General features: G+C 45.7%; 2 protein-coding genes and 2 long non-coding RNA genes across 7 annotated transcripts; 1 reads left to right on the forward strand and 3 right to left on the reverse strand.

The window, feature by feature from the left end:
- Positions 1 to 43067: 43067 nt before the first annotated feature.
- LOC131926365 (zinc finger protein 479-like) lies at positions 43068 to 56569 on the reverse strand. The gene is given in 6 exon segments (XM_059281744.1): positions 43068 to 45760; positions 49527 to 49658; positions 50270 to 50396; positions 55244 to 55297; positions 55299 to 55336; positions 56375 to 56569. Coding segments are annotated over 6 exon segments (1926 nt in total). The 5' UTR covers positions 56427 to 56569; the 3' UTR covers positions 43068 to 44237.
- A 13744-nt stretch (positions 56570 to 70313) lies between these two features.
- On the reverse strand, positions 70314 to 85452 carry Peg3 (paternally expressed 3). Its single transcript, XM_059281732.1, has 7 exons — positions 84632 to 85452; positions 84022 to 84111; positions 83349 to 83432; positions 82350 to 82453; positions 79062 to 79164; positions 78217 to 78309; positions 70314 to 78088 (listed from the first exon to the last, which is right to left on the reverse strand). The coding sequence occupies exons 1-7, from the start codon at positions 84909 to 84911 to the stop codon at positions 73956 to 73958; spliced, it is 4887 nt and encodes a 1628-aa protein (XP_059137715.1). The 5' UTR covers positions 84912 to 85452; the 3' UTR covers positions 70314 to 73955.
- Positions 85453 to 89168: 3716 nt separating this feature from the next.
- Positions 89169 to 96836, reverse strand: LOC131926380 (uncharacterized). Of its 3 annotated transcripts, XR_009383485.1 has the most exons (5): positions 96660 to 96836; positions 91867 to 93057; positions 91407 to 91450; positions 90987 to 91021; positions 89169 to 90461 (listed from the first exon to the last, which is right to left on the reverse strand). It is a non-coding gene; the product is annotated as an uncharacterized LOC131926380 (long non-coding RNA). The 3 variants fall into 3 exon arrangements; XR_009383483.1 differs by having other exon boundaries at positions 89169 to 91021; XR_009383482.1 differs by having other exon boundaries at positions 90987 to 93057.
- A 525-nt stretch (positions 96837 to 97361) lies between these two features.
- Positions 97362 to 131754, forward strand: LOC131926373 (uncharacterized). 2 transcript variants are annotated; one of them, XR_009383478.1, is made up of 4 exons: positions 97362 to 97714; positions 103508 to 103568; positions 104694 to 104848; positions 130538 to 131754. It is a non-coding gene; the product is annotated as an uncharacterized LOC131926373 (long non-coding RNA). The 2 variants fall into 2 exon arrangements; XR_009383479.1 differs by lacking the exon at positions 103508 to 103568.
- Positions 131755 to 144179: the final 12425 nt, after the last annotated feature.

Raw genomic sequence — 144179 nt, forward strand, 5'->3', positions numbered from 1 at the left:
CTCCTAATAAAGCTCTAAAAACTAACACTGGGTTCTGTCGTGACCGTGACTTTTCCGCTGCCAATCTGTGGATGGCAGCCATGCCTGAGAGCCCTAGCAGCAGCTGAACCCATGAGGCAGGCTCTCAAAATCACCCTGTTGTAGCCAATTATGGTACACTCCAACCACCGCCTCGCAGACCTTTTAAGCCTCTCCTCTCTCTCCCTCCTTGGGCCCTCACGAGTCCAAGTCTTTCACTTACTGTTTCTAGAAAACCCTCAAATTACTTTGGCCTCCAGCCCTGCCTTAAACCCTGCAACCTCCTTCCTGTCCCCTCTCCTTCAGGTACCTCCTCTCACTCCTGCCCAGAGGCTGTGGAGGCCTTATGCTCATCCTGGCCTTGTCTCCTAGACCGACCACTCACAAACCCCCAACTCACCCTGTTTGTTGATGGCAGTTCTCTTATAGATAGGAAACCACCAGGCAGCATGTGCAGTGGTCACTTCCACTAAAACAATTGAAGCGATCTGCCTGCCTATGGGAACCTCTTCACAAAAGGCTGAATTAATCACCTTCACTACAGCACTCCAGATAGCCAAGGGGTCAATGGGCTAGCATCTACACTGACTCTAAATGTGCCTTTTAATAGCCCATACTCATTCTGTCCTTTGGAGGGAAAGGGGCTTCCTCACTACCAAGGGCACTCCTGGAGCTAATGGACCGCTTATAGCCAAGCTCCTGGAGGCCCTCCAGCTCCCTGCAGAGGTAGCCATAATTCACTGCAGGGGGCACCAGTCCTCCAAGGACCCAGTGGCCTTAGGCAATGCCAAGGCTGACTCAGTAGCCCAGAGCCTGGCCTCCAGCTCCTCTGGATCAACAGAACATATTTTGCTTTTGACACCCTCCTATCAGTCCTGTTATCAACCAGAAGAGAGGGAAAAGCTCCTAAAAAAGGGGCCACGCAGACAAAGGATGGATGGTCCTACTTAAATGACCACCTCGCTCTTCCTCAGGACCAGGCACTGTTGATCGTTTAAGACATCCACCACCGGGCTGGAGAGATGGCTCAGAGGTTAAGAACACTGGCTGTTCTTCCAGAGGTCATGAGTTCAATTCCCAGCACCCACATGGTGGCTCACAACCATCTATAATGAGATCTGGTGCCCTCTTCTGGCCTGCAGGGATACATGCAGACAGAACACTGTATACATAATAAATAAATCTTAAAATAAAAAAAAAAAATAAGACATCCACCACCCAAAGCTTTGTTCAATTTCTTAGCACCCCTTTTTGACCCCACGCATCTTTGAGCTCATATTTCACAGGTCCACTCCTCCTGCCAGACATGTTCTGAGGCCAATCCACAGGGAGCTCTCTAGATACGTCAGCCTCTACACCAGTTTTGAGGACACCAACCAGGCGAAAACTGGCAGGTGGACTTCACTCACATGCTCACACATAAAAAACTATGTTACCTCCTAACTCTGGTTGACACCTTTACAGGATGGATAGAACCTTTCCCTGTCTCCAGGGAAACAGCAGACGTGGTGGCCCAAATTCTCCTGGAATACATTATTCCTAGATTTGGCCTGCCACAGACCATACAAATGGACAATGGGCCAGCCTTCACTTCCAGGGTCATAGAGCTCGTGTCGGATGCTCTCAACATCTCCTGGAAGCTCCACATTCCCTATCGCCCACAATCCTAGGGAAAGGTTGAGAAGGCCAATGGACTCATCAAACAACAGCTCACCAAGCTCTCCACTGAACTCAGGTTATCTTGGCCCTCCCTTCTCCCCATTGCCCTTACCTGCCCTGGGCCACCCCATGCTCTCCTACGGGTTTGAGCCCTTTTGAGCTCCTTTACAGAAGGCCCTTCCTCCTCAATCACCACCTCCCGGCCTAAACTCCCCCACTGGCTGAGCATCTCCTCCCTATCTCTCTTCTGAGGTCCCTTCTCTGTTCACATGCTGACAGCCATCTCCCTGCTCCAGCACCAACAGACCCAACTGCCTCTGAGCCTGCCCCACTCTCCCCAGGGGACAGAGTACTCCTCAAACAGCTAGCTCCTAAGTCTCTTGAGCCCTGATGAACAGGACCTTAGACTGTGACCCTCACCACCCCCTCAGCTGCCAAGCTCCTGGGACACCTATGCTGGTACCATCTCTCCAGGCTCAAGTGGGTATCTATTCAGGATACATGGTCTGTCCAGTAGCTGGGATCCTCCACCCTCCAGTTTTCCAAGATATACCAATAAAAGGCCTACTTGCTCTTCTTCTCTGTACTGTAGTGGGTAGCCATTCCAGTTTTGATCTGGAAGTTCCAAGCCCCATTGAGGCTTCGGTAACTGTCACGCCCACAAGGCAGGGCCAAGAGAGGACCCTGAAGACTCGAGATCCGGATGCGCCATCTCTACTGGAGGTAGATCGAGCAGAGCTCTCCAGAGAACACCGCCGGACTGCGCTACACCTTTCCCAGACCCTGTAAATTATCCCTTCACTTGTAAGTTACCCCACAAAATAAACCTCCCTTTTAACTATGTGGAGGGGCCTTAATAATTTCACCAATACTGTACATTCATCTTTACAGTACAACTAGGAAAGATGTTAATGATCTATTTTTTCCTAGAAATTTGCCTTCTTTGCTTCCTCAAGAAACAGATGTCTGAGGTCTCCAGGATGATACCGTGACACTCCTCCATTCACACCTTCTGCTGAATGTGAGCTCACCAATTCCCAACTCCTCTTCCCCACATCACCCCATGCCTACAGGAAGTTGTCAGACTTGAACTGGCACCCCTATACCCAAAGAGTCTGGAATGCTTGGGTGGGAGCTCCACCTCAACCCCTGGCACTCTGGCATCCCTATACCCAAAGAGTCTGGAATGTTCTGGTAGAAGATTCAACCTCAACTCCCCTCCCCCATCTCTTTCCCCAAACCCCACCCCTTCAAAGTCCACAAAACACAGCTCCTCCCCCAGAGAGGCTCAAGACCACTCCCACAGGATATATAAGTTGCATCCCAGAAAACAGACACATGGTTCTTCTGTTCTCTCATCCCTGTCTCCTCTCTGAGGGGCCGGGAATCACCCGGGAATACTTTAACCATTAAACCTGGGTTTTTCCAATTTGGTCTGATTCAGTTTAATTTGGATTGCTGCATTGGTGGAGAGGCCTTCAGGGTGCAAAGACTTATCAATCTCCTCAGGAATCATGTCATGCAACACCTACAAATTTATCATTTCTTTTGATTCTTATGCAAGAGGCAGATTTTCAATGACTTATGGTAAACTTTCACGAAGAGACATATTGGTGACTATCTTTCCCTGGTCTGGAGACTCCCTCAATTAACAGGACCTAAGAAAAAATTCCCCCCAAACTTCTTAATTTTATCTTCTGCCAGCATTCTGCCTTGTCCCCTCAAAATCTGAATCCTGGACAGCTTCAAATGGCCACCCTGGATAGTCCAATCTCAGACTGCTTCAATGAGGCCTGCACTTTCCTAATGCTGGACAGTCCCACAGAGCCTGGACAGCAAATGCAACAGCCAGTCATCCCAGGACTTGGCCAGCATCCCAGTTTTCTTACCAAAGATGCAGGACCTCCTATACACACACACACAACAGGAAGCAGTCTAGAGAACACAGCCCCCTACTTCCCATTTCCTCACCTTTTTATAACGAACGAAAGGGAGGCATGTTAGTTTCCACAGCCTGCCTCCGCCACTGAAGCAGCTGCCTCTCCACTGCCAGCTTTGCGACATGTGCACCCCTTAAGGTGCCCACCAGGCAGTTTGCTCTCTTGCCTCTTGCTCTTCTCTTAACATCTCCTTTCTCTTATCTCCTTTCTCTCTCTTGCCTCTTCTCTGTTTTGTCTGTCTGCCTGCCTCTCTCATGTCCCCACTCCGACATGTCCTTTCACCCTCCTCCTCCCCCAGGAAACCTCTTGCACTGACTCTGTTGCCTGTGGTGTGTTTGTTTAGTGGCACCCCTTGACAGGGCCTGTTGAGAGGTACCTACTTGGCCTTTCTTTTCTTAAACCCCTTCACACACAGGACAAGGGGAAAATGAAGTATCAGCCTGACTCCATTTTGTAATGAGGAGTCCTTTTGATACTCCAGTTCAGTTTTGGTTTACTGTAAAATGTAAGCTTCTGTTTCTTGGAATTGGGCTACATGTCACCCCTGTGACCACAAACTGTTCTAGAACGTGTTCCAAGAAGATGTCCTTAATTGCTTGGTCTCCCTTCTGTAACAGTGCCTGTTTGCAAACCCCCCCCCTGTGGTTTTGTCCTATAAAAGAAACTTGAGACATTGTGTCAGAGCTGCTCTCTTGAACCACATCTTAGGGGGAGACATCTGCTAGCCTGGCTCTGGCATATACCAAATAAAGCTTGTTGTGATATGGCCATAATTTGTGGTTAGTGGTCTTTCTCTTTGAGTCCATGGGATTAAAACTATAACCCCTAGAAAAACAGAAGCAATCATTAACAGCCCAGGGCAATATGGTTTTAGTGCAGAATTAGTCCAAACTTTCAAAGAAGAGTTAATGCCAATACTCCTCAAATTATTCCACAAAAGGAAAGTTGACCTGTTCTTTTTATGAGGTCACAGTTACCCTGATATACAAGCCACACAAAGATTCAACAAAGAAAGGACAATTTCCTTTGTGAAGACAGATGCAAAAATAAATAGAATATTTGCGAACCAATCCAAGAACACATCAAAGATCATTCGCCATCATCAAAAAGGCTTCATCCCAGAGATTCAAAGATGGTTCAACATACATAAATCAATAAATGCAATCCACCATATCAACAAACTGAAATAAAAAAAAAAAAACCACGCCAGGCGGTGGTGGCGCACGCCTTTAATCCCAGCACTTGGGAGGCAGAGCCAGGCGGATCTCTGTGAGTTCGAGGCCAGCCTGGGCTACCAAGTGAGTTCCAGGAAAGGCACAAAGCTACACAGAGAAACCCTGTCTCAAAAAACAAAAAACAAAAAAAAAAAAACAAAACAAACAAACAAACAAACAAAAAAACCCACATGATTATTTCAGTAGGTGTAGAAAAGGCCTTTGACAAAAATCCAACACCCCTTCAGGATAAAAGTCCTGGAAGGATTAGGGATACAAGGGACAAACTTCAACATAATAAAGTCAGTCTACAGCAAGCCTATAGCCAACATCAAATTAAATGGAGAGAAACTCAAATCATTTTCACTAAAATCAGGGACAAGACAAAGTTGCCCACTTTCTCCATACCTATTCAATATAGTACTTGAAGTTCTAGCTAGAGCAATGAGATAACTGAAGGATATCATGAGGACACAAATTGGAAAGGAAGATGTCAAACTTTCACTACTTGCAGATGATATGATAGTATACATAAGTGACCCCAAAAATTCTACCAGGGAGCTCCTACAGCTGATAAACACCTTCATCAAAGTAGCTAGATACAAAATTAACTAAAAAAAATCAATAGCCCTCCTATGTACAAATGATAAATGGGATGAAAAAGAAATCAGGGAAACAACATCCTTCACCATAGCCACAAATAATACAAATTATCTTGGTGTAGCTCTAACAAAGCAAGTGAAAGACCTATATGACAAGAACTTTAAGTCTTTGAAGGAAGAAATTGGAGTAGATATTAGAAGGTAGAAAGATCTCCCATGCTCATGGATCAGTAGGATTAACATAGTAAAAATGGTTATCTTACCAAAAGCAATCTACAGATTCAACACAATCACCATTAAAATCCCAAAACAATTCTTTATAGACTTTGAAAGAACAATACTCAACTTCATATGGAAAAACAAAAAACCCAGGATAGCTAAAACAATCCTGTACAACAAAAGAACTTCTAGAGTTATCACTATCCCTGATTTCAAGCTCTACTACAGAGCTATAGTAATAAAAACCACATGGTATTGGCATAAAAACAGACTGATCGATGGAATCTAACTGAAGACCCAGACATAAATCCACACACCTACAGACATTTGACTTTTGACAAAGAAGCCAAAATTATACAGTGGGGGGGAAAAAAGCATCTTCACCAAATGGTGCTGGTCTAACTGGATGATGACATGTAGAAAATTACAAATAGATCCTTATCTATCACCTTGAACAAAACTCAAGTCCAAGCGGATTTACATCAACATAAAACCAGATACACTGAACCTAATAGAAAAGAAAGTAGAGAATAGCCGTGAACACATTGGCACAGGAGACTGGAAAAGAACACCAACAGCACAGGCACTAAGATCAATAATTAGTAAACGGGAACATATGAAACTGAAAAATTTCTGAAGGCAAAAAACACTGTTAGGATAATTTTTTGTACAGTGTGAAGATGTATCTCTGTCATTCCTCACCTGCCTAAGGCACCTTTTGATTGGTTTAATGAAGAACTGAATGGCCAACAGCTAGTCAGGAGAGGATAGGTGTGACTTCCGAGGAGAGACAGGAACTTGCAGAAAGGAGTGGAGGCATGGGGGATTCACCAGCCAGACACAGAGGAAGTTGGACATATGGCACTAAGGAGAGGTAACAAACCATATGGCAGAACACAGATTACTATAAACGGGTGGATTTAAGATTTAAGAGCTAGTTGGGAACAAGCCTAAGCCAAGGCCAAACTTTCACAATTATTAAGCAGTCTCCATGTCATTATTTGGGAGCTGGCAGTCCAAAGATTGGATATATTTGGCACCCAGTGTCAAGCATAGGGCCTGAGAACACCAAGGAAAGTTCTGGACATGACCAAGATGTGACTTCCTAGCAACCGCAGTTTCTCTGGCAGGCTTGTTAGTGCTGCTGCATGCAACCACCCCTTTGGTGACCTGGCATGGCTCATGGTCAGAGAGTGGCTGCAAGTGTGCAGAAAGCCAGCTCCAGACTGAGAAAAGCCCTGAACAGGTACAGTATGCCTGAAAACATGCTTAGGTGCTGGAAAAAGAACATTAAAAGGGTATAGATCTCCTACAAAAACATAGCATAGTGGCAGCTACGGATGCCAATAATATATCAGCACCAGCTGACTATCTGGGGCTGTTAGGAAGTTTACTGGCCTTTACTGTTTTTAAAATTCTTTAATAAGCAATACTGATTGTTTAGTGAGGAAACTGTACCTAACAAAACTGCATTAAAACTATGGGTTCCAATCAACTACTTCACTTGGCTTGAGGTCTGACTTCCAGGTCTGCTATTTCCTAAGATAGACTCATAGACCAAGTTCTTTAAGGACACAGGGAGGTTGGGGTGGAGAATCAGTGGTTTATAGCTGTTCCCTAGGGACAGTAGCACGTGTGAATCTGGTTTCCCAAAGTCTCCACAATACACAGAATTTGGCCTGAAAATTCACAGCTGAGAATTGTCCTTTAAGAAAAGGGATCTGGGGGCTGGAGAGACGGCTCAGAGGTTAAGAGCACTGGCTGCTCTTCCAGAGGTCCTGAGTTCAATTCCCAGCAACCACATGGTGGCTCACAACCATCTGTAATGAGATCTGGTGCCCTCATCTGGCCTGCAGGATACATGCATGCAGAACACTGTATATGTAATAAATAAATCTTTAAAACAAATAAATAAATAAATAATTTTTTTTAATTTTTATTTTGCAATACAATTCAGTTCTACATATCAGCCACGGATTCCCTTGTTCTCCCCCCTCCCGCCCCCCTCACCTTCCCCCAGCCCGCCCCCCATTCCAATCTCCTCCAGGGCAAAGCCTTCCCCACAGACTGAGATCAACCTGGTGGACTCAGTCCAGGTAGGTCCAGTCCCCTCCTCCCAGGCCGAGCCAAGCGACCCTGCATAGGCCCCAGGTTTCAAACAGCCGATTCATGCAATGATCACATCACCCGGTGCCACTGCCTGGATGCCTCCCAAACAGATCAGGCCAATCAACTGTCTCACCCACTCAGAGGGCCTGATCCGGTTGGTGACCCCTCAGCCATTGGTTCAAAGAAAAAGTATCTGGTATGAGAAGTATTGATAAGGAAAACACTAAGACCCAGGAGATTAAAGGGGAGGAAGAGAATTGCAACAATAGCTAAATCAAAGAAAAAAATACAACCTGCTTCTACCCTTGGAAAGCTAGGCAGAGTACATCAGGGTACGTCCACACAACCAAGAACTAAGGAAGTTCTAGGAAAGGAAACTCAAGGGTTGTGTTTACTCCTACAGAAAGGCATTCATGATATGGGAAAGAAAATTACAGCCTTTAAAATAGTGCTTTGTTTCATACAGATTAACCTTTCAAAAAATTATAGATCTACACGTAAGAAAAATCTCCTGGCACAAATGTTAGTTAACATTAACTATAGCTGGGAGGAGCGATACAAAGATTCAAAGGGGGCAGCATTGGTTTCCAGTTTTCTTTGGGAGATGTATATTTGCTTAAAACAAGTTTCTACATTAGAAAAGCTATTAAAAATCTGCTGCATATCCACGTAGTAATAACATGGCAGAAATGTCTGCTAGGCTAGGACTCAGAAGGAGAAAGTGAGACGTGGGTTATGTTTGGTGTCCATTATGATACCAAACACACAGAATTAGAAAGTGGAACATTAACTCGGGGGTTTTGGCTTGTACAACATGGGAGCAATGGCATGTACATATTCTATGTATCCCACACAGTCCATGGGCAACAGCCATCGTAGGACCATCCCCATAATGTCACCTGTGCCATGTGTGGCAGCAAGGGAACATCAGAACCAGCAAAGTACTCTACTCTCAGCTCTCTGGATCTCTCTAGTGAGGGCTGGGGAGTCTGAAACACTAATCCAGGGGTGTCAAGAGCTCATAACCCAAAGCCTGCAAGGAGCATCCATGACCTCTTAATTCAGATGGCTGAAGACTAGGCCAGGATACAGAAACAGTCAACAAGGAACCAACCAATGGAAATTTAAGAACTGAATGTGAGAAAAGGGTTGTGTGGGTGAAGATTCAGAGACATCATGTTTGTTTTAGATTTCATGACTTCACTGTGCATACTGGGGTCGACCTCGAAAGACTAGCTTGATGAAGAAAATCAAAGCAGTCAATGACAGTGGCTATGGCTTACCCTGCTCAGGCAAGGATTTGGGTTCTGTGACTCTAGGGTGCATGTGTCTTCATAAGACCACCACTCAAGACAATGGTGAAAACATTTAATACCTTAAAATGGTAGAAAATAGGCAACTCGCCAGGCGGTGGTGGCTCACACCTTTAATCCCAGCACTCGGGAGGCAGAGCCAGGCAGATCTCTGTGAGTTCGAGGCCAGCCTGGACTACCAAGTGAGTTCCAGGAAAGGCGCAAAACTACACAGAGAAACCCTGTCTCGAAAAACCAAAAAAAAAAAAAAAAAAAAAGAAAGAAAAGAAAAGAAAATAGGCAACTCAAGCCTTAACTTTAAATTGTGAAGCATGCCTAGTATAGAAATCAGATTTACTTGAAACTGACCATGCTGATGATGTCAGTGTGCAAGGAGCAGTAATAATACAGGACGGATTGTTTTTAATAAGGAGGGGGGGAAAAGAAATCACAAAACCTCAAACAACTACCAAATAACTCCTACTTGATGAGTAACAGCTTCACAATACAGAAGAGTAATTAATTGTGAGGATTTATTTAGCAAAGAAATACTTCCCCAAATACATGTCTCTAATCCCAGAGCAAGAGAGAAATGGTTATAAGAAAATCACCCCTTGACTGATGGAAGCAGATGCAGAGATCCACAGCGAGGAGGTCAATAGTATGATGGGAAACCCCACAGAGACAGCTGATCTGAGCTAGGTAGAGCTTACAGACTCTGGATGGACGGCTGGGGAACCTGCAGGGAACCAACCAGGCCCTCTGAATGTGGGTGATGACCACATGGCTTGGTGATGATTGTAGGGCTCCTGGCAGGGGGACTTGGACTTATCCCTGGTGTATGAACTGGCTTTTTGGAGCCCATTCCCTATGGGCTCAGCCTTGATACAGGGGGGAGTGGCTTGGGCTTGCCTCAACTTGATGTGCCAGACTTTGTTGACTCCCTGTGGGAGGCCTTAACCCTCTCTGAGGAGTGGCTGAGGGGTGGGGTGGGGGAGAGGGGAGGGGGAGGGGGAGGGGGAGAGGGAGGAGGACAACACAATAAAAACAAAGAAAAAAATGAACATCACCCCAAGAAAGCACCCTGAAACTACAAATACCCTTATCTGCTCTCATGTGAAATGGAGTTGGCAGTTCTCCACTGGAAGATGGCAGTGGACAGTACAGCACAATGCCTTTCTTCAGAACGTCACGGCAGAGATTTAACAACCTGAGCTCAGCTCCCACGCTGACACTGACAACCTTGGTCAAGACACTGGTGACCTGTGGCACAGAATGAACTACCAGCACCAGATGCCCTGGCAGCATTCCTGGCCAAATCAAACAAGACAGTTTTTGTAAATGATGGGGTACCATGCAAACACATCACTAACAACACCAGCTCTGAGAGGTGACTGAGCTGGTAGGACCCCGGAAATCCTTCTACACTGCTGATCTATGCCATGTGGTCAGGACACTGCATGGTAACCCTTCTATGGGAACCAAGACTAGACCAGTCTAGAACCAAAGCACCAATGGCAAGCTTTTCACCAAGATGTCAAACCAAGGCTCTCCATCTCACAAACACTACCAAAAAACGTCAAAACCTATGAACTTCTTTCCTATGTAAGAAAACACTCTTCTTAAGGTTTTGGTGTATGAGATGTCTGAAGCACACTAGGCTCCTACTTACAAAATTTGTGTCCCATGCTTTTGTAACCATTTGCCATTTTTCACCCCACCGTGCCCAATTTTCAAATTAACAAGACCTGGTGAGGAGTTGTAGAGGGCTTTCTCATATTCAGGTCACTCAAAAGGTCTCTCCACAGCAGTGGTTCTCAACCTGTGGGTCGCACGACCAGCCCTTTCACAGGATTGCCTAGGACCATTAGAAAACACAGATATTTCCCTTAGGATTCACAGCAGTAGCAAAATCACAGTTATGAAGTAGCAATGAGGAACTGTATTAAAGGGCTGCAGCATTAGGAAGGTTGAGAACCACTGGTCTACAGGAAAAAGCCCATCATGATGGGACAAGTGTGTTCTCTGACTTTCCCAACACTGGCTGTCCTGTCCTGTGCCTGTCCCTCTTGAAGATGCAGCTGATGCTGAGTGGGGAATGAGGGCCAGCGGAAGCACTTCCCACAGGCTGGCACTGGTACGGCCTGAACTTGGGGGTGACGACTGAGACAGGAGCTCTGTTTGAAGTTCTGCCCCACTCACAGCACTGGCAGGCTCTGTCCTCCACGTGGTCATGTTTCCACCGGCAGAGGATGACATACATCTTGTGGTCCAGCTCAGGGCGGAGGGACTTCACTGCCTCATGGGCTTTGAGCTGCCGAGAGAGATGCACATCCCAGACGGTGGAGCTTTGCCACACTGGCACTGAAAACATTCCTAGACCCCTGGCTGCTCCCACCTAAGGAAGTCTTAACAGTCGGCGGGGGAGTTTTTACCTCTAGTGCACGTCAGGGGTTTCTCACCAGAATGAGTCTTCAGGTGTCTGTGTCGCACTGTCGCACTGTGTACACCTAAAGGGCCTCTTTCCAGTGTGGAACAGCTCAGGTCTCCTGAGCCCTACTTGGTTGCTACAGACTCTTCTGCAGCATGTAGTGTGGTTCCCTGGATGGGGCCGGCGCTGGCTCCAGGAGCTGAGCCTTCCTGGGAGTCGATTCCTGGAAAGCTGAAAAGATCAGAGCTGTTTGAAAGACTTGTTTCCTGAACAAAGATCTCAGGGTCACTCACTGTTACAGCCCCTGCCGAAAACCTGTTCCTTATTACCCCCGTGCAATTCTGATAGGTCATCAGAGGAGTCCCCACACAGACATGTATGTCACTGGAGCAGTCCTCACACAGACACGTACGTCATTGGAGCAGTCCCCACACAGACACGTACGTCACTGAGCAGTCCCCACACAGACACATACGTCACTGGAGCAGTCCCCACACAGACACGTACGTCACTGGAGCAGTCCCCACACAGACACGTACGTCACTGAGCAGTCCCCACACAGACACATACGTCACTGGAGCAGTCCCCACACAGACACGTACGTCACTGGAGCAGTCCCCACACAGACACGTACGTCACTGGAGCAGTCCCCACACAGACATGTATGTCACTGGAGCAGTCCCCACACAGACATGTATGTCACTGGAGCAGTCCCCACACAGACATGTATGTCACTGGAGCAGTCCCCACACAGACACGTACGTCACTGAGCAGTCCCCACACAGACACGTACGTCACCGGAGGAGTCCCCACACAGACACGTACGTCACCGGAGCAGTCCCCACACAGACACGTACGTCACCGGAGCAGTCCCCACACAGACACGTATGTCACTGGAGCAGTCCCCACACAGACACGTATGTCACTGGAGCAGTCCCCACACAGACACGTACGTCACCGGAGGAGTCCCCACACAGACACGTACGTCACCGGAGCAGTCCCCACACAGACATGTATGTCACTGGAGCAGTCCCCACACAGACACGTACGTCACCGGAGCAGTCCCCACACAGACACGTACGTCACCGGAGCAGTCCCCACACAGACACGTATGTCACTGGAGCAGTCCCCACACAGACACGTATGTCACTGGAGCAGTCCCCACACAGACACGTATGTCACTGGAGGAGTCCCCACACAGACACGTACGTCACTGGAGCAGTCCCCACACAGACACGTATGTCACCGGAGCAGTCCCCACACAGACACGTATGTCACTGGAGGAGTCCCCACACAGACACGTACGTCACCGGAGCAGTCCCCACACAGACACGTATGTCACTGGAGCAGTCCCCACACAGACACGTATGTCACTGGAGGAGTCCCCACACAGACACGTACGTCACTGGAGCAGTCCCCACACAGACACGTACGTCACCGGAGCAGTCCCCACACAGACACGTACGTCACCGGAGCAGTCCCCACACAGACACGTATGTCACTGGAGCAGTCCCCACACAGACACGTATGTCACTGGAGCAGTCCCCACACAGACACGTATGTCACTGGAGGAGTCCCCACACAGACACATACGTCACTGGAGCAGTCCCCACACAGACACGTACGTCACCGGAGCAGTCCCCACACAGACACGTACGTCACCGGAGCAGTCCCCACACAGACACGTACGTCACCGGAGCAGTCCCCACACAGACCTGTGAGAAGCTGCCCACAGGCAGGTCCTCCAACCCTGACCTACGGGTGGTTCCACAGCAGGGGGAGCTCTGCTCTGGGCTAGTTCTCCAGTTTCAGGTCTCCTCTCAGGACCCAGGAAAGCCAAGAGCCCCAGCTACGAAGAGAAAGGCGTCATGATGGAGGGGTAGGGGAAACAGAGACCGTCCTGCCTGGGGCTGGATGGTAGAGGCCCTCCCACTGCGGGAAGAGATGTGCGGCAGAGAGAAGAGGGCAAGTAGCAGGCAGAGTGAGCTCAGGTGAGAGCCCTTCTCCTGACCAGGAGCGCTAGGGTGGATGCTGTCTGGAGAGCCTCCCCTGGGCCTCCTCCCGAGCAGCTGATCACGCGTGCTGCTCACAGGCCTCGTATCCTCTCAGGCTTTGCCCCACCACTCACTTCTCCATGGTACCTCAACGCTGTCTTCCTCTGTTGCTTGTGGGGCCTCTTCTTTCAGGAGTGAAATCAAGACAGGTTCAGGGAACTGGTACCCTAATGAAGAAGGAAGACTCGTAACTTGGGGGTTCAGCAATTCCCCAAGGTCTGGGTCCTGAAGAATTTGGGGTAACAGAAGAGGTGCACAGACTCTCACAGGAGTGAAGTGAAGCCTGTTTCCAGCCCTCAAAGCAGATCTTCTCTGTCACTTTACACCCCTATACACCCTCCCACAGCAGAGGTCTCCCCACACACCCCTATCCACCCTCCCACAGCAGAGGTCTCTCCATACACCCCTATACACCCTCCCACAGCAGAGGTCTCCCCGTACACCCTATATACCCTCCCACAGCAGAGGTCTCCTGTACACCCCTATACACTCTCCCACAGCAGAGGTCTCCTGTACACCCCTATACACCCTCCCACAGCAGAGGTCTCCCCGTACACCCTATACACCCTCCCACAGCAGAGGTCTCCCCGTACACCCTATACACCCTCCCACAGCAGAGGTCTCCCCACACACCCCTATACACCCTCCCACAGCAGAGGTCTCCCCACACACCCCTATACACCCTCCCACAGCAGAGGTCTCCCTGTACACCCTATCCACCCTCCCACAGCAGAGGTCTCCCCACACACCCTATACACCTTCCCACAGCAGAGGTCTCCTGTACACCCCTATACACCCTCCCACAGCAGAGGTCTCCCCATACACCCCTATATACCCTCCCACAGCAGAGGTCTCCCCACACACCCCTATACACCCTCCCACAGCAGAGGTCTCCCCGTACACCCTATACACCCTCCCACAGCAGAGGCCTCCCCGTACACCCCTATACACCCTCCCACAGCAGAGGTCTCCCCACACACCCTATACACCCTCCCACAGCAGAGGTCTCCTGTACACCCCTACACACCCTCCCACAGCAGAGGTCTCCCCACACACCCCTATACACCCTCCCACAGCAGAGGTCTCCTGTACACCCCTATACACCCTCCCACAGCAGAGGTCTCCCCACACACCCCTATACACCCTCCCACAGCAGAGGTCTCCCCGTACACCCTATACACCCTCCCACAGCAGAGGTCTCCCCACACACCCCTATACACCCTCCCACAGCAGAGGTCTCCTGTACACCCCTATACACCCTCCCACAGCAGAGGTCTCCTGTACACCCCTATACACCCTCCCACAGCAGAGGTCTCCCCACACACCCCTACACACCCTCCCACAGCAGAGGTCTCCCCACACACCCCTATACACCCTCCCACAGCAGAGGTCTCCTGTACACCCCTATACACCCTCCCACAGCAGAGGTCTCCCCACACACCCCTATACACCCTCCCACAGCAGAGGTCTCCCCGTACACCCTATACACCCTCCCACAGCAGAGGTCTCCCCACACACCCCTATACACCCTCCCACAGCAGAGGTCTCCCCACACACCCCTATACACCCTCCCACAGCAGAGGTCTCCTGTACACCCCTATACACCCTCCCACAGCAGAGGTCTCCCGCACACCCCTATACACCCCCCACAGCAGAGGCCTCCCTCTATATGGAGACACCATTTGTTGTCCCAACTGTGTAAGACAGGTGCTCTTGGCATCTAGCTACTGGAGGCAGGGAGGCTGCTCAAACAGCCTCACCATGAAAGACGTATTTGGGTATGGGAAGCTGGAGTGATGGCTCTGTAGTTAAGAGCACGTAATACTCTTCCAGAGGACACAAGTTTGGCTCCCAGCACCCACACTGGCAGCTCACAACTGTTTGTAACTCCACCTCCAGGGGATTCCGTGCCTCTGGCCCCTATTGGTACCAGCCCTCATGTACACACAACCAGTCCATATACACAGAAAAGAAAAAATTTTTTAAATAAAGAATTACATATTCCCATTCACAATGGTGCCAAGGCTGGAAAACTGTTATGGCTTAAAAGCTGAAAAGGAGGACCGGGTGGTGTGCTGGGCCCCACACCCCAGCCTGGACAGCCTGACAGTGTTCCTCTTCCTTCTGCTCCTCCCCATCTTCAGTTCCCGTCCCCAGATCCCCACCAGATCCCCACCGTCTGTGTACCACCCAGCTGTGCACTTGTTTATCGTCTGTCTCCTCCCACTCAGACACACAGCCCAGTAAACGCGAGTTCTCATTTAGTCTGGATCCCTAAAGCTGCACCAAGACCCAGCATGGTGTGACCTCGCTGACAGATTAACGATCGGCATATATTGCTGCATATATTGGTAATATTTGGAGCAGCATTAAGTAGTTATTTAGCATTTTTCTAGAGAGCAGTGTGCTGGATAGTTTTATGTCAACTTGACACAAGCCAAAGTCATCTGAGAGGAGGGAACCTCAATTAAGAAAATGCCTCCGTAAGAGCAGGCTGTGGGCAAGCCCATAGGGCATTCCTTAGTAAGTCATTAGAGAGGGTCCAGTCTGTTGTGGGTGGTGCCATCCCTGGGCTGGAGGTCCTGGGTTCTATAAGAAAGCAGGCTGAGCAAGCCATGGGGAGCAAGCCGGTTCACAGCTCCCCCCATGGCCTCTGCATCAGCTCCTGCCTCCAGGTTCCTGCCCTGCTTGAGTGCCTGTCCTGACTTCCTTCAGTGATGGACTATGACATGGACCTGTAAGCCAAACAAACCCTTTCCTCCCCAAGCTGCTTTGCTCATCCTGTTTCATCACAGCCATAGTAACCCAACTAAGACAATCAGCTTCCAACTCACTACTGTATTTTACACGGAAGCTTTCTATCAACCCTATAAAAGGAAAATGACACCACTTCCAAAAGAAAAAAACAGAGGCCACATAGCAACAGGCAACAAAACCAAGAAGAGGTAGTCAAATTTTCTCGTGATGAGAGAGAGAGAGAGAGAGAGAGAGAGAGAGAGAGAGAGAGAGAGATCTCCTTTTGAAGCTGGGCAGGAGTAGGTTGGGAGATCTGAAAAGAACTGGAGGGGCGGATGGGGGCAGATATAATCAAAATACATTGCACACATGCGTGACATTCTCCAAGAATAAATAAATTTAAAAATAAATGAGTGGCAGCTTAACGAGGACCTGGACTACGGTGACATCATCCCACATGCTAACACGGTTAGGGGTAAGGTCATGGGGCCCAAACCCCAGACAAGGAACAATAGGCAGCTAAGGAATGCTGAGAGCAGGGGAAAGTCTTCCCCAGGAAGAGCTCACTCACTGGTTATCCAGTACCTAGCGGTCAGCACTGAAGCCACATACACATAAGTTCATTGTATGGACTGAACAAATTATAGTCACATATATTAGAAATACGTATGTATATATATATTGGTTTTGTATATTGAGAATATATACATGCACATATACATACGTGACAAATAAAGAACCCGGGGCCATAAACTAGTGAGAGAGTACTGGGGGGGGGCATAGGGGAGGTTGGAGGGAACAAAGCCAAGGGGGAAATTACGTTACATTCTAATTTCAAAAAAAGAAAAATGGTCGTTATAATGGAAAAAAGAAATGAGATGGCTGGAGAAATATCTCAGCACTTAAGAGTACTTGTGGCTCCTGCAAAGGATCTGGGTTCAATTCCCAGCACCCATATGACAGTTTACCATCTATAACTCCAGTTCCAGGGGTCCAGTGCTCTCCTCTGACTTCCATGAGCACTGAGTGCACATGGTGCACAGGGAAACATGCAGGCAAAACACTCATAAAATAAAGTAAGACCTAAAAAAACAGGTGGATAAAATAAAGTATCACCTCACTGAGATGGCAAAACACATTCACAAAGTAGTTGAGAGCTGACCTAGTGTGCAGACTACAGAGAGCACATGTTCACTTTGGGAGACCAGGTTCTAGAAATCCTATGATATCACCTCGCAGTACAGGCTCCTCTGACATCACCTCCAGGTACAGGTTTCTCTGAGCAGCACTGAGGTAGCTTAACTCCTCAGGTGCAGAATTACTCCTCCTTCAAGGCATATCCTTGAAGGTCACCAGCTCCCCAAGCACCAGAAAAATACCTCTAAATGATTAAAGAAGCAAGGAAAGAGCCTAAGTTGGAACAATGGCGCTCACTGCAGGAGGCTGAGACAGATAGTGAACACAGACTGCAAGGCTCACACCCCCAGCTGGCTGCCTTCTGGCATGGCCTTAAGCAGCTTACCACGTCTTTGTGCCTCCATTCTCACACACCTAAAAAAGGGCATAAAGCTCAGACTAGAGGCTTGCTCTGAATAAAATGGGATGTGAAAACACAAACAATTCAGGATGGGGAGAAAGGAAGAAAAATGTTGGACAGCGCAACACACAAAGTAAAGCAGGAAAGAGAGAAGATCGTTTTAGACAAGCTGGATGGGAGGAAGGACCCTAACATGTTTACAGACAGACTCAATGGAAACCAAGCCGGGATGAATAGGGAAGACCCAGCAACCAGGAAGGAAGCCATGACAAAAGACAGCTTAACTCACCAGGGGCCCAGGAGATGGAAGACTAACACCTTTGCATCTTGCCTCTGCTACCACTGTATGAGCCCTGAGCAGGGGAGCCTAGAGGAAAATAACCACAGCACTGAGTCCTTTCTGGCTGCAGCCATGGCCAGCCACCTTCATATCACCCCACCCTAATGTGGAAGTCAGCAGCGGCCCCAGGCTTCCCATGGTAAAGGAAAAGATCCGAGAAACCATTTCCTTTCTTACCAAAGTCATGCTCCAGGCACTTCCCATCTGTAAACCTCTCAGTGGGCTTTCCCATGGCTTTCTAAATAAAGTAGAAGTTCTCTGGGTCAGTGATTTCTCATCTGTCAATCAAAATCACCAGGGAGGGACCTGGAGGGATGGCTCAGCCCTTCAGAGAGCTTGATGATCTTACATAGGACTGGGGTTTGGTTCCCAGCACCCACATGACTGCTCACAACCATCTACAATTCCAGTTCTAGGGGGTCCAAAACATTTTCTGATCTCCATAGGCTCCTGCATGCATGTGATACACTATATATATTCAGGAAGCTCTCTCTCTCTCAAACACACACACACACACACACACACACACACAAATAAAACTTAAATTCCCAGGAAGCTTCAACTTCTAAACAGCACATTAGAAGCAACAATGTCTACACTCTAAGGGCTTGTGAGGGTTAAATGTTGCTGATGTACAACACAGTAGTAAGTTTTTATCAACCCCTTCCTACATCTTCACTCACCAATCTAGAAGAAAAGGCCACCCTACCCCAAAAGCCTGGACCTGGCGTCATCCCATGGTCTTTTCCAGGTGAGATTTTCAGTCTTTTCCTGTTTCTTTCTCAGACCTTATGCAATTTCCCCTCATTCCCCTCTAACCTCAGCTTTGCTCTCTGGCCCTGGGTTGTTTCTAACCTCTAGGGCAATACCCACTATGTCCACGAGAGGCAGTGTAACACCATGGTTCAGACTAGAGACCCAGGGCAGAGTTGTCGTTTTTTTGAAAAAAAGAGAGTTGGGTAAGGGAAAGGGGATAGATCCCGGAGGAGTTGAAGGGCAGGGGAAAATTTGACCAAAATGCGTTGTACAAATTAAAAAGAAAAATGAAGTGGGGGGGAAGACTAATACAAACCAGGAAGCAATCGCCATGGGTCCAGAACCCAACGACCAGTTAAATAAACATTGTGGAACTGCTATGTAGGGCACCCGTAATCCCAGTACTCAGAAAGTGAGCCAGGAGGATTGCTGTGAGTTCAAGGTCAGCAAACAAACAAAAATGGTAGAATCATAAGCATAGGCAAATTGCTTGATTTTGTGTCTATAAAACAAAAAGCAATACCTCTTGCAAAAGCTGCTGCTTAACAGAATCAAATAAATTAATATACCAAACCTAGTGAAGGAGGGAGTCACTTCTGCAGGAGTGTGGCCACTGGCAACTTCCTCACATCACAGTGGACCACCCCACACCCTTGTACATGTGGGCGGTGCTAACTGGATTCAGTGGGTTAAAAACAAACAAAGAAATAAATAATGACAGAACAGGAAGTTGGGAGGAAGGTGTGATGGAGGGTCCTGAGGAGACTATAATGAGATGTGGATATGATCAAGATATAATGTATATGTGCATGAAAGTTTCAAGAATAAAATGCAGTTATATGCCAGTGAACTAACCTTAGTACTTAGTTCATGATATGCTAGCATTACTGAGCTTTGCAAAATACTGATATTTGTTTTAAGTTCGTTCATTTATACTTATAAGTATAATATTCTACCCCCGAGCTTGAGTATTCTCAATGAGGCATATGCAGCCCAGAGCCCACAGGCTCTGAGCAGCTGAGGCAGCTAAACACAAAAATTATAAATGATTTGGAAACTTTGATACTGTTTTGTAATTTTTTTGTAACTTGATTGCATGGATTCTGGACCTTTTCATGTCTCCATGTCTGAATCTAGCCACACACTCTTTCCTGTCCATGCCTTACACCCTCCATCTAGAAATACCTGTGATTCTGGATTTTTTCCCTCTTGGTATGTACGTACTAGTGTCCTCTTAGTATATATTTATGTAGTATATATTTAATATATTTTATTTGTAGTTGCCATTATTTTTATTCAAAGGACTAGAGGCTTTCTCTTATTTTTGAAATGTCCTCTTTAGTGCCAACCGAATGATCTGAATTCCTATGAGACTAACAGATACTGGGAAAGGCTGAACTTCCAATCCTCATATTAATCTCTCATTTTTTTAGAACCTCTTGAACTGGACATTTAGCCATCCACTTAAAAGTTCATTTTCGCCCTCACATGAAAAGACTAAAGAATCAACATAAAAATCAATATGGCATTTATACTTAACATATCAAGTCTAGATTCTTCAGTAGTTCTGATTTTTTGTTTATGATTAAAAGTACGTATATATGTGGGTATGTGTGCACGAGTGCTGGTGTCCCACGTATATACATATTTTTAATCAGGGTAGGAGACTGTAAGCTGCCTGATATGAGTGTTGGGAATCAAACTCAGGTCCTCTGCAAGAACGATACATGTTTTTTTGTTTTGTTTGTTTGTTTGTTTGTTTGTTTGTTTTTGGTTTTTCGAGACAGGGTTTCTCTGTGTAGCTTTGCGCCTTTTCCTGGAACTCTCTTGGTAGCCCAGGCTGGCCTCGAACTCACAAAGATCCGCCTGGCTCTGCCTCCCGAGTGCTGGGATTAAAGGTGTGCGCCACCACCGCCCGGCCGAAAGATACATGTTTTTAACTGCTGAGCCCTCTCCTCCATCCACTGAGGACTGTAGTTTTGATAAAGTTTTCACTGGGTTAAGAAATATGGATGGGCACAGGGGACAAAATTGGTACTCTGAGAACCAGAAACCATTGCAGCAGCAATCACACTGAACTTTCTTCCATTTCACATGAGGTTAGACAGGTTTAGCTTGGGTGTGTGCAAAATTCTTTCTTTTCATTCAACGTATTTCTATTCCTCCCCTACCAGCAAGCCAAGCATACAGACGTGCAATAAACAGAACAACAGTTTGCTCCCTCCCTGTCTCTCCAGACACCAGAAGCAACTTGCTGGGAGAGTGGCTCCCGCCTCCTTGCCTTTCTTTCCTCGGGTGCTCTGAACCCCCCAGCATCTTCGGCAGGGTGGTCTGGAACTGCTCCAACATTAGTTGTTCTCTCATCTGCTCCTCAGTTAGGACCCCTGCATGCAGCCATTGCTGGCAGAGCTGCTAAATCTGGCTCAAAGCTTGGTGAGGCCCGGTCGCCAGGAAACACCGATGCTTACTCATTTGAAGAAAAGCTTTCACAGCCTCTGGGCTTTTTACGTGGATGGGTTTGGGATTTTTTTTCTTGACCGTGCTGATGAAAGATGTAGGCATTCTTCCTGAGATCCCAAACTTCTTTCACATGTAGCCTCTACAGCATGGCCTTTACAGGATGGAGATACTGTCGAAGGCAGGCTGTTCCAGAATATCCTACTGTGGAAGACAGGGAATAGAGTTACATGAGACAAAAAGGATACCAAGACCACAGGACCTGCAGCTATTACAGAGAGGCTTACAAATGTACACCTAGGACCGAGAAGATGGTTCAGTTAGTAAAGCATTTGCCACGCAAGCATAAGGACCTGAGTTCAAGGCCCAGCCTAAACATTAAAAAAAAAAAAAATTCCAGGTGCAAATGTATACTTAGAATTGCACAAAACGGCAGAGGTGCCCTCAAGCAAAGGGAAGCAGCTTACTTCTCACTAATGTCTAAAGAGACTCTCACAGAGATTGCGGGCACACAGAGATGTTGTCTCCGAGCTGGAAATGCACAGAAGGACAGACGTATGTCTACCAGGAAATGGTACTGAAGGGGAAAGACTGGTGTTTCAAGCGGCCATGAACTCATCTGACAAGTAAACATTTTCATTTTAAAGCCACGAGGTAAGCTGTATATACCTTGGCTAGTAGAGTGCTTGCCTAGCACTCAGGGAGCCTTGAGTTCAATCCTCAGCACTAAATAAACCACACACGGTGGTTTACACCTATAATCCCAGTCCTCAGGAAGCAGAGGCAAGAGGATCCTGAGTTTAAGGTCATCTTCTGCTACACAGAGAACTGACGACCAGCCTGGGATACATTAGACTTTTAGCAAAAAAAAATAAATAAATAAATAAAATCTTGAGTTAAAACAACTATTACATGGCTGGAGAGATGGCTCAGAGGTTAAGAGCACTGGCTGCTCTTCCAGAGGTCCTGAGTTCAATTCCCAGCAACCACATGGTGGCTCACAACCACCTGTAATGAGATCTGGTGTCCTCTTCTGGCCTGCAGGCAGAACACTGTACACATAATAAATAAATAAAATCTTGAAAAAAAAACTATTATATACATTGAGAAAAGACAGCCAAATGACCTATAAATTGGGACACAACTTGACTAGTTGTCAGTGATGTGCAACTTAAAGCCAGAATGAGATAGTACTATGGACCTTTTAGGATGCCCAAAACGAAGAGATGAGGCTATAGTAAGTCTTGTGAAGGAGATGGAGCCACACAAGATACACTGGACCTCTAAACATAAATGAGAAAATGGGCATCTTGCTATTAAATGAAAGAAGGTTGAACAAGCCTACCGTGTGGTATAAGTCCACTTACACTAAAAAAAAGCCTAAAGCCGGGCAGTGGTGGCGCACGCCTTTAATCCCAGCACTCGGGGAGGCAGAGCCAGGCGGATCTCTGTGAGTTCGAGGCCAGCCTGGGCTACCAAGTGAGTTCCAGGACAGGTGCAAAGCTACACAGAGAAACCCTGTCTCGAAAAACCAAAAATAAATAAATAAATAAATAAATAAATAAATAAATAAATAAATAAATAAATAAATAATTTAAAAAAGCCTAAAATATGAAAGTAGTTGGTCAAATACCGACAGGGCTTAGAGAGGAGGTCTGGGTGAGGGAGGTAGGCACTGACAAAGTGACTGAGGTAGAGGGGGATGGATAGGGCAGAGGAAGAAAACGGAGTGAAGGGAAGGGCCGAGGTGGTGAGGGGCACTGAGTGCTGTGAGACTGAGGTAGAAGAAGTACATGGATGAGGTCAGAGGTGGGGTATAACTGAAGAGGAGGACCATGGATGAGGGAGGAGGTGGGGTATAGCTGAGGAGGAGGAACACGGATGAGGGAGGAGGTGGAGGAAAGCCAAGGAGGAGGACCATGGATGAGGGAAGAGGTGGAGGAAAGCCAAGGCGGAGGACCATGGCGGAGGACCATGGATGAGGGAGTAGGTGGAGGAAAGCCAAGGCGGTGGACCATGGCGGAGGACCACGGATGAGGGAGGAGGTGGGGTAAAGCCAAGGTGGAGGACCATGGATGAGGGGGGAGGTGGAGGAAAGCCAAGGAGGAGGACCACGGATGAGGGAGGAGGTGGAGGAAAGCCAAGGTGGAGGACCATGGATGAGGGAGGAGGTGGAGGAAAGCCAAGGCGGAGGACCATGGATGAGGGAGGAAGTGGAGGAAAGCCAAGGAGGAGGACCATGAATGAGGGAGGAGGTGGAGGAAAGCCAAGGTGGAGGACCATGGATGAGGGAGGAGATGGATGGAGTATAGCTGAGTAGGAGGACCAGGGCTGCTGATAGAGATGGGGTAAGGCATAAATGAGGAAGGAGGTGGAGTATCGCTGAGGAGGACTGGAGCTGAGGTAGGAGTTCCGGTATAACAGAGAAGAAGGAACCTGGATAAGGTAGCGGGTTGGGTCTATCTGAAGAGTGGTGACAGGCTAAAGGAGAGGGTGGTATAGCTGAGGAGGACGTCCAGGTCTGAGGGAGGAGGTGGATCATAGCTCAGGAGGGACAGGGCTGAGAGAAGAAATGGAGTAGAATTGAGAAGGAAGACCAGGAATGAGGGAGAAGGCGGGGTTAGGTGAGGATGGACAGGTTGAAGGAGGAGGTGTCCATCAGGAGAGGCTGAGCTAGAGGAGAGGCTGAGGTAGAGGAGGGGCAGGATTGAGACGGCTGTAGGGGGTAATCCACGACACAGACCAAGCTCCGGGGCTGGGGGAAGCTGTGGGCCCGACGCAGGCTGGGGGGAGGGGAATGGTGGTCCCTGGATGCACAAGGCCACGACGAGGCAGGAAGGCCACCTACACGCGCCAGCTTTCCCGGACTCCCAAGCCTGGCCTAGTCACGACTCTCTCTCCAAAGCCAGCTTCCAACCTCAGGTCCTTCCCTAGAGGTCTGGCCAACACTTCATTCACTACGCAGTCATTCTTCCGCAGCAAGCCCACCAAAGGCCACCATGGCTTCTTAACCCATTTCAGGACCCCCAGGCTGTCTGTGCTTACCGCCTCCCTCAGCCTCGTGTCCCCTCCTCACCCTGAAGGCCCACTGTCCCCATGACGGAATCTCAATCTTCCCCCCTGGACACTCATCTCTCGGAAGGTTCCTGGCTAGGCTGACGAAAGCTCCAGGAGAGCGCATGCGCAGTGGCAGATTCAGGCATGCGCATTGGGGCAACTCTGCGGCTTAGAGCAGGAGAGTGGGTGGGGCCTCAGAGTGAGAAGGGTCGCATGGTGGGTGGGGTCGCGGGGTAGGTGAGGTGCGAAGGACAAAGCCGATGTCCCAGACGTAGGGACACGGGTGCAAGCAACCCCCTGTGGCCTTCGAGTTAATGCCTCCACTTACTGAAGAGTTGCTACATAATTCCAAAACTTTGAAAACAACCAGTTAATGGGGAAATCGTCTTCCATCACTGCGCTCAAGTTGTCACACCCCATCCCCACACAATTACACAGGTGTACCCCCCTCCCTTACAGGAAACAAGGAAAATTTCAACCAACCTTGCTTTCAATGACTTTAAAAATCTGTAATTTTGCAGGTCAGCCATCTGAACAATATATTATTGTCTCTGACTGGCTTTTACAGTCCCGGTGCATCCTCTGAACTGTGGTACCCACCAGGCTACTTTTTAGAAAACAAACTTCTGCTTTTGTTAGAATCGCCCATTGTTCACTTAGGTCTGTATGAATGGGTGACTCTAGAGGTTAGAGGGAGGCCAAGATTCCACCCTTGGATCATGCAACCCTGGCCTTTTCTGAACATGCATCCTGTGAACCTCTATGATGTTGGATCACAGACCAGAAGAACAAAAGTTCCCTGCGCTGGGAGAATGTGCTATGGGAAAGTAGCTGGCAGCCTGGCTTGATGATCCCAGGACCCACATGGTGGAAGGAGAGAACTGGCGCCCTCAAATTATTCTAACTCCACATGTGTGCTGTGGCATGTACACACAATAAATAAATTAATGGTTTTGTTTGTTTGTTTGTTTAAGAATGAATAGCATAGCCGGACAGTGGTGGCGCACACCTTTAATCCCAGCCCTTGGGAGGCAGAGCCAGGGGGATCTCTATGAGTTCGAGGCCAGCCTGGTCTGCAGAGCAAGATTCAGGACAGGCACCAAAACTACACAGAGAAACCCTGTCTGGAAAACAAACAAACAAACAAATGAACAGCACACTTCTAATCACCCTTTTCTCAATGTTTTAACCGTTCCTTCTTCTTTTCCCTTTGTAGGGTAAAAGGGCCAAGGAAAGAACACCCGAACCCTGACTTGACACTAAGACCAGGGCCAAGAAACAGAATCCCTCCAATCCCTGAGCTTGCCTCAAGATCAGGTCACAAAAACCCCACCAAGCCCAGGTCACCTTGGAAAGCCCTCCCTACCCCAAAAGGAACACTATATAAAGCCTGTCTTCTGCTGGGTTCCCTGTGCCCCCCCACCCCAGCAGAGGCAACCACCTCCCTAGGTTTTTTCCTCCCAAGAAATCCCTCCTGAATTTTGTTGTGTGGTGTGACTTTGTGGTATTCCTTGGCTCCGGATTACCGGGATACCTTTTCCCTCAGAGTGGCAACACTTGCATTAGGGAAATCTTACCCCTCCAGGACAGAGCTGTGACAGTTCTGTTGGGGAAACTTTTCCCTTCAGAGCTGTAACACACCGTTCCCCCCTCTCCTCTTCCCTTATTATTATCAACAGGACCTTGCTAGGTAACCCAGACTGACTTCAAACTCACTATGTACAATTCTGCTTCTCTTTCCCACAAATACCCTCCAAACTATGTTAGATGTTGTGATTTTGAAATGTGCTCTTTCAGTTCTTCATGCTTGCTTGTTTCATGAATAAATTTTCTTTTTTTCAAAACTCATTGTTTTAGTGACAAGCTACTGTGTAATAGGGAAAACTGGCCTGTTTGAGTAACATGTAGAAAGTATGAATATGTGTATGTATAGTCACAGATGTACATACTCATATGTTTATGTACATATATATTTATGAACATGAATGTGATATGTGTATATGCACATTATATAAATTAATGTTTGTATTCATAATTTAAAACATAAATATTAAATATATTCTGTTATGTTTTGACATATACACGTATGTAGGCAGATTTTTCTGTCCCACCAGCCAGCTCCCAAATCACAATAGAGACTTATTATTAATTATGAAATCTTTGCCAATAGCTTAGGCTTGTTTCAAACTAGCTCTTATAACTTAAATTAACCCATTTCTATTAATCTATGTGTTGCCACATGGCTCATGGCTATTACCTTTCCTCCTGTACATCTTGTTTGTTCTGTGTCTGGCTGGCAACTCCACCTTCTTCTACCCAGCATTCTCTCTGCACTGAAAATCTTGCCTAGCTATTGGTCATTCAGCTTCTTATGAAACCAATCCAAGTGACGTATCTTCACAATGTATAGAAAGATTTCACATGTGAATAGTATAGTATGTTGTATAATGAAACACAAAGTGTAATGTTACGTAATATGTATTGTGTTAATGTTTCTTTTTTAAATGATTTATTTACTTTTATTTTATGTGCATGAATGTTTGCCTGCGTGTTGTCTGTGCACCATGTGTGTGCAGGACCGGAGAAAGCCAGAAGAAGGCGCCAGATCCACTGGAAATGGAGTTACAGATAGCTGTGAACCACAGAATGGGTGCTGGGAACTGAACCCAGGTCCTCTGAAAGAGCAGCCAGTGCTCTGAACATTGGGCCATCTCTCCAGGCCCCTGTGTTCAGTTTCAGTTGCTGTGACAAAATGTCTGAGGTAAACTTACAAGTAGGAAAAACATATTGTGGCTCATAGCTTTAAAGGTCCCAGTTGTTTGCTCCTGGGCCAATGGCAAACAGAATATCAAGGCAGGGAAGGTGTGGTGGAGCAAATCTTCTTGCTTCGTGCCAGCTGGGAAACAGAAAGATGAAGAGGAGGAGGCTGAGGTCTCACTGTCTCCTTCAAGGGCATACCTCTAATGATCTAACTTCCTTCCACTAGAAATTGGGGTCTAAAGATACCCTTATCCCCCATGAGTGCCACAGGCTTACAGCCACACCTTCAACACATGGGCCTGGGGAAACATTCAAACTATAACACATTTTTGAAATACATTTTATACTTATAGTGAAATAAATTTATTACTAACAATAATTAAATAATTATAGAAATCTACTACATATAGTTACATGTTTACATCATTGTCTTTGCTTCCCTCTCTTTGCTATTATTATTATTATTTTAACATTTCTTTCTTCATTCTATTCTAGTTACACTTTGTGTGTGTATGCATGAGTGGGTGTGAGGCACCATGTTGCACTGGTGGAGCTTAGAGGACAAGTTGTGGGTGTCAGTTCTCACCCTCCACCATGCAGGTTCCAGGAATCAAACTCTTATCATCAGGCTTAATGGCAAGTGATTTTACCAGGTGAGCCATGGTATTAGTTGTTTAACTCTTTGGGGGCCCACCAACCAGCTCCCAAATAAGTTACATGCAGAGGCTTTATTCTTACTTATAAATGCCCATCCTTAGCTTGGCTTGTTTCTTGCCAGCTTTCCTTAACTTTAAATTGTCCTGTTCTCTTACTTCTGTAAACTTTACTCTTACTCCGTGGCTTGCTGTATAGCTGGGTGGCTGGCCCCTCCTTCTCTGGCTACTCCTTCTTTTTTTTCCTCCCAGATTCCTCCTTTTATATATTCTCTCTACCTGCCAGCCCTGCCTAGCCTTTCTCCTGCCTTGCTATTGGCTGTTCAGTTCTTTATTAGACCATCAGGTGTTTTAGACAGACACAGCAACACAGAGTTAAACAAATGCAACATAAACAAAAGTAACACACCTTAAAATAACATTCTAGAACAGCCACCTTGTTGTCCCAATTCCTTTCTTTTCCTTCCTTTCCTCCTTTTAAAAAATATTTATTTATTTTTTATGTATTTACAAAAGATGGTGCACTTGTACCTTCTTTGTTCCCATTATCTTCATATCTTGCACCACACCGCTCAGCTTCCCATTTGATTTTTTTTTTTTTTGGTTTTTTGTTTTGTTTTGTTTTGTTTTTTTGGTTTTGTTTTGTTTTTTTCCTGAGCTGAGGATCGAACCCAGGGCCTTGCGCTTGCTAGGCAAGTGCTCTACCACTGAGCTAAACCTCCAACCCTTTTTTTTTAACTGACTTATGTGTATGGGTGTTTGCCTGCACATGTCTGCATGCCACATGCCTACAGACCATTTGCTCCCTGTTTGTGATTGCTAATTGGATTTAGTGATGCGGTTATGGCTTACTTTGTTTACTTGGGTTTTGACTGATGCTTGGCTGAGCTGTTTTACTTCAGCCAAGGTGGAATGCACAGCCTGGTCCTTCAGAAACTCAACTCCTGTGAAAAATCACTGAAGGTAAGTTGTATGATATTTTGTTTGTGTTCTGACAAATAAAGCTTGCCTGGAGATCAGAGGGCAGAGCTAGCCACTAGATAATCATAGAGGCCAGGCAGTGGTGGCACACACCTTTAATCCCAGCACTTGGGAGGAGGAAGCAGGAAGATCAGGAGTTCAAGGCCACCCTGGGTTACATGAGATGGATCCAGTCTAAAAGAGAAACAGAGCCAGGTGGTGGTGGCTCATGCCTTTGATCCCAGCACTAGGGAGGTGGAGACAGGAATATAAAATAGGTAGAGACAGGATCTCACCTATTCAGTCTGAGGATTCATAGAGACAGGATTTCCCCCCTTTTGGTCTGAGATTTTGTAGAGGTAAGAAGTCTCTGGTGGCTGGCTGCTTTGCTTCTCTGATCTTTCAGCTCTCACCCTGATATCTGACTACAGGTTTGTATTTAATAAGACTAATTAGGATCACGCTACAGCGAATCCCTTTGGAGTAGAATTGCTGAGACAAGGGGTTGGCTTTCTGGTTGTCTTTTATTTCTTCTCTTTAAAAAAAAATTTTTAGACAGAATCTCAGTTTTTAGCCCAGGCTGGCCTGAAACTCACAGTGTAGCCCAAGCTAGCTTGGAATTTAAAATCATCTTTCAGCTGCAACCTCCCTCACGCTAGGACTGCAGGTATGAGTCACTGTGTGTGGCTCTGAGCGTGATTTCAGAACTGCCCTCCAGCAGCAAACCTACAGAGTCACCAGATTAGGTGAGAGAGCCATCATCCACACTGTCCTGTTCAGTTGCTGGAGTTTTCTAAAACTCACATCTGGGAAATAATTACCTAGAATCATTCTAGATTGCACGTTTTTCTTTTTATGAATAAAATACTGTTTTCCAGCTTTTTAGGGGCCATCTTATAATTCATATGTTTATTATTTTTTAAATTTATTGTGTGTAGTGTATTCATGTATGTGCATGTAGGCACACACACATGTGTGTATGTCTCTCTGTGTGTATATGTGTGTGTATGTGTGTATGTATTTATGTCTGTGTATGTGTGTATGTATTTATGTCTGTGTGTATGTCTGTGTGTGTGTGTTTGTGTGTGTCTGTATATGTCTGTGTGTGTATGTATGTGTATATGTATGTATGTATGTCTGTGTGTGCTTGCTTGTATGGGTGTGCATGTGTGTGTCTGTGTGTGTGTGTGTACTTGCTTGTATGTGTGTGTATGTGTGTGTGTGTTTATGTCTGTGTGTGTCTGTGTATGTATGTGTGTGTATATGTATGTATGTCTCTGTGTGTGTGCTTGCTTATATGGGTGTGCATGTGTGTGTATGTATGTGTGTGTATGTTTGTGTGTGTGTGTATGTCTGTGTGTGTGCTTGCTTGTATGGGTGTGCATGTGTGTGTATGTCTGTGTGAGTGTGTGTGTATGTGTGTGTGTGTGTGTGTGTGTGTGTGTGCTTGATAGTATGGGTGTGTATGGAGGCCAGCACTGTATATTGGATGTCTCCCACAATGGCTTCGCTGACTTACTTTTTTGAGGGAGGGTCTATCACTGACTCTGAAGCTCACTGTCTTGGTTAGACTGGCTGGCATGCGAGTCTCCAGAATCCTCCTGTGTTTGCCCCTCAGTTTTGAGATTACAGGCACATTCACAAGCCACCATCGCTGGACATTTATAAAGGTTCTGGGGATCAGAATTGAGGTCCTTGGGGCATCTCCCTGGCCTCACTTGTTTCATATGTGTGTGTGTGTGTGTGTGTGTGTGTGTGTGTGTGTGTGTGTATGTGTGTGTGTATGTATTTTTTTTTAAGTTTGAGATAGGGTCTCACTATGTAGCTCTGGCTGTCCTGGAACTCGCTCTGTAGCCCAGGCTGTCCTCAGACTCACAGAGATCTGCCTGCCTCTGTTTCCCGAGTGCTGGGATTAAAGGCATGTGCCACAGTGCCCCGCTTCTTTTCTCCCCACTTTTTAGATTTATTCTTATTTTATGTGTATGGGTATTTTGTCTGTCTGTATGTCTGTGTGCCACATGCACACAGTGCCTAAGGAGGTGAAAAGAGGACATTGGATCCCCTAGAACTGGAGTTACAGATCACTGAGAGCCACACCACGTAGGTACTGGAAATCAAACCTGGGTCCTCTGCAAGAACAGTTAGCACTGTCCAACCCTGAGCCATCCTTCCCACTCCCCATTTGTTTTCACTAAAGCAATTTACCAAAGGGTCAAGATCCAGGCGCAGGGCATACTAAAATTATACAGTGATTATTTTATGCACAATGCTGATGATGGCAGCAATGGCATAATGGTTAGTGTGGCTTGTTGTGTGTCGCTTGCTGTCAGTTGCTGTGCTGACACAAGTTTGTGAGGTGAATTATTTGCTCACAGGAAGCCTGATTTCTGGATAATGAAACTTGGGCTAAGAGAAGTGGCTCAAAGGCACAGACAGAAAGGACTCCAACAACTATCTGTTCCTGGTTTGACTCTATCTGTGCACTAAATCAAATTAGACAGGGGAAACCTGGGCTGAGAGAACAACTCTCATAAAGGAAAAACATTTAACTGGGGCTGGCTTACAGCTTCAGAGGTTCAGTGCATTATTGTCATGGCAAGAAGCATGGCAGCATGCAGGCAGACATGGTGCTGGAGAAGGAGCTGAGAGTTCTCCATCCAGATAAGCAAGTGTGGTAGTCTGAATGTAACTGGCCTCCATAATCTCATATGGAGTAGCCCTATTAGAAGGTGCGGCTTGGGGCTGGAGAGATGGCTCAGAGGTTAAGAGCACTGCTTGCTCTTCCAAAGGTCCTGAGTTCAATTCCCAGCAACCACATGGTGGCTCACAACCATCTGTAATGAGATCTGGTGCCCTCTTCTGGCCTGCAGGGATACATGCAGACAGAACACTGTATACATAATAAATAAATCTTTAAGAAAAAAAAAAAAAAAAAAAAAAAAAAAAAAAAAAAAGAAGGTGCGGCTTTGTTGGAGTGGGTATGGCCTTGTTGGAGGAAGTGTGTCACTGTGGGAATCGGCGTTGAGGTTTCCTATGCTCGGGATACAACCAAGTGTCTCAGTTAACTTCCTGTTGCCTGAAAGATGTAGGAATGTCAGCTTCAGCACCACATCTGCCTGCATGCTGTCATGCTCCCTGTTATGATGATAATGGACTAGACCTCTGAAACTGTAAGTGAGATGCCCCAATTAAATGTTGTCCTTATAAGAGTTGCCTTGGTCATGGTGTATCTTCACAGCAATAGAGAGCTTGACTAAGACAGTAGGTAACAGGAAGAGAATTGGCTTGAGCTTCTGAGACCTCAAAGCCAACGCCCTAGTGACACACTTCCTCCAACAAAGCCACACTTCCTAATAGTACCACTTCCTATGGGCCTATGGGGGCCATTTTCTTTCAAATCACCACAGAGAGAGAGAGAGAGAGAGAAAGAGAGAGAGAGAGAGAGAGAGAGATACAGAGACACATGAATGTACATACATACAGAGAGGTATACATTCACATAGGTACACATACACAGAGACACCAACACACACCTGAAGAGTCAAATCTGGTGTGTGACCCCACAAAGCACTTACTCAGCATCTTTTAATCAGCAGACAACAATTATGTTATTTAAACTCTAGGGTTTCATTAAAATGAGGGAAATCCTTATTTAACATACAATTTCAATGTAAATAGTTACATGTCAAGATTTTGCAAAACTCATTTTATTTATTTATTTTTGTGATCTAGGGTCTGAATTTAGGGCCTTGTTTGTTTACTTGTTTGTTTGTTGGGACAGGGTCTCTCTATGTAGTCCTGGCTATCCTGGAGCTCATGGTGTAGACCAGACAGACCTCAAACTCATAGAGATCTGCCTGCCTCTGCCTCTTGAGTGCTGGGATTAAAGGTGTGCACCACCATGCCCAGCTAATTTGGGGCCTTATGCATTAAATGATAGTCTCAGCCTCAGGATTCTCTGTTTGCAGTTCTTGTTCTTCAAAGGTTAGGAGACTGCTGCAAGCTGCAAAAATATATAAAGTAGGATTTCAGCTGATTATGACAAGCTAATACCTGGAAGAAGCCAAGGGCCTTCCAGGGGTCAAGCTGAGGCTCAAGGAGTCTTGGTGATATTGGCTTTTGATTATTAGCTGTTTCCTACTATGAATTTCTTGTGTGCTATTGTAGCTTTTCCATCATTCACTGGGCACAATTTCCCCTCTACTAAGGAATATTTAGATAACCTTCTGTGCAGTAATACAGCCAGGATCCCTAATTTCAGGCCTTTATTGTCATTAGCAGCATCCGGCCAGGACCATCCCTGGAGGGACAAAGTATCTCATCAGAGATACCTCTGTATTCTCTAAGGACAGACTTAAGCATCTAGACTATCTGTTTGAGAAGGCCTGATGGATGTGCTAATTAAGCTTAACTTTCTCCTTTCCAAAGTCTTATCTGTAGTTTTAGATCCACCCTTAACAATTAACTCAGAACTAAAGTATTCCAACTTACAGGTTCATCTACCTGTGATGGAAGTTGCCTAGCCAAGTTGCCTAGCAACCGACCACACTTGCCAGAAATGGCAGGTGTAGCTAGAGTTTTCCTGCCTGGCCCACAGTCAGGACAAATCTCTCTCACCTGCCAGTCCCACAGCCACTCAGACCCAACCAAGTAAACACAGAGACTTATATTGCTTACAAACTGTATGGCCATGGCAGGCTTCTTGCTAACTGTTCTTATATCTTAAATTAATCCATTTCTATAAATCTATACCTTGCCACATGGCTCGTGGCTTACTGGCATCTTCACATGCTGCTTGTCATGGCGGCGGCTGGCAGTGTCTCTCTCCGCCTTCCACTTCCCAGAATTCTCCTCTCTGTTAGTCCTGCCTATACTTCATGCCTGGCCACTGGCCAATCAGTGTTTTATTTATTGACCAATTAGAGCAATTTGAGATACAGACCATCCCACAGCAGGCAGGAGCAGAGATAGCTTGGAAAGATAGGGGTCCAAGGGATAAAAGGGCAGTTTTATTTTTAGAGAAGAGAAAAGAGAATGGAAGAACAAGACGGGTAAGAACTGGAGAGGAATGAACTGAGATGGGGAAGAACTAGATTGATGGACTAGAAGAGAGTACTAGAGAAACGAGATGGAAGATGAGGAAGAGCCAGATGGGGAAGAACAAGATGAGAAAGAAGGTGATGGGAGAGGAGCTAAGATGGGGAGGAACCAGATGGATAAGAATCTAGATGGGGCAAAACTAAGATGAGAAAATTAAGATAGAACTTAGAGAACAGCAGATAAATGTAGAGAGGAATCAGGAAAGAAAGAAGCTAGGCATGAGAGCAGAACCGAAGCAGTGTAGAGAAAAAAACTGACTCAGAAGTATAAAGCATATGGACTAAAGTGTTTTGTGTATGTAGATTCATTTCAAATCATCAAAGATTAATTTATCAGCTGGTTGTAGATTCTTCCCAGACCCTGGGAGGGGACTATCGAGCTGCTGGATCCCTCTAGTCACCAATAGGAGACACTCACAAAAGGGGTCACATGGTGTTTTAGTGGATGTTCTATTGCCGTGAAGAGAAACCATGATCACATCAACTCTTATAAAGGAAAGTATTTAATTGGGGTGGCTTATAATTCAGAGGTTTAGTCCATTGTTATCATGATGGGAAGCATGGTGGTGTGCAGACATTGTGGTAGAGAAGTAGCTCAATTTGCTTTTTTTGAGAGTTCTACATCAGGACCTGAAGGCAGCAGGAAGAGAGAAACCCTGGGCCTGACTTGAGCATTTGAAACCCCAAAGCCCACTCCTAGTGACACACTTCCTCCAACAAGGCCACACCTCCTAATCCCCATCAAGTAGCTAATGACCAAGCATTCAAATCTATGAGCCTATGGGAGCCAATCTTTCAAACCACCACATTGTCGCTCGCACAGCCTTTAGACCTATTAGTATGCTTCCTGGACCTTTGAGTCTTACAGGAGACTTCATGTCACATTTCCCACCATGGATCCTGGGGCCTCTTACATCCACTGGGATTTGTCTCTGGCTGTGATGGTGAGTTTTGACTGTTGACATATTATTGAATCATATGGAAATGAATCTTTCATTTTAAAATTTGTCGGCCATAAGTTTATTTCTTTGAGGTGAGACCGGGATAAAATATCTCTGTCACATTGGTGAGAGATTAAAAATATTTTTTAAAATTTTATACATTTTTTTTAATTTAAAATAGAAGTACTTCACTTTCCCTTTCCCTTGCCTCCCTCCAGCCCCTCCATTTCCTCCCTTCCTCTCAAATTGATAGCCTTTTTTCTTTGATTATTATTGGTACATATATACATAATCATGTGTATGTGTGAGTGTGTATAAGTATGCACAAATATGTACAACCTGCTGAGTCTATTTGTGTGTGTGTATATGGTTTCAGGGATGGGCACTGTGTATTGCATAATCAGTCCGGGGTTCATGCCTGGGAGAAGGTAATATCCCTCTCCAGTGCTGTCTATTAGTTGCCTGCTGTGGGATGTTCTCTGTGTTAAATGTGTTGCTCTGATTGGTTAATAAATAAAACACTGATTGGCCAGTAGCCAGGCAGGAAGTATAGGCGGGACAAGGAGAGAGGAGAATTCTGGGAAGTGGAAGGCTGAGTCAGAGAGACCACCACCATAAAAAGTGAGATGTAAGGTACTGGTAAGCCACAAGCCACATGGCAACTTATAGATTAATAGAAATGGGTTAATTTAAGATAAAAGAACTAGATAGCAAGAAGCCTGCCACGGCCATAGAGTTTGTAAGTAGTATGAGTCTCTGTGTTTACTCAGTTGGGTTTGAGCAGCTGTGGGACTGGTGGGTGAGAGAGATTTTTCCTGACCATGGGCCAGGCAGGGCCAGGCAAACTCTAGCTACAGTTGCCTGTGTTTTTTTTTTTTTTTTCTTTTAATTGTACATTGTATATGTGTCTGTGGGGGAGGCAAGTTATGTATGTTCCCTCAGGGGCCAGAGGTGGGGTGATAAATCTCTGGAATTGGAGCTATAGGTGGAAATGCCTGAGGTGAGTGCTGGGAACTGATTTGGGGCCCTGTGGAAGAGCAGTACATGGTCTAAACCACGGAGCCATCTCTCCAGCCCTTGCCTGTAGATTTTTGTCTAGGAGGTGGAACCCTGTGAAATTTTCCCCCTGGAAGGGAGTCTTTTTTTTTAAATTTATTTATTCATTTATTCATTCATTCATTCATTCATTCATTCATTTATTTGTTCTTTTGTTTATTTTACATCCCTTGGGCAGTTTCCCTTCCCTCCTCTCCTTCTAGTTCCACCTCCACTCCACCTCTGTTCCCACCTCCTAATCCACTCCTCCTCTGTTTCTATTTAGGAAAGGGCAGGTCTCCCATGAGCATCAACAAAACATGGCATATCAAGTTTCAGTAAGACTAAGCATCTCCCCATGTATTAAGGCTGGGCAAGGTGACCCAGTATGGGGAGTAGGGTCCCAAAAGCCAGTGAGAGAATCAAAGACAGCCCCTGTTTCCACTGCTAGGAGTCCCACAAGAAGGCCAAGCCACACAACTGTAACATATACACAGAGGGCCTAGGTCAGTCCCATGCAGCCTCCCTGGTTGTCAGTTCTATCTCGGTGAGTCCAGTAATAGTAAAACAGCGCTGGGTGGTGATGCTGGTTACCGACAGAAAAGTCATGGGCCACGGCAGAACCCGATGTTAATTTTTAAAGCTTTATTAGGAGGGAAAAATGGGTGTGGGGAAGGGGGCCAGGCCTGGTGAGAGAGAAAGATGAAGGAGGGGGTGGAGTGGAGCAGAGCAGAGAGCAGAGAGGAAAGAGAGAGAGGGTGGGGGGTCTGCGTCTGGCTTTTTAAGGCGGGGATTGCCTATGCAGCAGTGGGTACGTAGACTAACACCCAGGTTAGTTGATTCTGTGAGTTTTCTTGCTGTGTAGGAGCCAAGACTGGCTCCTACAATACTTTTTCCCCCTTTCCTGTAGGATTTCCCAAACTCTGCTGGATAGGGAGTCTTAATGAGGAATTCTCTAGACTAGGTCAGCCTGTGGTCAAGCCCGTGAGGGTTGCTTTTTTTTTAGTGTGTGTGTGTGTGTGTGTGTGTGTGCGCGCGTGCGTGTGTGTGTGTGTGTGTGTGTGTGTGTGTGTGTGTGTTCTCATGCCTGTACAGCATAGAAGAGGGCTGGAGTCACAGGATGTTGTGAGCTGCCTAATGTGGTATTGGGGACCTAATTTTGATCTTCTTCAAGAGCATCAAGCACTCTTCACTGCTGAGCCACCATTCCAGTCCCAGAGGATTCTAAGCTGATTTAACTGAGGTGGGAAGAAGACCCACCCTGAATATGGGCACCGTGATTTTATAAGCCGGGCTCTGGACTGAATGAAACAGAGAAAGGGAGCTGAGCACTGGCGTGCGTTAATTCATTTCTCCCTGCTCTTGACTATGGGTGGATGTGACTGGCTGCTGTTTGAGGCTCCCGCACTTAGACTTCCCGAAATGATAGACTGTAACCTGCAGTTGTGAGCCAAATGAACCCGCCCGCCCTCCCAAAAGAGGCTTTTACCGGAAGTATTGTATCACAGTAACAGGAAAAGGAAATATGGCATTGGCCCTGCGGGGGAAAGCCTCTCTCACACAGTGTTAAGCCCCGACTTCCGGGGTTCCTACTAATCTGTTTTGTTAGAATGTCCACGTGCCATGACCCCCCCTCCCCCGCACAGCCCAGAGACACCCCTAGAACTGATCGGCTGTCCTGTGGCCTGTGGATACTGCTGTCCGAGTTGGTCTTCCTGGGCTTCAGTCCAGCCTTACTGGCATCTACCAGGCATTGCTGGTTTCAACCGGCTCTGACAGCTCCACCGCGTGGCTCCTCTGTTACACGCCTCCGTTACTGCCCCATCCCTGAACACAGGCCAAAGCTTTGCACTGTGCCCATTCATAGTTTTCTGTAGCCCGATAAAAGGTTTCTCCACCGACACAGTAAGCCAGATCAAGCCGAATTAAAAAGTCAAAGGCCAGATTTATTTGGGCAAAGCACTCCCGGTGACCCTCCGGTCCACGGAGATCGAGGTGGGGGAAGGGCGGATAGGGTTTAAATACCCTGTAGTCAGGGGATGGTGATGTGACTGCCACAGGCTGGGTTTGTACCCAAGTATGGTATGCTTTTAGGTGGGGTCTTGAGCAGCTAGGGGCTTTGGGGAAGGAGTGGACTTTTGGTGGTTTTTCTGACAGGGCAGGCGGGGTTTGGAGAGGGAGGAGGGGCTGGATCAATCAGGGGTGAGCTGGAGATTCCAGCTGAACACCCCTAACCAAGGCCTTGCCGAGGCAAGTGACTTGTTCTATGTAACTCTGCTGCTGGTAGCTGGGCCAGGCTCAGTAAACATCCCAGTGTCACGACAGAGAAGGGCAAGTGGGTGGAAGGGCCTCAGAGAAGCCCAAGGAATGGCCCTTCCCACCCTACTTCCACAGCTTCAGGGAGTAAAACATGCCTGAGCCTAAGAAGCTTACGCCAGGATGCTGGCCCATGTGGTCTCCCGCATCAGATCCTGTACAGCTCTCCACTAGGTCAGACGCTTCTTTTTGTGGTGGGTGGTGGTTGATTCGTAACTGCTCACTGTGGGTGCTCAGCCATAGATGGGTCATCTGTGTCAACCTGACCCCTGTAGGCTAAGGGAAGAGCGTGGGAGACGGGGAGTGGAAAGAATGTAAGCACCAGAACATGAGGAGCGGTGCTGAGAAATGCTATCCTGTAGGCATGGTATGCCTGTTAGAACTCTCAGCAGCTGTGGTCATATATATACATGACCCGCAGAAGGGAAAACCAGTTCAATTATTAGGCATGGGAGCTATTGGCGGTTGGTGGCTACTGGAGGAGGTAGAGTCACTGTCCTTTAGACGTATGGCCACTAGAAGAATGTCTGTGTCCCAGTGAATGGCCCCACACCCAGGAGCATATGGGCAACACTAATTGGACTCATTGGCGTTAAAAAAAAAAAAAGGATATTTAGTTTGGAGAGAGATGTATTGTGTGTGCATGGAGTGGGGGAGGTGGGGGGGATTTGGAAGGTAGAGTAGGTATGATCAAAATACATTGTACACATGTATGAAATTTTCAAGGCATAAATGAAAACTATTATTTAAAAGATTGCTTATAGACCAAGAAAACAAACACAAAAATAAGACTAATAGTCTATTTTTATTTTTCTTGTACATGCATTATAATACATATATATATATACAAATGGGTATGGAAGTCATGCACTAATCCCGGCCACTTAGGAGACAGAGATTGCTTGATCTCTGTGAGTTCAAGGCCAACCTGGTTTAAATTCCAGGACAGCCAGGACTACAGAGACACTCTGTCTCATAAAAGAAAGGAAAAAAGAGAGAGAGAGAAAGAAAGAAAGAAAGAAAACTATGTACAACATACATTTCATTGTTGAATATTTGCTGTGTATACATTTTTGTTGATATAAATGTCAGAATAAACCTTCATATATACCTTCTGACTATACTTTGAACAATATCCATAGATGCATTACAAATCAAAGAATACATTTTTATTACATTTATTTATTGTGTGTATATGCATGTGCTTGGGTTCTACCCCAGGGTACCCTTGTGGAGTTGGGAGGACAGCCTACCAGAGTCTGTTCTCTCAGTCCATCGTGTGGGACCCTGGGATTGAACTCACATTGTCAGGCTTAGTAATCAGCACCTTTACTGGCTTGGTCTTCTTGCCAGTCTATGAATATACTACTTTTATCATGAAAAACAAAACAAAACAAAAATCAACATGCTTTGAGACAGAGTGAGATAGAGCATGTTTGAGTCATTGTTATTGCTGACCATGCTTCAATCAGGCTGTCCTCCGACTGCTCTGTCACTGTCCATGCTACTGCAGAGAAATGGGTCCTGTTTCTCTGCCACCTCCCTGTAGAGAACATCTTCAAAAATATTTACATAAGTGCTAAGTTCTTATTGCATTTGCCCAAGGATAAGAAAGGACCAATCAGTCCTCAGACCGCTTCCCAAAATTGCAGCAGCCTCGCTGGGATCTTCCTCTGGGTGAGAGAAACTCTCTTTCCTCTAAGCTTGAAAAGCATCCCACACTGGAAGCCATTGCTCCCGAACATGGAGAATGCTTCAGTCTATTAGAGAAGTGCCATGCAAAGAAATACCCAGAGATAAGAGATGTCTCGGCTGTATCAAGTTCTTGATTCCAATCAAGGTTCACAGCATCACAAACGCTTCATGCAAGGAGCCGTCCCAGGCATGCATGTCCACAGTTGTCTTTCGTTGCTTTGGTTTTCCGTGCTGGTTAGCTTCTTGTTTGCAACCAAAAGGATCACAGTAAATATAAAGTCCCCTTGTTCTCTTTCTAGGGGAAGCTACCTCACATAGCCGACCTCATACACATGCAAATGTCTCACAGTCATAAAACAATCTCTGTACAAATAATTGGCCACATGTAGTCACCTCCCCCACAAAACACATCTTAGTCCCACTCCTGTGATCCTCTCAAGAGTTAGGCAGCCACATCACCAGAGATAGCTCCAACCAGAGTCCTGGGATTTCTTCATCTGTGGCTTCCTTACTCTCACCATAAGATATCTGCCCACTCTTACCCTCTCAGAGCAAAGTGTGGAAAGAAAGTGTTCCGAATAAGATATGAAGACAATCCACAGAGCCTGGGATCATCACTAGACCCTTACTCCCCACTCCATCGGTGGCATCTGGAGCACACGGAAAATCACAGGCTCGGTGGGTGTCCTGGGACCAGCCACCATCTATCTGTCTTCGGATAAGTCCTTCCAGCATTGCTGAGGGTCTGGTAAAGGAGGCAGTAGAGGATGGTCACATCATTTGCTGCCCTGTTAGCTGCCAGAGCTTTGCAAACTGTGGGTGACAAGGTTCTTTGACCTGAACAAGAGCAGTTGAGAGGGTTGTCACCAGCACTTTTAAGTGACAGCAGGTTAGGACCTACATTTAATGCTGGTAACTCCTATTGGTGGAACTTGTCATCTCAACTTAATTTTTGCTTCTTCCATTTTCATGCATGTGTGGAGGTCCAAAGTTGATGTCAGGAACCGTCCTCTATGACTCTTCCACCTTGTTGGTTGAAGCAGACTCTCACAATCAAATCCAGAGCTCTCCCATGTGCCTAGTCTCTCGAGCTAGCTTGCTCTGGAGATTCCATCTCCACCTTCTGAGCCTGGAATTACAGGAGGGCTGTCATCCCCATTCTGGCATTTACATGGATTCTGGGGACCTGAACTTGGGTCTTCACATTTTCGTGGCAAGGGCTTTCACCACTGAACCAATCTCCATGGCTCATAAAACATGTCTTCTAATATTCAGGGACGCATGGCCATGCAGACGAACACACGTAGGTGGTCTGTATTGGATTGCAATACTGTATATTTTCAACACTGAAGGATGTGGCACAAGAATTCCAGCGAGGCTGCCACAGAGTCGGCCTTTGCTTTTTCTGAATTACTTCCTCCGTAATTCACTCCAGTTCACCAGCCATTCAGAGGTGGCTAGCCAACTTTCCATTGGCCATAGAGTCTTTTCAGCCTCGTGAGATGCTGGGTCTCTGGTCTAATAACTTGATGCTGTCCTTGTAAGCCTCAAAGCAACCATTGGATAGGCAATTCATAAATGAGTTTACGTGATGTGTATTAAAACTCCTTTTCCAGCAGGCTGGGGCTGGATCCACCAAGTTCTGTACACTCCTGGATTTACTGATCTCTGTCTCAGCCCCTGCTTTCTGCTATCAGGAGCTATCTATACAGAAATGCAAGTGTGTGCTCTCATGCACGCACGCGCGCGCGCGCACACACACACACACACACACACACACACTCACAATATACAAAAATTTAAGGCACATTTTATGCAAATCTATAATATATCTTATCTATTTGAAAGAGTGCAATTTAAAATTAGCAACGCAGTCTTGCTTTAAGTGCAAAATTGGAAATAACACATCTTTACAAAGCAGCTCAGCCAGGTATGGTGGCTCACACCTGCCATCCCAGCCCTGGAAAGACTGAGGCAGAACAACTGTCACAAGTTTGAGACTAGTCTGGGCTACACAGTGAGACTCTGCCTCAAAAAAACCAAAAGAGGATAAAGAAGAAAATAAGGTACATAATATACATAATACTTCTTATCTCACATGACTGGTAGGATTGATTAACTGATATAGCTCACGTAAAGATTTCAGCACCATACTTGATAGGTAGAAAGACATTAATAAACACTCAAATGTATCAGTAATACTGTTAGCAACCTACTGATCCTTCTGCCTGAGGCACAATGGAGGTAGGAGTCCTGTAACTTAAAAAAAAAAGGTGGGGGGGGGGAGAAGAAAGGAGAGATAGACACTCTTAAGGAAAAGCCTTGGTTTTCTCAACAGAAAATTAGGTACACAACAGTTCTTATCTCATAGGACTCTGATGAGAATTAGGTCTGCTAATTCACATAGAGTTCAGCACCACACTTGACAAGTAGAATATGATCAACAGATGCTCAGTTATCAGTGATGTTATTAAGCATTCTGCCCTAGGCACATTGGAGGTAGGAGTCTTAATCCATTCCAGCTCATCCGCCATTCAGAGGTGGCCAGCCAATGCTTTCTCCATCAAAGATCACAGAGAAAATATTTTCAGCTTCACGAGATGTTGGGTCTCTGTTCCAATACTTGATGTCATCTTTATGTGCCTCCAAACAACCATTGGACAGAAAATTCATAAATGAGTCCGTGTGGCATGTACCAAACCTTCCAAGTGACTGTGGCTAGATCCACCTACATCTGTACACTTCATGTTTACTGACCTCTGTCCCAGCTCCTGCTTTCTGCTGTCAGGAGCTGTTTACACAGAAATGTAAGCATACACACACACACACACACACACACACACACACACACACACACACACACTCGCATGCACACACACATTTTAAAGGCACATTTTATGCAAATCTATAATATATCTTATCTATTTGAAAGAGTGCAATTTAAAATTAGCAATGCAGTCTTGCTTTAAGTGCAAAATTGGAAATAACACATCTTTACAAAGCAGCTCAGCCAGGCATGGTGGTTCACACCTGCCATCCCAGCCCTGGAAAGACTGAGGCAGGACAACTGTCACAAGTTTCACAAGTTTGAGACTAGTCTAGGCTACACAGTGAGACTCTGCCTCAAAAAAAACAAAAGAGGATAAAGAAGAAAATAAAGTACATAATATACATAATACTTCTTATCTCATATGACTGGTAGGATTGATTAACTGATATAGTTCATGTAAAGATTTCAGCACCATACTTGATAGGTAGAAAGACATTAATAAACACTCAAATGTATCAGTAATACTGTTAGCAACCTACTGATCCTTCTGCCTGAGGCACAATGGAGGTAGGAGTCCTGTAACTTAAAAAAAAAAGGTGGGGGGGGGGAGAAGAAAGGAGAGATAGACACTCTTAAAAAAGCCTTAGTTTTCTCAACAGAAAATTAGGTACACAACAGTTCTTATCTCATAGGACTCTGATGAGAATTAGGTCTGCTAATTCACATAGAGTTCAGCACCATACTTGATAGGTAGATAGTGATCAACATATGCTCACAGTTATCAGTGGTGTTATCAGTAACCCACTGAACACACAGAGGTAGGAGTCCTGTGGGTGGGGCACTGACCCACTGGAGATCTGAAAGTGCTCCAAACGTCACAGGCTCCAACACATTCACAAAACGTACAAAATGCTACATTCCGCTGTAAAAGGCACAAGTTCAATATCACGAAGCTAGTTTCTCAGAGTCATCTCATGAGATAATTATCGATCACTGGGATCTAAACCAGTTCTGAATAGAATCTTCTGTGGTGTTGAAAATGTTAGCCGACCATGATATCAGTGGTCAGAGAAGCTACCAGCCCACTGGGGACTTGAAATGTTGATGCTGCAACCAAGAGATTGCATTTAAATGTTTATTTCATGTTGATTCCTTGACATTTGAACAGCCATACCTAGTTAGTGGTTATTGTAGTGGCTGGCAGAAAACACTCTACCTGAATTCCTTCTCAAATTCAAATGCCCATATGGCTTTTGCTTGAGAGAGGCCAAGTCATTCTTAGTTATTGGAAGGCAAGGCAGTCTGTTTGGTACATTGTAGGATATTTGATAGCGTCCTTCGCCTCTATCCATAGATGCCGGTTTATAGTGGCACCTGTCTGTTGGAATAATAATAACAACAAAGAAGTCTCTTTATATTGCACAAATGCTCCAAGTAGGGGAAGGGTTAAAATCAGTCTTTTGTGGACAACTACTGGCTTACAAGAAAACAACTACTAAGAAATGAAGAAACTGTTCACGTACATAGTTTCTCTCATTTCGACTCTGTTCCAAAGACCCAGAGAGGGGAGCTCCGGCTAAAGGTCTTTCATACATTGTCGGTGGGTTTATTTCTAACATGCTTTTTCTGGTGAAGCAGCAGGGTAGCCAGCTTTTTAAAGGTTCTCCCACACTGGGCACATGGATCTGGCCTATCTCCAGAGTGGATTTTCAAGTGATTATTCAACGTGGTTTTATCAGTGAAGCCTTTGTCACACTTGGTGCACACAAAAGGCTTCTCCCCAGCATGAAGCCTCTCATGCCGTTGGATGCTTGACTTACACCTGAAAGTCTTTCCACATCCCTTGCACCGATATCTGGAGTCCGCGTCATGTCTTTTCTGGTGCTTGAGAAGGGCTACCTTGCAAGCGAAGACCTTCCCACATTCTAGGCAGTCCACTCGGGCCCCGGGCACATGGGACTGCTTATGTTCTGATAAGTAAGTGCTGTTTCGGAAGTGCCTGCCACACTTATCACACCTGTAGGGCTTCACCTTCAGATGGAGCCGCTGATGCTCCGAAAGGTGCGAGTTGACCCGGAAGCTTTTCCCACACACCTGACAGCGGTACGGCTTCTCTCCTGTGTGGATCCTCTTGTGCTCCCTCAGGGATGAGCTGCGGCCAAAGCACTTGTCACACTCGCCACACTTGTAGGGTTTCTCCCCCGTGTGGATCCGTTGGTGACGAGTGAGCTTTGTGCTCTGCTTGAAGGTTTTCCCACACTCGTCACATTTGAAGGGTTTCTCTCCCGAGTGGATCCTGCGGTGATTGTTGAGAGTGGAGCTGCTGTTGAAGGCTTTGCCACACTCCTTACACTTATAAGGTCTCACCCCCGTGTGAATCCGATAGTGTGTAAGGAAGTACGAGAGGTGCCTGAAAGACTTACCGCAGGTGTCACACTTGTGGGGTTTCTCTCCTGTGTGAATCCTCTCGTGCTCCACAAGGTGGAGGGTCTGGTTGAAGGTTTTCCCACATTCCTTACATTTAAAGTGGTTCTTACCTTGTCGGGCAGGCTTAAGCTTGGGCTGTGTGAAGTTGCTGGCATTCTGTGTTTTTCCATGAGAGGCTTTCCCCAAAGTTGACTTTTCTTGAGAGGTGCTCCTTGGTGTTGTAGTTGCTGATGTTTGACTCGAAGATGTTCCAGGGGTCACAGAGTCTCGCTCTTTATTCCCAGGAGTGACCGCTTTGCCTGCTTCTCTTGTCAAAGATGAAGCACATTTCTCCTTGTTCTGAGACGGCTTCTCCTTGTTCTGAGATGGCTTCTCCTTGTTCTGAGATGGCTTCTCCCTGTTCTGAGATGGCTTCTCCCGGTTCTGAGATGGCTTCTCCTTGTTCTGAGATAGCTTCTCCTTGTTCTGAGATGGCTTCTCCTTACTCTGAGATGGCTTCTCCTTGTTCTGAAGTGGCTTCTCCTTGTTCTGAGATGGCCTGTCATCACGTTTGGAAGGCTTTTCTGCCCTCAAACTCTTGGAACCACCCCCTCGATCTGCTTTTCTCAGCTTCTCCCGTGACGTTGTCTTAGAAGTGTCCGGCTTTGGGATTTCTGTCTTTGAGTTATTTACTGTCTTCCTTCCTGAAGGAGATTTAAAAGTTTAAATAAAAACAAAGAGAGAGAGAGAAGAGCGTGTGTGTGTGTGTGTGTGTGTGTGTGTGTGTGTGTGTGTGTGCGCGCGCGCGCATGCGCGCGCGCCTATATGTGAGCATATACACGGGAGTGCAGGTGCCTGTGTAGGCCACAAGAGGGCATCAAATGCCCTGGACCTAGAGTTACAGGCAGTTGTGAGCTGCTTGACACAGGTGCTGGGAACTGAATCCTGGTCCTTGCAAGAACAGTAAACACTTTTAACCACTGAGCCATCTCTCCAGCTCCATGACGGAGATTTAGAACAGAAACATCTGTTTGAGGTCTGGTTTTGTTTTAATGAAAAACGTTTACTAATAATTAGAATATAACATACGTATGAAAGTATGAAATATAAAATATTTGTTTGTTTGGTGTTCACAGACTGGGTATATTCATGCATGTAGCACCAAGATTACGACCAGAAGCAGGTAAGCTTCCACCCCACCCTTTCTCATTTTCTTTCTAGTCTTTGTCTTCACATTCTCGGAATTTATGTGATGGTGGAGGTATGGGGTGTGCCACAGTTTGCATGTGGAAGTCAGAGGCCACCTTGCAGTAGTTGGTTCTTTCCTTTCCCTATATGGGTTCTAGGATCTATCCAACACAGGTTGTCAGGCTTTGTGGCAAGTGCTCTTACCTGCTGAGCCGTCTCATTACCCCAACCCTGGCTTCTAACATTGCGAATTAGCTTTGTCTGCTCTTGGACAACTTAAGTACAGCTACAACATGCACTGTTTAGTATCAAGCAGATTGGATAATGAATTTCAAAAGACTGGAAACTATTATGTTAAGAGAAATAAGGCAGGCGCGGGAAGACAGAACTTGCAGATTTTCTTCCATATGGAGAGCCTATATTTCAGTCATCCTGTACGTGTGTTCACATATTTAGGAGTGGGTGAGTATAGGTCATGAAACTAGAAAGGGGACCACAAGAGAGGAAAAAAAAAACTATAAGGAAGAGGATGGGAGAGAGAAAATGAGGGTGATAGAAAACATGACTGTAAATGCAGAAAGGGAGCTACTGAGGGGAACATGGGGAAAGGGGGATAGGGTAGGACATGTGTGAGAAAATGTCATCCTGAAGCCTGTACCTGCGTATGCAAATTTAAAAACAAATGAAAAGACCGGGATAAGGGTAAAGAAGCTAGACTAAGAAGAGTATTGGCGGTTCGTTTCGTTTTGAGACAGGATCTCACTATGTAGCCCTGGCTATCCTCAAACTCACAATGTAGACCCAGGTCATCCGCCTGCCTCTGCCTCCCGGGTGCTGGGATTAAAGGTGTGCACCAGGACTGTTGTCTTTTAGATGGCATTTACCATCTGAGTGCGGATGTGGGCGTATGGATGCCACCACATGCCTGTGGAGGTCCAAGGACAACTTGTTGATAGTTTTTTCCTTTCACAGCGTGGAGCTCGGGGATTGCACTCAGGCCATCAGCCTTGGAGGCAAGCATCTTTACCTCCCCACCGAGCCATCTCACCAACCCAAGATCGTTCTTTTCAACGAACACTACTTACTGCCACTTGGAATTCTTCTTAACTGCATATAATAGCTGAGTGTGACACAGTGTATCTATAATGCCAGCACTTAGGAGCTGAGGCAGGGGGATTCTAAGAACAAGTCCAGGCTAGGCTGTATAGCAAGATAGTGTCTCACCCTCAACCCACTTGTGTATGTTAAGATATTGTCTTCATGAAAACCATCTATATGTATTTTTGAAGCTCACAGTGTGGTGGGTAACGACTACGTGATTCAGAAGTGCACTGTTATTTTTGTAAGTCAACAGAGGGTTGTGAATTAGCAATGATATTTTAAAAGACTAAGGTCAGGTAGAAACCAATCTCAAAGGAAAAAAAAATGCTGTCAACATCTTTTAAACAGTAAAGACACTGAACTATATACCCAAAGAGGAAAATTAGGGACTGGGGAGATGGCCCAGTGGGTAAAGCACTTGATCTGCAAACATGAGGAACTGAGTTCAAATCCCCAGCACCCACATAAAAAGCCAAGCATAGCTACATGCACCTGCACACGTGACATAAACCACATAGACACACACACACACACACACACACACACACACACACACACATACACACATTCACATTAAAGCATACACACAGGCTCCCATACACACAAATGGTATGGACCTAGTGCAAAGTGAGGAGGTACCAGGGCCATCTTCACGGTCTATGGGATAGAATTCTAAATACAGCCCAAGCTCCCACCTCTTGCACCTCCTCTCCTAGGCCAGAGACAGGAGGATGCTGAGAACTCACTAGCTGGCCAGCCCAGCCAGAAAGGTGAGCTTCTGGTCCAGTGAGAGACCCTGTCTTAAGAAAATAAAATGGAGAGAGACAGAGGGAGGCACCTGATGTCTTGTTCAGGCCTCCAAGTGTGCCTGCGCCCTCATGAGGATGAAACACACACACACACACACACACACACACACACACACACTCTCACATACTCATTCTCACATACACTCTCACTCACTCTCACATAAATACACTCTCGCTCACACACACTCACACACATGTACTCTCTCACACACTCTCACTCACATATATCTCTCACACACTCACATACACTTTCTCACACTCATACTCACACATATATTCTCACATACTCACATAACTCTCTCACACTCTCACATACACTCACACACACTCACACACATATACTCTCTCACACACTCTCACTCATATATACATTTTCTCACACACTCACATACACTCTCTCACGCTCACACATTCACACATACACTGTCACAGACTCACACACATATACTCTCTCACAGTCTCACTCACATATACATTTTCACACACTCACATACACTTTCTCACACTCATACTCACACATATATTCTCACATACTCACATAACTCTCTCATACACTCACATACACTCACACTCTCACATACACTCACACACACTCACACACATATACTCTCTCACACACTCTCACTCATATATACATTCTCTCACACACTCACATACACTCTCTCACGCTCACACATTCACACATACACTCTCACAGACTCACACACATATACTCTCTCACACTCTCACTCACATATACATTTTCACACACTCACATACACTCTCTCACACTCACACACTCACACATACACTCTCACACACTCACATAACTCTCATACACTCACATACACTCACTCTCACACTCATACACTCATTCTCACACACATACACTCACACACTCACATACACTCACATTCTCACACACATACACTCACACACTCACATACACTCACATTCTCACACACATACACTCACACACTCACATACACTCACATTCTCACACACATACACTCACACACTCACATACACTCACACACTCCCATATATTACTCACTCACACATACACTCACATGCACGCACACTTGAAAATAAAAAGTAAAATATTCTGGTGGGAGCATTAACTGAAAAAGCAGTGCAGAATCATCATCATTCGAGGAAAAGAGATCCAGCAGAAATGTCTGGGGTCAGGCTGTCACCGTCACCTGCAACCCCTGAGGACGAGGGGAAGGACGAAGTGTGGTACCAAGCTGGAGATCGCCAACATCTTTGGGGTTGGGAGACAGGCACAGTTTGCCTCGAATGAATCAAGTTCTGCAGTCACCCTGTCAACTCCCCAGCACGACAGAGGAGAGGAATGCTGTCTCTCCGAGATGAGAGAATGTCCCTGACTCACCTGCAGAGGTGTTGCTTCTGCTGACTCCTGCCTCACGTTGCTGGCGTTCTCTGGGAACACTGTTCTCTTCAGCAAAAAGGTCAACACCATGCTCCAACCTGGTGATCAACCGTGGTTTGAAAATGTAATACTCTGTTCCACAGGAGAAGAAAACGAAACGAAACAAAACAAAACAAAACAAAACAAAAAAACTGTTGCATGCCTCTCAGGAATTCCTTTCTAGACAAATGTTTGCACAGAAAGGGGAGAGCTAGGAGATTTTAAACAAAGAACAGCCAGTGGGAACATGGAGGCAATCGCCTCCTTAGACTTGTCCTGCCCCACCTCCCCATCACAGCAGCTCAAATTTCTGTTAATCCAGGAAACTGAGCGCACTACCATATTAGCCAATCAGCCCATGCTTGGACCCACTGGCCATCAGGATTGGCTTAACTGTGCTCCTGTGACTTAAGCCGGACCAGTCATCTTAAGATGGTGAAGAGTCGGGGGTGAGAGGAGGGGCATTTACTCCCAACACATTCCACCTGTTTTTTTTTTCTCTCTCTCTGCAGATAAGTTAAAAACTGAACCTCTGAAGTGGAGGATTGTTGAAAAGCACCAGTCTTCAGATGGTGCCAACAGCATCCAATGTGCAATATCTGAATTTAGTCCGACGGCGGAGTTCACCGTATGAACCACAGCCTCTCGGAGTTGAGACCCACAGGCTCTCCTGAACCCAGAGCAAACCGCAAGACGATCCTTACCCACAGAGATCAGGTTCTCGTAGTTCTCCAGCATCACATCCCTGTACAGGTCCTTCTGAGCAGGCTCCAGTAGCTGCCACTCTTTCTGGCTGAAGTACACAGCTACATCTTTGAAGATCACTGGTTCCTATAACACCAAAGTCCCACTACCGCTCATACGAGGCCTCGTCTTTCCCTTGGCCCAGGAGAGGAGATGCAAAGAGGTGGGCGTTTGAGCTGTATTCAAAATTCTACACCGTTGCAGACCGCGAAGACGGGCCTGGTACCTCCTCACTTCGCACTAAGTCCATACCATGTGTGTGTGTGTGTGTGTGTGTGTGTGTGTGTGTGTGTATGTGTGTGTGTGTTAATGTGTATGTGTGTGTGTGTGTCTACATGGTTTATGTCACATGTGTGCAGGTGCCTGTGAAGGCCAGAAGAGGATGTCCAATCCCCCAGAACTGGAGTCACAGGTCATTGTGAGCTGTCTCATGTAGGTGCTGGGAACCAAACTCAGATCCTCTGCAAGGGCAGCAAATGGTCTTAACTGCTGACCATCTCTTTGGCCCTCAACGTGCTCACTGGTTTCAGTTATTAACTTGACACAACATAGAATCACCCGGGAAGAGAGTGTCAGCAAGGAACCGTTTAGATCAAGTTGGTCTAGGGGGGGCAGGGTTGTCTTCATTGAGTTCATTAAGGTGGGAAGGACCCACCCTGAATGTGGGTGCACCATTTTGTAGTCTTGGCTCTGGACAGTGTAAGAGCAGAGAAATCCATCCAGGTGCTAAGCAAGCAGGCAGCATAGGTGCAGTCCTTTCTCTGCTCTTGACTGTGGACAGGATGCTTGTCCCTGCCTTGACTTCCCCACAATAATGGATGGAGACCTGGAACTACAGGCCAAATAAACCCTCCCCATCATCTGCTTTTTGTCATGGTATTTTTTTATCACAGCAATAGAAATGGAACTAGGGGTGTGTGACCAGGCACGGCCTTCCCATTCTGAACCCAGGTTTGGCAAATGGGATATTGGAAACCTGTGACATAAGCAGAAGCTTTTAAAATGTTTAATAATCGGGGGCTAGAGAGATGGCTCGTTGAGAAAGACTGGGTACTGTAAGCACCCTTCCCCTCTGAGCCATCTCGCTGGCCCCATATTTGCTCTTAGAAGGACCAAAGAAAAGGAACTTCCTTTCCTACACCCCAATTTTTTTGGTTCAGATTGTAGGGTGAACTGGGGTGAACCCTCCTCCACTTCCTAAGGAAGAAGAAGAGGATCAAAGGCCCCTGGCTTGGCCAGCCCCAAGTGCTCACACACAGACTATCCCATAAGGACAGCAGCACCGGTCTATTCGAACACCTCACATGGCCACAGCTAAATGTATGTCCTTCTAGAGCACACAGGGCAGGGCAGGGAGAAGGGGCCTGGACACGGCCTCGGGGCATCCCAGTGTGGCATGGTGGGTGCTAGAAGAACATGCCCAGGAGTCCTCTCCACATGCTTGAAAGAGCAGTTGACAGGTGAAGCTCCAGGAGGCAGGAGGCAGAGTGGAGCAGAGCGGAGCAGAGCGGAGGTCACTCAGAAGGTGAAGACCCAAGGGAAAGAGCTTCAAGAGGAAAGAACACAGAAGGAAAGAGAGGTTAACGCTGTGTTAGAGTGAGCATTCTAAGGTTACAGGCGTGGGGCGTGTGGAGTCAGGGACAGGACCATAAGAGAGCTGGGGGTCCTTGGGTGAGTGGCTTCCCGTGCCTCTGTTTCCACATCTGTGAGATGGGAAGAGTCACTGGCAGCACTGGTCAATCTCCAGTACCGAAAACAATTGTCATTCTTGAGAAACATGGATGGAGATATTTAGAGGTGAGTGCTACATCGCGTGTACTCTATGCTCAATGGCTTTGAAGGCAAGTATGCAGATGGCAGGGCAATAGGAGAAATGTCAGCAAGTTCCAGACATTGGGTGACCTTTGTGCCGTCCTTACATCCTCCTCGTGACTTTTACATTATGACTTCTGTGTACGTGTGTGTGGTGTATGCGTGCGTATCTGTGTAGTATGTCTGTGTGGTGTATGTGTGCATATATGTATCTGTGTAGTATGTCTGTGTGGTGTACATGTACAGTGGATATGTATATGTGGTGTATATATATGTAGGTATGTCTACGTGTGTAGTATATGTGTATGTATACACAGTGGTTATGTATGTGTATGTGTTGATGTATGTGTCCAATGTGTATGTGTATGTATATGTATGAGTGTAGTCTGTATATGTATATGTGTATGTATGCGTGTATGTGTAGTATGTATATTCGTGTATGTATGTGTAGTATGTGGGTGTATGTGTATTTGGGTATGTGTATAGTGTATATGTGTATGTGTACAGTGTGTATGTATATGTGTATGTGTATATGTATGTAATCTCTGTGTATGTGTATATGTATGTAATCTCTGTGTATGTGGTGTATGTGTATATGTATGTGTACAGTGGGTATGTCTCTGTGTATGTGGTGTATGTGTATGTCTCTGTGTATGTGTATGTGTATATGTATGTAATCTCTGTGTATGTGGTGTATATGTATATGTTTGTGTACAGTGGGTATGTCTCTGTGTATGTGGTATATGTGTATATGTACGTGTACAGTGGGTATGTCTCTGTGTATGTGTATATGTATGTGTATAGTGGGTATGTCTCTGTGTATGTATATGTATGCAGTGTGTATGTGTACATGTATGGTGTGTATATATATGTGGGTGTGTATATGTATGTATGTATATATGTATGTGTGTACATGTGTGTGTATCTCTGTATATGCATTGTGTATGTATATGTGTGCGTGTGTTGTTGCTGCTAATAGGAAAGACAGTCCAGTCCTCCAGTTGCTGAGCAGAAGCCCATGTGAGCCTCCAGGTACTTCAGACTTGCTGATGGCTGCCCATCTCTCCCCATCTCTCCTCTGGAACTCTCCAGGATTCTGTCCCAGGAGTTTAAGCAACCCTGAGGTCAAAGCAAGTCTCCAGACCAGCTCTCACTGGTCAGGACGGAGTCACACGCCCAGCCGTGAAGCAATCACTATGGCCCGAGCAAGCCTGGAAGAGGGTGAGGTTCAGATCAACCTCTCCCTACATCACCCCATCCAAGGCCCCGGGAACACTGTAGAAGAAGAGGTGGAAAGAAGGTAAGAACTGGAAGATGAAGAGGAATGCTGGGAAATGCTGTCTTCTGGTTATGGCATGGCCGTTGTACTCATGAACGCACAGCAGCTGTGGATACCTGCACAAGAGTAGGCCCATCAACATCCCATAATTACAGGGGGCGGGGTCAATGTTTGCCAGGGGCGTGTCATTCTCTTCAGTGGTCTAACCCCTGCTAAGTTTCCCACGCTCCAGTAGATAATCCCACACCCGTGCTAATGCTACCAACCGTAATTCCACTCCTGGGCAGAAAAAAAAAAAAAAAAAAGATATGAAAATAGCAGGGCGGTGCTAGCTGGGACGCAGTAGGGGTGGGAGAGGGGGGCAAGAGATGACGGTGGGTGGGTGTGTATGGATGGAGTCATGACAGAGTATACATGTGTGAAACTGTCAGAGAAAATGATGTTAAATTAAATGCTTGGACAACGTAATGAAAGTCATTAACTTAAAGAATTTAAAGAAAATATCAGCTTCATCCGAAGTGGTTGGAAGACAAGGCATCCCCAAAGAAAAATCAGAAGCGCCAGCATAAGAAGGAGGTGTGGACTCCAGGTGGACTACGCCGAGGCTGACTGCCTCAGAAGAACCATTCGCTAATTCCTGCTTCATTCATGCGCTCATGCACTGTCCATCACCCATTCAGCCCAGACGTATAAAGTGTTTGTTAGAAATCCAGACCAGAGGGCTGCTCAGGCCAGGTCCGCTTGCAGAGGCCTCTTTCTTCTGTAAAGGAAACAGCAAGCCCCCTCCTGAGGGAGAGCCAGCCTCTGACCAACTCCCAAGGTACCCAGATTCCAGGGGAATGGTGGGCATCATTCTTACTTCCCCAAGGAAGTTCACAGACCTCAGGCTGCCAGACTAAGCGACATCAGAGAGCCACGAGTATAATGGGCCACAAATCAAGGAGATGTGCCCCTCTTCCCTGACATTCGAGCAGCCCACGTTCCTGTTGCAGAATTCCTTCCTCTCCCCCCTGCTACCTGGATGCGGGCTCCAGCTGTGAAACTTCCTTTTTCCTCTGAGACCTATAAGAAGGGGCCTCCCCTTCCTTACTCTTGGGTCTGAACTCTTCTCAGGGGACCTGCCATGCTGCTATCTGTCTATCCACAGAATTAATAAACTTCTTGCCCCCAAAGGACAATCTGCATTGGCGTTGCCCTTGAAAGTGTATCATCCCCCCGCCCACCATCAAGACCTTTCTGTCTCCACCACTCATCACATCTGCTCCTGGGCACAGGGGAATATGTCAGCCAGTCAACAGAAGACAAGGCCCCTGCTCTCACAGATGGAAAGAGCAGATGGGGGATGAACAAGTTAAAAATAGAATGTATTGCCAGGTGGCGATACCTGCTATAGAGAAAATGAAGCAAGGGCTGGAGAGATAACTAGATGGTTAGGAGTGCTCAACTGCTCTTGCTGAGGACCAGAGTTCAGTTCCCAACACTCATGTCTAGCAGCTCACAACCACCTATAACTCAAGCTCTAGGGGGTCTGATGCCTTCTTCTGGCTTCCAGGGCACTGCACTCATATGTACATATATACACACATACACATGATTAAAAATAAAATAAATATTAAGGAAAGAGAAGGAAGAAAATTATGACACTGGTGTCATCCTATCAGGAGCGGAAATTAGAAAGAGGGGAGCACCTCTTAGAAAAATCTTCCTCCATGAGGTGGTCCTTTGCAGGTACGATGTATGTACAACCAGGGCAGACCCCTGAGCTGAGCAGAAAGGTGGGAATGTCCTTGCCTTGTCCAGACCAAGCTAACTTCTGGTCAAAGGGAGAAACCCCACGGCTTACCTTGTACCAGGATGGCAGCAAGGTGGTTGGAATTTTTCGCTTCTTTTCAGAGGGGCTGGTTTGGTGTCTGATCAGGATTCGGTGAAGGTGTGGCTGGTGGAGGAGGAAGGATTCATGAGGCCACTCTGGTTTCTAAGAGTAGGAAAACCCATTCACAATAAACCCTCAATGGGGATGCAATTGACAAACGCTGACGTGTACTGTGCACTGCCCTACATTCCGGGCAGGTATGTGAGTCTTCAGAGCAATTCTAGCAAAAGTGAACCAAACCCCTGCGTGGTACCCGTAGTAGGCTACCACATGTGTGAAAAACTATGCATAGAAACTATAGATACTATAGATACTAAAAGCATCTATGCATACTTTTCCACACATGTGGATACACATGGAATGGATACACAAATGGAGAGTTCACACATGCAATGGGATACACAAATGGAGAGTTCACAACATGCAATGGGATACACAAACGGATAGTTCACACCTGTAATGGATACACAAAGAGTTGGTTATGAGTGTAGCACTTTCTGGACAGCATAGAAGCCAGAAAGCACTCCCTCCAGGAGAAGATCTAGGTTGCTGAGGAAGGAGAAGTAATATTACTTTTAGTTGTAAAGTCTTCCGTACATTAGACATCATTGTGCCGGGCCAACAAGATGGCCTTAGTGGTTAACAGGCATCTGCTTTTCAGCCGAGGACCCGAGTTTGTTCCCTGGGACCCCCATGGTAAAAAGATTGAACTCATTCAGAAAGTCAGCCTCTGACTACCATCATACATCCACATGGTGGGGTGGGGGTGGATAAACAAAAAAAACTGTAATTCAAAATTTTAAGGGAGTTTGTACTGCTCGATCCCAACATTTGACCCTGAAGGTGTTCTACAACACAGAGATAACGTTGAAGAATTACCCAGGGAACACTCATTCACCTAAATCTCTTAGTTGCCTTGGCCATGGTGTGTTATCACAGCAATAGACAAATAACCGACATACTACCCGGAGAGAATTCAGAGAGCAGATGCTTGGGGGCAAGGGAGGGTCTCGTGTCTAAACTCTCGCCATCAGTGGTCAGGCCTAGAAGGTCCATCCTACACGAACCTACATTTTCTGAAAGCATTCACTGGACTCTTACCTTTAGTAACTGAGGTTTTACTCTTCACCTCTGTGTCCTTCTTCCTCTTCATGACGAGAGAGTGAAGTACCGCATGGTATGAAATACAGGTAGGACTACTAGGTGAGGGTTAGGGAAGCCGGACGGTCTGGGTTTAAATCCTTAACTCTGTAGCTCAGCGGCCTCAGGTGGGGGACGGAATGTCTTCAGGCTCCATGTCCCTAATAGGAAAGCAATGTCAACAAGGCCTCTCCCCTAGAAGGTCAACGAGATGATCAGTGGAGAGTGTCTGGTGTATGCCATGCTTGGCAAGGGTAGAGCCAGGGGTCCTACTTCTTTTTAAAGTATTTTTTAAATTTTTTTTTTTTTTTTGAGGAGTGCCAGAGCACTTGTGTGGCGTCAGTGTTTTCTTCCCACCATGTGAAGGTCCTGGGGTCGCCAGGCTGGGTAGTACATGCTCTACCCACCACACCATCCTGATGGCCCTAGGAGGGTCCTTTTGAAGAGAAGGTGGAAGTGGATGGATGAGGCGATGGCTCAGCTGGTAAAAATTCCTGCCGTCAAGCCTGAGGACATAAACTCGGTACTGGTGAGCCCACATGATGGAAGAGAACTGACTCCTGCAAGGTGTACTCCGGCCTGTTCACACACACACACACACACACACACACACACACACACACACCCCCCAAACAAATGAGCAAATAAAAGTGAAAAAGAAAAAGAGCCAGAGAAAGGTAGAAGCCTGGCGGGTCAGCTCACGCCTCTAATCTTAGCTGGTTGGGAGGCTGAAGAGGATCCCAAGTTCAAAGCCTGCCCAGCCTACAGAAGAGAAAGGGCAGGAAAACTGTGAAATTTGCTGCTACACGAAATCTTTCATCCCACCTAGCCAACGTGAGAGCCAGGAAGTTATATAAAAAGAGAGAACTCAAGGCTGGAGAGATGGCTTAGCAGTTAAATGTAGTTACTACTCATCCAGAAGAGCTGGATTCAGTTCCCACAACCCACAGAAGGGCTCACAACAGGCATCTGCTTTTCAGCCCGAGGACCCGAGTTTGCTCCCTGGACCCCCATGGTAAAAAGATTGAACTCATTCAGAAAGTCAGCCTCTGACTACCATCATACATCCACATGGTGGGGTGGGGGTGGATAAAATTCCAGCGCCAGAGATCTGATGCCCTCTTCTGGTCGTCACAGGCACTACATGGGTGTGTCACATTCGCACAAGCAGGAGGCACATGTACATATACACAAAGAGCGAGCAAATTTTTAAAAAAAATTAAAGCAAGAATTTATGGCTGCTAGCTGAGACAAGCATTTTCTAGATGATTTTTCTGGAGCTTCATGAGAAATTCCTTCTTACACACACCCAGGACCTACACACTTTGCACGAGTGCACATATTTGTGTAACAAATTCTACCTTCAGCATTTTGACATGCTCTGCCAGGACACTTTTCTACGATGGCTTCTCTACCAATGAGCTGGGTGCCAATTGATCCTTCAGGTCTCAAAACCAATGAGCTTTGTATCTAAGCAGCATTCATCAATTTCTCCTCTTCCTTTCTTTCTTTCTTTCTTTCTTCTTTCTTTTCTTTCTTTCTTTCTTTCTTTCTTTCTTTCTTTCTATTTATTTACTTACTTATTTACTTACTATTTATTTGTGTGTGTGTGTGTGTATGTATGTGTGTGTGTGTGTGGTGTTGTGTGCACTCATGTGCACACAGTGCCCACCGAGGGTGCTGGAGTTACAGGCATTTGTGATACTCCTATTTGTGGGTACAGGGAAAAATCCCCTGCAAGAGAAGAAAGCACACTCTTAACTGCTGAGCCATCTCTCAGCCCCCAGTCCCTCCATTTTCTGCTAATAAATCTTTTCCCTTTGCCCTAGCCTTGAATATGCCCATAATTTACCTCGGCACATTGCATTCTCAAAGAAATACCGTAACTCCTTGGGGATTCTCTCTTGGATCGCTTCTGAGATTGATCACTATGGACGTAAAAGCGATGAGGGAAACTCTCAACTGTAAATCATATCTACTTCTAGTGCCTGGAATACAGCCAGTGCTCAGTAAAGACAGCTCTTATTAAGCATCCAGATCCCCATGTTGTTTTCATCCTGTTCTAAAGTGATAAATTTAAACGACCAGGTCCAAATCCCAGCTCTGTCCCCAGCCCTCCCTAGACTCACGCAGGAACTTTAAGCCCAATGTGTTGGGTTAACGGTATCCAGAGAGTAGAAACTTAATCTGACCACAGTGTTTAGAGATGGGGCCTCCACCGGGAATGATTAGGTTTGGGTGGAGCCTCATCATGCAATCCTCTCTAAATTTTTTTTTTTTGGCTGAGTGCCTGACTACGTGTGTGTGTGTGTGTGTGTGTGTGTGTGTGTGTGTGTGTGTGTGTGTCTGTATGCACGTGCATGAATGCTCTCGTGTGTGGTGGGGAGGTGCACGCGGAGGGAATGCGTGTGCACATCGTGTCTATGTGCCGTGGAGCCCCAAGGTTTCACAAGACATCAGGCATCATCCTTGATTCTTCTGCCATCTTATATGCTGAGGCAGGGACTTTCACTAAACCCTCCCCGTTTTCAGTTAGTCAGGCTGGCCAGCTTTCTCTGGGGGTTTGTCTCCTCTTCCCACGCAGTGGGATTACACGTAGGCCACCCCACCCTACCTGGCTTTTATGTGATTTACCTGCTTGGCTATTTCCCTAGTAACTAACTCTCTGATCGCTCCCCTTCTCCTCCACACTACTTTTCTTTTTCTTTTTCTTTCTTCTTTCTTTCTTTCTTTTTTTTTTTTGGTACTAATTTTTTTTTCTTTATTAAGAAATTTTCTACTCACTCCACATGCTATCCACAGACACCCCCCCTCCCACCTCCCACCCCCCTACTTTTCTTTTTCTTTAAGACAAAAATCTCAGGTATACCAGCTTGGCTTTGAACTAGATATATAGCCAAGGCTGACCTTGGATTTCTGATTCTCTTGCCTTCACCTCCTCGAGCTGGGAACACAGACATGCGCCACCATGCCTACTTTCTTCAGTACTAAGGATAAAACCCAGGGCTCCCTGCATGCTAGGCTAAAGCGCTCTCCCAACTGAGTTACATCCCAGCGTTGTATGTGATAACAGTAAAGAAAAAAAAAAATATTTATACTCCTCACCTGGACCTTGAGCAAATGACTCTTCTCCTCAGGTTCCATGGACTCTGAAATGAGGGTGTTATACAACTCCTTTACAGGATACCTGTGGAAATGGCTGATTCCCGGTACCCCTCAACACAAGGCACCAGGAGAAGCCTGCTCTTTAGTAAGGATGTCAATCAAACTCCGCTGCCGCTCAAGTTCCCGGTCTCTCTAGGTATTACTACAAGCCCGAGGACACAGTGGAGAGGTGTGTAATGGAGTCAGTTTTTCTGGGGATGAAGGGAGGGTGACTCCCAGTTGACCATTCTTAGCTGTGAGACCTTAGGGAACCAGGTTGGCAGATTTGGTAAGTAAAAACACATGGAATACAGTAAAATTAACTTTCAGATAAGCAAAGAATAATTTTCAATTATAGAAACATCCCAAATACTACTTGGGGCATGCCTATGGAAAAGAATATGTGTGTGCTGTGTGTATGTGTATTGTGTGTATATTGTGTGTGTGTGTGTGTGTGTGTGTGTGTTCATATGTGGGGGGGTGCGTGCGTATGCGTGTACATGTAGAAGGTGGAGGTCTACATCGTGTCATTCCTCAGGAGCCATCCATCTTGTTTTTTGAACAACGGCCTCTCACTGCAATCTAGAATCCACTTATTGAGCTACACGTGCTGGCCAAGGAGTCCCTGGGTCCCTCCTAGCTCCTCTTTTCCAGTGGTGGGATTACATGCCTGGTGTTTTGTGTGGGCAGAACCTGGGTTCCTCAGACTTGCACGTCAGGGATTTTATTGACAGTGTCACGTCCCAGCCCCAAGGAACTATTTTTTTTTAATGTATTTAATAACTAGCTTAAAAATTATATATACACCCCATACAACTACTTGAAAATTATTTTAAAAATTATTTGCAATAAAATTTAAATGGTGTCCTGTATTTTAACTGTCCTGTATTTAATTTGAACACTAGGCTGGTTGTTTGACCTTTTGTATTTTCCACCCAAAGACAAAACAAACGAACAAACAAAACAAGAACAAAAATGGGTGGAGAGGGTCAGGGAGATAGTGAGGTGGGTCAAAGCGCTTGCCACGTACGCAAGCCTGATAACTGGAGTTCAGATCCCCACAAGGGAGGTAAAAGGACTGGCCACGGGCCGTTCTAGTCTGTTTCCCCAGCATTCCGACAGCGAAATAAAAGACACAGTCAGGCAACGCCCAAGAAGCTCACAGGCCCGCCAGCCTAGGATACACACAGCACAGCGGCGGGCGAGCTAGAGACTTGTCTCAGAAAGAAGATGCAAAGTGAGGATGACATTTGAGCGCTACAGAATGTGCGCGCACACACGCACACCATCAAACACATACATAAATAAATATTTCTTAAATTATTAAACATGGGGATTCAAGGACTGGGAAGATGGCTCCGTGGTTAAGGGCACAAATCGCTCTTGCAGAGGTCCTGGAGTTTGGCTCCCCGCAAGCACATCGGGTGGCTGGCAACTGCCCACAACAGCCAGTTCTAGGGGGGATCTGACATCCGGTGAGCACTTGTGCTCACACATGCACAGACAGAGCTCCCCCGTCACACACACATATACCTACTTAAAAAGTTAAAAAAAAAAGTTTTTAAAAATATGAAGGTCTAATGTTTCAAGTAATTGAACAATGCCCAAGATGGTGAATATGCTTTTTGTGCACTGGTTTGAATTTTAGTGCTCCTCAAGCGTCAGGGTCCCGGGGGTTTCTTTCTCCACTCTGACCTCAGCTTCCAACCCCCCCCAACCCCCCACCTCCTCCACCCCCCTCCCCTCCCCCTCCCCCCTACCCCCCACCCCCTACCCCACTCCACCCCCCACCCCACCCCACCCCCGCACCGTGTGTGTCCGTATCGTCGAGGTCTTCAGCTAGGCCACACGTGGCCATGCTCTCCCCCCTCCCCCCTCCACTCCTTCCCTGTGAGTGCGGACCTCCAGGAAGAAGCAAACTGCTGTTGAAAAAAAAGATCCGTGGATCACCGAGTTTTATGCTTCTGCCCAGAAGAAGCATCAGGGCTCAGTACCCAGGAATGGTGGTTAGGCAGCAGAGACTGGATCTTGGCAGGTTCAGCAGACATAAAATGCCCTCCAACATGTGGTGACCCCCTTTATAGACTGGCACGAACTTCGCTACTCACAAAGACATACTTCGTTATTTTTACAATGTTGTACTTTCAAGAATCCGTAGCCACCACACAAGACTGGGGTTACAGACTGGGGTTACCAGCAGCCGTCACGGATTAGAGAGAGGTTCCCCACTGAACTATGGCACCTAATGGATTCTGGGGAAGAAACAGTCACTGCCTTCAGTTGTATACCAAAGGGTGAGCCCACCAGGCTCCCGCTGATCCTTCCAAACCTGCAGCCACACAGCCGGCCCTGGTTAAAATCAGTGGGTCACAAAACAAAAAAAAAGGCGTAAATGTGAGAAAGGAACCTGTTATGGGGTGGAGGGGTGTGGGGAGGTGGGAGAGATGTAAGAAGGCAGGGAGTAAGGGTTAGCAAATGCACTATATACGCATGTGAAATTATCAAAGAAAAATACAACCACCAACAAAAATAATAGCAATAACAACAAAATAATAATGGAATTGTTAACCCACCCTCTACTTTGCAGGCTTTTGTTTTTTTTTTTTTTGTAAAGACATTGAGGACCCGTGGTAGATTCTCACACATACACGCTGATATACCTTCAGACTTGGGAAAAATCCAACCACACTTGAGGTGCCAGGAACACATCTTTCAGAGAAAAACCGAGGACACCCTAGCACACAGACACACATCCACCCGCACAGTTATATGCCAAGAAAATGGAGGAATCTGCCCTCTCAGCCTGGCCTCTATCTGGTAAACGCTGAGATCCCCTCCAAGGGTACTCAGGTGTGGGACATTGCCATCGACAGAAGTACGTTCTAAAACTCCCAGTCACCCTCCTGACAGAAGACCTCTCTCTGGTTGACTCTAAGGCCGACTTCAGTCTCATTTGGGGTCCAATGGTAACAACTCCATCCAGTGATGCATCCTGCCCTCACGCACAACTGAGCGCTAATGCATACTTACTTGCTGGGGATTGCTCAAAACTTTCTCCTAAGCACCCTTCTCATCCAGGAATCTTTCATACGTGTCCTGTGTGGAGCCCCCGAATACTCCCTGAACTCCCCACGGTTCCAGATATAGCCTAACTCCCTTAAGGGTCTCTCTCTAGAAATATCCCTCTAAGACCCATCAAAGCAAGCGACTAACTGGTTCTTCTGGTTCCCAACCGATCGGTTTAAAGTCTGGGAAGACTCCTCCCATTTCCTCCTGGCTCATTAGAATAATATGCCTCAGGGGCTCCCAGATCCCTCTTTGCAATGCCTGGCTGTGTGTCCTGAAGAGCCCACCACAACCCCCTCCTCTGAGCCAACTCTAGTTCCCTCCATTTCCTGTCTTCTCTCCTCTTCTCCTGGTGTCTAGAGACATCCAGGCACTTGGTGGCTCTGTGGTTGAGAAACCCCTCAATTCCTAGTCTGGATCCCTGCCCACTCTTCCCCAGACCCTGTAGTTTGCTCCGAGCCCCGACACCAGCAGGCACATTCTAGTAAGTAGGAAAGACACCTCTGCCTGGTCCCATGCCACTGCCCTGTAGCCGCTCTGAAGTCATTTATCTCCATAAGCGCCTCAGTCCTAGAACAGGATATTCTGCCTGAACTGGGACTGCGGAGCCGTCTTCTGGGCTTGGGTTGAAATTATCCAGGGTTCCATGCCACAGGTCACTGGGTAGGGGTAAAATGATTTGCCCGGTGCAACTTTCTCTTGGGTACCCACAGGTTTAGCGAATAGATATCCAGATAGCGTATCAATGTGCTGGTGACCAAACTTCTTGATCACACAAACCGGCTCCTATACGTACAAATTATCACCCTTACCTACATATAAGCAAACACACTCACATACATATAAAACACACCCAAGAGTACAGAATCCGTTGCATACAAATCGGTGAAATGCAACTCACTAACTATACACAAACCCAGACCACTCAAATTCCCACAGCTGAGTTGAGCCCCAACTACTTCAACCACACCAACACATTCCCGCCATACCAGATACAAAGAGACCTAAAATCCACACAAACACCCTCTGAGAGGCACAGTATGAACTCACAATCTGGAACCAGCTAGGTGGCTCAGCTCTAAAGGCGATTGCTGCCAAGCCTTACAACCTGAGTTCCGTCGCGGGGACTCACAGGGTAGGAGATAATCGACTCCTGAAAGTTGTCCAAATACCTACACACACACACACAAGCAAACGCACAAATAAATAAATGTAATAAAAATTTCACACTCACAATGCAACACACTAGTATGAGACATGGAGTCAGGCTCAACTACAGACACGTCACCCAACGTACAAATACAAGCTTGTACAATCACACTCAGCCACACTGGCACAGTTGGGCGGTTGGGCAAAACTCACAACCGGCAGCTCACACGTACACAAAAGCAAACACGGTTACAAAGTCTAACACAAGCTCACACTCACCCTCACAAGGAGAGAATGTGAGTCTACAGTGTTCAAATAACCCAGTTAGCACCAGCTACAACCGCACAGGCGAGACAAACTAAGCCGCCCATGAACTTAAGGTTGTTGGAGGGGAAAACAGATACATTGTAGGGTCCAGACTCTCCAAATTGGAGTTACACGAAATTCCACAAAGTAACAAAAGTTTCTGAGAGTTCTGCCACACTTTTCCCTCGCACATCCCCTACCCAGACCACTGTCCTCGACGACGGAGCTGGGACAAGGTGGGGTCCCAGGCCTCATGCAGACACCCTGGCCTCTCAGTCCTCTCCCATGTCCTTGCCTCTCATCCCCGCGCTCGGTTCTCCAGCCGCACTCTCCTCCAGACACCGCAGCCCGCGGTCACCCGGAGTGGAATGCCGCGGGAAGACTTTCAAACCCAAGTCCCTTTGCTCGAGGGCACCACCCACCGGACTACATGTCCCAGAAGCTCGCGCGCCGCCCAGCCCGCGGCTTCTTCTGGACGAAGCGCCCAGAGCCCGAACACAGCGCGCTGGGCCCTGTGGGAAATGTAGTCCTCAGCAAGATAAGGGCGTTGTAAGCGCTCTACGGGCGCTGCCCCTCTGTGGCTCCACTTCTGGTGCTGTTGAGCTCTTGCGTCTCCTGGTGGAAAACTTGCCTTCGGTTGCAAAATTTCTAAACTGATAGAGGCCCATGGTAGGAAAAGAAAAGATTTTTTTCAGACTACGTAATGATACACTGGGGGAAAAGTGGTTTGGTTTTGTTTGGCACAGAGTTTCACTATGTAGACCAGGCTGACCTCAACTTCATGATCCTCTTGCCTTAGCTTCCCAAGTGCTGGGATTACTGAAGCAAGTCACTAATCTATTCGGTTTTCACTTCTTTGCTTCTGAATCTGCGTTACCATCACGGTCACAGAATAGGTTTGGGGCATAGTTCCCAGCTGGTAGAAAAACTCCTCAGCTTCTACAAGTGGTTTCTCCTCATGGCCGATCACGACTGAGCCTCCCACTGTTGTATAGATTTACAGCACATGGAGGATATGTGTCAGGCAGAGGAAAATGTACGAGTTATTGCTGCAGCTATGGCGTTAACGTCTCTTCATATTCAAACTCAGTGTCGCAGGGTATGGTATTTCTCTCTTGAGGGTGGAGTGTAATTTCCTTATCCCAGGAAGCTTGCTGTAGCCAACAGAATGAAGTGGGTAGCGCTAATTCCATGTGTCAACGGGCCGGTTCACCAGTCCTGCTGCACTTCTGCCAGAATGAATGAATGATCATGGGTAATGATCAGGAGTTCAGTGGGTAAAAGGTGACAATCACCAAGTCGGATGACCCGAGATGTGGTGATGTGAATGAAAATGGCCCTCAAAGCCTCATCAGGAGAGGTGCGGCCTTGTTGGAGGAAGTGCGTCAACTGGAGGTGGGCTTTGAGGTTTCCTTTGCTCTCCACCTCCGTGTCCCATGGTGGACTATATTTGAATTAGGAAATAAAAATAGGTCCTTTCTCCCTTAAGTTGCTTTGGTCAGAGTATTTTATCACAGCAACAGGAAAAGGAAATAAGATGGAAATGCTATACCTAAGGCCTAGATTAGCTCACACACAGCACCAGACATAAAAGCAGTCCCGATTAAGATTAAGTGGTGTCACCTAGCCCATCTTGGGCTTATCCCAGGGGTGTGAACAAGAAGCACTTGTGTACCAATGAAAGTTTTGTTGTTGTTTTGAGACAAGGTCATTCTATGTAGCCCAGACTGGCCTCAAAATCCAGAGATCTACCTGCCTCTTGAATGCTGAAATTAAAGGTGTGTGCTACCACACCTAGCTAGGAAGATCTATGGTTTAAGGTTCTTTCATTTTTTATGTGTCTGTGTGTGCCTGAGTGTATGCATATGCACCACGTGTATAGGTGCCTATGGAGGCCAGAAGAGGGAGTTGAATCCCCTAGAACTGGAGTTAGGTGGTTGTGAGTCATCCCATGCCTTATTATCATGACCATAGATAATTGCTACAGGAGATGTGAGTGGTTTATGAGGTATGCAATAAGTTCATGAATATTAATATGAACCTGGCATGTGCCAGGGTGGAGGAGGATAACTCCAGATGTAGAAGTCTCTGCTTGACTGAGGATGCAGTATTGCCCTCTCTGCAGGAAAAGTAACTTTAATGTGACTAACCATTGTGCTATCAGATGTCTGACTGGAGGTAGGTAGAGTATCAGTCTTGGCTTCTTTCTTGCCTTTGTGGGAACTGGTTTGCTTGCCATTGCTGATAACATTGTAATTGTTTCCCACTTTACAACATTCCCTCCTTGAATTAATACTAGTTTACATTCAACATTCAGCCATTCTTGGAAAGTTTGTTCCTTTTGGCCAATGAATGGATTATTTGTGTGCTGTGATTTGGGACGAGAGTCATAGGGGTTGTCTGTTAAGGGTGCGGGTCCCCCGCCTGGCTTTTTTGGGAAGTGGCACATCTTTGAGAAGTAGGGCCTAATTGACAGTTCTTAGGTCACTAGGGTATGCCCTTGAAGGGACCTGTGGGATTCCTGAGCTACACTTTTTGCTTCCTGGTTTGTGAGCCGAGTAGTTTGTCCCGCAAGCACACTCCCACCCTCAGCCACCCTTGCCAGCATCTCAGAGTAATGGAACCATTTGATCCTGGGCAGCAATCTTAAGCCAAAAATAAACCTTATTTGTTCACAGGTTAATTGCCTCGGGTAGTTCATTATAACAGTGAGAAGGGTAGGCCTTTCAGTCGGACTCTAAAAAAGAATGGGGCACTAGGAACCAAGCTTGCCCTGGCCACATATCTCTTTGATATATCCAACTCTGATCTATATGATCACTTACCTAGTCAGCTACTAGTTTCTTTTGATTATGACTGGATATTGGGAACCCGTGAGCACATATCAGCTGATGCTAGAGAGATGTCCAATCTCATGAACTAAATGTGGTGGGAGGGAGTTAATTATGCTTTCAAATGAGGTGCGTGTGGGTGGGGAGAAAGAATTCCTTAAGAGCATAAGGGTTGGTCATGCAATCTCAATGGACATGCATTTTATTTCTTTTCTCTATTACCTTCTATCAGGGTATTCTTTAGAAAAACCTTGAAAAAGGATGAATCTCTTGCCTTGACCTATGCTGAAGTCCCTTGTTAAGATGACTATCAGAGCCGGGCGGTGGTGGCATGCGCCGTTAATCCCAGCACTCGGAGGCAGAGTCAGGTGGATTTCTGTGAGTTCGAGGCCAGCCTGGTCTACAGAGCAAGATCCAGGACAGGCACCAAAACTACACAGAGAAACCCTGTCTCAAAAAACCAAAACCAATATATATATATATGACTATTCAAGAATGGCTCTGTGGTAGTTTGAATGTTATTGGCCCCATAAACTCATAGGGAGTGGCACTATTAAGAGGTATAGCTTTGCTGGAGGAAGTGTGTCACTGTGGGGATGGGCTTTGAGGTCTCCTATGCTCAGGATACTGCCGAGTGTCTCAGTTCACTTCCTGTTGCCTGCAAGATGTAGGACTCTCAGCTACTTCTCCAGCACCATGTCTGCCTGCACACTGCCATGCTCTCCACCATGATAATAATGGACTGAACCTCTGAAACTGTGAGCCACCCCAATTAAATGTTTTTCTTTTATAGGAGTTGCTGTGGTCATGGTGTCTCTACACAGCAATAGAATCCTCCAGGAAATGAGCCAAGGCCTGCTGAAGTGCTTGCAGAGTGTGAAGGAAATACAGAATGGGTAGTAGAGGAAGGTAGTTCTAGATAAATACCATCTATGGCCACAGGACCAGTTGCAGAAATGAGGATTATAACTGACATGAGTACTTCTGTTGTATTTTGTTAAGAATGTATTTGTATAGATATTTGTGTTTTCTTTCAATTTCTTTATCATATGTTGTAACATCAATTAAGGGAATATCAATGGTTATCATATGTAAGTGTAAGATACTAGAATGATGTCTCCCAAGGGATATTGCCATTATTTTTTAATTAAATTTTTTTTCATTTGTTTTACATTCTGACCAGTTTCCCCTCCCTCCTCTCCTCCATTCCCTGCCCCCACCTCCTTTCTACCTCACCCCCCATCTACTCCTCCTCCATCTCCATTCAGAAAGGGGCAGACCTCCCATAGGAGTCAACAAAGCATGACACATCAAGTTGAGGCAGGACCAAGCTCCTCCTCCTGCATCAAGATTGGGTGAGACAACCCAGCATGGGGAATGGGTTCCCAAAAGCCAGCTCAAGTGCCAGGGACAGGTCCTGATCCCAATGCTAGGGGCCCCACAAACAGACCAAGCTACATAACTGTCACACATATTCAAAGGGCCTAGGTCAGTGCCGTGCAGGCTCCCTAGCTGTCAGTCCAGAGTTGGTGAGCTTCCATGAGCTCAGATCAGCTATCTCTGTGGGTTCCCCATCATGACCTTGACCATCTCACTCCCCTCAGGTGGTACAATCCTTCCTCCCCGCCCCCTCTCTCTCCAACAGGACTCCTGGGGCTTGGCCCAGTGCTTGGCTATGGATCTGTGCATCTGCTTCCATCGGTTACTGCTTGAATCATTGCCACTATTCTAAATTTATGATGTGTTTGCAGTTGTATGATGGATAGTTATATCATATTAGGTATAATTATGACCTAGTTAAATATATAATGCATCTGCGATTCTATGTGGAATAGTTGTAATGTTTAAGCATAATTATGACCTGGTTATTGTTTTACATTTGGAAATTAATCATGACATAAGGAGATATTATTGTGTGTCAAGTTGACAAAGGGTGGATTATGATGGCTATTCTTGGTCGTCAACTTGATTATATCTGGAATGAGCTATAATCCAGAAATGGAGGGTAAACTTGTGATCTGGACTTTGAGGCAAGAGGACAACTTGTCTTTGATTCAGACCTTGAGGCTGGATGACACACACTTTTAATCCAGAGGAAGTGGAGTGCACTGGCCATCACCTTTGAGTTATGGAATCAGAGATGCAGGGGCCATGGATTGCGTATGGTCTTCCCATCACGGTCACCTATAGGGCTCCATTTAGCTAATGGACTTTCAATCTCTGGTCATTATGAAGCTGCAAGCATGCTTAATGATGAACCCTCAGAGGAGTTGGGGGATAGCTCAGTTGGAATAGTACTTTCCATTCAAATATGAGGACCTGGGTTTAATCCCCAGAACTCACATAAAAAGCCATGTGTGGTGACACACACTTGTAATCCCAGAACTTTGCTATTGTTGGTCAATGGGGTGGGAGAGGAACCCTGGAGACCACTGGCCAGCCAGCCTGGCTTTATTAGGGAGCCTCAAAAGATGGGTACCCAAGGAATGGCACACCCAAGGTTAAGCTCTGGCCTCCATGTACCACACACGCACACACCCTCCCCAATGATAGCTAGGATAACCAGCTAAACTGTTACGTTACTGTTGGTGAATCTGGGCTAAAGTATAATGAACTGAAATAAACACTTTTTAATAATCTGCAAAAGTTAGGAATAAATGCACTCATTGCGGCACTAAACCCTAATATTACTAGTCTTACATCAAGGATTCATGAACCCTTGTTTTTAGAACCTCATATTTCCAATTAAAACATGCTCCATCAACTAATAAAAATATATTTACAATTATAATAAAATCTAAAACCACTACTGGGTGGTTATGATTTAGTGTGATCAAAATATGATTTAGTCTTCAAGGTGCAGTTAAACACATGGACCCAAGTAGAATCCATAGATTCCCTGAGAAGTCATTATTGAAATATACAATCCTTAAAAAAAAAATAAGACAAAGCACTTGTAACAAAAGCATTAAAACCTGAGTTTATATTCCCAGAACCCGCATAGAGCCTGCATCTGTGATCTCTGCACTTATGCAGCAATCTCGGAGGCTGGGACAGTATCCCCAGAAGCTCGCAAGCCATCTGCTCTGGGGTACATAGTGAGGGACAAAAAGAAATCTTTTCTCAAATGATGGGAAGGTGGGGATTGACACCAGAGGCTGTCACGTGACTTTTACACCCACCCTGGGGCATGAGTGTATGTGCCTATCTTCTCACACAAATATCCATTCACGCATGTACATACACACAGCTGTTGTTGAAGAGCCAGATTTGTAAGTCCAACTTTGTAAGGCTAAGGGGCCGCTAATATTTTGAATTTTTAACTTTATCCACACTAACAAGTCCCCACAAAGGTACCAACCCCCAAACACATAAACTGGAAAAAGAAGAGACTGAGAATGATCTTATTTTTAACTTTATTTTTATTGTTGACACTATTACAAGATAGAACAACTACAACCATATTAACAAACCAAAAGCCTGTGCACAGAAACAAGAAAAGAAAAGATATTGAGATGTTAACACAGTCTTTGGGTGATGAGAATATGGGCGAGTTTCTCTTCTACATTTCCACATCTTTGAGGCTACTAGAATGGACACATACTGCATATATAATGGAAATATAAGCAATAAGGGCAGCCTACTAGAACACTATGATAAAGACCCCTCCAAGAAACTGAGAAAACGCACTTCACTGTAATCCTGCACAGCTACCCCGCTATTCCACACTTCTCCACATTTCTTCCACCTGATGATGCGACATACTTATCGAGGATGTCCTAATAATTACATACGTGGTGCGCAGATCCAGATATTACTAGGAACTTGTTGGAAATTGCTTTTTCTACTTCACAACAGTTTCCCAGTTTTCTTTGAGTATGTCTTATATTTGTGATACAGAATACATACATAAAGTTGTTTTTTTATTTTACCCAAACACCAAAGATTATTCAAGAAATTTGGAACAAAATATTTAACCATGACCCCCACCCCCAACACTATTTTTAATTGTTTCCCACGTTTTTGTTTTAGACATTATGCAAATCTATTTAACACTGTTTTAATCACAAGTTTGTGCGATGACACAAGATGGAGAACACAGATGAAGATCTTAACAGTTGTTGGATGTGGGGAATATGGGAAGATTTTTCTTTTGAATTTTCAACTGTATTTTCCAATTTTTCACTGGGTACATAGTATGCTTATAATGGTGGCATTACATACTAAGCCTTATTATCAGGAGACTATTACAAGGAGCATAGGGAAAACTTCAAAGTATTTTACTGTGATTACACAGGAGTACTAGAACAACTATCTTGAATACACATTTTGACACAGTTATAGTATATAAACCTGTGCACAGCAACAAGAAAACAAGATATTAAAGAGTATATCTATCTTTGGATGGTGGGGACATGGATTATCTTTCCTCCACTTTTCTGTTATTTTCCAACTGTTTCATAATGAGTTCCAATTATGTTCACGATGGAAATGTGATCCTTAACTTTTGAGTAACACTACCATAAAGAACATTCTAGAAATTTAAGAAAATAATGCTCGACTATAAGCCCACAACAACACAATAGCTTTGACTATAAGCGTACATTTTTTTAAACAGTTATAATTGTAGTATAAATATAATTTTGTGTCCTGCTTTCTCCACTCCATATTCTGTGAATATCTACTACACAACTCTTCGTGATGATTGCTTCTAAACAACTGCATAAGAATCCAGGGCACTTTGACTTAATTATTCTTCTATAGTCTGGCATTTCAATTATTCCTAATCTTCTACTCATTCAGTTACGGTTAGAATGGACACTCAGACTTCTTGGCAAGTTGCTTTCTAAAAGGGGTCTAGTGGGGGGTAACACTGTCAATGATAACGAACCCCCAAATTTACCCAGATGACATCAACACTGACTTCTATTTCAAGGGTGCATCATTACCCCTCCATTTCCCTGGATGTCAGTTCCAACCTGGGGTCTCTCTATGCAGCTGGCCTTCACCTGTGCCATGCCATCAAAAAAGCCTTTCTTCCAACTACCCAGGACACTTCATTCCATTTGTTCTTACCACCCTGACCTTCCAGTCCCTGCTGATGGTGTTTTCTTCAGCCTGTCTCACTCCCTTCCTAGATCTGCTGTTATCTTGGGACTCCCTTCTTAGGCTCACTCAGTTTTATTTCTTGCTCTTTGCTCATCAACCTCCGAAGACTTTGGCATTCCTTGAGTCTTTGACAGACTCCCTGTGAGCCCCAGTTCTACAGATCTAGGAGCCTAAGAGTCAGACCCATTTCCTCAGCAGGTTATCTCACTTCACTTTCTCTGAAGATCTGTACACGGCTTTCGATCTTTCAGCTACAGATCCGCTTTTTTTTTTTTAAGTTTTTTAAAATTTTTAAATTTTTTTTTCCCCAGCCAACAGAAGGCCAAAAAATTGTCTTTTATATAGCCATTATGCGAGGGGAGGGGAAGTAAAGGAGCGCAAGCAGTCCATGTATAGGACGCAGGAAATCTCAAGCTGGGAAGTCATTTTGTGATCAAGAGGACAACCAATGACATCAAGACAGACGTGACACTCTATGGAAAGCTCGGAAATACTTAGGAGGGCTCAATGAGAAAGAACAATGGGAACAAAAAAAATTAAGGCTGCTGGGGAACCTGAGTCCATGTTAAGCTAGGATTAACTATAAAGAAAGCTTTTTGTGTGTGTGTTTTTGCTTTTTAAAATGCAAGTTTGACTTGGGATTGACGGACACATAAAGAACAGGGGGATTAAGTCTGGAGACACAGAGATCTAAGGATACTAGCTCCTGGGCGCCCAGGGAGCAGACTGACTTGTGGCAAGCACACATAACACCACACAGGTGACTCAAGCAACGCTGCCACTTGTCACTTAAGGCAGGAAGCACACAGCGGAGTTAATGAAAGGTTGCCGGTCCGCTTCCTTATTTACAATGTAAGAGCCTCTCCTGTGGTTCCCAACCTTCATTAGGCACTGCTGTGATCTAGCGATGGTTGTCACCCACTCTATAAAGGCAAAGACATTAAGATTTACAGGGCAAAGCTTCAGGTTTCATGAATTCACAATCGAACACACGATGAACTGGTTAGAAAACAAAAACCCAAACCTTAAAGAACACCTCAAGTGTAATATACTTTTTTTGTTTTTGTTTTTTTTTGTGTGTGTGTTTTTTTTTTGCATGAAAACCACGGTAAGGTCTATAAAATGTGGTGATGGGTCGGGTCACAGAGACAAATCCACATATTGTAAAGGGTTACACAGTCAGTCTCAAGGGGGTTGGGTGCACACCAAATGGCTGTGGAAGCTAAAATGTCTTTTTTTCCCACACAGCCAGGATTCAAAGACACATGATCTTTCACACTCACACCTTCACAGGACTATCTAAGAGGTAGGGGACAAAATAGTCCATTACTGGGAAGGATACTAATGGGGTTCAAACGATGCACAGTAAAGCTTCCGCAGGATGGACAACACTTACAAATATATGCTAAATTGTTGCTCTCTTCCTCCTCAGGAAAAAAAAAAAAAAAATCAGAGCCCCAGGCTAGGTAGCTCTGTATAGTAAACTGTAAATTCTATATATAGCACACTAAATCCAAATATATGTATCAATGATTCGCTGTGATTTGCTCATTTATATACACGGCATGAATCATGTATGGGGTATGAAAGGGATGCCATTTACAGTCGATTGGGGCAACCTCTGTGGTCTTGAATATTCACTGGGTTTTCCCTCAATCTAGTTAGTTACTGAGATGAAAAATGAGATGTGTGCTCTATCTTTCCTGAATGTACACTGATGTCCCATAGGCAAGAGCGAAGACTGAAAGAAGTCTCTGCTCTCAATCTCTCTTGTTTTTTTTTTTTTTTTTTTTCCAGTCTGAGTTATCCGATGAGAAGTCCGGTATGAGAATAAGCAAGATGAATTTCTATTAACATTTTGGGTTGGTTTAGGCTCTCGTTGTGAGTTATTAAGGGTCTGGTTCTGGGAGGAAGGTTTGGTTTGGTTCTGTTCATCCTCAGCCAGTGTGAGAATTCTGGTGTCTGGCGAGGGACAGGCGGTCCTGGAAGAGCTGCCCGCACACGTCGCATTTGAAGTACTTGTCATCCGCCTGCTCGGCACCCCCAGCGCTGGTGCTGGCGCGCTCAAGGTAGCCGGGCGACTCCCCGAGCGCATTGGCAGGCTCGAAGATGATCACGCTGGCGTGGCTTTTCAGGTGCTCACCGAAGGCCGCGCTGGTAGCGAAGGTTTCCGTGCACTCGTGGCAGTTGTAGTACGGTTCTTCGACCTCAATCTCTTGATCTTCTCCTTCCTCTTCTGGGTCTTCGATGTCCGCACCACCGTCAGGCTCGTCAGCATCTCCCTCTGGCTCTTCAACATCTTCCTCCGGCTCGTCAGCCCTCTCTTCTGGGTCTTCGACCCCGGCTCCATCTGGCTCATCGGCATCGCCATTGGGCTGCTCCGCCTCTCCATTGGGCTGCTCCGCCTCTCCGTCTGGCTCAGCAGCTTCTCCATCTGGCCCTTCGGCCTCTCCATTAGGCTCTGCGGCCTCCAGCTCAGGCTCTGCAGCCTCCACTTCTGGCTCCGCGGCCTCTACTTCCGGCTCAGCAGCTTCTGCGTTTGACCCCTGGATCCTCAGTACTTCTTGTGGAATGAGGACATTGGCTTCGACCTCTTGGGCAGTGGCAGCTACTATGTCCGATCCCCCTTCTCGCTCGGGATGGAACACCATGCGCTCGGCGATGACTGTGTCATCTAGGAAGGGCTGCCCACAATCTTTGCACTCGTACAGTGGGATGTGCTTCCTGAGGGGCTCAGTGAGAAAGGAGGCGTGGGTGTAGGAGGGCCCGTACTCATAGGGCTCATCCTTATGGACTTTGGTGTGGTGGTCTCCGAGCTGCTTGGCAGTGAAGAAGCATTCCCCACAGATCGTGCACTCAAAAAGCTTCTCTTCGGTTTCGCTTCCCTGATACTCGGTGAGGGCCAAGCCCTGAATGAAAATCTCCTCTGTCAGCTCATTCTGCTCCAGTATTTCATCATCCCGGTGGTGTCTCATGTGCTCATTGAGGGCGGAACTGTGAATAAAGCCTTGTCCACACTGGCGGCACCGAATGGCTGACCCAGTAACGGCAGGATCCCTCTCTGCAGCACGATTCCTCCTTGGCCTCACAGGCAGGAGAGCGATGAAACCATCATCGCAGGCCTTTACAGAGTACAGCTGGTCTTGTTCATGGACTCTCTGGTGCTCCAAGAGCAACGAGCTCTGAGTGAAAGACTCCCCGCATTTTGGACATTCGTACAGCTTCTCTCCAGAGCATTTATTCTCAAATTCGCTGACGGGGTGGACATGAGCTTCCGAGTGTGCATATTCGCGACTGTCAACCAGATCCTTTCTGCTGTGGACATCCTGGTGGCTTGTGAGGTCTGTGAGGTCAGTAAAGCCTAGTCCGCAGTCCTGGCATTCATAGATCATGTCGCCGCCGCCGGCGGCGGCGTCATCTTTCTTGTGGTCATCAGAACCTGAGGCCTGAATGGTAGTGTCTTCAGCTTTGTTCTGGCCCTGGGACTCTTCACCATGGGGCTCATCACCATGGGGCTCCTCACTGCGCATCTCCTGATCAAGGAGTCCATTGTCATGGGGCTCATCACCATGGGGCTCCTGGCCATAGGGCTTATCACCATGGGGCTCTTCGCTGCTCATCTCCTGATCAAGGGGTTCCTTGTCCTGGGGCTCATCACCATGGGGCTCCTGGCTATGGGGTTCTTGGCCATAGGGCTCTTTGTCATGAATTTTTTGACCATGAGTTTGTTTATCATGGGGCTCCTCGGCATGTTTTTCTTGGGCATAGGTTTTCTGTACACTGAGGTTGTTGCTGGTAGCAGAGCGTTGTCCAAATTCTCTGAATTTGCGCACTTGCTCTTGAATGAAGCGTTCTTGGGCATAACTGGTCTGAGGGTCGCTAGGGGCCAGGCTGCGGATGACAGATCGCTCATAATGTCGGCTTCCAGAGGGTCTTTCTCTGTCGTGAATCTTCTGGTGCTCAATGAGGTCAGACCCATGAGCAAAGGCCTCCCCACATTCCTGACACTCAAAGAACTTCGCTCTACGGCGGATTGCTTGCAGATCACCAAAAGGTAGGGAGTGGATTACAGAGGTCTCATTGCTCCTGGTCTCAATGTACTTCTTTTTGGCACGAGCTTTCTGGTGTTCACGAACACTCGAGCTGGGCACTGAAAATGTGACATCTTGATTAGATTCACGGGGCTCTCCAGAAAGGCTTGGAGGCTCCGCACGGGGTACACCCGGGGGGATGGAATCTGTGTGGTTGCTGCTGTTGCTTCCTTCGTAAGTGTCTTCTCCGGTAGGAATCTTCCGACGCTTATTGTTAAGCTCTGGGATGTAAATGGAGGACTCTCCTTCCTCATCACATCCAACCAGGTCATTTGCCCTATGACGTTTCAGAGGTCGAGGAGCAGGCAAGCTGTGGATGATGGATCTCTTGAATTCCTTTCCTTCAAAGATGCTCCCTCTAGAGAGGATTTTGGGGAGAATGCCTCCCGAGGTCTGGGTGCTAGACTCTGCCACTGGTCTTGGTTTAGGGAACCCGAATGCGCCACGACTCTTCAGAGCTAGTGCAGGACCCAAGCTGTGAATGACAGACCTCTCGTAGGGTCTCCCCTGGGAGCCGTTTTCCATGGTAGGGGACTTCGGCTTGTCATTAGGGTTGACACTGATGGTGAACGGCTTGTCATCTTCGTTTGCAGGTGGTCTTGTTATAGTATGACTCTTCTGAGATTCGGCAAAGGGCTTCTCGTATCCCCTGCCCTCAAAGAAATTCTTGCGAGAACGATTTTTCTGGTGGTCGCCGGGGTCTGAGCTTTCCATCAGTGCATCTCTGGCATTGTTAAAGTCGAACAGCTTCTCCCTGTAAGTTTTCTGGCGCCTTCTGAGGGACTGACTTGGGACAAAGGTCTCCTCGCACATCCTGCTCTTATTTTCGAATGGGTTTCCTCGAGTGTGGATTTTCTGATGCTCCCTCAGGGACGAGAGATGAAGGAAGCTCTCCCCACACACCTTGCATTCATAGATCTTGTCTTTCCTGTACATCTTCCGAAACTCATTGAAGTTTGGACAGGTCAGAAAGGGTTCCCCGTGCTCGCGCTCGCGTTCGCGCTGCTCCCGTGCACGTGCACGCATGCGCTGGCGTTCACGCTCACGCTCATTCTCTCTGTCGTCTGAGTTGCCTCTGCCATGGGTTTTCTGGTGCTCAATCAGGGCCGAGCTGTGCAGAAAGGTCTCCTTGCACACCTTGCACTCGTAGAACTTGTCTTTGCCATATATCTTCTGCAGCTCGCTGAAGGTCGGGCTAGGCATGATGGTGTCCTCGTTCTCCTGGTCATGGCACTCGGCAAGGTACTCTCTAGCATGGATCTGGCGGTGCTCTACCAGGGCAGCGCTCCTGCTGAAGGTTTCTCCACACTCCTTACACTCAAAGCGTCTCCCCCCGCCCTGACCTTTCTGTACCTCATTGACAGCCACACTGTGGATGAAGGACTCTCCATACTCATAGAGGTTCTCCCTGGTGTGCATGATCTGGTGCTCGACAAACTCAGAGATGACACTGAACGACCTCCCGCACTCATCACACACATACGGATCTGACGGAAAATCGATTGGCTGAGACTCGGGGACGGGAGGGCAGCTGAGGTTACCCATGCTCATGGCCTGCCTCATCTCACTACCACACTCGAAAGGCTTCTTCCTCACACAGCTCTTATGCTCGTGACCCGATCCCCTCTCATCAGAATCAAAGTGATAACGGCGCTTCCTTTCCAGCGCTCGGTTTCTGGAGAGCACGTCTGCATTGAACCGGAAGGCACCCCTGTACGCGCTCCCTTCAGAACCCCTCTCCTGGATCACTGACTCTCTTCTGTTGGACGCACCGTCCTTCCAGTTGTCACTGGGCCTGGGGAACCTCGGAGGAGGAGGAGGAGGAGGAGGAGGAGGACGCTCGTGCAGCTCCCTCGCTCTTGCGGATTTGCGTGACACATCCTTGATGAATTTTTCCATTATCACTCCATGAGAAGATTCATCCTCGCAGATCCCCCGACGGTGGGCCGGCTTTTTGGCTTCAGGCATGGGTTTCAGACCTGCGAAGAAACCCCATATGTAATTCTTCCCTTGTGCCTAAGCTCAGGACAGTGTGTGTGTGTGTTCTGTGGTGTTGGAGAATGTGAGATGTGGAAGTCTCTCCGTGCGGGGGTGGCTTGCCACTCACCTCGGCTGGTGCTTGGGTAGGCACTTCTCTTGGACCTCGATGAGTGGCCTTGTGTCATGTGAGAGTGTCGGTCATCTTCAGCAAGCTGTACTCCTGGTTACAAGAACAAAACGGCGGCGGCTCAGATTTATGTTGAAGACTCACAGCGTCATAAACAGATCTTTTCCCCCCAGCCACCCGCAGGAAATACCAGCTGTCTCATATTCGAATCTTTGAATGCCTTTCGTTTTCTTTGTATTCATGTTCTAATCTGGTGCAGTCCACATTTTGACTCCCTTAAGTGCGTTCATACCTAGAATACTACACAAAGACTGCATATGTGCATGAAGTCGGTACCCGCATGCAGTCTCTGCCTTCGGACCCCCTTTTTGAGAGCCTCCATTCTTCGAGGGTCTCATTAGGTAGGTGGGTGATGCTCGGCTTCAGCACAGAGCGCTGTGATTTCAGGCACGTGCTACTATGCTCCTCCCCCTACTTCTCCATGCCTCTAACTCCAACAAATCCCCCAGATTGATGGGTTGTCACAGCAACTGCCTACTGCCCGGCTAGCTTACATGGCTCGTGAAGGAGTCCACATGGGGACCTGGGATGGTATAGAAAAAGTCTGTGACAAAAGCCATCTCCCTGCTCAGCCGCAGTCTATACAATATATTCTTCAACCAAAGCTAGACGGATTCCTTTAATACTCAAATCTCATTTCTCCACAGATGGGCAAGGTCACCAAAGACTTCTTGTGATCCTCAAGGTCCAAATATACTAAGCATGGGACTCAAATAACTTGAAACAAAGGTAACAAAAGGCTCCAGTAACGGGATTGGAAGTGGCTGAAGGAAGGGCGTGCTTACCCAGTGAGAGCAGCTTTCTGTAGTTCTCCAGGTTGTCCTGAATTGGATTCTGAGGCTTCTTGTCCTCTTTGAGTTCCACAACATTCTGGTATGATTCAGCATCCTAAAACATCAAACATAGGCCTCTCAATGGAATCTGTCCCCATGGATGCTCAAAACGAGAATAATGTTGGCGACATGGGAGCTACGTATATGAAGTTATATAGGAAGTGCTCACGGTATTTGGGGTTCTGAGCGATCCCAGGCAAGTGTTACTAGGGGCCTACATCGTACCTACCTTGTGCTACACTCTGAGGCAGATCCCAAAGACGCATGACACATATTCCTTGCCCTCATGCAGCTTATAATTTGGTTGGAGAGAAAAGACTCATGAAACAATTAGAGAACAATAAACAGTAAATTGGGATACAGATAATAAATGCTACATGGGTTTATTGGAGGGACAGTTCAGGGTGGGCCTGAACAGTGAGCAAAGGTCTTGCAAAGGGCCTCCAGTGGGGCCTTGAAGTAGTAGGTGAAATTGCAATATGTAAAAAGGGGGCTGTTGGGAAAGCCCATGCAGGCTAAATAATCAGCATGCATGGTGTACTCATGGGAACAGAAAGAAAATGTGCTCTAGCAGACATCTGGTCAGACTGTGTGGTTTTAAGCTCCCTTCCTGTCTCTCTACTGCATAGCATGGCTACAGAGTAGAGTTTCCAGTGTGTGTGGTTTCCAAGTAACTCAATGCATCCGAAGCTCTCGGCTTAGAGCTACCTTTTTATCTTAATAAATATTTCTCTCAAAAAGAAATACAAAACTGCCTGTAATACTCAGGGGAGTCTTCTCTGCAGGATTCTAAAGGACCTTTGCTTTTCACCCGAAGGCAGTACTGGAGTTTCACTGCCTTGGTGAGCTGCAATGTCAGGGGTGATGGCACTGAGGCCAGAAGGGGATCCTGGAGTATGGAGAGGGTGCTGTGGGAGTCTACAGGCTTTGGAGCTGGAGAGAACTGCCGGGTCAAAAGCAGACTGCACCATTTATGAGCTGTGCGACCTTAGATATGGAAATCTTTCAGAGCCTCAGATTCTTCATAGTAAAATGGTGAGAGCTTGCAATACTGCAACATTGTGAGTGAAGATTCCACAATGTGGTTATTGTTTAAATATTAAGAGAAATTATGCAAAAAAAATCAGTGTTTTGATGTTAAATTTATTATTGTTCTGTTACTAGAAAGAGGCTGGGACTTTAACAGAAACATGGGAAATACAGCAAAAAGAAAACAAAACAAGTATCAGACTTGAAGAAGCTTTATCTACGCAACTGCCCATGTCTAGTCATTAATCAGCACAGAACCACAAAAATTAGGGCAAAGAAATGAAGTAGAGCTTCAGAAATGGAAGCCTTTCTAGGTTAGGGCTGAAAATGAGGACCAAAACCACACTACAAAGAAAATGTCAGGGAGCACTGCAAACTTCACAAAACTACCACCCCAGCAAGCTGAAGAAAGTCTTTTTTGGGGTCTCTCTCCTCTTTCCATATGGTAAGTTCCTTGGAGGTAAGTGCTCTGTGCTACCCAGGTTTGTCGGGGGCATCGGAATTTACTTACAATGACAGACAGGGCAAGCGGGTACACAGATGTACCTATGATGACACAGGAAACCAGAGCCCACAATATGGAGGCTGCCAGAGGCAAAGGAAGGAGTTTGGGAATGTGGAAGACAAAAGGGTCACCACCCCTGGGACACCCAGAGCCCAAGGGCAATGGCAGATGTGTTATTTTTAATATTTACTTATCTGTTTAATTTGCATAAATCAAAGTCTGAGCTCCGCTGCTTCAATAAAACAAAACAGTGCTTTTGTACAAAGACAGGCTAATTTAAGTAGCCTTGAAGTAGTTGCTGGCTTTTTGTTTGCCATCAACTGTGGTACCTCAATGTTCAAGAGCTGTAAACAAGTCTGAGTGCAAGAGGTAGCCTGAGAGCAATGCTAATATGGCACAGTTGGGGTTTTCACAACATGAGCTATACATATGAACTATGAAGGGATCCACATGTGATTAAAAAGATGGAAAGAGAACTTTCTGTTTTGTACATCCTCAAAATGTAATTTGCCCCATCTAGCCCCTGTTTCTACTCTGAGTCACTGGGAATCTGTAGCATCTAGACTTGTGCATTCTGCAGACATGGCCCTTGGTCAGCAACTCTTCACACATGGCCGTGGAAAGGAATACAAGCAGCAAAACTAGATGAAGCTCAACTATCAGATACCAGCAGTCCAGCCCTTCTTTGGTTGCCAGATGCCTGGCTTTCACTTCCTTCTGATCACAAAGCCTTTGCTTGCACTCTCCCTAAAGGCTGGCAGCGCTTGGCCGCCCACCTGGTCCACTCCTCCCAGCCCCTCAGAGGTCAGGTGTTGCTGCCCTGAAGGCATTTGCCTTTGATCCAAGTCCAGACTCATGCTGTAATTTTGGTGAACACTGACACGGGCAACAGCATCTCAGACCAGGGATCCAGTCTGTCGTGGCCATGGCTGTGTGTCCCAGGACTTAGATGCTTAACTGCACAGGAAATGAAGGCTCTGGCTCCTCCCTCTCTTCTCAGGCCTAATTGATGCCAAGGGTCTCCTCCTCCTCTTTCTGGGTCAAGAGCCAGCTCAAATCCCATGTCCTCTCCCCCTTTACCAATCGCCCTACCACTTACTGCCCCTGAACCAATGATTGCTGTGACTGCTAACACAATGTGTCTACCATGTGCCAGACAATATCATAGGAACTCACAGCACACACAGGTGTGTGACTCTCACTGACTCCTCACAGTGGAGCTGGGAGACAATCCCTACATCCATTTTCACTGATGAGGAAACTGAGGTTCAGCTTAGTTGAGTAGCCCAATCCCACACAGCAGTAGGTGGCAGAGCCAGGTTTGGGGCCCCATTCTCGTCAGCTCCAGAGCCTGTGTTCTCCCTGCCCAGTCCACTTTCTAGACTCACAACTTTGAATGCTCCTGACTTCCTGGGGGCCCAGGAAGATGTTGGGAATCCTTCTGCTGCTTAACCTACCACGTGACACACACACTGAGGAGGCGTGCACTCCTCTGGTTGTGCAGATCAGTTAAAAGACAGGCAGCAGTGACCTTGGCCACTGGTCACCTGTTGGGATGGTCCCTGCCTCCTCTTTAGAGTGACTGAGGGCTCTCAGCCGCGAGTGGGCATCTAGGGGTAGATGAAGACATCGTCAGGGAAAAGGCGGGCATCTTTGGTGTGAAATGAAGATAGTTTTTTCTGGAAAGCAAGGAAACCTGAGCATACCTGGGATCGAGACTCATAATCCATGGAACGTCTGTCATCATCTCTTTCCAGTCCAAAATGTGGTCTTGACATCACAGGGAGGGAAAGATCCCGATGAGGCAGCCCTGGAAGGAAGAGAGGCATCAGAGGGGTGTAAGCTGTTCCAACATGGCAGGGTTCAGGCATCCCTGCCAACCTCAGAACCTACCTGGGATGTGAGTGTGTGTAAAAAAAAATGTGTATGTTTTTTCTGCTTTCTGTGGAAGGGCCTTGCAACATCGCAGCACCCCTGCCTCATCCTTCCTTCCTAATCTCAGAGTCAGACTCACGCCACAGTTGTGTAGGTCCGGGCATGGTGTCTGCTTTCTTGCTGTCAGTCACTGACTCTCTTGGGTTCCCTCATCCGAGACCAGAGATAAAGCCTAGAGGGTCATCAAAGGTACCCCCAAACTATTGGTAAGTGTGGTGGACTTGCAAATCTCTTCCTGATTACAATTTTAGGATGCATTGCTGGTAAAATACAGCATCTTTCAAGTCCAGGAGGAGCAAGAGATAGTTTCTGGTGGCATGAATACCAAGAATACATCGACATGGTGTTTAGTCATTGCATTCTAATTTGGTGGGGCACTTGATACAGTGTCTCCCCACACTTGCATGAAACCATAACAGGCATGGTTTCATTACAACATTGCTGTACTGAAAGTGTGTTCACTTTTCATGATCATATCTGTCTGTAGTACTTTATATTTTTATTTTTGTAGCAATACCGGTTTTTATTTTATATAGAAACATCAAGTATTTTTTAAATATGTCTGCGTAGGAAAAATGTTGAGTAAACAACAGCATAGGCTGAAATAGGTATGCAGCATGTAATGGCTCTGTTGAGAGGAAGTACAGGAACTAGAGCTTGGGACTAAACATTTTAGTAACAGGAATACAACCCAAATTGAGTGCTAGGGCCTTCTGAGGCCCCTGTGCCCATAGCCTCTGTCCTGAGCCTCTGGCCAGCAGACAACTTACTGCTTCTGGGATTCCTGATGTATGGCCAGCGGTCTCGAGGCTCCACATCTCTGCTTCTGCCCCTGCGCTCCTGGTCTCGGTCACCTAGGCAGGTCAGGTATTTGAGTGGTCAGAAGTGCTATGAAATTTTTGTGTTTCATGTGTACACACGTGCCTCCTTCGAGGAGATGGTTCCAACATGGAAGGTTCCAGACTCATAGGCTCAGTAGCTATCCTACACGCTTTTCCCAAGTGGGCCTTGCTTCACAGCAAGGACTGAAGTTAAGTCTGCAAGCTAGCTCCACTTCAGACCTCCCAACTTTTCTCTCAGCTTCTAAGTGGTCAAGTCCAAATCCAGGAAACGGACCATAGACCTTCTTCTATGTCTAGCACAAGCTAGCTGACTTTAAATTATACAACAGTCTACTGGGAAGAACCTGAGAAAGTGGAACACGTGTCTACCCTAGGAGCAATTCTGCTAGCACAGCCTTAAGGAGATGCTAAGTAGTATCAATATTTCATTGTTTTAAAACCCCTGCATGTCATTCTGTTGTAGGTGTCTGTTTTAATATAAAAATGCCTCAATGAAACTGCTCTCCTCAGCTCTCTGAGTGATGCTCAACACTCGGACATCCTCTGTGATCTTCACAGAGGCCTCTTTATAATGGGGCACCTGGTGGGGTGGGTTACTCACTGCTCAAAGAGTGGGATGATCGAGGTGGTGGGGTTTCCCTCCCACAACGGCTCATGTCGTCGTCACTGATCATGTCACTGTTGGTGTCGTCTGAGAAGACACCAGACAGTGACTTAATGCTTTTGCACAGCTGGCCTGTGTTCTCGCATACAGCCACCTCCTCCCCAGCAGTTTCAGTGGTCAGACCTTTCGTCTTCACGTCAACCCCGCCTTTAGTGGCATCTGTCTACTCCTGCTACTAAACACTGGGTAGGGAACATGGCTGCAACCAGCCCTGCTTCACTGCCACACAAAAGCAGCCAACAGGCCACTTCCCAAGGTAGCACACCATGACAGTAATGGAAGGTTCTCTACCTAATGGGCTTCCTCCCTTAGGGTGGTCTACTTTTCTTCTGCTGGCTCAGTGGTAGTTCTTAGCTGGGGACAGTTTGTCTTCCAGGAATCATTTGGCCACATATGGAGACATTAAGAGGCCAAATCTAGTGGGTGGCCCTGTTTCCTTGCCCCTCAAGAGAGAACGACTGGACCAGAAGAGCCATCGTTAGTACCCAGACCCAATCCTAGGGAATGCTGTCTAAGCCAGCTAACCCTGACCTCTGCAGTGTCTCACCTTCCTGGTGGTACATCTTGTAGTTCTCCAGTGGAGTGGTGAGTTGTTCACAGTTGTCTGGTTTGCTCACACCCAAGGGCTTGAGCTTTTCAGGGATGGCAGGCTGATATCCTCTTGCTGTGAGGGTCTGCCTGTAACCAATTGAGGCAGAACTTTCAGAGCCTAAGCAGGGGTTTCTGAGGCCCAACAGATTCCACATACAGTAAGTTCCAAACCTCTGCTGAAAAAAATTCAGACCAGCTGGGGCTTCTCCTGGGATGGCATCTAGCTCTTTAGTCATATTACTCTCTAGCTTACATAGAATGTCTCAGGTTTGGTGGTAGGCCAGTGATTTGGAGTCAGTATTTCTCAAATTAAAAGGTCTTATTTGGAGAAACCAAACACACAAGTCAACAGAAAGCCTGTGGTAGCACGCATGGACCTGGACATTGGAAGGAGCTATGTGCGTGTAGCAGAAGTCAAAGGCTGGGCACCAGCCATGACTAAGATTGGATGTCAGTGTTCCTCTTTAGCCAAAGTGTTAAAGGGGAGAACACCAGAGATGGACCTGACCCTGCCACTTCTGCCCTTGATGCAGTTATTGCAGCACAAGATACAACCTGCAAAGAAATGGATGACCATACAGAGATGTTAATGGTGCTCAGGGATGAGCACTGTGGTGACAAATGATTACATTTTCTCTTTGTTAGTATCTTTAGGCCTCGGAGACTACCACATCACCATTGACTGTGTGTGCTGTTTCCACTTCAAGGTAGGGAACTCAGTCTCCTATGTGTACCAGTACATTTCAGGTGCCAAGTAGGTATGAGTTGCTGGTAGCTCCCAACTACACAATGATGGACAGTTCCATTATTTCTAAGGGAGGCCAAGCCTCCTCCTTCCCTGTTACACAACCTTCTAAGGGGTGTCAGTCGCCAAACTTGGTCCTTTTGGGGCTGAGGTTAGCATCATTTCCTCAGTACTGTCTAAGACATGTCCAAATATGTCCCATTAGTCTTGTTGTTGCCCAGTTGCCAACTAGCTTTTCTTTTGAAATAGAGTCTTTCACTGGCCTGGAACTCACCACATGGACTGACACACCTATCTTCACCTTACCAATACTAGAATTGCAAATATCAACACCACAGATTCTTTTTTCCGTGTGAGATAAGGTCTGGAACTCAGTAGGTGGATCAGTTAACCTTGAACTCATAGAGATATGCTTTGCCCTCTCAAGTGGCGAAACTAAAGGTATGTGTCACCATGCCCAGCTTCACACCTGAATTAAAACAATTTTTTTTTGAGACAGGGTTTCTCTGTGTAGCTTTGCGCCTTTCCTGGGACTCACTTGGTAGCCAGGCTGGCCTCGAACTCACAGAGGTCCGCCTGCCTCTGCCTCCCGAGTGCTGGGATTAAAGGCGTGTGCCACTACGCCCTCCCTGACTTTAATTTTTAATATGGGTTCTGGGGATCATCTCAGTCCTCATGCTTGCAAGGCAAACACTTTCCTGATGGAGCCATCTCTCCAGCCCAACACAAATAATACTTCAAAAAGAGAGGGAGGGGGAGAGAGAGAGAAGAAAACAATCAAACCCACACCAGAAGTACCCTTTCCTATGATAATACAAAAAACTCATTTGTGAATTTAAAAAAGGGGGAGGGAGGGGCTTAGAAACAAACAAAAAAATCAAAAGTTGGACAATATTCCTGTTTGTGTGCTTGCAAAAGAATGAGGACACTTGTATGCTGCTTGCAGAATTCCAGATTTCATCAAAATTTGAAGTGTGTATATTCACTCCTGTCAGCTCCACTTCTATGAATTACCCCTGAGATACTCAAGAAATATGGCCAAGAATGTCATTGTTCAGTGTTGGTAACAGGCAAGATGTAGCCTAGTCAACAGTCAATTATTATGTAGCCTTTCAAAGAATAAGGCAAGTCTAAGTAAATGGGTGCAAAATGGTCTCTAATATACTGATGTGTCAAAACATTACAATGCTTATTAGCATCAAATGAAACACTAAGACTGAGGAGGAAGTCTAGCCCAGAATAGCTCAGAGAGCCCACCAATACAAAGGTCTGAGTTTCTGGTCCCATGGGTAATTGGAGGTGGGATGATAAGATAAAGATTCATTATATGCATGTATGAAATTTTCAAAGAATAAATAAAAGATATTCTTCTTTTAAGAAGTACTGGATCAGAGATATACCTGAAGATGAATGGACACAACAGAATACTGAAGTATCCACATGTATACCCCCCTCCCATAGGTCCCCAAGGAAAGGACTCATTTGTCTTTTTCATTGCTGTGTTTTATAGCAAATCTGTCCTGCCCATACATGCAAAAATATTTAATAAGTACAATCTAGCAAAATTTAAAAAATAAATTATCCATGTCCACAAAAGACTGTCCTACCAATGCAAGGATGGTGCTCTTCTGGGGTGAATTTTATAGATAATGAATTAAAGGGGAGAGAGGGAGCCCAGAAGCACCATTCCGTGTTTCAAGGAGCTTTCATACAATAAAGATCTACCTCAAATAAATGCAGGGAAACAGATTAGTAGACATTGAAGGAGTTCCTCCAGAAGTGGGAAGAAGGCATTCCTTCTACCACAAATACCAGTCCACATTATTTTGGAGGCCCTGACTAATGCAACTAAAGGAAGAGAAAGGTGGAAATACTGGATTATTTTGATTATTATTGAATATACAAAATATAATTATTTTGTATAATGCTATATATTACATCATATTATCTTGAACTGAAAAAATGGTAAATAAAGCAATAGAAAATCCCATTAATAGCAAAATAAATAAATTCCCATAAATATGCTTACAAAGTACCTACAAGTCTGGGTAAATTTTTAAAAATGTCTAGAAAGACACAAAACTTATATCCTAAATAAAGACATGCATAAAACACACACTCTCACATATTTATTCTCTGTGTGTGTCTCTCTCACATACACACACACTCACACATTCTCTGTGTATCTGTCTATCTCTGTCTCTACATGTGTGTCTTTCTGTCTCTCACACACACTCACACATTCTCTCTGTGTATCTATCTCTCTCTGTCTCTGTGTGTCTCTGTGACTGTGCCTGTATCTGTGTCTCTGTCTGTCTGTCTGTCTGTCTGTCTGTCTCTCTCTCTCTCTCTCACACACACACACACACACACACACACACACACACACACACACACACTAGCCTTTCTTGTGAGGAGCTTTGACAAAGTCACAAACAACTTCTAGAGAATAAATGTATAGAGATGATGAGCACTTTACAAAAGCAGGTGTAGGAAAGGTGGGAGACTGTCTGTAACGTGACCCTGATGTATGAAGACATGTTCTGTCCAGCACAAGGAATATAAGGAAGTCCAGATATATGCACTTATGTGGAAGTACACACACATATGGGGGCTTAATTGACTGATATTGAAGAATTTTTAAATCAGGAAAAAATAGTTGGGTTATTTACATGCAAATTATTCTTAGGAGTAAATGAAAGGTCAATTTCAACAAAAGAGACAAGAGCCATCACTTTATAGTGTTGGATCTGTTACTCAAGCATTTATTTCCAAGATCAGATAGTCTTTGACCTTAGCAAGACCCAGTGCTGAATCAAATCTCCCTAAAAAATGATGTTTTTCAATTATACCTCTCTGGAAGGCCACTAAAGCCTGGTGACATATTGTGATCTAACTAAAATAAGTCAATGTACCCAGAAGAGAACATGCCTCCTGAGTTTATTAATAACTGAAAGTGAGAACAAAGCCTTTTAATGTGTTGTAACCTAATCAGCGAGTCACATTCTTGATGAATGCCACGGCTTTATTTCCTAACTATAAATGTAAGACACAGCAATATGTTCACGTACTCTAAAATAGTCAGTGGAGGAACTGTAAGCCACACCCACTGATCAAATTTAGTATTATTACTAACACTTTTAATTTTAGTTTTAAAATTTTATTATTACATGTGTATGTGTGTATCTGTATGAGTGTGTGCATATATGTTCATACATGTGCATACAGAGGCCAGAGGTTGGTTTTGTGTTTCTTCTTCTATTACTCTCCACTGTATTGCTTGAGACAGTCTTTTGTTGAATCTGGCCATTGGCAAGACTCTTTGGCCACTGAACCCTATAGACTCACCCTTCCCAAGCCCTCAATGCTGTGGTTACATGTACAGGCTACCACACCCAGCTTTTACATGGGCACTGGGGATCTGAACCTACATCCTCTAGCTTGCACAGCCAGGACAATACCCACTGAGCCACTCTGCAAGCCCTACTAAAGCCTTTTAAGCCTATACGTGTGTTGCTCTTACTGAAAAATACCGATTTGTGTGTAATAAAAAGGATGCTGCTGCCTAAGGAAACAAAATCATAGACAAGGAGCTTGAGTTTGAAATGGCTGGTGAATGACCTGATCTCACATGAAAACTACAGCTGTGTGTTTATCTAAATCTATGGAAGTATATATAAACTAAGCTGGAAGAAAAATGTTCAAATGCATTCATGTCTACTAAACAAACAAACAAAAAAACCCCAAACCCAACGTCTATTTAGGGTGTTATTTTAAATTCACAGTCAGTCTTTGGGTGCGGTTTATCTATGTGTGTGATTTTTTTAAAATTTGCAACTTTTTTATAATAAAGTTTAAAATAAAAAAAAACTATTTGAAAAATTAGAAATAAATCTAATGTTTCTTTTTTTCTTTTACCTAGTTTATTCTGGCTCACCAGCCTTCCCACTGCTCTGCTGGGATCCCCATGACAAGGCCCCCTTCCTCTCTCAATCCTGTGTCTCCCCAAGCCTGCCTGGGACACCCTGCTGCCATTTGCTTCTCTTCCCCAGTGAAGAGCACTCAAGCTCAAGGGGGGCTTTGAACTCCCCCCTCCCCGACTCTTATTTCATCCTCTTTACAGACCAAGACTGAATCCTGGCCCCATGGAAAACCTATTTCTTTCATGTCTTGACTCTCCCCTACCCCTCTGCTTTCTCTTCATGCAGGAACCTTAGCATAAGTGGATACTGGCCAAAGACACCTGAGTCGCCCACAGATACTACTAGCCTGACTCTGAGCTAGGACCAAGGGAAGCTAAAGAGAAAAGCCAAGTGATGTGGGCTAGTAATGAACCTGCCCTTCCCATGCTGGGCAGAGAAGGATACTGGCTATTCTCCCACTTTTGAAGAGTTGTTCATAAACACAGAGGCATGAAATAGTCTTCTGTATGGAGAATAAGTTCAACTTACGACCTGGAATATGTACAACCACAGGTCAGTGGCATTGCCATTGTGGTATGTATGGTAATGCTGATGCCAATCTTTGAATATTTTATAAGACTTTACTTCTATGTCACTTCAAAATTAGAAGAGTGGGCATGTAAATTAGCATAATGTAAAAAAAAGATAGAATTTATTAGGTATTTTATCCCAAATGGGGAGTGGGGTGGATTTTTTTTTTTGTCCACGAAGAGACCATGGGTGAGCATTCTGATGAATAGGGACACACACATTAGAGGCTAAATGTGTCTGGGACTGTGTGTGATGAGAGAAATCACGTGACTTTCCAGTCTTTGGTCTCATGTTCCCACATCCCCACCAGAGGAAAGATAAGCTCCACCCCGTCTCCTCCTACCCCATTTCTACTTACTTACTTTGTGCCCTCATCATGGCGCACCTACATTCAGCCCACTAACTCATTCTACCTACCTCATTTAAAGGGGGCTGGAATTGAGAACTTTAAAGTCAGGAACCGAGGAGGTTACTCTTGTCATCTCTCAGGGACAGCATGGTGTGCAGTCTCTCCTCTCTTCTCGTTTGCTCCAGTCTCCTGCCTCTTTCTGCAGACCGGCATTCTCTACTTCAGTGTGTTCATGGAGTCCAGTGCTGTCCCAGTCCCGGGCCTCACCTCACCTCTCAGGTTAAGTGCCCTAACCCCAACAGGGCCATTAGCCTGCGTCCCTTCACCCCGAGTCTGACTTTGGAAATGCGCGCTGTGGCCTGCTTTCTTCTAGTAGTGGGTCTCCCACTCACATATGCTGAAGGGTCAGCTTAGGACAAAGGCGGTAATCTTCGTTGTGGGACGACTTAAGAAGTGGATGACTCCCTAGGGCATAGGCATTGTAACTGGGTCTCTAGGAGCTAGACTCTGGTCCTACCTCTCTAAGCTTAAGTGGCCAGTCTGGTCCAATCAAAAATAAGAAAGGAGTATATATGGGACAATGGGATTTGGGGGGTGAGGGGGCAGTAATCTTACATGGGAAAATGAGCAAGGAATGAATGACCTCTACCCTCTGGTCTAGTGGCTCTTTCAGGTCATCTCTATAACATCCGGGGCTTCTAACCGATATAAGCTTAGCACTTACCACACTCCAGCCAAATCTCCTTATTGTTGTCCATTCTTGAGGGGTTTCCCCAAAGTTCAGAAAGAGAGGAAATAATAGCTAAGTGTTCAAGTTTCATGATCAGCACTCAAAGACACAAAATGTCTTCTAGACCAGCGTGACATGTTTGACCTGAATGGCCAGCTGATCTTATTTATTTTAGGGGAGAGGGGCATGGGAATTTAAGTCACAATGCATGGCTAATCCAACCATCTACAGGCAAGAGATCTTCTCTAATCAGACCTAGCCTGAATGGAGATGGTGGAGAATAGGGGCAATAAATGAGGAGTCTGGTCTTCTGATCGCCATAGCAACCAGCATCACAATGACCAGGTGGCCGCACTAGGCTGTCTTAAAGGCCAGTGCTATCTTCTACCCCTTTTGTTCTGATTTCATACTCACCCATCAACCTCCTCATTATGCTTTCATTTCCCATGTAGGTTTGCCTACAGGGAGAGAATTTGCTGATCACACACTTTCCTATAGTTGGGTCCCTGCTATTTCCTCTCCCACCATGAATTTCTGAACTGGATTTGAGGGAACAGGAGCATTTTTTTTTTCAGTTCCCATGTCACTATAGTTTTAAGTAAAGTCCCTGAGCTTTGAAAATGTGGGTCTACGCACACAAATCCTTCAGTAAAGGAAGATCTCTAGCTCTTTGCAGGCTTGAACACCCTCCTGGATCCCTGGGGCCTTCATGTGGGCCAGGAAAACACCAACCCAGCTCCAGGGGCCCCGCTCTGCGTGTTAGCCCCTCCCCAGGCAGCGCTCCCCTGCAAGCATAGCCAGCTATTTTGCTAAGCACATTTCCTTACTTTCCAGGTAAAAGGAGTTCTCATTCAGTAGGGATTATATCACTCACTTCTGGAGTGCCAGAGTCTGGCATGATTCTGTCCCAAATAGGCTGAGTATCAACACTTGCGGATGGATTGAACAAATGCACAACCTTTGGATAGTCTGCTCACTTCTCCTCATCATGTGATTCATCATGTCTGGTCTGAATCAGTCAGCAAACTAGTAAAAAAGGGAGCAAGTTCTGTAAGGTCTCCCTTCTTGGCACCACTCCGACATGCCCCCTTCTCGTCTTCCAGCGGTGGGACTCTAAGCCAAGCATCTCTCACCCGAACTCAAGGTGTTCTCCCCGAACCAAGTATGGCTACTCTGCCCTCGGCAACTTGCAACCAGATGATCCCTACAAGTGTTCATGTGATCTTCACGTCACTCCTGTGGTTCAGACGCCTCAGTGGCTTCCCACTGCATTTCTGGTTAAGCCCAAATACTTACCACTGATTTTGAAGGCCTCGTAATGAAGCCCTCCCACTTACCTTTTCTTACCTTTTGGTCAGTTATCGTCTCTTCTCTTGCTCCAGACATCCTGGGTTTTCAGCTCCTCTCTGCATCCCTCAGGAACATCTTTGACCCCTCTGATCAGTCTATTCTCCCCGTGAAACATACCATTTATAATCTTCAGAGCTCATTAAGGTTCCTGAGTATCTTAGGGAGGCCCCATCTGGCCTCTTCCTGATTAAGTTAATTTCTCTGTACAAATGTGTACTTTCAAGGGCATAAACTATACAATCATGTTTTATACATTTTTAATTCCCCCATTAATACTCCATGAAAATACTTCCTTTCCTAGTTGAGATGGTGTACCTAGTACATGGCACAAAGAATACTCTAGGGTGGTGGCAGGTAAATAGAATTTCTCCTGCTTCTTAAATCACCCAGCAAAAGGCAAACAGGAAGCCTGAAGGAGTGTCTGAGCGTCAGGGAGGAAAGAAGAGACTGGAAAGGAGGGAGTAAGGCTAAGAGGGGAAATTCTAGCAATTTCATGACCCACCAGACAGGTATGTGTGTTCCCAGAGAGTACAAATGGTGTTCTTATGGTTGTGTGGCATATATGTACATCAGGAAAATGTCAGTGTGAGGTAGGGTGTGGTCCTCTGAGGTGTGAGTATAACTCACCTGGACCAGCCACTTAGCTGTTGGAGGACCTAGTTAGTCTTCCTCTTGCCAGTTGTCTCAAGAAGGACAGAAGATCAAGAAGGCCGAGCTGTGGAAGAAAAAGAGATCATGAAGCACTGAATTTATTTTACAATTAGTGTTCTTTGGGTGGGAAGCAACCCCACAACAGCTTCACCTTTTCTTTTCCTACAAAGGCAGACATCAAATGAGTTCAGGACTCCACCCAGAATGAAAGGTCACGGGCAATCAATTCTTCCCAAGACACATGTTGTGCCCTGGACTTTAAGTATAGCCTTTTCCTATGTCAAGGGCACTGAAGAAATTTCTGAGGTATCTTGGTATCTTCAAGGGGATTCTGGATTAAGGTATTAATTCGAGAGCCTAATTGGTTACTAATTAGCTGTGTGACATTCCCAGCCTCTAAGTGCAAGGAAACATGTTGCAGGTGAAAATGAGAGGAAAACTAATGGTCAAGGAGAGATTTAAAATCTCCGAGTAACAGTATTGGGAGAACTCACCCATAGTTTGACAGCCAAAATAGCCTTCTAGTCACTCTAGTCTTCTGGGTGTTGCCAGTGACTCCTCCCCCCTCCCCCCTTACACCCCCCCCAACACCCCCCCCCCAACAACCTCTTCCTTCTTTCTCACTGCGTCTGACTCCACCCTTTATCCTTCTGGTACCTATGTATGAAAAGAGTGTCCGCAGTCACCTATGTGGATATAAGATGGAGGCACTGCGACCTCTGCCGTACCCAGGATGAAACCTGTTAAGGTCCCCCAGTCCTTAGCCTACCAAGATGACACAGGGCTCTGCAGCTGTTACTTATGAAAAGACAGCCTCTCCCTCAGACCTGCTGCCTACAGGTGACATATGCACAGCCAGGGAGGGTGGGTGAGGCTGTGAGGGCTACGTCATCTGGAACGACACCTGCAAAGCGAAAACCAGATGCCCCCTAGTGGTCAGCAAAGATGGAGCCAGAGGGAGTGGGGCGCTGCCGTCAGTACCAGAGAGCCCCGCCTTCTGGCCCGCCTCCTGCAGCAAGCCCAGATGTGAATGACATCTGCAGAGTGAACATCAGGCGCCCCCTTGTGACCAACATAGATGGCGCCAGGGTGGGCGGACTTCTGTAGCCCAGTCACTCAAGAGAAAGCCCCTCCCTTAGACCCGCCCCCTGCAGCCCACCCAGCCGTCATTCAAGATGGCTCATGCGCCCTAAATGCGCCATCAAAATTGGTGCCATTCTGGTCCTTCCCTCCGGCCTTCCCCTAGTGGCCACTCTAGCTGTTACTCTAGGTGACAGCTGCGCAAATAACGTTAGCCAACCCCCAACCATGACACATAAAGATGGCGCCCAAGTGGGCAGGACTCTGTAGTCCGGGTCATAGCTCCGCCCTCTGGCCCTCCTTCTGCGGCAAACCAAGCTGTCACTCAAAATGGCTACTGCACCATTAACGTCAGCAAAGATGGCGTCAAGGTGGGCGGAGCTCCTTTGTCATTCCAGGCCGCAGGAGGCCACGCCCCTCGGACTTGCTTCTTGGAGCAAGCCAGTCCAGCTGTCATTCAAGATGACACGGGGCACTTCAGACACACCCCCATAGCCAACATTGGTTGCACTAAGGGTGGGCGGGGATATGTTGTCCCGTCACTCAGGATGATAACCCCTCCCTGCGGCTTGCCCTTGCAGCCAGATTAGGTGGCGTGCAAGATGGCGCCCGCGACATAAATGTCAGCTGCTCCCTTGTGGCCGGTAAAGATGGCGCCCAGGTGAACGGGGCTCAGTGGTCGGTCACGCAGGACCCTCTCCCTCTGGTCCAGCTGTCCCTCAAGATGACACCTTCACACATTCCATCTATGGCAAACAGATGACGCCAACTCGTGTGGCCCAATCAATCATGACAAGAAAGCTCCTCCCTTAGATCCACCCCCCCCCCCAGCTAGCCCCTCTGTCATTCAAGATGGCGCCTGAGGTGGCCAGTAAAGATGGCGCCGGACTGGGCGGGGCTCTGTGGGTACTCAGGACCAGAGAGGCCCTCCCCCTGGCCCGCCTCTTGCCGCAAGCAAGCCCAGCTGTCACTCAAGAGGACACCCGCAGAGAGCGTCACACGCCACATCAATCAAGACGAGAGCCCCTCCCTCAGGCCCACCCCCTGCAGCCAGATAGGCTGTCATTCAAGATGGTGCCCGCATCTTATCAGCGCTCCCTCTTCGTAACTCCTCCCAGCCTGCAAGATGGCGTCAGGGTAGGCGGGGCTCTGTGGTGACCAGAAAGCCCCTCCCTCTAGCCCGCCTCTTTGCACCAAGCCCGCCCAGCTGTCATTCAAGATACCAGCTGACAACATCGAAGCCCTGCCCTTGGCCAACAAAATGGCGCCAGAGTGGGCGGGGCTGCGAGGCCCCATCACTCAGGATAATAGCCCCGCCCCCAAAGCCCGCCCCCTGCCGCCAGCTGGGCTGTCATTCAAGATGGCGCCCACACGGTTACGTGTCTGCGGCTGTGTCTGTCACTCAGGACGGTGGTCCCTCCCTCATGCCTGCCCACTGGACATGTAACCCCTACAGCGCTCCTCATGGATGGAGCCAGATACATCCCAGGGTCAAAAGGCACATCAGACGGGGACAACTGGAGGCGCCGCAACCAAATCCGAGCCACGGAAAAATGGCCATCCTTCAGATCCAAGGCCGCGAGGTGGCAGCATTGGCGCGGCAACCTAGTGACCGTGCCAGCTCCAACCGATGCCCGGGGGATCTAGGCCACTGAGCCAGTCAGACAAGACAATAATTGGGGTGCATCTTTGCTGAAATATAGACATAGCACCCCAAACACTTAAATAACTTTGGCCTTTTGGTCTCTTTCGCTAGCCAGCTAAAGCCGCGCATGCGCGGCACATCGGCTACCCATTCAAGATGGCGCCGGGTGGGCCGGGCCTGTTGCCTCCGCCTCTGCCCATCACTCTGCCTTAGCCCCGCCCCCACCACAGGGAGCCAATCAGGATAAGCCTGCACAGCAAACCTCTCTCCACCCTCCAAGATGGCGCCAAACTGGGTGGAGCCCAAAAGTATCGCCCAGCCTCCGCTCTGGCCCCGCCCCCTTGCTGCCCTTAGCCCCGCCCGCCGCCACTGCGGCAAAACAAGACCCACCCCCAAGGACAGTGCCGCGCGTAGCGGTAGATGGTTGGATTGCGGAGACCCTGCTAGCCATGCGCCCTGGCGATCGGGTTAACCGCATAGCCCCTAGACTCTTCTGAGCAAGGAAAACGAAACCACAGAAGAGGTGACTCAGAGACGCCACTCTGATGTCCACTTGGGTGGTCTTATGACAGGACTCGGGCATCGTCTGCCGCGCAGACGAAACAGGGAGCCTAGATTCTGTCGGGATTCTGGGTGGTTCGCCCCTAAAACCCTAAGGTCCTAAGATCCCAGGACTCCGAGGCTCCGAGGCCTCGATACATGGAGTACCCCTCAGGTCTTAGCCCCAGAAATTATATCCCTGCGGCAACACGGCCGCTCGTGGCGAACCACCTTTCCGAAGGCGCAGTTTTTGCAGCCTTGTCAATCACCCATGGGGAACTGTGACATGTTTTCTGCCGCTCCTGGCCCGCAGCAACGCACCCTGAACACTGTCTGAACTCTGCAGACGGGTATCCAAGAGGGTGCATGCCACTGGGCAGGCAGGTAGCTGGCTGACTTACCTCCGGAGCACCGCACTCCGTTCACACACCCCGACCGAGGTCGGCAGTCTAGTGCGCCCACACTGAACCGGGCGCCCAGCGGCGCCACCAGCCCAGGGTGGACATCTCTCTGCTTCTCCTCCAATGCTCGTCCTCCTGCGACTCCTGACTCCCCAGCGTCTGCAGCAAGGGCTGCGGGACACCTCCTTGTCAGGGTCCTCTGCAGAGGCGGAGCTTCTTCTCTGACCAATCCGAGACCCTGTCACCCGCCTCGGTCCCTCGCCACGCCTCCCACTCCCTGCCAATCAGACTGCGGTTGCCAAGGCAACAGCTTGGCGCCAAGGCAGGGAGTTGACGTCAACGGAGTCCGTGGTAGGGGCCCCGAAGCAGGGTCTGGAAAAGGGGGATGGGATGTGGGTGTGAAGGGATGCAGCCCCCCCCAAAGAAATCGAGGTGAAACAGAAATACCTACTAATGATGCCCCAATGCAAAACCTGAGAAGATAAAGGGGGAAAAAGGACAAGCATATATTTGTCTAAAAACGGGAAAAAGGAAAAAAAAAAGCCGTGAAAAATCGAGGCAAAAACATACGTTGAGGTCTAACCACGAACGATAAAGGTGGAAGAAAGGAGTTTTCTGCCTGCAACACCCAAGCACTAAGCTAATTTCCTTAATAAACGAAGAGATATTGGAAACCATCAAGGGACAGACAAAGGCAAACCAAAAAAAAAAAAAAAAAAAAAAGGGGGGGCCAAAGAGACCGCAAGTCACAGGACAATACAAATGGCTGGAAGAATCATGACTTGACTCGGCATAGCGAAACGCCAACCTGAGATTCCGGGTGAAGGCGGTTTATAGCAGTGCGCTGAATCGCATGCTGTCACCACCGTTGCACGAATCCACTGCGTAGACTAGCAAGAAATTGCGAGGGGAGTGAGTGCGTAGATTACCAAGCCTGCTCCTGATAGAAATTTCGTCACCAGGAGAAATAACGGGGTATCGCTGCCATAAAGGACCAAGATCGTAATAGATTCAAGGAAATAAAACGCGTTGCTGAAGTTTGTAGAAACGGAACGGTAAGTGTGGTTTTCTCTTTTTTCCTCTCATTTGTTTCTTTGTTAAAAATAAATAGAAATGTGGGCGAAGATTCTGGAACGATGTGCAAGAAAATTTTTACTGGTTACCTCTAGGAAAAGGAATGGGGGAGGGGAGGCAGATTACAGAAAGATGATTTTGGCTTTATTCTCCGTGCCCATGAATTTCCTTGGCAGATAAACGGTATTTTTTCCCTGGCAGTAAAATCGATGAATTATTAAAAGTTTGTTAATGTACTATTGATGGAACCATTTCACTGCCAAGGAATTTAAGTAAAGGAAATACGTACAGGTGTGTGAAAGACTAATTTTGGGGGTATTTACGGAGAGTCCTTTCTTATGACTAAAAATGTACTTTGCAGAACAGAATTAAATTCCAGTAAATCCACACAATTGTATTTTTGTGTGGCCACTAAAATTTCAGGTTATATATTTTTATTAGGCACATAAAATGCAGTATTTTCATTTTAAAGGGAGAGAAAAAAAAACATGCAAGACCGTGGTCCATAGATTAAAAACCGTTTTACCTAAGAGTACAGCAAATCTGATACCTCAGATTCAATTTTATATTCAATTTTATATTTGTACTTAAAGAGTTATTCATGGTTGCTTGCTAGATAGAGATGTGGGGGGGGGTATGGATAGGGTACGCAGTTTTATTTTATTTTTTTTTGGGGGGGGGGGAGGCTACGTAGTTTTAAATCCCCGAACCTTAGAAAGGTTTTCTCATCTCACGGAGCCTTATAAGCATAACATATGAATGAGAATACTGTCCTTCCTATGCAAGCGCATGCAGTGAAGGTGAATGCCATACTATGCTTAGGTCTTTGAATCTGACTATTCATTCTGCTCACCAGGAGAGCTGTTAAACTATGTCCATGCTCAGGACTCCACAGAGCTTGGTTTTGGAGCCCCCCAGGGAATCCTAATGTCTTGTTAAAGTTTTTTTGGGTAGGGGTGTATTTTAACATATTCAAAGGACTGCATCCCCTCTATATGAAAAACCAGTTTATCTCTGGGTCATGGGTCATCAGTTCTCTGAGAATTCAGTATGCTGTAAGAGCTTCCACAGAGATAGGACCCCCTTTCCTCAGTATTCCCCAAGCTCACTGTCTCTCCATACTGCTGTCAATCTCTTTTCACCAACTCCACAGCCTCACCACACGTCTTTGGCTAACATATATGACATGAAGACTTCCTTTTGACGTCCCTGAAATTGCGTGACAATTTTACCAATTCTCTTCATGCTTAATCATTCAACAGCTGAAATGGAACAGTAACAACAGCCTTCGCTATTGTGTCTTATTTGGGGCAACACTGCATGGTCCTCTGTATCCATATCCGTGGCCTATTCCCCTATCAGAGCCCACTTTTCCTTTACGCAACCTCCAAATGCTGAATGTTCTCTCCTCAGAACATGGCCACCATTCTTACACAATCTCTCCCTAGGTAGCCACCTATTTCCTAACCTAATCACAAGGTTTAAATGCCTAGTCATCCACCATTAGATCCCCAGTTTTAATCCTACGCCACAAAACTCTCCACACAGTCCCAATCCCATATATTCAACAATCCACATGAAAGCCAGATGCTTCATTCCTGTATTTAACAGGCAACTCAAAAGCACTTAAAAAAAAAAAAAAAAAAAAAAAAAAAAAAAAAAAACATGTTAGGGGCTAGGGATCGATGTAGTTCATTTGCCACAGTGCTTGCCTAGCGTGCATGAGACATTGAATTCAATCCCCAATATCAAACGCCATATTTGTTTCTCTCTTTCCTCATCTCTAAAAACAGGGTCAGTTGTTGTAGGCAAAAATCCCAAAATCTTTTATTTCTTATTTCAGGATATCCCACTGACTATATCCAAAACACACCCCAAATTTGTCCCATAGAGTCCCACCCAGTTTTCCTACTAAGTTTCTTTTATTCCAAATTCTTCCTTCTGACACTCCCCACATGGCACTGGATTGATTTTGGAAGGCCCATAGAAGGATCATTCAAGCAAATGAAAGGTCCTTCCTTTCCCCCAAGTTCGAGTTACCTTCTGACCCCATATTAACCACCGCCAGCAAAATGCGAAGAGCTGTGGTACCTTTGGGTCTTGAAACAGTGTCAGATATTGGTACTATAAAACCCAATGATCTTTTCCTTAGGAGTCCTGGCTTAAGGAAAACTGCCCTTAAGAAAATTAATAGACATCTAATATTCTAATAAGGATTAGGTTTTAGGACATCTTTTGACTTTTGTATTTTTGTATTTCTACTGGCAGGGATGTCTCACACACACACTTTACGTTTGTATATCAGGAAGACACTCATGTGTCAGGTCTGTTCCATTGGCCCATTTGTCTACCTCTGTGTATTAACACACCATATTCATTAATACCGATTTATGGTGCCTTGACTTCTGAAGGGGCCGCTCCACTCTTTGGTTTTCTAAATGCTCCTGAATGTTCCTCACCTTGTTGCTTCCAAATGAATTTTCAAATGGGCTTGTCGAGTTTGATGAAATTGCCTCCTGAGATTTGTATTCATGTTTTATTAAGGCTGGAGAGTAATTTAGATAAGGCAGCAAATGTCATGCTATCAAATGCCTTCATCTCTGACCACGGTCTGTGCTGTTGTTTTTTCAGATCCTACAGATATGAACAAGATAATGTAATAGGTATTTTTTTTTCCTTTAAAGGTCCTATTTGCCTTCAGAGGTGTTTTCTTATTCATTATTGTGGGTCATTTCTACTTGGTTATTTTGTAAAAAAAATAATTTCAGATTTGTAAAAATTGTCAAGATAACACAAAGATACCTATTGCAATTTTGCCTGGATGAGAACATCGTAACAGAACCTTGGCACAGGACACTGTCAAAAAGAAATCAATACTAGCAGAAAACTTAAGAATACAGACTGCGTTTGGATTTTATCCATCTTTCCATTAATGTCTGTATCACAAACAAGACTCCCAACACAACACACACACACACACACACAAACAGGACCCTACAATACTACATACATATACATACACACACACACACACACACACACACACACACACACACACACATACACACAGGACCCTACAATACTACACACATATACATACACACACACACACACACACACACACAGGACCCTACCATACTACACACATATACATACATACACACACACACACAAACAGGACCCCACAATACCACACACACAGGATCCCACAATACCACACACACAGGATCCCACAATACCACACACACACACACACACACACACACACACACACACACACAATGCCAAACACCCCCCACACACAAACAGGACCCCAAACACCCACTCATACACACACACACACACACACACACACACACACGATGCCAAACACCCCCACACACACAAACAGGACCCCAAACACCCACCCATACACACACACACACACACACACACACACACACACACACGACGCCAACACCCCCCCCACACACACACAAACAGGACCCCAAACACCCACCCATACACACACACACACACACACACACACACACACACACACACACGATGCCAACACCCCCCCCACACACACACACAAACAGGACCCCAAACACCCACCCATACACACACACACACACACACACACACACACACACACACACACACACTCTTATATTCAGGCCCTCAGAGTTTCTTAGCATTCCTTATTTTTCATAAACTTGGCTGTTTTGGGGTATGTACAAAGGGAAATATTGTATAGAACATTTCTCAATTTGGGTTTATATGATGTTTTTCTCATGAGCTGCCCTGGGTTATACATTTTTTGAAGGGAAGATTGGCTGCTGCTGGCCGTGTGTTGGTGTGTGAGCCGGTGAACTGGCTGGCGGCTTTTCTGCTGTTGTTGTTACCTGATTATCTTTCTCTAGATTTCTCAAGGATTTTTAAAATGCTAACATCGTCACTAATCACTGGCTTTTTTGTTTGTTTGTTTGAAACTTTTATTAACCATTGTATCTCTGTGGTGAGACAAAATAACTCTGATCCCAGGCTTGAGAAAAAGGACAGTCCTATCTTTGCCGTCGAGTACAAATGTCCACTGTGGACATTTGGGCAGAGCCCCTTTTATTGGAGGATATAAAGATCCTAGCTTAAAAAAAATTATACCATTCATGAGTTTAATTTTATGGCTTTTCTGTATTTGTTGCAATTTGATGATTTCCTATCTACGAAAGATGTGAATCACAGCAGTTTCTGAGGTTAAAATGTGTTTACATTCCTAAGCCCTACTTAACCGTGCCTATGAGGGTCTGGTTTATACACACGTGCAGCTGGATATCATTTTTGCGTCTCAGTTCACACTTTTTTTTATTATTATTATACTGTCCTTGTCTGGCTTTGGTATCAAAGTTATACAAGCCTTATAAAATACTTCAGATTACAGTTTATAATCTCTTTTCCAATGAGATTATGTTTCTTATTGATACAGTTCTTGGGTTTTTTTTTTCTTCACGTCTTTGTTTTTTCTAAAAGTGGCTTTTAATTCTGCCGACTGCATTCTTTCTTCATCATTTAATTTGCTCTTGATTTCTTTCCTAGTTATTTGAGCCCCCTTTCCTAGCTTCTTGAGTTGCATATTTATCTCATTTATTTTTATTCTCTCTTAATTTTTAACATATGCATCGAAGGCTATAAATTCTCCTCCAAGTGCCACTTGAACCGGATTCCACATACCTCATCGTGGTTCAGATCTGCACTTTGTTTCCATTAGTGGCGTAAAGGAATGCGTTTACGATTCTGAATTCTATGTAAAAAAGAAATGTCTCTTGAATGTAGATTTTTGAAAAGCCACTGCATTGCAGTCAAATAGAACTAGTCTGTGCGATTTATCATTTCTTACGGCTTCCTTTAGTTTAAGGTATGGTTGATTTGAATTGTTTGAGGTGTTAGAAACAGTAATTCTCTAATTGCTAGGCATGGCATTAATTTCTATTTATGCTCACAAGACCAAGCTTCTTAACTGTGTTTACATTGCCACTAATTTTTGTTCTTTTCTGTCTGCGTTATCTAGCCATTCTAAATAGCTCCAATTATAAACCGATACACCAATGCTTTCATCCATCACTTCTTGTAGTTTTTTTTTGCTTTAGGTATTTCAAAGTCACATTGTTAGGTGTGAACAAGTCCAGAGTCCTTCCCTTAAGTGACACAAGGAAGCGGATCTGTTTACACTTGCAATCACTGGCGTAATTTTTCAATACGCCTTTTCTTTTCCATTTTCTCCTTTCCAGCTTTTCTGTTGAGTTGGTTGAATTTTTCTTACTAGCCTTTGTTTCCTTTGTTTATTTATTCCATTCAATTTCTGTTAATTCTTTAAATTCTTAATTTATACACAAACATTTTAAAAAAAATACTCAGTGTACTGAAGCAAAGATTCTGGCACACCTTAGCAATGCATTGAATTTCTCATTTTTACCTTAACTGTTGTTAAACCTTTTTGTTTGTTCGTTCGGTCAATTAGGTTTGGCTTTTCGCTTTGTTTTGAGACAGGGTCTCACTGTGTAGCCTTGGCCGTACTGGAACTCACTTATATAGACCAGGCTGGCCTTGAACTCACATCAATCTGCTACTCTCTACCTCCTGAGCACTGGGATTAAAAGCATGCACCACGGCACCCAGTTAGTTATATCCTTCAACCCCCAGCCACTCCCAAATCCATTTTATAGTGGAAAAGATTAGTCATCTAGACTGACGTATTGCCAAGCCATTCATTCTGAAGTCTCCCTCCTTCCTTCCAGGTTCATTTCCCCAATCATTGCAACACCTTTAACAGACATTTTTGAGTAACAGCATAGCCAGGTAAGGGGTTTAAATATGCTGCTTCTATGTTTTCTCTTTGTCCTGACAATATTATTGCTTTGTCATCTAACACTGAAGACGAGACCTTCCCGTCAGGCATAATGTCTCTAAGGATACAGGTTTTCCTCCGCAGCCTTTAGAACAGGAATACACTTGGAATATCAGTGATCAGTTGGGGTGGGAGGTAGGGGTCTTCTACTCTGCAGAATTCTTAGCCAATATGTACTTAATTAAACAGCCCTTTACTGCCATTTTGTTGCCTTTTAAAATTCTGGGTTTCTAGATTTAGGGTTTTTGTTTTTGGTTTTTTTTTTTTTATTTGTGTGGTTATCTGGCCTGCGTGTATGTATTTGCATCATACGAGGAAGCCAGAAAAGGATGTTATATTCTCCCTCAAACTGGAGTTACAGATGATTGTGAGCCTCCATGTGAGTGCTGGGATCTGAACCTGTGTTCTCTGCAAGAGCAGCAAGTGCCCTTAACCTTGGGTCATCTTTCTAGCCCCTATTTTCAACATTCTTGAAAAAATACAGTATCCATAAAATGTTCATCTACGAGATATATAAAACATTCTAGTCAGAAACTTTAAAACTGAAAAAAAAATGTATCCATTGTCATTAAATATCTCTATCATTAACATATCTTAAATGTTATTATAAAATGTCTCTATCACTCCAAATTTACACTAGAATAGACTTTAGCTCTGAGTATGAATCCCCAAATTCATGGGATCACATCAGCCAACCCGATTTCCATTTAGGCTGGGGAGACGGCTCAGCTGGTAGAGCGCTGGCGCTGCAAATGTGAAGACTTGAGTTTGATCCCCAGCAGCGACATAATAAAAAGCTGGTCGCAGGACCCATGTAGAATCCCAGTGCTGGGGAGACGGACAGAACAATCCCTTGGGCTTTGCTGCCAGCAAGTGTAGCCTATTTGGTGAGCTTCAGTGAGAGGCCTTGTCTCAAAATACAAACCGGAGAATGACTAAGGGAGACAACAGACAATGACCCCCTAGTCTCCACCTACACACACACACACACATACACACACATACACACACGTACCCGCGAACGTGTGTACATGCAAACACACACACGCACACAGTGTTGTCTTCATTGCTTACAGCAGTTGTTGCTTCCGAGTGTACAGTGACATCTGCCTGAGGCAGTAGGACCTGTGACATCGTAACAGTCAGAAGGCTCCAGCAGATGAGAATCCAGCTGTCTGCTATCAAGTCTGGCACTGAAGAGATTTGCAGAGATGTAGAGTGATGCTACCAGGTAAGCTTTTGTTCCAAAGAGCCTTTTTCAATCCAAGTGTTAACTTGTGATGGGTTTGTTACTATTATTTTAAATTAGTAGCTGTGCATTCAACATGGTTCGATGTTTTGTCTTTTAAGGTAGGTAAGCACTGGTAGGTAACAATTGCTTATATTTATGCCATGTGGTGGTATGTTTTGATATATACATACGAACTTCCATATTGTTTTCTACAATGGTTATCTTTATTTACATCTCTCTAACTTCTCTTCTCTCCACATCCGTGCCCATTCATTGGTTTCATAACAGCCATTCTAGAAGGTATGAGGTAACATCTCCTCGTGGCTTTAGCTTGCCTTTCTCCCATGATTATTAACACTGAGCATGCTTTCACGTACCTGATGGCGTCTTCAGATAAATGTCTGTTAGAGTTCTTCGTCACTGTCATTTTAAAGATTCCTGGGAGAGGGAAAGGAATGGACGATTATTGAACTATGAAGAGAAACGGAAATCACAGAATTTTCAGAAAAATGGATGGATTTGGAAAGCTAGTGACCAAAACGCACATACGTGTGTGTGTGTGTGTGTGTGTACAACATACATTAATTTTGTATATATATATACACATACACACATATACAGATAGAAGTGTGATTATACTATGATAAGCAAGGAGACCATGAACGGGTAATAGCAGGTGATAAGGAAGGGCAAAAGGCAGGTAAAGGACATTTGATTCATGAAGAAGGCTCTCAAGATAACGTTTTTCTAGTTTTTAATCTGTCATAGTTGTGTGTGTGTGTGTGTGTGTGTGTGTGTGTGTGCATGTGCGTGCATGTGCACGGTACATAAATATGTAAGTGACAGTGACAATGTAAAAAAGTAAAGCTCCAGGGCTTCATTGTGGTCTTCCTAACTGTATAAAAGCTCACTGGGATGGGTAGAGTTCGGGACTCGGCTCACGTTTGAGTGTCTCCCTTAAGCGTGCTGTGTGATGTCTTTGTCACTGAGTTAATTACAATAAAGTGATTTGATTTGATTTAAAAAAATTGTTTTTGTTATTGCTATTGACTTCCTTATGCGTTTAGGACACTAACTCCTTATCAGGTATATGGCTTACATGTATTTTCTCTTATTTTATACGTGGTCTTTGTACTATACATTTCTCTATTGTGTGGAAGCTCCCAATTGGTTTGCTAACCACCACCACCCTTTTTTTGTTTGTGAGTTAGGTACCAAACATTTTTTTTTAAATTGCCCAAAAGACAAGTCTTATTTGGAATTTAAATCTTTAGTCCATTTTTAGTTAATTTTTGCCTGTAATTTTTTGTGCTTGTAAAATTTTTTTCATTAAAATTTCAACGAATATATTGAGTCTTTAGGCCACATTGCATAGTGCTGATGTTTAAATAATAATTTTCAGATCTATGAACATGAGAAAATTTCCATTTGTTTCTATTCTCAGCTTTCTTTCATCAGTGTCTTCTAGAATTCATTGCATACATCTTTTACCTGCTTTAATTTATTCCTAAATACTCTTAAAAGATGGTGTTGTAAATGGAGCTGTCTTCCTTGGGTTTTTTGTTTTTTGTTTTTTTTTTTTTTGTTTTGTTTTTTTTTAGTGTGCATGCGTGCGTGCGTGCATGCACACTCAATTTCAAGAATGCCTTGGTATGTAAAGGTCAGATGACAACTTTTGGGAGTTGGCTCTCTCCTTCCACAATGTGGGGTCCACGGGATTGAACTAGGGTCGTAGATGGGCTTGGCAGCAAGCGCCTTGACCCACTGAGCCATCATGTTGGCTTGGCTTTCTTGATTTCTTTTGCAGATAGTCCATTGTTGATGTACAAGGTCCTGATTTCTCTATTTGATTTTGTACCCTACAAGTTTACTGAATTAATCTATTAATTCTGGCAGGCTATTTTTATGTTATCTTTAGAGTTTTCTATATGTAGAATCTTGTCAACCACAAACAGATCATCTTACTTTTTTCTATTCTAATCTCTATGCCTTTTATTTTTCCTAATGTAGTTGTTCTGGGTAGGAACATCAGGATCATATTGACAAGGATGCATTTTTGCCCTGCCAGGCATGAGTGGCCCACACCTTTAATCCCAACATATGGGGAGGGAGAGGCAGGAGGATCTCTGTGAGTTCGAGGCCAGCCTGGTCTATATTGTGAGCTCCAGGACAGTCCGAACTACTACAGAGACCTTGTCTTTAAAAAAAAAAAAAAAATTATCTTGATTCTTAGAGGAAAAACTTTCTGTATTTTGTTTTGTCATTGCTGTGCTACTGTGGGTTTGCCAAAAACAGGCTTTGTTGTGCTAAGGTGTGCCCCTTCTACACTTACTGCCCGGGTTTTTATTCTGAAAGGATGCTGAACTCGGCCAAATACTCTTTCTCCATCTACAGAGCTGTGAGCTGGTGCTCTTTGATTGGAGTAGTATGCCGCAGAGCTGACTTGTGACTGTTAAGCCACCCTGCCCTCCCCTTGAGCATGGTACATGATCTTTTAGTGAGCTAAATTTAATTTGCTGGTATTTTGTAGAAGATTTTTGCCCCTGTGTTCATCAGGAAGAGTGATTTTTTTTTTCTTTTAGTATCCTGGCCTGGATTTGGTGTCAGCATAATGCTGGCCTTGGGAAATGGGTGTGCAAGCATTCCTTTCTCTGCAATATCTTTGAATTTCTTTGAGATATGTGAATGTTGCTTGGTTGGATTTATAACTGAAGTCTTCATGTCCTAAGCTTTTCTCTTGGGAGGTATTCAATCTCCTTAAAATTATTTAGTTAGATATTCTAGTTCTTTTTTAAGATTCAGTTTAATAATATGTGAGTGTGTGTGTGTGCTTGTACAGCACATGTGAACATGAATGCCATGTCCAAGGAGGCCAGAAAAGTGATGGATCCCCTGCAGCTGGAGTTACAGACGACTGTGAGCTGCCCCTCATAGTTGCTTGGGTCCTTTAGACAAGCAGCAACCACTGAGCCATCTCTCCAGCACCAACATTTTAACTTCTAAATAAAACTACATAAATTAAAAAAAAAAAACTAAATACAAAAATCTCAAATTCAAAAATAAATCTAGGAGCTGAGAGACGGCTCAGCAGTTAAGAGCACTTGCTGCTCTTGCAGATGACCTGGGTTCAATTCCGAGCACCCACGTGATGACTCACAACCATGCCCCTCTGGTTCCAAGGGATCGATCCAATGACCTCTTCTGGACTCTTTGGGCACCAGGCATGCATGTGGTGTACATATATACATGCAGGTAAAACACTCATACATATTAAAGAAATTAAATAAAAAAAAATCTCATCTACCAAACATAGCTTAACAATGTGAATTATGTGAGCTATCTGTTTGTAGCTGGGGGTGTTGCTTAGTGAGGAGAGTAGTGGTCTAGCCTGCACAAAGCCCTGGGTCTGACCCCTAGCACTACACAAAGCTATATGTGTGTGCTAAAGCATGCTCATAAGCCCAGCAACTGGGAGATAGAGGCAGAAGATTCAGAAATTCATGGTCATCCTTAGCTACATAGTGAGTTTGAGTCCAGCTTGGGCTACACAAGACCCTGTCTCAAAGGGCAAAAAAATTAAATTAAAATTAAAAAAAGAAGATATCTGTTATTTAGCCTCATGCTCATGTGGCTGATTGGGAGTGATGGCTTCCTGCCCAGATTCCCTAGAGAGCATCATAGTACATATTGCTACCCTGGGAAAAAGATCAAAATTCAAAATACAATTTCCAATGAATGCAAATTACGCTCCCTCGATCCTAGAGTCAGAAACAAAATGTAAGTCAAGCCATCGTGAGTCAGGAACCATTGATGTCAGTAGGCAGAGTCCACATAAGGAGAAGTGGGTGTGGCTGGCCTCCAGTTAATATTTGGGCGCCTACTACCGATAAGGGCAAAAGCCAGGTCATGGGCATGGCTCCTTGTGAATGGAATTGAAAGGGTTCCCACGTGAATTCATTCATTTAATTAACTATGTCTTTAGAAGACACATCTAGTAGGTAAGCTGACAAATGACTTGTAAAGATGCTAAAGGCTTAGAAGGAGAAGGAGGGGGAGGGAGGAGGAGAAGAAAACGCAAGTGAGGGACGGTATGCTGCCGTGGCGGACACAGAGTAGCCAGAAAAAGCTCCTTGAGGAAGGCAAGCTAAGACTAAATTTTAAGAAGAGCCAGGTGTGGGAAGAGCAAGAACATTCCAGATGGATAAAATTACGCTGTACAAAACCATAAATGCTAGAAAAATAAATAAAAGAAAGAAGGAAGGAAAGGAAAGCAGGCAGGCAGACAAACCACCAGAATGTCTGAAGGACAATGTGGGGCATAAAACAGGACCGGGGAGATTGTATGGGGACGGCAGAGTGAACAACACAAAGACTTTACGTTTAATTCCAAATACAAAGGGCTGGGGAGATGGCTCGGTGGTTGAAGCATTTCCTGCGTAAGCATGGAAACCAGAGTTCGGGTGTGTATGGCAGCATACCTGTAATTCCAGCCTGGGGAAAAACAGGGACAGGGGTCATCGAAGCAAGCTGACTAGTGAGACTAGCCATGTCAGAGAGCTCTGAGTTTGCTTGAAAGGCCCTGCCTTAATAGATAACATGGAAGAGTGATGGAGGATGACTATAGATATCAGCCGAGGGCCTCCACATGTGCACATGCAAACACACACACATACATGCACACACACGGGCACATGTACTCCCCACACATATCCTCACACATGCACACACACATGAATATGGAAAAATAACAATGTAAAGAAAAAAAAAAAGAGCAAAAGCTATGAAAAATGTAATCCTAAAATCCTAAATAAGGTAAGGGGTGTCTGAATACTTTTAAATAAGGCCTGACACCATCCACTGTAAGATGATTCTGGCTGTTCCGTCTCCACAGAGCTAGGAGACCAGACATAGGAAAGAGAGGGGGAGGAAAGGCCAGCCACGAGGCAGTTGCTTAGAGAACACCAGACTCTGGGCACAGTTAACAGCGGAGACGGGAGAAGCACACAGTTTCAAGACTTTCTTTGAAGACTATATAAATAAATCTCGCTAATGATTTGTATATGTGTGGCAAAGAGAAGAGGCATCAGACATTAGCCCTGTGATTGCGTCTGGGGAGATTGGGTTGACAGGAGTTTTATTTAGTGGATATCTGAGATGCAGGGCTCGGGCGAGGCATGAGAGGAAGAGGTCTCTGGGATATGTAACGGCTGAGTTGCTTATTCTAAAGTAAGTGGAGACGTTAAGTGGGAACTCCGGAGGTCTCCGCCGCGGAGCTCTGGAAGTCCTCAGGACTAGCTGGCTCATTGCTTGAGTAGTCAGATTACAATAAACACTAATTTACAAAACAAATAAACAAGTTCTAGGGACTGTGTGTGTGTGTTTGTTGATACATAAATTCATGTGCAGATCCAAATTGTACCCCTTCAGTGATGAAAATCCAACCAAACTTTCTTTTTTTGTTGTTGTTGTTTTTTGTTTTTCAAGACAGAGTTTCTTTGTGTAGCCCTGGCTGTCCTGGGGCTCACTCTGTAGCCCGGGCTGGCTTCAAACTCACAGAGATCTACCTACCTTTGCCTCCTGAGTGCTGGGATTAAAGGTGTGCACCACCTCTACCCAGCCCAACCAAGCTTTCTTAAAGAAAAATTTAAATTTCATTTTTTTTTAACCTGCTCAAGGAGTTACACAATCTAAAGCTAAACATTCATGTTAAAGGTAACTAACTTTTCCACAAATGCTGCTGCTAAGTCCAAATATTAAAAGACTACTTCCCGGGGCTCATCAAGATGGCTACCCAGGCAAAGGCACTTACAGCCTTTGTTCCACCCTGTGACCCTCCTGGTGGAGAGAGAGAACTGATTCCTGCAAGCTCTCCTCTGACCTTCACATGCGTGCACTCACGCAGGCTCGCATGCATGCGTGCATGTGTGTGCGCACACACATACAAAACCACACAGAAGTATCATGAGATAGCAGGTAAAGAATTATTAACAGAAAGGAATCAGACCCCTTCAGGGCCCTGTCAGCCGTTTACAACTAGAGAGTTCAGAGAACCACAACTTCTGGTATACCACAGCTGTGACTCGCACCCAAGTCCCACGCACATCCTGAACACCGCCATCCTTTCTAACCATACTCACATGTCAGTGCTCTAGGACATGGCAAGAACTAGGAGTGTGGCTTCCACACCACAGTTTTAGCTCGTTGGGGCAAAAGAGAAAATGCATTCCTGCTTGGCTGCACCGCAGGACAGAGCTCAAGAGAATAGGGAAAAGACAACAGGAGACCAAAGTTAAACGTGGAACCATCACAAGGCCTCAGCAGAGGTTCGATCCCCAGGCCCCACCTGGTAGAAGGAGAGAACCAACTGCCATACTTGGTCCTCTGACCTCTACCCATGGGCTCCTCCCACAGTAAATAAATGAATGCAAAAGCAAGTAAAGCATGAGTCAGAAAGTATAAATATAGGTTTGGAACTTTTGATTTGAGAGTCTCTGCTTCAGTTCATTAAAGGGACTGTAACTGAGAAAGACATCCAATGTCACCCTTGGGCCTCCACATGTTTAAAACACACACATCAAACATGTATACACATACCAAAGGAGAGGGTGGGATCCCCTGGTGCTGGAGTTACAGGCAGTTATGAGCCGCCTGGGTGTTGAGTGGTAGCAACCAAACTCTGGTGCCCTGCAGGAGCAGTAAACACTCTTAACTGCTGAGCCATCTTTCCCCCCCAGTTAGGCACTTCGGACCTACAGTAAGAGGGGAACACTGCTCAATGAGGAACCCGGCAAATGGCTTTTAATCTTAAATGGATCTTCCTGAGTGAATGCCCTGGAGGATAGTAAAAATAATAGCTATCCCATTAAAATTTTACAGCGTGTAAGCCCCCCCCATCAGACTCTTTACACAAGTTGTATTTAATTACTGTAACGACCCTCTGAGATAACTGCCCTTTCCAGCCAGCTTTCACAGAAGAGAGGTGAGCCTTAAAAGGTTAGTGTCTTTTATTCTTGGGTTTTTTTTTTTCCCCCTCTCCAGGTTACAAGTTAGCAAGGATGGCAGGTCTCAGAATCAAACCCAAATCTGCCAGATGTCTGAACTCTTCAATAACCACTGGGTACATTTCTAGGCTATTAAATTTGAAAGCCATAATGAAATGTTATCATTCTGGAAAGGTAGATACTAAGAACTTGGCAATGTCAAAGGAGCGCTTTCATCAAAATGTGCTCCAAGCCCTTGTCATTTTATAGACAACTTTCTTCACCCTTCCGAGGAATAATTCTCATGCATTATACATTTTAACAGCAGCAAAAGAAGAGAGAGACATCTTAACAACGCAGCACGGGCATTTTAAACCCCAGGTATACCTTATTTTGAAGTAATGAAGCTAATATCGACAGCTGATAAGTGCCAAGAAAACCTCTAAGGACTTAATAGCTGTTAGCTTATCAGATCCCCATGACACCTGTCTACAGCAGGTACTATCAGTGAATCCTATTTTATGGAGGAGGACAGGTATAGAGAGGTTGGAGTAATGGGTTCAAAGTCACACGGACTCATTAAGTAATTGACCACCATTAAAACCCAGGTTGCAGGGCTGGAGGCATGGCTCAGTGGTTAAGAGCATTGGCTGTTCTTCCAGAAGACTGGGGTTCAAGTTCCAGCAGTCTCACAGCAGCTCAAAACCACCTGCCCCCAGCACTCAGTGTGCCTGCCTGCACACACACACACACACACACACACACACACACACACACTTTTAAAATAGTTCTTAAAAAAAGAAGGCACTGTATGTGCCACAAAGTCTGAAAATTTGCTATTTTGGTTTTCACAGAAAGAGTTGGCTGACCCTGTTCTTAGGATTAAATTTTAAAAACCCGTATTTAAGTGGTGGGGGAGTATTCAAAAACACACCCTCCCCCCCAAAGGGAAGAAAAGGCATGACTCGAAATGGTGACTTCAGAAGGAGCAGAAACTTCCTTCCAACTTTCAAGGAACAGATAATTCATCCGTTCCACAAAGCGTGCCAAGGCCTAGAAACCAGTGGAGTTCTTCCCAGTTCATTTTAATTAACTGGTTCACAGAGGTTTACAATCCCCAAGTGATTTTAATTGGAAGGAACTCAGCATAATGAAAATAACAACAGCGGACAGCTGTGCAATGGTCTGTCCTGCTGCCAGGTACTGTGCTTACACGGAGACTCCTAGCTAATCCCCTTGACGGTCAGGGAAGGTAGCATGCCATTGTTACCCGGTTTTGTGCCCGAAGCCCGGGCCTCAAAAGGTTAAGAAAATTGCCCAACAACCCCATCCGTTAGGAAGAAGTCGAGACTCTAACCCATCTCTACCCCTGTAGACTATGTACGCTCTGAACACTATAGCATTTGATTATAATCAAATAAATCTGCATATATCAAGCAAATGCCTCATTTCCAGAGTTGAACAACCTTTGTTGAAAATATATTAAGTGCCAAAATTATCAAAATGATCTTGGAGGAAGGAGGAATAAATTCTCATCAACTGCAAGTGAACAAATAATTTTGTGTTATAAATTGACCTGGATCATTAAAAAAAAAAGGGGGGGGTGCGGGTTGCCAGCGAAATTTAATACCACCATTTTTTTTTCTCCCCAAACACAGGATCCTAGATAGAGCTGTGGATCTGTTGGTAAAATGTTTGCCTAGCACGTACTTAAGCCCTGGGTTCGATCCTCAGCACTGCATACAACCACATATAGTAGTGCAAGCCTGTGACCCCAGCACAGCAAGGCTACCAAAAGTTAAGGGTCATTCTTGCCTACATAGGAAGTTGGGGGCCACCCTGGACTAGAGACCTTCTTTCTCTGGATAGGCAGGGTAGATGAGATGGCTCTGTGGGTAACAGCACTTGCTGCCAAGCCTGATGACCTGAGTTTGACCCCAGGGTCCCTACACACTGGAAGAAACCAACCCTTGACATTTGTTCTCTGACCTCTGTTCACACACTGTGGCAGCCATGTACCCACAGACACGTACACACACAAGTGAAATACTTTTTTCAAAGATTCCTTTCTAAGACCAGAGAAAATGAACTCATGCATAACAACATCACACAGCTAGATTAATAGCCACTCAAACGCTTGCTCTGTCCCCAAACTTTATCTGTCTCAGGGGACTTCTATACAGTTAGAATAGCCACTCTGAAGCTGTGGAACCTTTGCTTCATGTCTGTTTTGAGACAAGAGCTCACTATGTAGCCATGACTGGCCTGGAACTCTCTGTATAGAATAGAGCAAGCTATCTCCAAACTCAGAGAGCCTATTGCCTTTGCCTGCTGAGCATTGGGATAAAAGGCATTTCTCATCACACCCAGGTTGGTGGTTTTTTTTTTTTCTTTTTCTTTTTTAATTTGAGAGTTCATAAAGAGTTAGATGGATGGATGAGTAGATAGATAAAATTAAGAAATGGAGAGCTAATGTTTTCAGCCAGATGGACTCCATCTATGCAGTAACTTTCCCTTCAGTGACTCATTTAATCCAGAAACTGGTGTTCCCTGCAAACCCTGGTGCTAGAGACCCATGAGTAGCGAGGGAGAAGACCAGGATCCAAAGCCAAGCCAGGTAGAGGACAAAGTCGGCACTCCTTAACAGCCTTTTTATCAGTGAATTAGAAAGTAACAAGCATGTTCAATCGAGGGTGAAGAGAAACTGGTCAAAGAAGCCAAACTTAAGGTCGGTGGTGGTGGAGATTGGGAGTGGAGTGGCCAGACTTCTTCTTTCTAGACACACTCAATAGTAACTCACCTGAACTTGGAGCAGGCACTTCTGAACTTCTAAAACATTTAAGAGTGATCCCACACTCCCGGTAAACGGGCTGATTAGTTAAAAGAAGTGATGGCAAGTTGTGAAGATTCCATTTTTTAAATGAAATGTTGGGAATGGAAAAACTTAAAGAAAGACAGAGATGGGTGCTTCCCTGGAACTGGGAGCCACAACCCACACAAAGAGGCTGATGGGAAGGGGTTTTTTGTGACCCCCACTCTACCTCACCCCGGGTGAGGGGTGGATGGGAGTATTCTGAAAGTGAATGCTGGTGATGGCCCACAGCTGATCCGGAAACAGATCTGCAGCAAGGAACTACCACTCCATAAATTTCCTTAAAACAACAACACTGAGTTGTATGCTAGGTGCAGTTTTGACTTCCGTGAACAGAATTTCAATAAAGCGACTTAAAGGTCAGGTACCTTGGCAAAGGATTCTTAGACCCCTTGCTAAGCCTCTTACAGGTTTTCTCCCCCTCTGGTCCATGCTAATTAGGAACACCAAGTTCGGTGAACATATCAGCTGTGCGTGGGTGGGGGAGGGTAGGAGAAGGCCCCAGGCTTTTACTGTTCATTTTGGTTCTAGGATCTTTTAACCCTTAGGGAATCTGGGCTGTGCAGTCATCAAGTGAATCCTTGACTCCCAGTGGGCTGCCAAGGGTAGCCACCTGAGACATCTACCTGCATGGATGCCTATGAGCTCCTGTCCCAGACACTCTGTGTGCATCTAGCCCCACCTATCCCATCTATTTCCAAGTCAGGCTCCCAGTGTTTGCACATGCCCATTGCTATGGGTTACTCACTGATTCTTCTGTAGAGGGTGGGCAATGGAAGAATGACCTCTATGCATTGTCCCCAAAGATCTGAGGTTCTTTGAGACGCATATTTGTGCACACTCCTTTTACACTACGACCTGCAATCCTTTCAAAGTAACTTTCCTGTTTAGTTACCTTAATCATAGTTTCAATAGGTTTCATTATGTTGGAGAGGAAAAAGGCACATCTATGATTTTTATGGCTCTGAAGGAGAGCGCCAACATGGGTTCCATGAAGTATTTATTTCATCTGCAATGGTAATTGGCAGGGAATAGGTGTTCTGTGACATGTTTCTCTCTCTCTCTCTCTCTCTCTCTCTCTCTCTCTCTCTCTCTCTCTCTCTCTCTGCCTCTCTCTCTCTCTCTCTCTCTCTCTCTCTCTCTCTCTCTCTCTCTCTCTCTCTCTCTTCGTTTTTAGACAGAAATCTGATGTTGTCCAGGCTAGCCTCAAACTAACTATGATAGCTAAGATGACTTTGAACCTCTGATCATCTTGCCTCCCACCCCCTAAGCCCCAGGGATCCAATTCAGTATTTCATTCACGCTAGACAAGCACTCTGTCAACTGAACTGCATTCCTAACCCCCTCAATAACTGTTTTCCCAGTGCCTGACTTTGCACTGAAAGAGTACAGTGTCTAGAGCTACTGCTAGGTGAATGGCCCAATAGAAGAGTTGATAAAACCGGTGTTGCCTTTGCTACAGAGCAGCCCAGTGTGAGAGCTAGTGCTTCCAGATTTAGCAAGTGAAAAAAGAAACACAGAATAACCCAGCTAAATTTGAATTTCAGATAAACAATTTAAAAACACACACAAGAATGTCCAACTTGGATATACTGGCTGGCCTGTATTTTGTCTGGCACCCTAAAGCAACTGTTAAGTCTGAGGGGGAAGACGGCTTTTCTCCTTTTAGAAAAAAGAAGAGCTGGAGGAGGAAAGAAAACTGTACTGTGATGGAATTTATAAATAAGCACCTCCGAACAATTACACAGTCAAAGGAGATCAGGAGGCTGTGCCCAAACAAACTGCAATTTATAAAGCTGTGCTGTGCTGTGTGATACTTTTATCATCTTTTTTAAAAAATAAATTTTAAATTTGTGTGTGTGTGTGTGTGTGTGTGTGTGTGTGTGTGTGTGTGTGAGAGAGAGAGAGAGAGAGAGAGAGAGCGCATGTGAGTGCACGTACCCCTCCCTCAGAGCCCAGAGAGGTCTGATCAGTCTGGATCTGGAGTCTGGAGTTAAAGGTAGTTTTGAACTGTCCAGCGTGAGTGCTTTGAATCCAAGCAGGGTCCTCTGCAAGAGCAGTAAGCGCTCTTAACCACTGAAACCATCTTTATGTCACCTTAACTGAGAGCTCCTATCCAGTAGCGTGGTTAATTTTTGGTCTCACATCCTCATGAAACATTGAATGTTCATTAAGTTTATTGAGACCCGATGGTTTGCTGGTCAGATTTCTTCCCCCCAACACAGCCTGCCTGGAGAGCTGGAAAACTTCAATCCCTGCCCATTCCTCAGCCTTCCTTCCCCACTCCAGCTGCAGTTTCCATGGTAATAGGATGAACCTGGCTCTGTGGCTCACAACAGCTAACAGCTCCTGAGAGGGGCTAAACCAGAACAATTGGAGTCAACCTCAGTTAGTGGGGGAAGGGAGCATTCTCCGGAGCCCTAGCTAACTCACTGTTATGCAAGACTTTTGTTGATCTCTCCAGAACTGCAGAAAGTTGGTTCTGTGACTCTTTGCAGACCCCATCAACCACAGATTCTCATTTCAGAAGCTCCTACCAACAACCGTAGTGGCGTTGACTGCATGCATACTTACGATTTATCGATCCATTTAGTCTATCGTTCCACGGATGAGGATTAGGGAGTAGGGTTTTGTGTGTTAGGCAGTGCTGGGTCCACAGGATGCAATTGTTATTAAAACAGATGTGGTATCTATTCTCTTATTTCTTGTGGTACAGAGGGAGCTATTATACATGGAACATATACTAGGGTCTGGGGGATGTAGAAATGAATTAAAATAAAGTCAAACACTGTGTTGCATGGAAATGAGCCTGTTGGGATTGGGGTGAGATCAATATCAAATGAATAATAAAAACACTCACATACACTGAGCAATGTTTGCAATGTCAGAGATGGTTTTAGGCAAGGAGACCGTACCAGTGAGCAAAATATATTTACCATCTGTTCTCATAGAATTTACTGTCAATGGAGAAAAAGAGAAAAATACGTAAATGACCTGGGATCTAAAACAATATTTTAACTTCAAACTGGCTTCAATAAAAAGGAAAATTTATTGACTGAAGTAAATGAAAATTCCAGACATATAGTTGGGGTCATTAATAGTCATAAATATAATCTAGCAAGATGGCTAGGTAAGTAAAAAAGCCCTGCCCGTGTAAGTCTGATGACCGGGAACTCAATCTCAGAATGCATTTTTAAAAATGGGGAGGGTAGGTGGTGATATGCATCTATAATCCTAGCACTCCTTTTGGCAAGATGAGAAGCAGAAATAAGAGAACCTCCTGGAAGCTTGCTGGACATTTAATGTTCAGTATGCAGCATGGTAGAAAAAACAAAACAGAGTCTGCCTCAAAAAACGAGGTGGAAGGAAAAAACCCAACTGTCAAGATGGTCCTCTGATCTCTACAGAAACGCTGGGCACAGGACCACACTCACACATATACCCTGTTCCCCCTCCCCCAACACACTTACAATTTCTGCAATTTTCTACCCAGTACTCTTCTGCTTCATATGACAGAGGTCATCCTTCCCATGAAGGAACTGGTTAAAATCTGACCAAGGTCTGGTCACTCCAGTCTTAAGCCATGCCTATTCTGACTGGCTCCGAGACCCTGTCTCAAAAACAAAAACAATCCATGGCCTGTGGGCCATACAAAAACACATTTTGACCAACGGGTCATTGTTTGCCAACTCCTTGCCCCATCAGGAACATAGATAAAATGGTCAACATAATGCTTTGTTATGAGTTGTTCTTGCCTTTCTGGTTAACCATCCCATTCACAAAGTATATATCCTTTCCTAGATAGAGGGATGAATGGATGGGTAGATAAATGTGGTTCACAGCATTATAAATACTCAGTGTGAGTCAAAGTCTCGTCTCTATTACTCTTTGCTTTCTGGACTCCGCCTTGCTCCCTCTCAGCTAGATCACCAGTCTGGACAATTCATATTCTTCAGAATTTGTCAGTTGGACAAGACTAGGGGAGGAAATTATGAAATAGTGAATTAATCAAGGTCACATCTTTGTCTAAGGATCTTAGACAAGTTCTTCAGGTTTTGTAAGGTTTTATTTTTATTTATTTATGTCTGATACCAGGGATTGAACCTAGGACCTGATACATGCTGGTCGAGCACTCGACCACTGAGCTACCTCCCACAGTGATTTTATGAATTGAAAGTCATCCTCTCAATTAGGTGGTAAAAAGCCTTAGTGTTGAGGTCATCAAAACACTGTGCTGGGTTTGTTTTCCATATTGGATCCCTGGCAGATCAGAGTCTCCTTCACGGCTTCTAAACTCGCCTTGAATCCCAGTCACACTCTTTTGATCTCCCAGTATTCTATCCACTTATTCCTGGGGCCTCCTCATGGATGAATCTGATGTCTTGTCTTCCGGTAAAAACAAAATCCATCTCCTTACTCCTCCCCTTAAAACAAATAGACAAGCTGGTGCGGGCGAGATAGCCCAATGGCTACAGGCACCTCTGAACCTCTTGCCTCAGCTTCCACAAAAGCTGGGCTCACAGGCCTGTGTCACAGACTGACTTCAGTGTTTTTGATGCCCTTCCTGCCCTTGTGTGCGTGCCAGCCAGAGGTTGACATTATGAGTCTTTTTCAATGGCTCTCCACCTTATGTTTTGAGACAGGGTCTCTCACCGAATCTGGATTTCACTCATTCAGTTTGACCAGCTGGCCAGTGAGCCTCAGGGATCTTTCTGTCTTTGCCTCCAGCACTGGGATAGCAGGTCCTCCTCACTATGGCTGACTTTTTTTTTCTTTTTTTACGTGACTGTTGGAGATTTGCTCTCAGGTCCTCGTGTTTGTACAGCACGCACTTTACCATCTGAGCCATCTCCCCAGGCACTTCCTCTGACTTTTGAACCATTTCAGTTTTCATGGAGTCCCACAAAGGATGAAAAAGCCAGCTCTACTTTCAGATCTTAATGTCTTTCCTGCTAGAGAGGGGACACACTCTACCAGAACTGGAGTCCATCAGACTGTGACTCTGCTCCTGCAGAGGACTTAATATCCTCATATTCTTAACTCTGGGTCATCTTAGGGATGTTGTCTCTGCTACACCTGGTGTGCCCCATCAATCACCGGCCTCCCTCATGCTGTCTCCTAAAATAATCCTTTCCTCACACCCCACCTCACTGTTTCCAATTCGGTGAGGGCCACTACAACCTCAGCTTGAATTCCTGCCCTGTGCCCTATCCTCCAGCATTTGTACCCTTAATTCATTCCCTGTGACCTTTCTGAAATGAAAATACATGGTAGAGCCTGCAGATAGGTCTCTGAGGTGTTTTTTAGCAGGAAGCCCAGTTTGTCACAACATATCAGGAGAGACCAGAAGGCCTTTCAAGCACACAGCATTTGACTTAAAAATGCTGCTCCCTGAGTGCAACTGGAAGCTACATCCTTATGAAAACCAGATAACACCCACTAAAAAATAAAAAGCTGTGTATTTATGTATGTGTTTATGAATTTGTACTTGGCTACAGATACAAGGTCATAATAGTGAAAGTTTAAAAAATAATTTGAGTTTAATTCTTTAAAAAAATTAGTTACGTTTTTTATTATTGTGTGTGTGGTGGAGGAAAGCATACATGCAGGGAGGTCAGAGGACGATTTGCAGGAGTCAGTTCTCTCCTTCCACTGTGTGGGTTCTGGGGATTGAACTCAGGTCATCAGGCTTGGTGGCACGCTCCTTTATGTACAGAAGCCATCTCACCATCCCAAGGAATATATTTTTATAGTTTTATAATTTAACTTGCGGTATAGTTTAGAATCTAGTTCAACAGGTAAGAGTCAGGCCCGTTTTCTGTGCTGGTCACTGTGAAAAATATAGAGCTTTTGAGTCACAACATGGTGGGGGATTATCGGCTTCCCCAAATGGGGAAAAGATATCATAAAAACCAGGAACTAGGGTCCGATCGGGAAGAACCGTAACAAGCATGTCTCTTGCTGGCTGGGAAATGTGTGCCTCTGGAACTCTGGAACCCTTAGAAGAGACTGTGGCAGCTCTCCCAAGCAGAGCTATCTTTCCTTCCCCTCCTCACCCACCCCTGCATACTAGATGCCAAGGGAGACATGTCTCAATCCCAACCTGCATTTAGCTCAGAAATGAAGGGAATGTACTAAGGCGAGGATGTGGGCCAGAAGGCCCTTGTGGACCCTCAGCTCCATGTGGATACTTTGAGGCCTTCAGGGATCACACACCTCAGCCTCAAAGTTCCTCTCCCCAGGTCTCCACATCTCTTTAACTTTCTCAAAATTTGTTTTAAATTTTAGTAATTTATCTGTATCCATTCTTCGACCATTTTGTACATGTCTACAACGGATCTTGATCATATCCATCTTCCACTCCCTGCCCCCACTCTCCCTAGATGTCTCCTCTCCACCAAAAAATGTCTCTCCTTCCCATCTTCATGTCCTTTTTTTTAAAAAAAAAAAATTAATACACCAAGTTCAATTATTGCTACCCACATTCTTATGGGTTTGGGACAGACACTGGGACACGAGTAACCCATCAGTGGCATACCCTCAAAGAGAACTGACCGCCCCTTCCCCTGAAGTCACCATCTGCCAGTAGCTTCTCAGCGAAGGGTGGGGTCTTGAGAATCCCCTCGCCTACCTATGCTGGAATTCTGAGTGGTTTGCTATTGGTCAGGTCTTGTGCAGGTGACCACAGCTGCTGTGAGTTAATGAGTGTGACGGCCATGCCAGGGCCAGATGATGTCACTTCACAGCCCTCCCCCCGCCTTTCTGGTTCTTAAGTTCTTTCCACCCCTTCTCAGTGGTGTTGTCTTGACCTTTGCCGGAGGGCGTTGATAGAGATGCCTGGTTTAGGGCTCTATCCCCATATTTGCCTAAGAAGTCTGACCACCAACCTCTCGTTGAAGTCTGTCTGTCCTCATGACCACACCCTTGTTGCCACCATATCTCCCCAGGCTTCTGATGTTATTTCCTGTATGTTCTCCCTGTCTATCACATCAGAGCCCACCCATCCATTACTCTCTCTCTCTCTCTCTCTCTCTCTCTCTCAAACACACACACACACACACACACATACATTCACACACCCACTCACACATGCACACATACACATATGTACTCACATATACACATTCATATACACATACATATATATATATATACATACACATAGATACACACAGGGACACACACATATATACACATTCATACAGGCATACACACATGCACACACTCACATATACAAACATACATGCACATATTCACACACACACACACACAAACATAAACACACTGGCATACACACATAGTGGCTATAAAGAAAGTCCAACTTTAATTACTGCCTCCTGCCCAAATCCCTGAATGGCTGTGCACCTCCACCTAAACGAGGTCTAAGTGGCCAATTCAACCTCTGAAGTTCTTCAAACCCAGCATCACTCAGGTGGAATGATCACCTTGTTTCCTTCCTGGACCTTTGTGTGACGATGGTCACGGCTGTTTCAGTTTCCAGTGAGAGCCATATCACCTCTGAAGAGCTGGCGGCATAGTCTCTGCACACACATTCCTCTGCTCACATTTTCTCTTTTTTGACTACAGTCAGGTCTACCTGCTGCCCTTCCATTGAAAACTCTCTTGTCAAGGTCGACAGCGACCACCATCTTGTCGCACTCATGATTTGCCTCTTTATCAATTACTGCACTTTTCAGCTCTCGTCAGTCCGACCGGCCTATCCCTGTCTTGTTTTTGTTTTCCTTTTTTCCCCCTTTGCCTTTTTGTTTTGTTTTTGGTTTTGGGTTTTGAGGGATTCTATCAGGTCACTTCTGGAGCCCACCAGATTCTCCTGGGCCAGAAGCATGCTTAGCTCCAAACTGAAGGGCTCTAAGTGTTCCATGGAAAATTACTCATAATAGTAGGCTGTGAGGGACTCAGGGTTCCAGATTCATGGTCAACATCATCTGCACTGGCTCATCCTCACAGATCTGTTCACTTATAAATACACACACACACACACACACACACACACATATATATATATACATACATACTGCATATGTACACATACCCACACCCATATACACAATAAATAAATATAACTATCTTAAAATTAAAAAAATAAGTAAATAAAAGTTAAGCTTGGACATAGGCACATCCTTGACCCATTCTCATGCAAATTTCCCAAGAATGCACTCTCCCAGTGAAATAATGATAATTCCCACACATATGGAATGCCAAACTCTGGGCCATTTGTATGTGTTTAGACAAGTAATGCAGACCACATTCTTGCCTCAATCCACCGACAGTCTATTAGGGCCACAGTTACCTGAAAAACAGTATGTCAAGAATAAGAAAGTTCCCAGGAGCTAAGGAAAAGCTATATTGGTTCATGGCCAGGGAAGGAAGTAGCTATCAGAATCAGATACAACCCCGTTCAGCTGATCAATGACGACTCGCCTCAGTGGACACGCTTCTGCAAGCCAAACAATTGCTTTGCTTTGGAGAGCCGAGCCCATCAAAGATGGACTCAGTCTGATAAACACGCCTTTGCATGCCAACCAATCCAGCGGGGTCTCACTCCAGAGACCACACTTCTGCAGATGACGTCACCGTCAATCCCTTTCTGTCTTTGAAAGCCGGACAGCACCTGTCCTCTGCTGCCCCTGGACCCTCTGTATAAACAGTACCATGCTTCAGAGAGACTTGTGATTAGCCTAGCTCTCTCTTGTGGGAAGAAATACATTGAATATTGTCTTTCTTGTAATTTCAGATATCTATCTAGCTGGATTTATTTGTTAGAGCTGCCCTAACAGAATACCAATAGACCCAGTGACTTAAACAACAGAAATGTATAACGTATTTCTGGAGGCTAAAAATCTAAGATCAAGATGCTGATTGGAGTCTAGGAGGCAGATGCTGAAGTTTCTAGATGCCTATGCCTCTTCATAATGAATTGTATAGAGACAGGTGGATCTCTACACCTATTACTGGAAAAGAGGGAGCTTGTGAAAGGAGAGACAAAGGGGAGGGAGGGGAAAGGTATGTCAAGCCTGCCATCGGGCCTGGTTCCCAGAGGGCAAGACAGGAGAGAAGCAGAGAAGTGAGGTCTGCTCACTTTTTTATGACTTTTTATGGGTCGTTAACATACTACCCACCTCCTTGGGTTCCTTTAATTTGGGCAGAGCATGCTTGCTTGTGCATGAAGCTCAGGTGAGGTAATGGCTGCCAGTTTTTTCCACTACCAGGGCCTTTTGTATGTTAATTTCTTTTTATTATTATTATTATTATTATGAAAAAATTTGGAGAGGTTCATACATGAGAACTGTATTTACAACATTTCCATCCCTCCCACTTCCCCCATCCAGTTCCACTTGTGCCATCTCCCCACTCTCTCTCAAATTCATGACCTCTTATTTGTTACACACACACACACACACACACACACACCTACCTCCTGCTGAGTCCCTTTAGTGTTGCTCGTATGTATATGTGTTTAGGGCTGACTGCCTGGTACTGTGTAATCTATCAGGGGACTGGTCCCTGGAGAAGACTGATTCTCCATCTCTCTGCAGTCATGAATTGCCTGTAGCTCTTCATTAGAGGGGCAGGGCCTTGGGAGATTTGCCCATCCACACGGGCAAGTCAACTGATGGTGTGTGCCATGCTGGTCTTGTTCAGGCAACAGTATTGTTGAAAGTTCATGGGCACAGTTTCCCTGTCATATACAGAAAGCACTGTCACGGCACATGTCCGGCACCATCTTTCTTCTTCTTCTTCTTCTTCTTCTTCTTCTTCTTCTTCTTCTTCTTCTTCTTCTTCTTCTTCTTCTTCTTCTTCTTCTCCTCCTCCTCCTCCTCCTCCTCCTCCTCCTCCTCCTCCTCCTCCTCCTCCTCCTTCTTCTTCATTAGTTCCTACTCTCCTTCCTCAGTCAGTTGGCTCCTTCACAGTTCTCTCTCATGACTTTCAGGTTTCTATCCTCTCTGCATCATGCTCTCCCCGCTCACTGTGTGTATCTGAGTGCCATTCTCCTCTTCTTATGAGGATGTTAGTCATATTCGCTTAGCATTCATCCCACTTCCTTTAAAAAAAAAAAAAACAAGAACAAAACTCCATTACTCTGAAAAGACCGCAGCTCTAAGTATAGCCACATTCTGAGTGAATGGGGATTTGAAATTCAATGTCTGAATTTGAGGAGGGGTGGGCACATTTAATCCACTTATAGATTAGTCATTTTCTCACCAGGCTCTGGCAGAGTAAATATACTACATATCAAAGTTTGGAAATGAAGGTCCCTACAAAAGGCTCATGTGCTGATGGCTTGGTACCCAGCTAGTAGCCGTGGAGAGGTGATTGGATCACGAGTGTCATCTTAGTTTCCTTTCCTATTGCTATGATTAAAAAAAATACCCAGACCAAAGCAACTTAAAAGAGAAAAAGTTTATTCGATTCACAGTTCCAGGTTACAGTCCAAATGAAGTGTGGCGGCATCCACCTTTAACCCCAGCCCTCGGGAGGCAGGGGCGGGTGGATCTCTGTGAGTTCGAGGCCAGCCAGGTCTACAGAGTGAGCTCCAGAGCAGCCAATAGCGCTATGTAGTGAGACCCTATCTCAAAACAAACAAACAAAAAACCCCAACCAGGTTACAGTGCATCATTTTGGGAAGACAAGGAGGTGGGAATTTAAAGCATCTCTTCATGTCCACAGTCAAGGGCAGAGAGCAGTGAATTAACACATACTTGTCAGCTAACTCCCTCCTTTTCAGTCATCCCAGGACACAGCTCATGCAATTGTGTCTCCAACATTCAGGCTGTGTCTTCCCACTTCAATGAACCCAGTTGAGAAAAATCCCTGAAGAGATGACTCAGAGGCTGAGAGCACATCCTGCTCTTGCAGAGGACCTGGGCCTAGTTCCCAGCACCCACTCTGGGCAGTTCATAACCACCTGTAACTCCAGGTCCTGGGGTATCCAACTCCTCAGGCATGTGTGTGTGTGTATGCAAACACACACACACACACACACACACACACACACACACACACACACACACGCAAACACACACACACACACACACACACACACAGAGGATTTTTTGTGTTTGTTTTTTTTTTTTTTAAGAGAGGGATTGAAGAAATGGTTCTGTAATTAAGAGTGTGTTCTGCTCCCACAGAAGACCTGAGTTCAGTTCCTAACAACCATGCTGCAAATACCTGTAATTCCACCTTCAATGGCATAGAACCTTTTCATACACCTATATTCATATGTTCGTACCCCTACACATACTCACACAACTAAACATAATGAAAACTTTTCAAAATGTAAGAAACACAAAAAACATAATGACTGAAAATAGTCAACAGTATTATTTCCTGCCATTTCCTTTTAAGCAATATTTTTATTAATCCTTTGAGAATTTCATACATATGTATTTTGAATGTATTCACACCCTACCCCCAATAATTATTTTGAAACAAGGTCTCACTCTACCCCGGGCTGTCCTGGAACTTGCTCTGTAGACCAGGCTGGCCTCAAACTCTCAGAGATCTGCCTGCCTCTGCATTAAAGACGTGTGGCATCACACACACCTGGTCTTCTTGTCATTTCTGTAGTTCAGAGAGTCAGCAGTGATTTTGCCAGATCATCCTGGCTCGGAGTTTCTTCCTTAAGTTTGTAAAGAGTTTGGCCATTTTGGGTTTTGCCGGAAGTCTTGAGGAGGGTGGGAAGGAGGAGCCACTCCCCAGATGGCTCACCCTAGAGCTAGTGATTGATTGCTCAATGCTGGCAGGAAGTCTCAGTTCCTCACATCAGTCACTTTACCGGGAGGTGAGGATCACTGAGGTGTCTTGGAGAGTGGCTACTGCATTAGAAATGGCAAAGGGGCCGGGCGGTGGTGGTGCACGCCTTTAATCCCAGCACTCGGGAGGCAGAGCCAGGCGGATCTCTGTGAGTTCGAGGCCAGCCTGGGCTACCAAGTGAGTTCCAGGAAAGGCGCAAAGCTACACAGAGAAACCCTGTCTCGGAAAAAAAAAAAAAAAAAAAAAAAAAAAAGAAATGGCAAAGGGATGGACCTGTTGGTTCTTCTCCCAAGGCCCACAAATTAGAACCCAGGCCAGTCCTGGAGGACCATAAGCAAAGAAAGAGTCCAGTTGAGCTTTCCTGGTCTCCTATGGGACCATGAAATGATAAGTTAACTTAAAAAATATTTATCTGAGAAAAGGTCTCACTATGCATCCCTGGCTGGCCTAGAACTTGCTATGTAGATCAGGAAGACTTCAAACTCACAGAGCTCCAGCTGACTCTGCCTCCTGAGTGCTAGGATTAAAGATATGTGCCATGGTACCTGGCTATGAACTTTGTTTTAAGTTACAAAGCATATGGTAATTTGTTACACATCAGTGGGAAACTAATAGCAAATGATTGTCAGGATGGACCATGGACTCTAAATTAGATAAAGAAGAATAAAGTCAGGGGTGATAAAATGAATGTACCATTAAAAGTACATGTATGAATTGAGGAGCACCCTTGGGACAGGGACTAACCATGACAGCAAGCTCTGTTTGATATCAAGATTTCTAACATAATGCAGTTTCTAACATGATAAGGTCCAGAATATTAATAGGTAGATGATAGGTGATAGCTACGCAGATGATAGATGCATAGCTAGATGGTGAAGAGAAGATAGATGATAAGGAGCTAGGTGGATGATAGATTGATGCATGACTCGATAGATAATTGCTGGATGATAAATAAATTGTAGATACATAGATGATAAGTAGTAGATAGAGGATAGTCAGGATGGATAGATGGAAGATAGCTCATAGATGACTGGTAGATAGTAGATAGATGATAGGTTGATAGATGGATAGTAGACAGATGATAGATAGATTGATGGGTGGATGGATGGATGGATGGATAGATAGATAGATAGATAGATAGATAGATAGATAGATAGATAGATAGATAGCAAAAAGAAAAAAAAACCCTCTAAACCTTAAAAGAACTATCCCAGGCTGAGGTTGGCAGAACTCTTACCCAGCATGCCCAAGGCCCTGGGTTCAACCCAAACACCACACAGAGCTGGTGTGTAGTGCTTACCCACAATTCCAGCACCAAAGAGTTGAAGGGAAGAGAATCAGAGTCCAGGTCATCCTCAGCTATATGTAGAAAGCTCAAGGCCAGCCTGGGTCACCTGAGAGCCTCTCTCCAAGACACATAAATGAATTGTGCAGGTCAGCTTTTGTTTGCTTGTTTCTCTGTTTTGTCAACTTGACATGAGCTAGAGTCATCTGGAAAGAGGAGCCTCAATTAAGAAAGTGTCCACATCAGATTGCCCTGTAGGCAAGTTTGTGAAGGCATTTTCTTGATTGATGACTGATGTGGAAGGGCCCAGCCCACTGTGTGTGTGGCGCCATCCCTGGGCGAGTGATCCAGGTTAAACAGCAAAGCAGACTGAGCAAGCTGAGGGAGCAAGCCGGTAAGCAGGGCTCCTCCATGGCCTCTGATTCAGTTCCTGGCTCCAGGATCTGGCCTTGAGTTCCTGCCCTGCCTTCCCTTCCTGATGAACTATGATCTGTAAGCTGAAGCAGACTCAGTCTTAGGTCATGGTCTTTATCACAGCAATAGAATTCGGATATAAATAAATAAGCAAGAGGTGTTTGTTTAAAAGGGAAAAAGCAGTTACCCAAAGGCTTGGGAGATGGCTTAGTGGATAAAATATTTGCCCTGCAAGCATATGTCCTCAAGTTCAATCTCCAGCATTCACATAAAAGTGCTGGACATCGGGTGGTGGTGGCACACTCCTTTAATCCCAGCACTTGGTGGGTAGAGGCAGGCAGATCTCTCTGAGTTCGAGGCCAGCCTGGTCTACAGTGTGAGTTCCAGGACAGCCAGGACTGATAGACAGAGAAACCTTGTCTGGGGGGTGGGGGTGGGGAGTGCTGGATATCACAGTGTTGAAGGTTTGTAATAACAGTTCTGGATTTATGGAAACATGGGTATCCCAGGGGATACCTTAGCCAGATTGGTGAGTTCCAGGTAAAAGTGGAAAACAGTGTCTTAAAAATAAAAGGTCTCTGAGGAATGATGTCCAAGATTGACCTCTGGTCTCCACACACACATATGAACACACGTGCACATAAACACATGTATGTGCATACACGTGAATATACACACAATGTCGTTGCCTTCATATTGTCTGATGATGGAGGTGATTATTTTAATCTTTTTTCAAGAATCTTCCACTGTTTATGCCCGTCCACCGAATATTTTCAGTCTTAGTAATTGAGCATGAGAAGGGAAGCAGGTAAAGGCATTTGCTGCCGAGCCTGAAGACCTGGGTTCAACCCCAGGGCCCACATGGTGAGTAGCAGGAGAGAACTGACTCCCAGAACTTGTCTTCTGGACTCCATAAGTGCACACTGTGTCCTCCCCTGTATGAAGTAAATAATGTAATGAACTGTTGCAAGAGAAAAAAAGGATTCTCTAGTTCTTTTTACCTTTAACAACAACAAAAAAAAAATAGACTAAATATTTAATACTAGCTGAGTGGCAAATAAGCATGCCCATGATATGAAATTTTAAGCCGTTGCTAGAGATGATGTCTCTAAAAAGTGTCCGATCGAGTAGAAGTCAGGCTGGTGAGGTAATGTATGGAGTTGGGGGTGGGAACGGCAAAGCCACGTGGAATATGAAAAATCCACCAAGACAGTGGAGTTTCTGCTTCCTTTCCAATGCCCTCATGCTTAAAAACAGAATTTTACATGTCAACAGGCATTCACTCGAAAACCAGTGAAAAACATGAACAGCATTCTCAACTGTTCACTTTTGACGAATGTGTTTTCATGGAAAAGGATGAGTGAGAAGATTTCAAAAATGTTTCCAGTTTATCTCTGGTTTGTCTGCTTGTGGATACTTTTTTTTTTCTTCTTTGATTTTTTCCCCCCTGTGATTTCCAACGCAGCTACAAAGAACACATGCTCCTTTTTATCGTGAGAAGACTTTAAAGAAAATTCTTTAAAAGAGAGGTCTGGAGGGGAGAGCAGAGCACCCCAGATGACGTAGGTGCCTCAAAGCCAGAGAAGTCTGGCTGGGTTGCCTCAGCTCTTCTGGCCTCTCCACCCCCCTAGCTGTCATCCGATCCCAGCACACATCTGCTGGCTCAGCATATGGAGGAAACTCCCGCCTCACCCTCCTCTAGCTCCCGGAGACACTTGCCCAGCCACCGCCAACTGTTTCTGTCTAAACATGGTCTCGGTGTGAGCAGCAAAGGGCTGCCTGGCATCTGGCCACATGTACACGAGGTGGGAAACGGGCCTGCCTCTGGTAACTCCATCGGACCTTGGTCTTTGTTCACATACATTTTAACTTTTTTCTTCTCCTGTGTGTGTGTGTGTGTGTGTGTGTGTGTGTGTGTGTGTGTGCGCGCGCGCACAGATGCGTGTGCACACGTACACATGCGTGGAGGCCCACTCGAGGTTAGTGCTGGGAGTTCTTTATTGACTGAGGCAGGGTCTCTCAATCAAACCCGGAGCTCACTTAGTATGGTGAGGCTCCCTAGCCAGTTTGCTCTGGGGTCCCCAGTCTCCAACTTCTGAGACTGGAATTACAGTGGCGGGAGCGGGTGGGGAGTTGGGGCCTCGGCCACCCAGCATTTAGATAGGTTGTGGGGATCCCAACTATAGTCCTCATAGTTTCGTGGCAAGCCCTTACATAGCTGAGCCATCTTGCCAGTCATAAATCTTTACATTTTGGCCATGTCACCTCTCCCATTGCCCTCTCTTATCCTGACGACACCCCCATTTTCGTCCCAACGAGTCCCCTCCAACTTTCATGACTTCACTTCTTTGTTTGTGCAGGTAGCCACAGCTGCTGTGTGTCCATGATTGCATGCCATGTCCAGAAGACGATGTTTCATGTCGCACCTCCCCACCCTACCATCAGCCCTACGTCTTACGCAGTAACTCAGCTGTCCCCGTACAGGTCTTTCCCATGCCTCCATGTCTCCATGGCTGTACCTGTGTTCCTGATCACCTTTGTGTCTCCCTAACATACTCCCGGACCTGAGTGGGATTCTGATGAACTCAGCACTTTGCGGCCTCGGGGGTCTTTTCAAGAGGAAAGTCGGAGGGCATCACCTCCTTGCTTGAAACTGGCCAGTGCCTGTTAGGATGAAGACCACGCCCCCTCTGCATCCACCCGACGTTCCAGTAGGCTGCCAACCATCCCTCTGTTCCTGCTTCCCTGGCATCAGCTTATTTTGCCTCCTTAAGCCCCAGTGGAATGGGTAGCCATCCCACCAGTTCTGCCCCAGCCAGTAAAGTACTTACTTCACAAGCATGAGACCCTGAATTCAATCTCCAACATCCATGTTAATAACAAACAATCGAGCAAAAGCAGGGTGGTGCCATGCTCCTGTAATCCCAATGCTGGAGAATTGGAACAGTGGGGCCCCTTGGTCAGGCCAGTGAGAGACCCTGTCTCAAAAAAAAAAAATGGTGACCAATGATGGCACTGAGAATAACAACTGAGTTTGTCCTTTGGCTTCCATGAGCACCCAAGGGCACCCCCAGCTCCACCACCCCTATGCACACAGAGAGATCATATCTTGGAGGAGATAATGTGTCCAGAGTCCTAGCAGAGGAATCTCCCTAAGCCTGTTTTGTAAGCCTAGTTCAAAGTTTCCCGAATTCCAGGCACTATGCTTGGGCAACAGGAATTTGCAAAACAAGGTCTCTGTTGTCCACATCCAGCAATTCCACTCTGGACAGACACCCAAAAGCAATGAAAGCAGGGGTCCTGAAGAAATGTTCTTATGCTTATGTTCGTAGAAGTATTATACGCTAATTGAGGGGCAAAAGATACCCAAGTGTCCGTCAGTACATGAACAAATAAACAAAATGTGGCATGCTCATACAGTGGGATACTACTCAGTCACAAAAAGGAAGGAAATGCTAAGACATGCTCTGTGTGTGAGTAAAAGGCCAGATACCAAAAAAGACAAACACTGTGTGATTCTAGTTATTTCTGACAGTTAAATCTGTGGATCTAGAAATAAAGATGGCGGTTCCAGGCATTCCTGAAGCTGCTGCCACTGCCTCCTCCTTCCTCGTAACATATTTATTTATGGTTGATTGGGTGTATATGGCTTCACGCGTAGGTCTTGGCCCACATGTAGAGGTCAGAGGACAACCCTCAGGAGTTGGTTCTCTCCCCTACCGTGTGGGTCCCTGAGACTGGACTCAGATCATCAGGCTCGGTAGCAGGGTCCTCTACCATCTGAACCATCTTAATTGGCTCGTGGTGTTGCATCTTGGCGCCAGTTTGCATTTTTCTAACGATGGATGACGTCAGATGCCATTTTATGTCTTTGGAGAAACAGTCATTTAATCTCCTTGCCTTTTTTTTTTTTAAGATAAACAACATGTTGTTGTTTTTTAAGACTTACTTATTGTGAATGTTTCGGTTGCCGTCTGTGTCTGGGATGCTGGGAACTGATCCCCCATCCTCTGGAACAGCAGCCAGCGTCTTAACCTCCAAGCCACCTCTCCAGCCACGTGACTTTTTTTTTTAAAATTGTTGAGTTGTTGGAATTCCTCCTATGTTTAAACTTCTACACTTTATCAGATATTTTCTCGCATTTCATAGATTGCCATTTTAAAATGTGTATTTCTTTGCCGTGTGTGTGTGTGTGTGTGTGTGTGTGTGTGTGTGTGTGTACTGGAGCTTGCCACGGCACATGGGTGGAGGTCAGAGAACAGCTTTGGGGATCCGCTTCGCTTCTTTCCTTCCACCACGTGGGCAGAGCTCAGGTTGTCAGGCCCAGTGTAAAGCACCCCATCTGAGCCATCTCCATGGCCCCCTACTGCCTTCATAACCTGTCAATCATTGCATCGTCTGGCCGTGGAACTTTTAAGTTTGGTATGATTCTATTTGTCTATTTTCACATTTCTTCCCTGTATTTTTGATGGCATGTCTGAGCATGGCATTGCCTAACCCCATTCGTTTTTTAGAAATTTTATATTTTGCAGCACTGGGGATTGAACCTATGGCCTTGTGTATACTAAGTGAGTGCTCTACTGGTCGAGCTAGAGCCTCAGGTCTCTATTCATTTTTAAAATGTCCTTGCCTTAGTCATCAGTGTCTGGTTCCTAACTCTATCCCCTCCAGGTAAAGAAAAGCCTGACTGGTCTCTGGTGATGTGGGGGGCATTAAGATGGGGTCTCAACAGATCACCTGCTGCCCTGCATCTCACACCCTCCTACCCTAGCTCCCAGAGTGCTGAGATTACAGGCCTGCATGACCACACCCAGGTGGCAGGGCCATGACTCTTGTGTGTTCCTGAACCCCGAATATAAACTGTGCCTGGCCACAGGCCTGCAGAATACTTGTTCAGTGACCGAGTACTCCATTGCTGGTGTCTGACAAGGTTTAATTTTAGAGTTTACACCTGATGGTCTCTGGGCAGTGCTTCAAGATTCTTCTAGTGAACGCTCTGAAGGGAGGGATGTGAGTTTCAGGAGAGGAGCCATCTACCATCCCATAATATGGCACATAAGGGATGAGTTGAAGTTGTTGGTGTCCCCAGAGGGCTTTGCAGTGGAATAGGGACTTGGGAGTCTTTGTGCTCTTCGTGGGAGGGAACCTGAGGCTTTTAAAGGATGCCAGAGCAAGGCAAAGGAGCTCTTGGTTTATTTCCACCATTTCTGCCTCAGCTAGAGGCATGTTTTGAGGGTCACTTCCTGAGAAGAGGATGGGAGTGGAACCCTCACCCTCAGCTATCAATATCTTCATGAATATGGCCATCTGATCAGGGTCCACAGCTTCCCACTGCAGGATATTGTCAAATGTTCGTGGCTTTGTCAGACTTTCATGGAGTTCCCGAAACCTCTGAGCTGGGCTACGTACTTCTGTGTAAAATCTTGCGTTAGCAAGAACCTACAACCCACATCTGACATATCTGATTACCTTCCCCGTCTCACCTGGTGATGTCTCAACATCCTGCCCTATGTTCAGCAAGATTGCTGCTGGGTCAGAGGGGAGAGAATTCAGCTCCTTCCTGGTGTTTCCACCTGGCCGTTTCCTATCCATAGACTTGCATCCCGATTCTTGCTTTTAAAACCCCAATTTGCCCATACTGTGTTTGGAGTTACACTTCACCCCTGAACCCCCATAAAAAAAAATAAAAAAAGTAAAACAGGGCCAGTGAGATGGCTCGGCTGGTGTTTGTGGCTGAGCATGAAGACGGACTAGTCGTCCTTTCCATCATGGAAGGGAGAGAACTGACTCCTGCAAGTTATCCTTTGACCTCCACAAGAGCACATGCTCCTTCACACAAAATAAATAAGTTAATGTAAATGTTTTTAAAGTCCATTATCAAGGTCCTTATATGTATGAGGACAGTCCTCAATAAAAGTTTTCCTACAGTGTCGCTAACCATGAGGTTTTTGTTTGTTTTTTTTCTTTAACAGCATTGAAATTTATTATTTTTTTTTCTTCTCTTCCCTAGCCAGACAGCAGCATTCCCTAGACCCTCTTGGTATAGAAATATGGTTCTTGGGTGGCAGGCACAAGGACTCAGCTCCCCCTCCCTTTCTGCTGGGGTCAGGAAAATGAGCCTTCTTCCTGGCCCTTGCTGGGGCCTCCAGCCGGCAGCTGGAGGGATTAAGAAAAGAGGCTCCTGGCGTCCCTGAGTCTGGAGTGGCTGCCCGGGATGTCCCAGGAGAGGCGAGTGGGCCAGAGGGCTGGAGGCTCCCAAATCAATCAGAGGTCTGAAGGTCACTGAATGGCGACCTTTGAATCAGAATCCTGGTAACCCTGGAGGCTTGTACAGCCTCAGAGGGGGTGGGGGGAAAAGGCAGATGTTTGAACCCAATTCTTTTCCCAGAGAGGCGCCCTTTGAATACAGTCCTTCCCAACCCCTTACAAAAAGAGCACTGTGGTCTAGGGGCTAAGAGAAGCTTCTAGCAGCCCTCAGCTTCCTGTCTGGAAGCATCTAGCAGCCTCAGGTACGGATTTTACAAGGCAGGAAGCATCAGGAAGCAAAAAAATGGCTCACAATTGCTTAGGAGGCTTAGCTATTTTAATAATCAGATAACGAGGTCTATATGGGAGGGCCAACAAAGGCTTAGCAGGAAAGGTGCTCGCCCTCAAGCCTGATCACCTGAATTCAAGCCCCAGGATCTGCTGATGGAGGTCAGAGAACTACGTTCAGAAGTCAGGTCTCTTCTACCATGAAAGTCCTGGGGAGTCTCGGGATCTCAGGCTGGGGGACAAGTGCTTTGATTCACCAGCTCTCTTTCACTCCTTTATCTTCTTTTGTTTGTTTGTTTGTTTGTCTGTCTTGTGTTTTGAAATAGCATCTAGAGAAGAGAATCGACTCCTGAAAGGTGTCGACTGTCACGAAAGCGCTCTGGCATGTGCACCCACACACCCACCCACACACACACACACATACACACACACACCACACACCCACACCCCCCCACACACACACACACATGCACACACACCCCCACACACACCCCACACACACACTATATAAATGTAATTTTAAAAAACGTCAAGGAATACATTGGGGAATAATGGCTTCCATTGTCTGGAACTCTTACTCACATGAGGAGAAGCAGCTGTTACCAGTCTTGACTGAAAGGCGGTTGTTTAACCAGTCAATACTCAATAGAGTGTTCAGTCTGCTGCCAGTCAGTCTGCTCATTTAGCCCCACTAACATTAGCACACTGCCCGAGGTGAAATAGAAGTGATGTCACAAGTGATGGACAGTCTACAATAAGATCACTTACACTGTTCCTTCTAATATGTTGATACTGGCCTGGCGAGATGGTCAGTTGGTAAAAGTGCTCACCGTGCCAGCAACTTCTCATGCTCTTGATAGATAACACTTGGGCTCTTCCAAGCCAAACTTTTTCTCTACATCCGGGACCTTTCGACAGCAACATCCTAGACCTTGCTAGGCAAGAACTGCTTGGCTCTTCTGAGGTCCAAGACCCACTCTGTGTTCAAGAGTGTTGTTCCATTGCACCCATGTGTGTTTGTTGACTTGGCTGATGGATGCAGAAGACAGAAAAACACAGGTGCAGAAGTAAATCCTCATCTGGAGTTGGTTCTCCCCTTCTACCATGTGAATACATCATTCACCAGTCATGGCGGCAAGCTCCTTTACCCTCTGAGCCATCTTTCCACCCCTCTCTTTCCTTTATCTTGGTTGTTGTGGTGTGGTGGTGGTTTTTTTTTATTATTATTATTTTTGTGTGTGTATGTGTGGGGGAGGACAGTGTTTTTGTTTTTTGTTTTCTGAGACAGTGCCCTTGCTCTGTAGTTGGGCTGGACTGGAACTCACAAGATAACCCAGGCTGAACACTCAGTCTTCCTTCCTCTCCTTCCCAAATGCCGAGACGTTGGTATCTGATGTCACAGCAAGCTTCGATTTGCTTTCAAATGAACAAATGAAGATTTAAATGCTGTATTGGTAGGTTTCAGTTGAGTGACATTGCCAGGCTGAGCAACTGGGGAGCTAGTTGTCAGATCTAGTGGCTCTATGGGTCTTTCCTTGCTTTCTTTCTTAGGACTCAAGCTATAGGCCTTCTATATGACCCAGCTGTACCACTCTGTCCAGATATTTACTCAGAGGATTTCACACCGATGTATCATACAGACACTTGCATATCAAGATTTTGTGCTGCACTGTTCACAATAGCTAAGACATGGGAACAGCCTACATGTCCATCAACAAAGGAATGAATATAGAAAATGTGAGCTATCTATCTATCTATCTATCTATCTATCCATCCACTCACTATCCATCCATCCATCCATCTATCTATGCATATACTTACATATATACATGTGAATTATTTTCCATAAAGAAAAACAGTTATGTTAATTGCAGGAAAGTGATGCATCTTAGAAACAGTATTTTTTTTTTTTTTTTTTTGGTTTTTCGAGACAGGGTTTCTCTGTGTAGCTTTGCGCCTTTCCTGGAACTCGCTTTGGAGACCAGGCTGGCCTCGAACTCACAGAGATCCGCCTGGCTCTGCCTCCCGAGTGCTGGGATTAAAGGCGTGCGCCACCACCGCCCGGCTAGAAACAGTATTTTTTTAAACTTAGTTTTTAATTAGTAGACAAAACATTAGGTTTCATGATGGATTTTTCAAACAAAATTTGTTTTTGTTTATCCTCCTCCCCAGCTCTTCTCCCTGCCCCCCCATATTCTCTTGTATCCTTCTACCTCCACTTCCTCAACCCCTGTTTTTCCCCCCATCCTGGTCTCTGTTCTAATCCTATAGCCTATACCCACATTCACACCCACTTGTATGCACGCAGATAACCATTGCAAGCCAGCATCCACATACGGGAGATAGTTGTATTAAGCAAGTTAAGCCAGGCCAGAAGACTGGTATATTCTCTCTCATGAGCAGTTACTGGATTTTACATAGATACCTACAAATCATGTGTGTATATTACAACATGAAAGTGGAGTGGGGCTATGGGGACCAAAGGGGCTAATCCAGTGAGGTGAGAAAGCATAGTGGGTGTGGGATGATGTGCTCAACGTACCAGATATACTTGCATGAAAAAAAATTAAAGAAAATTGAAAACAGAATAGTCACAGAAGACCACTGAACTCTTGAGGAGGGCGGGGGGGGGGGGGCATGCTGACATACATTTCCTTAATGTTTGTTGAAAAGTCTTTCTCTCCTAGGCCTGTCCTGCCTGAGAGCCATTACTACCACATATCCATTTAAATTTGAGTTTTAAAATTACAATTATTTATTCACGTATCCATGTGCTGTGCATTTGTGCACTTTGGGGAGTCAATTCTCTCCTTCTACCGGGTAGATCTCAGGGATTAAATTCAGGTCCTTGAGCTTGGTGAGAGTAAAGCGCCTTTACTCTCTTAGCTGGCTCGCTGTTCCCTGTTTCCATATTTATGATGCTTCTTTTTTGGCTTATTGATTCATATAAGTTTCCCTATAATTCTGAAAGTAGCAATTTGTAAAATTCCATGCAAAGTATCCAGGAAAGAAAGAGATATTTACATGGGAAAGCAAAAGATTTAAAGACAAACCCATCTCAAAATACGCCACGTTGGCTCCGGGGCTGTTTCAAGCTGAAACAGGGCCATTCAGCCTGCCTCTCCCAGGAGCAACAGGCCATAAAGATCCTTTCAAACACCGAGGAGGCTGAGACCCAGGCTTGATCACCACAGTCCATTGACTGGGGCTGCCCTGAACCTGTGTAAATACCCCGAGGTAGCCCTTATCTCCCCCCAGCCTGACGGCCCCATAGATCTCCTAGCGACAGCATGGAGTTGACTCCCCCGGTCAGAGACCCATCTGTCTTGTCTTCCCTTCTCAAACATAAAACTCTTTGTCTGAAGTGTGTAGAGGCGCCCTGCTTTGGACATCATACACTGATGAAAACCCCCAGGATGTGTAAAATTAATGTGGGTTTAATGCTTTCTCCTCTTCCCTAGCTCTTGTATTAACTGGGTTCCTAGATTCAACCAAACAACCAGGTGAAGAGAAGAGACAATCTCTCTAATGTCTCTTTCTGTCTCCCTGCCTCTGTCTGTCTGTCTGTCTGTCTGTCTCTATCTCTCTGTCTTTCACACACACACCAGTGATGCAGACATTTGTGAACATATATTCCCCCAACTAGGTAAACTAATGACTTTATTAGTTTGAATAAATGAGGGATTTGTAGGGGTGTGGTATGACACCCCCCAACAGCTGTATCAGCATGAAATCTCACCCCAGCAGGGGTCCAACTTCCCCATAGCTGCTCAGATACACCCTTTCAGTTCACCTTTACTCTGCGTACTCCTCCCAAGATGCTGAGGGCCATGTTCAGTTGGGGTGGAGTGTCATACAGCTGCCAGGGGGGTGGAGCAGGAAAGAGTGGCTGGAGCCTCAGGTGAGGGTCTGATGACCTTTCCCAACCTCCCTGTCTTTGAGGGACCAGTCAACAGGCCCCCTTGTTGAAGATTTCTTGCAGACAGTCAAGGATGCTCTGATTAAGGTGGTAATGGCTGTTAGGTCTGAAGGACCACAGTCCTAAAGCAAGAAATGGAGTGAGGATTCCCACTCACATCTTTCGACCCACAGTTGAAAGGGTGGATAAACCATTTCAGATAGGTCCATTACCAGGATAAAAAGAGATGGGCTTTACTGTCTGAGGTGGGATGCAGTATCCATTACAATGCCCCCCCCCACCTTTTTTTTTTTTTTGAGACATGGTCTCCTGTAGCCCAGGCCTCAAACTCACAATGTAGCCAGGGATATTTTGAACTCCTGCTCTTCTTGTCTCTCCCTTCCTAGTGCTGGGATTTCAGACATACGTCACCCACACCCAGTTCGCATGGTGCTGGGAATTGAACCCAGAGCTTCCTATGTACTGGGTAAGCGCTCTTCCAATGGAGCTACAACCATATCCCGTATTGTCTTTTGCTTTTTTTCTCAGTTGAACTCAATTAGGGTCTCCCCAACTTGCAGCAGGGTGACCCCTCCACCTTCACAATCTGTGATGGTTAGTGCTAACATGAGAAGTTGTCTGGATCAGGTAGGCCTCTAGACGTGTCCATGGACAAGTTTCTTGATCATGTTCATTGATATGAAAAGACTCGGCCTAAAAGTAGGTGGAACCACTCCCTGAGTTCAAGTCGTGGACTGTATGCGAGGGGAGAAAATGAATACCAGCTTGCATGCATTAACTCGTCCCCCTCTGCTCCTGACTATGGATGTCATGTGACCAGCTGTTTCCAGTTCCTGCCTCACTGGCTTCCTAGTATGATGGATTGTCGCCTGGAGTTGTGAGCGAAACTAAATGCTTTCTCCTCTAAATTACTTTTGTCAGGGTATTTTATAGCAACAGAAACTAAAGGGAGAACACGGCCCCGTTAGAATCCAGAGCCGATTGCGGCTTCCACCGCAAGCCTTGCAGAAGCCCATCCCCAAGATCCTGGCATTTCCCCTAGTGAGTGCGCCCTCTGAGAAGCTAACAGATTTCCATCTGCCCACATCTCTAACCTGGGGAAGTAAGTTTACATCAAAGAGGGTGTAGGGTTATCACTGGCCACATATCCTTCTCCCCACTCTCTATTTTACCTCCTGCTGGGGGATTCAGGAAGCCTGGCTTTAAACCCCCAACCTATTCCTCGGAAGGGACCCCAGCCCCCAACTCTGCCACATGGACCTGGTTTCCTCTTCAAAACTGCCACTGTGCTGTCCCGCAGTGGTGCTGGGGCCCGAGAATCTCCTCAGTGCCCCCACCATGCTGCTGTCTATCCGTCTGTCTGCTGTGTCTAATAAACTCCTTAGCCCCTAACAAACATTGTCGTTGTCCCCTTAAGGCCTTTCAAACCTCACTAAGAAAAGTAGCTTGAAGTCAGAGGCTTCAGCCCAGGTCGAGCTCTGGTGACCCGTGCCTGAGTCATGGGTGTGACCGTCCCATTCTTAGATTCAGCTAAGGACTCAGCTCCTCCGCTGAGCCTTAGGAGATGAGAGCCAGGGAAGAAACTACCTCAGAGGAAAGCCACTAAGTATTTGGCAGGAGGAGCGGACATGTGGTGTGGGATACAACGTAGCTATTATAAGGAAGGCCTGCTGGGGTGTTCAGATGGGCCAGCTACTCCTATCAGCTCGATTCAGACCCGTCATCGTGTTTTCCCTCTTCCCTCTGATATTTTTGGTGACATGGCAAATATTTTCTGCCTGCCTCTTTCTATGAAACACTCAGCAAAAGTGGGAGGCGAGTCACAGCTTGTGCTTATTTAGGCTTTCCAAAACGCGTGGCATGGTCTTGTGTACTTTTACATCAGCTCTCCTACTTGGTCCTCGCCACCCATCCCGGAACACCCTTTCCATGTTTAGCATCATCCTCATCTCACCCACAAAGACACCGAAGAACAGAAGGCACCTAACATGCCCAGGCGCACCGCTAGTCGCCTGCGGGGCTGGAATGGAAGTGGAGACCGGGTAGCTGCAGAGATGCCATCCTCAGCTGACACCTGCTGCATTATGTCTCTGAAACCCGATGCATTTCAACAGCTTTCTCATGCAGCCTGATGTCACCAGGCAGTCATGTCCCCTCACAAGCGAGTGGCGTCTCAAATGGCAGCCATCCGTGCATTAAAATCAATTTGTTCAGTACGTAGGAAATGCTCCACGGGAACGTATGTCCCTCCCAGCGGGTGGTCATGTAGGACTCCCCATTGTAAAATAAATGCCCCCACCCCCACCCCGACCTCGACTGATTTCGCTGTGAGTCTCACCCTGCAGATGAAGGTTTTCAGCTAACACACATGGCCACTGCATGGAAAGGCAGGGGCCCCTGCTTGGCTCGGAGGCCTAAGGATGACAGAGTGCTCAAACCAGTTTCAGCAAGGGATGGGGTGGGGGAGAGAATTTCTTGGCTCCAGGAACCGGCTGTCAGGGAGGAGAGGGGTGTAGCTCTCCTGGGGTGATGGAAGGCAGCCAGCAGCTGTCTCTTCTCCATTTGAGCCTGTACACTGACAGGGTACTGTCACGCAAAGCTTCCCCATGACCTCAGAGTGGTACTATTCACAGGTCATCTATCTGGGTGGGAAGGGCCGGCTTCCCTTGCTCCTAGGAGAATACCCTTAGCTGGCCTGCTGTGGGTCGTGCATTCCCAAGCCACACGGAGTATTAGGCTGATCTGTGGTGGAGATACCGGTGAGAGAGAAGCAAATCTGCAAATCACCAAGATGGCTAGTTTCTCTATAGATTAAACAACATAGATGGACCGCTAAAACCAACCACCTTCTAAACCGATGCCTGTGCCCATCATCAAAAGTGGCCCCCAGTTTCTCATAATCAGAGTAGCCGTCCCTTCCGGGAACAGTGGTCAATGCAGAGACTCACAGCTGCCCAAGAGGCAGAAAATTAAGAGAGGGATGTTGACCCAGTCCTAGACAGATGGCTTCTACCACCCTTTCTAAGGTTCAGTGAGCATTAAAGACAAGGAAGGCAGGAAGCACGTCTGAACTGAAAGATAAACATAAAAAGCTGTGAGATGCCGTTCTCTGTCCACACAACCATTGCAATCATTAACTCGCAGAGACTATGGTTACCCATGTTGGACCCCCGCAAGACCAGCTCTGTCAACCATCAGTCATGAAACAGGGAGATCCTCCCCTTTAAATCTGAATTATTAGCTATTGATAGACTCTGGGGAGTGGGAGTACAACTGTCTTTAGTTGTGTTTCCTCTGCTGAGCCCACCAAGCTCCAACACCTAGCTCCAAAATCATAGTCTCACAGAAGGCCCTGGTTTATCTTAGTGGGTCACAAAATAACACAAATAGGTATGAACACGAAAGACTTGTGGGGACCGAGCAGGGTGGATGGGGTTGGTAGAAAGGTTGGGATTGAGGGTGCATGCACTACATACATGTTCAAAAATTTTTTTAAGCAGTAAAACGCACCTTAGACACAAAATCTTATTCTTATGGGAGGCTTAGGAACATCCTGGAGGAACAGCTAAGGGTGGTAAGACCCCAAGTGGAGCACAAGGTTGTAGAAAAGGGAAATGGAATGAGTGAGTATTTTGTGTGGAGGGTAGAAATGTACAGAAGTCTGTTGCTGGAGAATTTCTCTCCAGCTCCCGCCACCAAGTCCCGCCAGTCCCAGAGCTCACTTATAAAATAAACACACAAACTCTTACATTATTTAAACTGCTTGGCCATTAGCTCAGGCCTATCATTGTCTAGCTCTCACTCTTATATTTAGCCCATTTCTATTAATCTTTACTTTGCCACATGGCTCATGGCTTATTGGTACCTTACATCTTCCTTGTCCTGATGGCGGCTCCAGAGTCTCTCTCTCAGCCTTCCACTTCCCAGAATTCTTTTCTTTGTCCCGCCTATACTTCCTGCCTAGCCAATGGCCAATCAGTGATTTATTTACTGACCAATCAGCAACACACTTGACATACAGACCATCCCACAGCACTTCCCCTTTTCTTTTCTTAAAAAGGTTTTAACTTTAACATAGTAAAATTACATATAACAAAACAATTATCAAGCAAGAATTACAGTTACAATATTAAAGAAGAGATCCTATCTATCTTATATTTGTAAGTTTAAGGTTTTATATCTAACTTATCTTTTATTATAACTAAGGAAAATTGTAAGTATCTAGTCTTTAACCACATCAAAGACCTCAGAAGGATATACTACTACCTGAGAAATGGACAAGGATATAAGCAACTTTTAGGAGTCTTGTAGGGTAGACAGAGACAGCTGAGCCTGGACAGTCATGCAAAGTTCTCTTGTAAAGTTGGGGCATCTGTCTTCAGCCCACAGGCCTAGAGTCTCTTATTCACTTTTTTCTGTGTCTTGTAGAATGTCTGGCAGTTTTCTCTGCAAAGCAGGAACCTGAAGGACCGTTTTGTCAAGCAAAGTTCAGTGGTCACCTTTCTATGGGTCCTGCATGTCCAGTTGATCAAGCAAGCAGTCCAGGCAAGAACAGTTTCTTGCCCAAATGGCTATTTTTGTCAAGGTGAAGATAAACTCCATATGGAGTGTCTTCGATGCCCATCCTCCTCTCTGAAGTAAATCGGTGCTGTCAGGAGCAGACATGTCTCACTGTCCAAAAAGTCTAAACTTTTAAAACATTTTAAATGCCATATTCTGTAGGTCTTTGAAGTGTTTGAAGACTACCTATCTATCTGAAATATATCTATGTATACCTAGAAGACTTAACTAACATGGCTACAAATATTATCATAGATGACTAACTATTAATCTATTTTTTAATTATCCATTACAATTTTAAATGAGTTACATAAACATAATACCTCAAACAAGAATAGAAATATATATACAGTATAACAAAATTAAGTTTAAACTTGTATCAATAAACTAAAATCTATAGCGATGTAAAACATTTTAAACAAGTTGTTACTCTTTAAAAGTAGGTTCATTAATCTACCCTTTCATCCTATCATATCTAAACTATCTCCTTTTTTCTTTAGAAAGAGATTGTATTTATAATCAACCTGCTTTAAATAAAAATATTGGTTTTTCTCTGTCTCACACCAGAGGGCTCTTCTGATTTGGGACACAAGAATCTCTTAACCATTTTTTTTTTTGAGCAATATGTCTGGGTTTAGAGGGGGAGTGAGCCAATTCCATCTCTAAAGCCAGCTTGGTATATTTGGGAATTTGGGCGTAGCTTCTCTTACTACTTCCTGCTGGAGGGGGGCGCTGTATCTTATGGGGACACAAAGAAAATTTTAGGATCATGGAGTAGTCCATGAGGCTGTATCGTCTGAGCCAGTTGCCTTGAAACCATTCTGGATGTTGAGTCATCTGGGCCATGGTGTCACTGGAGACCTTTCAGGGGGTCTGGGCTGGTCAAACCTGATGTATCTTAATCTGGAACAAATCCATAGTCTCTGGCTTTCTGTGGAAACAAAAGCAGAGACTCTTTTCCAAAGCAACATATCCTTATATCCAAATTT

This window comes from Peromyscus eremicus, chromosome 1 (genome assembly GCF_949786415.1).
Source record: "Peromyscus eremicus chromosome 1, PerEre_H2_v1, whole genome shotgun sequence".
In the NCBI taxonomy this organism is placed as follows: domain Eukaryota; kingdom Metazoa; phylum Chordata; class Mammalia; order Rodentia; family Cricetidae; genus Peromyscus; species Peromyscus eremicus.

Coding starts and splice junctions, on each gene's coding strand:
- Peg3 (XM_059281732.1), bottom strand. CDS start 84,911: ATGACTAAAGAGCTAGATGCCATCCCAGGAGAAGCCCCAGCTGGTCTG. Junction 78,310..79,061: donor CAGAAAGCTGCTCTCACTGG/GTAAGCACGCCC, acceptor TCTTGTAACCAG/GAGTACAGCTTGCTGAAGAT. Junction 78,089..78,216: donor CTACCCAAGCACCAGCCGAG/GTGAGTGGCAAG, acceptor GTTTCTTCGCAG/GTCTGAAACCCATGCCTGAA.